The sequence below is a fragment of the Pleurodeles waltl genome, chromosome 3_1 (assembly GCF_031143425.1).
Source record: "Pleurodeles waltl isolate 20211129_DDA chromosome 3_1, aPleWal1.hap1.20221129, whole genome shotgun sequence".
Taxonomy (NCBI): domain Eukaryota; kingdom Metazoa; phylum Chordata; class Amphibia; order Caudata; family Salamandridae; genus Pleurodeles; species Pleurodeles waltl.
Window position 1 is genome coordinate 1,017,580,537 of NC_090440.1, and position 144,179 is coordinate 1,017,724,715.

Genomic DNA, 144,179 nt, shown 5'->3' on the forward strand with positions numbered 1-144,179 from the left:
CTTCTTCTACAGGTCTTCAGGTCCAGGAATCCATCATTGGTGTCTTGCAGTCTCTTCTGGTTCTTGCATAATCTTCTTTCTTGTGTTCTTGTGTGTTCTAGGAAAATTACTGTGATTTACTCCTGCTTTCCTGGGCTCTAGGGTGGGTTCTATTACTTATCTTTGGTGTTTTCTAATATTCCCAGTGCCCCTCTACAGACTACACTTGCTTTGGTGGGAAACTGACTTTCCCATTCCACTTTCTTAGCATAAGGGTTGTGTTCCCCCAGGCCCATTTCTAACTATTGTGATTTTCACTATTTGCACTGTTTTTTAACTGTTTTACAGCTTTTTCTGCATACTAGTGTATATAATTTGTGTATTTCTTACCTATTAAGGGAGTATAGTCTCTATGGTATTTTTTGCATTTGTGTCATCAAAATAAAGTACCTTTATTTTTGTGACAATGAGTATTTTCTTTCATGTGTGAGTACTGTGTGACTACAGTAGTGTTGCATGAGCTTTGCATGTCTCCTAATTAGGCCTTGGCTGCTCATCCACACTACCCCTAGAGACCCTGGCTTCTCAACACTGACTACATTTCACTAATAAGGGATTACTAGACATGGTATAAGGAGTAAGTACCTTTGGTACCCACTAGAAACCAGGCCAACCTCCTACGCACGCAGCCAATGCAATGTGTGCTACTAAGCAATGAGGAATACAATTGGGAGACAGCATGCCGGCACAGCTGAGCCACCAACACCCTAAACTCCAAGGGAGTCTCATCCTCCAGGTCCTGCAGGTGGGTAATCTTCCTTTGCATGATCGCCCTGATCTGCAAACAGTGCAGAAACTGTCCCCTTCGCATCTCAAATTGCTCCTGCAGATCTGAAAAGACCTATCAATTCGTAACCCCTTAGAGGTCTTCATCCTTGGAGACATTGATCAAGTTCCAGCCCTGTACCCCAAAACACTGTGGAGTTGCGCAAGTACCCTTGAGTCACACACTGCTAAGTTCGCACCACCAAAGCTGTTGATTCGGTGGGTAAACACCCTCCCCTCCTCATAAATCCACAGCACAAAACCATAGTGTTATAATACTCCCTGGTCTGCCCTCAGTGCCTCCTCCTCCTGATCCGCAAATGACCACTCATTGACCAGCAACAGACCAACAGCCCAAAAATACAACAACAAATCAAGGAGAGAGATATGCCCCAGACCTCCGGACGGCACACCAGCATTTCAAGCACAATCCTCTGGACACCTCAATTCCACGGAAAGACCTGCACCTCCCCCTACACCATGAGCAAAAAACAGTCTGTAACCTCAAATAAAGAATGTTGTCCCATGTAGAGGAACTTGGGGAGATATATCAGCTTATACAGGGCCATCCTGTCAAATAAGGCCAAGGGCAGCTGTCTCCCATGTTTCAAGTCCCTGCAAAGGTTCTGCAGTATCCACCCGGCATTCCTCTTGTAAAACATATTATGATCAGTGGTCACATAAATCCCCAGGTACATAAACCGAAGGTCGGACCACACCAACTGCTGGGCCAATTCCCCCGCAGCGTCCAATTGGAAATTGGGTATGCTATGGATTTGTTCCAATTGACTGTAATACCAGAAAAAGAGCCCAATGGTATGCAGGATCTATATGACCCTCATCAGCGAGCGGTCCAGGTAGGCCAAATAAAGCAGGGCGGCATATGCACACAAAGCATTCATGTTCTCCCAATCCTTATCCCGGCGTAGGCCCCACAACTGTGCATCCCAACGGAACAAAGTAGCCAACGAATCCATCACCATGGCAAAAACAGCAGGAATAGGGGGTACTCCTGCCTGCTAGCCCAACTCAAACTTGTCTAACAGCACCCTATTCAACCACACTCTTGCTGTTGGGCCCTGATACAAGAGCTGCACCCATGCCTGGAATCTGGAGCAAACCCCATTCGCTCAAGTAGAGCCCACAAGTTCTGCCACTCCACAGAGTCAAAAGCCATGTCCATTTCCAGTGGCAAGAGAAAAGCTGGTTCCCCAAAATGCATCCAACAAGCCAAACAACTAAAGGGCTGCCAAAGATTATGACATGTGGACCTATATGGCATGCATCCTGACTGCTCCGGAACCATGACATCTTCTATCACTGTAATTCACAAAAGCTGGGGCCCCTCAAGGCTCCATCATCTCATCCATGCTTTTCAACATCTACCTGGCATTACCAACAATGATCAATTAATTTCAGATCAAATGCTATGACAATGCAGATGACACAAATAGTACTTAAACTGTAAAGCCTCAAAGACATAGGAAACTCACAAATGTTCAGAGTTGGTCATCAGTGGATGACATGGAGAGATATCAAATTGAATGCTCCCAAAACTGAAATACTAACATGCGACGATTGGAAAAGGCCCATGAGCCTAGGCTAGGTGGAGAGTATGTTCATAGTCCCTGAAGTCCAACAAGCAAGCTGCAATAGGCCGAGGTGAAGCACCCAGTGGGGGGTGGTAACTCAGAAACATATGTGCCCTTTCTACTAAAAACAACAGCATCATCCTGGCACCTCAGAGGCCAGCCACTGTTCCACAAACAACTCCACTGAGGGGCCTCAAACTTTTCCGGGACCACACCAGACAAATACGGTCCCTGGCTGCTGAAGTCTCATTTAGCACTGCCGCCTGGCCTCTGGTTGCCTCCTCTATGGCTTCAGCTGGGTGGGATTGGCAGCACAGTCCAGTTGTTAAAATGGCAAGGCACCTCCAATGGCTGGGCCCAACACTGCCCAGCCTTCTACCTCCCAGCTGTGCCGATCCGCCTGTGCAATTCTCCCCCAGGCCGCCTTGGCTCTGCTTGTCCCTCTGCACCACTCCGGGCCTCAGGGCTCCAAGCCCGCAATGGTCCGATGGCAGCCGCTCATGTAGCAGGCTGTGGCTTACAGGAGCTCAACCTCAGCAGTCCTGTGGCCCCAGGTCCAGCTCAAAAACGCCCTGAGTGACCCCTGTTAGCGAGCAGTCATGCTGGGGGAAGGATTGGGGTAGATTACCAATCCAACGGACCGGTAGAGCAGCAGCTCAAACACCCAGCTCCATTGCCACCATCGCCACGCCCCCAAAGTTATCACTTACAAAATGTAATACGGTAACGCAATGTTATTGAATGAGAGAGGCAGGCCATGCAGTTGTGAAAAGTAAATTGTAAAAAAAGTTCCCTACCAGGACATGTAAACCTGAAATGCACATGTCCATTTTTTTTTAAAATACACTGCACGCTGCCACTTGGGGTGTTTTAGACCTACCCTATTGGTGACATATATGCATTAGTAAGGAAGGTTTAGGCCAGGCAACAGGTTAATTCAGCCAGGTCAAAGAGGCAGTTTAAAACTGCAAAGATACTGCAATGCCATGCCTGAGACATGTTTAAAAGACTACTTAAGTGGATGGCATAATCAGTGCTTTAGACCTACTTGTAGCATTTCATTTACAGGTGCTGGGTACATTTATTACCACTTTACTAGGGACTTACAAGAAGAACAAGCAATTTAAATTAAATGTGTTAGTTGGGTGTAAGTCTTTTTTACCATGTTTAGTACAGAGAACGCAAGCTGCTTAGCACTGGTTAACAGTGGTAAACTGCGCAAAGTCCTAAAAGCCAACAAAAACTATTTCAGAAAACAGGTGGGTGAAGGCAAAAAGTTTGGGGATGACCCTGCAGGGAGGGCCAAGTTCAATATAGGTTATGAAGAAAAGGCGAGAGACTTGAGCACTGAAAGACCCCATATTTCAGGTTTAGAGTTCTGAAAATGCAAAAGTGACAGAACATGTATCTGAGATCTGTCAAATGAAAATGATGATGTTATTCGTTCAAGAACAGGCTGTGAAAAGCCTAAATTCATAAGTTGATGGACAAATATCATGATCAATCATGTTGAAGGCTGCTGACAGATCAAAAGGCATTGCATTCCAACCCATCTGCAACTGCACCCCACCTGTTATCTACAAGATTTCTTAAGTTATCTTGTGATGACAGGTTGACAGTTCTGCATTATGTTCTACAATGTACCTACGTAGCATCACCAGTAATACTTGTTTTGTTATTTAACTAGCAGAAAACTAGTTTATTTTTCTAGTAGTTAGCTCATTCAAGACAGATTGGATAACCATTATTAGGACCGGATGAAATTATGGAAGCATTTTTATAACGTCCTTGCTATTGCTATTTTCCACTCTTTTGAGTGAATTCCTAGGAATAACGAATTGTCATATACATGGCTAGGATAGCGAGCAGTGACTTTGTGATTTGACCAGTAGAGTTGTGTTTTGTGAAGCTAGAAGATCCACAGACAGGTGTGAGACTCATTACTTGTTCATTCAGAATGAGTTGGAAAATCTGCAATGGAATAACTTTGTAATGAGCCTGAGGGTTCACTGAGAGACTTGACAACTGAAAATTCTCTAGGGCGATGGCGGTCAGCAGATTTGATATCTTAGAGTGAAGAAAGCAACTTTCTTTTTGCATACTGTTTGTAAAGGCTAGATTCTAGTTTGTAAAGTTTGTGGGGAGTTCAATCCTTCAATCATGTTACACAATTTTTTAGACAAATTGATTGTGTGTAGTATGATGTTCTTACTGTGCCTGGGCAGTAAACAAACAAAACTGTGCAATTTGCCTTCCTTTGCTGGGGTGTTTTCATTACTTACTTGTCAGTTTCTTTTCAATAATTATTTGTCTTTTACTCACAATAAAGATCTAAATTTTTCTCACTTGAGGCTTATTTTGACCAGTAATGCCCACTATACTACTTGTATGTTGCATCTGTGGTTAGTTATACCTCTGAGAATTGGACATAAGTTGAAGCTGTAGACAATGATCCTTGAATCGATAAAGGCTTTTACCATATTATGAAGTTGTCATGTCTTATAGTTTTACAAGCATGATGGTATTTTAGGTATATAAATGTTTCCTTGTTCAGGACCTTTAACTTTGGGAATGCATTCTTGCCCTTGATGCAGACACATACAAAAGGAGTATGGGACAGATATGTAAAGTACACTTTGCCCACCAGTTACTTGAAGGTCCCCTTTTTCCAAATCTAACATGAGAATGCATACTAGAGCTGCACTGTTGAGGCTATTATTGACAAAAAGAAGGAATAACTGGATGGAATAGAACATCTGGCAGGTGAAGTGGGCATTGAAGATGTAAATAAATATGCAAATGCTACTTTATTTGTGATGGTCATCACAGCTAAAGTGGCAGAGGACCTAATGGAATGCATAAGTGCACAAATTATTATACCCTTCTGCCCTGACTCCGCCATAAGAGGAGAGCAGCAAATATAAATGTGAATATGTACTTCATAATTTCTCTTAAGTGTTAAGTTTGGACTGCAAAATGTTTTCTTGCAAAACCACAGGAAACAAGTTATGATCCGAAATGCTGGATCTATATTGAAAGGGCCCCAACCTCCGATAATCACCTAGCAACACAATCCCGTAAAACTCTGTGTGAACATGAGGACACTAGCGTGAGAAACACTATTATTAGTACACCACCTTAGATTGGAGAATAATTGTTTCTACTAAGTTTCATAAACCTACTTCTAGAGGGGCCTATGTCACATAAATGAGGACACTCTTTCGAGGGTGTAGTTGAAAATAAAGGGAGTCAATCAGTAACCAATTTAACATTCAACTTGTGAAGCCCATTCAACCTCACAAAAAGGACCAGAAACCATTAACTATGATCAAAGATTTATTAACCAAATTAGTTCACTCAATCAATATGCAAGTTGGCCAAATATAGGTAAGGATGCCACATCATAAATGGCAAGCTAAGACATCGCAATAAATTCTATATCAACAGAATATAACACATAATAATCACAATCACAACAATATTAAGACTGAGAACCAGAAAATAATGTTCTGCAGAGGAACTGGGCTATACTCTTCTATATATCAGAGTTCTAAGGTTCTAAAAAGAAGTCTAATCTAAAAAAAGGAATGATGGATATCCTACCCATATTATTATGATCCATTTATATCCTATGGGGATCATAATAATGCAAACAGGATATCTGTCACGTTTGTCACAGAGTATTCCCTCCGCCCAGATCTACAACAGGCCCAATATTCCTTTCTGTAACTAAAAAACTCATGAGAGTTCTGCTGCTAAGGAAAGTCACCAAGCAAACAAAATAAATTTCTATGAAAGGCCAAGACTGAAGGCCTTAATTCAGTTATGTTAGTTTAAATGGAATACAGTTAATAAAGGAACAATAATGTGCATATACTTCTGCACTTTAACTTTCAATAATAAGCACATCTACTGACTATATACTCTCAAAATATAAATGTAGAATGTGAATAATGATTACATATTGAAATTTCAATCACATTGTATTGACTTTAATGATTACTTTCCATTAATACAGATAAACAGTAATTCATGTTAATAACATTAGTGCACACAGTAAATATAAATCCAAATATAATTATATAACTTTGCATGGGTGATGTATCAAGGGTGGAGGCCTAATTGTGCATCTCCACCACTGAAGTTATAATGCAATGTCAGATATTGTGAATTGCAAAGAACAATTAAAATAATTTTTAAAAAATGTAGACTTAGTCTCGTATACTGTTTGCCATTAGGTTGTGCAACATGTACTCCTTTAATTGCAACATGAAGCAAAATGGCGAGATTGGTGTTTCTTCCTTAAGAGTGATTCATCATAATTTTTTTTATTAATTTCTGATCCAAGTAAAACGGAGAATCTCAGTTTCTCTTTTATTTTGTTTGAGTGCTACTCATTTCAGCACCTTGAAGTCATGCTTAATTCTACTTAAAGGCAGAGGCTGCAGCAGTGACCAATACTGCTAATGAGAAAACAAAAAGGCTGGAATCTTTCTTCTATTTCTATTGACATCTCCAAAGTTCATAGGTTTGTGCCTTTGGAAGACTGAAAGAACATGTACTCACTTTTGCTGGCCAAGCTTGATTACTAGTAGTATGTAGGGATACCTTTCCTCATTAATTGGAAATTGACAGTTGTCCCGCCCCCTCAGAAATGACGTCACATCCGTAACTGGGACTTCCGGTGCCCCTGAGAGCCCGCCTCAGAACTGACATAGGTGTAGGAGTGTCATGTGGGTTGTGACATCATGGGATCATGTGTTAGTCATGTACCAGGGTCCTAGCCCCTGTGTCTATGTCTACGGGCTGTGTAAAATGGGGACCATGCTGGTGTGTACCCTGTTTCTGCACCCAAGAGTACAAGTCTGGACATGTCAGACATTCAGGACCAGGCGGCTGCTTGGGTGCCTCCTCACAGGGTGGAGCATTGGGTATGTAAGGTCAAACCTCCACACTGCTGGCTAATCCAAAAAGAGGGGCTGGGCAAATGTTGCATAGGTCATGACACATGGTTAGCGTTACGTGTAACCCCTCAACGTATGAGAGTCATCAAGGAGAGCATGTGACCGCTATGTGATGTAGAGGAGTACGCCCTTTTTGAACCATTGAATACATATAAGGAGCCGGCTAGAGCCCTGTGCCAAACTGTGAACCATAGCTGAAATAGGTTGTCAAGGCATTAGGAAGTGATACAATCCTTTCACCAGAAAAGCCGTCTCCTCAGGGGCACAGAAGACTACCAATAGATATTATCGTACCCTAACACCTTCGGTGCTGGATGAGAATGCACAGCCGGCGGCCCCTAAAGATGGGGGTTCCGATGTTACCAGATTTCAAGAGGAACTTTGCCATCGGCTTGAAAAGCTCAGCCCCTGGGATTTTCTGCAACTGATATCCCCTATTAAGGCGGACAGCAGCGGCAGCGATGCTTCGAAAGACGAATTAAGTGATGGAATCAACTTCATCGACACAGAAGATGATGAAGAAGGTATAGCACCATCGAATTTGCCGATCTATGAAGATATGGGTTTTCAGGAGGACCCTGATCCTGAGGAAGTCGTCGTACAGCCTTCAAGTGTAAACTCCGAAGCTGCTTATACACCAATGGACCCATGCGACTCGTAAGATTTCAGAGCAGCTGCAGAGTGAAGTGAAAATGATGAGTGTTAGAAATGGGGTCTTTGGTTGGCAGTCAGGATACCCCCTGTCCAAGCAAGGACCCTCACTCTAGTCAGGGTGAAAGAGAATCACCCTCAGCTAATACCAGATCACCCCCTTGGTAGCGTGGCACGAGCAAGCAGGCTTAACTTCAGAGTGCTAGGTGTAAAGTATTTGTACCAACACACACAGTAACTTAATGAAAACACTACAAAATGACACAACACAGGCTTAGAAAAATAGACAAACTTTATCTAAACAAAACAAGACCAAAACAACAAAAATCCACCATACACAAGTCAAGTTATCAATTAAGAAACAAAAAGAGTCTTCATTTGATTTTAAACACAACGCTATTGCTGTTAGTGTGGAAATGTACCTGGGCGTGCCAAAATAACCCCACAAGGGTGAGTGTGAGTCAAAAAGGGGCATTAATATCACTCACGAGCAAGACCGTGCGTTGTTTCTCCTTCGGTCAGGTCGGTGTGCGTCATTTCTTCTCTCCGCAGGAGAGTGATGTGTCGATCCCAACAGCACTCTTGGGTCCGGGCAGGCCTTGCATCGTTTTTACACGCCCAGCAATGTGTGCGTCAGAAATCCGGCTGCATGATGATTCCTGCGCATCGTTTCTCCAGCCGCATTCGCCGATCTTCCACCCGTGCCGCAGACAGGCGTCGATTTCTGCTGCAAAGCCGTCAGCGCGCCGCTTTTTCAGCCGCGTCTCGGAGTTCCATTGATCTTTTCGCTGCACGGTGGTCTGTGTGTGGATTTCTTACTCTTGTTCTGCCAGCTTCTCCTTTCAGGGTCCCAGGAAATGGATGGGCTCCACTTGGCAGGGTAGGAGTCTCAGCAGAGGCTCCACATGCTGGCAGAGAGAAGTATTTGCTGTCCCTGAGACTTCAACAACAGGAGGCAAGTTATAGTTCAAGCCCTTGGAGAGTTCTTCACAAGCAGGAAGGCACACAAAGTCGAGTCTTTGTCCTCTTGCACAGGCAGAAGCAGCAACTGCAGGATAGCTCCACAAAGCACAGTCACAGACAGGGCAGCTCTTCTTCCTCAGCTCTTCAGCTCTTCTGTAGGCAGAGGATCCTCTTGGTTTCCAGAAGTTATCTAAAGTCTGTGGTTTTGGGTGCCCTTCTTATATCCATTTTGCCCTTTGAAGTAGGCTTACTTCAAAGAAAAGTCTCTCTTGTTTGTAAAATCCTGTCTTGCTGAGGCCAGGCCCCAGACACACACCAGGGGGTTGAAAACTGTATTGTGTGAGGGCAGGCATAGCCCTTTCAGGTGTGAGTGACCACTCCTCCCCTCATTCCTAGCACAGATGGCTCATCGGGATATGCAGGCTACACTCCGGCTCCCTTTGTGTCACTGTCTAGAGAGAGGTGTAAACAGGCCAACTGCCAAACTGACCCAGACAGTGAATCCACAAACAGGTAGAGTCACACAATGGTTTAAGCAAAAAAATGATCCCTTTCTAAAAGTGGCATTTTTAAACACACAGGGGCATATTTATACTCTGTTTGCGCTGGAATTGCGTCGTTTTTTTTTACGCAATTCCGACGCAAAACTAACTCCATATTTATACTTTGGCGTTAGACGCGTCTAGCGCCAAAGTCCATGGAGTTTGCGTCATTTTTTAGCGTGGACACCTACTTTGCGTTAATGATATGCAAGGTAAGCGTTCCTGTCTAAATAAGTGACTCCGAGGCATGTGCGCCGTATTTACACTCCCGGGCAAAACTCACGCCCGGGAGTGGGCGGGTCAAAAAAATGATGTCCAGCCGCTTTTGCGTTGTTTTTTAGCGCCTGGTCAGGGCAGGCGTTAAGGGACCTGTGGGCTCGGAAGGAGGCCAGAGGTGCCCTCCCATGCCCCCAGGGACACCCCCTGCCACCCTTGCCCATCCCAGGAGGATGCCTAAGGATGGAGGGACCCATCCCAGGGAACATAAGGTAAGTTCAGGTAAGTAATATATATATATTTTTTTGTGGCATAGGGGGGCCTGATTTGTGCCCCCCTACATGCCACTATGCCCAATGACCATGCCCAGGGGACATAAGTCCCCTGGGCATGGCTATTGGGCAAGGGGGCATGACTCCTGTCTTTGCTAAGACAGGAGTCATTTCAATGGGGGTTGGGAGTCCAAAATAATGGCGCAAATTGGGTTGAGGCGAAAAATTTGCCTCAGCCTGACTTGCCCCATTTTTTGGCGCCCAAGCTCCATATTCCCCTACGCCGGCGCTGCCTGGTGTACGTAATTTTTTTTTACGCACACCAGGCAGCGCCGCCGGCTAACGCCGGCTAATGTCATTGAATAAATACGGCGCCCGCATGGCGCTTCAGAATGGCGTTAGTCGGCGCTAATTTTTTTGGCGCAAAACTGCGTTAGCGCAGTTTTGCGTCAAAAAGTATAAATATGGCCCACAGTCTTAAAATCAACTTTACTAAAAGATGTATTTTTAAATTGTAAGCTCAGAGACCACAAGCTCCACATGTCTATCCGCTCCCAAAGGGAATCTACACTTTAATCATATTTAAAGGCAGCCCCCATGTTAACCTATGAGAGGGATAGGCCTTGCAACAGTGAAAACCGGATTTAGCAGTATTTCACTCTTAGGACATATTAAACACATCAGCATATGTCCTACCTTAAACATACACTGCACCCTGCCCATGAGGCTACTTAGGGCCTACCTTAGGGGTGCCCTACTTGTAAAACAAAAGGGAAGGTTTTGGCCTGGCAAGTGGGTACCCTTGCCAAGTGGAGTTTGCAGCTTAAAACTGCACACACAGAGACTGCAGTGGCAGGTCTGAGCCATGTTTACAAAGCTACTTTTGTGGGTGGCACAACCAGTGCTGCAGGCCCACTAGTAGCATTTGATTTATTTACAGGCCCTGGGCACCTCTAGTGCACTGTACTAGGGACTTACCAGTAAATCAAATATGCCAGTCATGGATGAACCAATTACATACACATTTTGCATAGGAGCACTTGCACTTTAGCACTAGATAGCAGTGGTAAAGTGCCAAGAGTAACAAGACAGCAAAAACAGAGTCCAGCAAACATCAACAACCTAGGAAACAGAGGCAAAAAGTTAAGGGAGACCATGCAAAGGATGAAAAGTCTAACAATGAGGTTATTAAAAAAAACAAATGCTATAGACACTTAGGCGGTCATTACATCATAGATGGTAAAAGCCGCTTACCGCCGTGCAGAAGACCGCCAACACACCGCCCCAGCCGCGGAAATCCGCAACAGCTATTACGACCCACAGCTCGGAATCCGCCAAAATTCAGACACCCACACAAGTCCGCCACACCAATGGTCAGTGATAAACTTGCGAAAACAAAACCTCCACCGTCACGCCAACAGAAATACGCCCACAATATCACGACCCACAAATCCACGTGGTGGTCTTTCAACTGCGGAATACCATTGGCGGTACACAGCGCCGCGCTCAAAATACACACTCATTTACAAAACACTACCACATTGGACAAATCGAAATACACACACCTGATACACATACACACAACACTCCCACACAGCCATTACAATATAAAACACACACCCACATCACCCACAAACCCCTACGACCAGAATTACAGAGAGAAGGCCAGAGAGAGACACCACAAACAACTACCAAGCATCCACAGGCACACAATACCATCACCCACAGAACTTCCACGCACCTCACACAACACACCACTAAATATCACCCCACTTATCACTACACACACCAACCCACACATCACCCACACCACGGCACGGAAAAGACACCCCAGGTTCTCTGAAGAGGAGCTCAGGGTCATGGTGGAGGAAATCGTCCGGGTAGAGCCACAGCTATGCGGATCACAGGTGCAGCACACCTCCATAGCAAGGAAGACGGAGCTATGGCGCAGAATAGTGGACAGGGTCAACACAGTGGGACAGCACCCAAGAAATAGGGATGACATCAGGAAGAGGTGGAACGACCTACGGGGGAAGGTGCGTTCCGTGGACTCAAGACACCTGCTTGCGGTTCAGCGGACTGGAGGCGGACCCCTACCTCCTCCCCCACAACTAACAACATGGGAGGAGCAAGTCTTGGCGATTCTGCATCCTGAGGGCCTCGCAGGAGTAGATGGAGGAATGGACTCTGGTAAGTCAAATGTTAACTATTACATCCCCCACCCTACTTGCTTGCTATCACATACCCCCACCCTCACCCCCATCACTCCAACTCCTCACAAATGGCCTAACATCACAAACCAAACATCCTAACACCAAGCCCTGCATGCAACAACAAAACATGGACACCCATCACCAAAGCATGGCCACTGCACATACCCACACACCCACCATCACACAAGGTCCCACACAGGAATGCAAGCACTGGGGTACTGTGGTCACCCACCTATTGCACACCCTAGCACACACAGATGTAATAAACATCCTTTTATACCCCTGCAGGACCCCTACCCAACGTCAGCGGACAGGAGGGTCCACACATGTCCACACCACCAACAGAAGAGGCCCACAGTGATGACAGCAGCTCTGTCCAACTGGATCTAGATGACCAGACCGGCCCATCGGGGACCTCAGGACAGTCAGTTACCCTCACACAGTCACAGGCCACCACAGAGCTACCCCCCTCTGGAAACACCAGCACAGCACCCACCCAGCGGGCCCATACCTCTGTCCCCAGGACACGTCAATCAGCAGTGTGTCCACCACTACAGGGAACCCAGGCTAACCCACCACCCCAACAACAACAGGGACCACGGTTCAGGGGACGGAGGCCCAGGGAAACAGGGGAACTGGGAGGGCTGCTGTGCGACAGGGGGAGGACAGGCCAAGGGAACCCACTCTCCACGAGGCCCTCTCCAACATCATGGGAACCTACCACTACTCCCAGGAGACGATGGCAACGGTACTGGCCAAGTTTCAGGAGACCCAGCGCCTGCAGGAGGAACAGTATTTGGGCATCAGGGAGGAATGCAGATCCATCAATTCCACCCTGGGCACCATCGTAGGGGTGCTGAAGGAAGTACTCAACACCAGGAGGGACACTGTGGCACAACAAGGGGCCCCTGACACTAGCCTGGACGATGAACTGTCCACCTCCTCCGCCGGCGCTAATGGACAGGACGCCCCGCCACAGGACCACCATACCAGCACCCCACCCCATGCAGAGGGAGAACCACCCTGCAAACGGTCCCTGAGATCCAGGACAAAGACAGAGAACGATGCCAAGACCCCCGCCAAGAAATGAGACCACCCTGAATGTCATCCCTTTGTCCCACTTTGTCACCCTGTCCATCCTCAAACTGCCCCAGCTCCACTTCCTATGCCCATTTGGGCAATGCACCTGTGAGACTAATAGACTGGACTGCACCATGGACATTCCTCCACCATCACCCCTCACCATTTTACAACCCCCTCCAATATTGAGCACTTAAATAAACACCCTTGAGGCACAAAACTATCTGGAGTCAGTCTGTTATTTAGAAATAGTGTATTAGCAATTACAGTGTCAAAATGCTCTTTCAAATATAATGTCAACATACCTATGTCACACAGCTCTAGCCCATGAGGAAACACAGCAGATGTCACACAGTGGGACCCACGTCTGTGAAATCGAAAGGGAAATGGACAACTCAGTGACCATACACTGGGTGAAAACGACAGACAGTAGAGAGGTAGTAGTGTTAAAGTACATGTAGTAGGCAGGTTTGTATTCTTACCTGTGTCTCACTGGAAATATTGCAGGATCACAAGTTCCTGTTGTTGATGTCCTCTTCTTCTGCTTCCTCGTCTTCACTGTCCACAGACTCCACAGCTGCAACAACACCGCCATCTGGACCATCCTCCTGCAGAAAAGGCACCTGTCGTCACAAAGCTAAGTTGTGAAGCATACAGCAGGCCACGATGATCTGGCACACCTTCTTTGGCGAGTAGAATAGGGATCCACCTGTCATATGTAGGCACCTGAACCTGGCCTTCAGGAGGCCGAAGGTCAGCTCTATTATCCGCTGAGTTCGCCCATGGGCCTCATTGAAGCGTTCCTCTGCCCTTGTCCTGGGATTCCTCACTGGGGTCAGTAGCCATGACAGGTTGGGGTAACCATAGTCACCTGCAAATGGTGAGGGACAACTGTTAGACACACACTAACCTGTAGGGATATCCCCAGACCCAGACAACCATTCCCACTGACTTGCTTCCAGGTGCTCACCTAATAGCCACACACGGTGCCTCTGGAGTTGACCCATCACATAAGGGATGCTGCTATTCCGCAGGATGTAAGCGTCATGCACTGAGCCAGGGAGTTTGGCAATCACATGGGAGATGTACTAGTCTGCCAAACACACCATCTGCACATTCATGGAATTATAACTCTTCCGGTTTCTGTACACCTGTTCACTCCTGCGGGGGGTACCAAAGCCACATGTGTCTCGTCAATGGCACCTATGATGTTGGGGATATGTCCCAGGGCATAGAAGTCACCTTTCATTCTAGGCAAATCCTCCACTTGAGGGAAAACGATGTAGCTCCGCATGTGTCTCAGCAGGGCAGACAACACTCTGGACAACACGTTGGAAAACATAGGCTGGGACATCCCTGATGCTATGGCCACTGATGTTTGAAATGATCCACTTGCAAGGAAATGGAGTACTGACAGCACCTGCACTTGAGGGGGGATTCCTGTGGGATCGCGGATAGCTGACATCAGGTCTGGCTCCAACTGGACACACAGTTCCAGGACTGTGGCACGATCAAGCCTGTAGGTGATGATCACATGTCTTTCCTCCATTGTCGACAGGTCCACCAGCGGTCTGTACACCGGAGGATGCCGCCATCTCCTCACATGGCCCAGCGGATGGTGCCTATGAAGGACAACAGCGAGCACAGAGTCAACCAACTCAGAGGTACGTACCCACAGCTTACACAGAACACGAATCCTAATCCGAAATTTGGCCTGTATGAGTGTCGAGGCAAGGCCTAGGTATGTGTGACGTAGTTAGAAATTAAGCCATTTGGGCCCCTGAAATGGCCGCTGCCTGACCTGTAAAGTGGGACAATGAGATCTGAGGTAACTGCGCTGGCGTTATACACCGTCGCGGTAGGCGGTCGGAGACCGCGGCGCAATTCTGCATTGGTTAACATTGGACCCTATGGGTCCCAGGAGCCAATGAGGATGTACGCCGGCGGTGACGGTATGCACCGCCGCGGACGTGACCGCCATTTTCTATCTGTTCAGTCACTTGATACCTGATCTTCGATAGGAGAGGACCTACACTGCAAGTGCTGCTGTGACCTCGGTCTGAAGAGACAATGGCTCGCGCGTTTGGGGAAAGGGCCCCTGCCTTCACATCGGAGGAGTTGGAGAAACTCGTGGATAAGGGTCCTCCCCCAGTACACACTACTCTACGGTCCTCCAGACAAACAGGCAAGTACACTGGCAGCATGCTGTATGGGCTATGCCTGTGTGGAGTGGGGTGGATGAAAGATGGGGGTGGGGGAGATTGAGGCGTGCATGAAACGACGATGAGTGCATGTGCCACATGGCAAGGGTAAGGATGGGGGCCAATGACTGTGACGGTGCTGTTGGTAATAATTTTTCTTTTCCCCCTGTACAATTCATGTAGGTCAGCGCCCACCAGAAAAAGGATATTTGGCGTGCCATCGCCAAGGACGTCCGGACCCTGGGGGTCTACCACAGACGGAGCACCCACTGCCATAAGAGATGGGAGGACATTTGCCGCTGGAGCAAGAAGATGGCGGAGGCCCAGCTGGGGATGGCCTCCCATCGTGGGAGGGGTGCCTGTCACACCATGACCCCCCTGATGTTCAGGATCCTAGCGGTGTCGTACCCGGAGTTGGATGGGCGCTTGAGGGCATCACAGCAGCCACAAGGGGGTGAGTACACTCTCATCATGCTGATTTAGCATACAGTGGAGGTGTCTGGGTGGGGGAGGTGGGGGAGGTGGGCTGTGGATTTCCCTAGGCCAGGGCGAGTGTGCTAGTTAGGTCCCCTTGTTCTGGCGGACCCTGTGGCACCCCACCCCACCTGTGTACAGTGCCAAGTACACCTAGTCAGGCTCCTGTGTCATCCATGTGTGCAGATGTCGGCCATAGCCTTGTATGCCATGTCCCAGGGATTGAACAGTGGAGCCCAAGTGCGCAGCGTAGTGCAGGTGACTTCTGTGTCTGTCGTGTCCGCCAACAGTAGCGGTAATGCATGCACTCAACATTAGCATCATCAAGCGGAGGAGCAGTGGCACCAAAAGCAGGAGGGAGCTGCATCCCACATGGCCCTGGAGGGCGAGACAATGGACTTGGAGTTCACCAGTGGGACGGAGGGCGAGGGGAGCTCCACGGCGGGGACAGGAGCTGACACCAGTGACACGGACTCGTCCTCTGATGGGAGCTCCCTTGTGGTGGCGGCAACATCTGTGCCCCCCGCATCTACAGGTACAGCCGCCACCCCCCTACCAGCACCGCCCTCCCAGCAGCCCCTCAGCCTTTGCCCCGTGCCCGCTCACCCAGGAGGGTGGGCATCACCTTCGCCCCAGGCACCTCAGCCCCTGCCCCAGTCACCCCTGCTGCCCTCAGTGAGGAGGCCATTGACCTCCTCAGGTCCCTCACTGTTGGGCAGTCTACCATTTTGAATGCCATCCAGGGTGTAGAAAGGCAGTTGCAACAAACAATGCACTCCTGGAGGGCATTCATTCTGGTCAGGCGGCCCTTCAGCGAGCTTTTCAGACTCTGGCATCAGCACTGCCCTGTGCCCTCCAACTTCCTCCACCCACACCCAATCCCCTCTACCTCAGCCTATCCCAAGCACACCTTCAGACCAGCATGCACACACCTCAACACACAATGGAAGCTCAGGCAAACATAAGCATCACATATCCCACAGGCACTCACGCAAGCATCAGACACATGCAGACACACCAACATCCACTGCCTCCACTGTGTCCCCCTCCTCCTCATCTCCCTCTTCCCTCCCAGTCTTGTCTCCACTCACACCTGCATGCACTACATCTACAGCCACTACTTCCATCACCAGCACACACACCACCACACCCCGCTCACGTGCAGTCACCACCCCCACTGCCATTCACACGTCCCCTGTGTCCTCTCCCAGTGTGTCTGTGACACCACCTCCCAAGATACACAAACGCAGGCACACACCCACCCAACAGCCATCCACCTCACGACAGCCTCCAGCGCATGCACCTTCACCCAAAGTCACCAAACCAACACCTCCTTCAACCACAACCTCTTCCTCCACTCCCAAACCCCCTCCAGCTACCCGTCCCAGTGTTCCCAAGAAACTTTTCCTGTCCAACCTTGACCTCTTTCCCTCACCTCCCCCACCCCGTCCGTCTCCTAGGGCCCGATTCTCCAGGTCCCAACCTAGCACCTCAGCCACAACATCTCCTGGACCAGTGGTGCCTGTAGTCACCGGAATCAGGAGTGCACCGGGCAGCAGGGCAGCCAGTGTGGCACGGAGCCACAGCACGGACAGTCCCCCACTTGTCAAGCATCAAAGGTTGGCCAGTGCCCGACGGGACAGGGGGGAGACTTCAGCCACCAAAGCCGCTCCCGGGGGAACAGGTGGGAGTGTGGAGTCAGCTGCGACACCTTCCAAGGTGGGGAAGGGCCACAAGAAAGTCAGCAAGTCTGGGAAGAGCAGCACGGCGGAGAAGACCGCCATCATCCCCGCTGCCCAGGAGGCCACCGTCACCCGCCCAGCTGCCCAGGAGGCCACCGCCAGCAACAGCCCCGCTGTCCAGGAGGACACCGCCATCATCCCCGCTGCCCAGGAGGCCACCGTCACCCGCCCAGCTTCCCAGGAGGCCACCGCCAGCAACAGCCCCGCTGCCCAGGAGGACACCACCATCATCCCCGCTGCCCAGGAGGCCACCGCCATCATCCCCGCTGCCCAGGAGGCCACTGCCATCATCCTGCTGTCCAGGAGGCCACCGCCAGCCCAGCTGCCCAGGAGGCCACCGCCAGCACCATCCCAGCTGCCCAGGAGGCCACCACCAGCACCAGCCCTGCTGCCCAGGACAGGACCGCTAGCACCAGCCCCGCTGTGCCAGACAGGACCGCCAGCACCAGCCCCGCTGGGCCAGACAGGACCGCCAGCACCAGCCCAGCTGCCCAGGAGGCCACCGCCAGCACCAGCCCAGCTGCCCAGGAGGCCACCGCCAGCACCAGCCCTGCTGCCCAGGAGGCCACCGCCAGCACCAGCCCAGCTGCCCAGGAGGCCACCACCAGCACCAGCCCTGCTGCACAGGAGGCCATTGCCAGCACCAGCCCTGCTGCCCAGGAGGCCACCACCAGCACCAGCCCTGCTGCCCAGGACAGGACCACCAGGACCAGCCCCGCTGGGCCAGACAGGACCGCCAGCACCAGCCCAGCTGCCCAGGAGGCCACCGCCAGCACCAGCCCAGCTGCCCAGGAGGCCACCACCAGCACCAGCCCTGCTGCCCAGGAGGCCACCACCAGCACCAGCCCTGCTGCCCAGGACAGGACTGCCAGCACCAGCCCCGCTGGGCAAGACAGGACCGCCAGCACCAGCCCCACTGGGCCAGACAGGACCGCCAGCAGCTGAGTCACTGTAAAGGACCCCTCCGCCACAAGCACCACTGAACAGGGCACTGCCGCCACAAGCACCGCTGAACAGGGCACCGCCGCCACAAGCACCGCTGAACAGGGCACCACCGCCATCATCCCCGCTGCCCAGGAGGCCACTGCCATCATCCTGCTTTCCAGGAGGCCACCGCCAGCCCAGCTGCCCAGGAGGCCACCGCCAGCACCATCCCAGCTGCCCAGGAGGCCACCACCAGCACCAGCCCTGCTGCTCAGGACAGGACCGCTAGCACCAGCCCCGCTGTGCCAGACAGGACCGCCAGCACCAGCCTCGCTGGGCCAGACAGGACCGCCAGCACCAGCCCAGCTGCCCAGGAGGCCACCGCCAGCACCAGCCCAGCTGCCCAGGAGGCCACCGCCAGCACCAGCCCTGCTGCCCAGGAGGCCACCGCCAGCACCAGCCCAGCTGCCCAGGAGGCCACCACCAGCACCAGCCCTGCTGCACAGGAGGCCATTGCCAGCACCAGCCCTGCTGCCCAGGACAGGACCACCAGGACCAGCCCCGCTGGGCCAGACAGGACCGCCAGCACCAGCCCAGCTGCCCAGGAGGCCACCGCCAGCACCAGCCCAGCTGCCCAGGAGGCCACCACCAGCACCAGCCCTGCTGCCCAGGAGGCCACCACCAGCACCAGCCCTGCTGCCCAGGACAGGACTGCCAGCCCCAGCCCCGCTGGGCCAGACAGGACCGCCAGCACCAGCCCCACTGGGCCAGACAGGACCGCCAGCAGCTGAGTCACTGTAAAGGACCCCTCCGCCACAAGCACCACTGAACAGGGCACTGCCGCCACAAGCACCGCTGAACAGGGCACCGCCGCCACAAGCACCGCTGAACAGGGCACCGCCGCCACAAGCACCGCTGCCAATGACACTGCCGCAACAAGCACCCCTGGCCCATGAGCGCCAAGGGCACTGTCGCTACTGAGTCCGTCACGAGCAGGATGAAGCACTCTGGGCACAAAGCCCCCTCCAGAACCAGTGGAGAAAAACATCCACTTCCTCAGTCCTTGGCAGGATGAAGCACTCTGGGCACAAAGCTCCCTCCAGAACCAGTGGAGACAAACATCCACCTCCCCTGTCCTTGGCAGGATGAAGCCCTCCGGGCACAAAGCCCCCTCCAGAACCAGTGGAGACAAACATCCACTACCTCTGACCTTGGCAGGATGACGCACTCTGGGCACAATGCCCCCTCCAGAACCAGTGGAGACTGTTATCCACTTGAGAGACTGTGACTTTGCACTCCCCAGGATGGAACAGAGGGCAAACCACCCACTGAAGAGACTTGAGAGACTGTGGCTTTGCACTCCCCAGGATGGAGCAGTAGGCAAACCACCAACTGTAGAAACTTGAGAGACTGTGGCTTTGCACTCCCCAGGATGGAACAGTGGGCAAACCACTCACTGTAGAGACTTGAGAGACTGTGGCTTTGCACTCCCCAGGATGGAACAGAGGGCAAACCACCCACTGTAAAGACTTGAGAGACTGTGGCTTTGCACTCCCCAGGATTGCACAGTGGGCAAACCACCCACTGTAGAGACTTGAGAGTCTGTGGCTTTGCACTCCCCAGGATGGAACAGTGGGCAACCCACCCACTGTAGAGACTTGAGAGACTGTGGCTTTTCACTCCCAGGATAGAACAGTGGGCATGTGGCCCCTTCGTGGATTTGGCATCGTGCACTCAACCGGCTGAGGTGCCCCCCCTTTCCCTTACCCCTGAGGTGCCTGTTTTATTGCTATCTGACGCCCCTGCAGTGTTCTCTCTGTCATTTTGGGGATTGAGTGTGGGCCTCGCCCATACCGTGTGGGCCCAGTGTTCCACGGACTTCAATGGAGCACTACCTGGACTACTATTCTTGGTGTATATTTTGTTTATAGTGTACATATATATTTTTGCGTACTGGATTTTGATATATTACAATGGTTACACTCATTTCCTTTTGTCCTTGCATTCTTCCCAGGGGCGTTAGGGGGTGTAACTGTTATGTATCATGTTGTATTAGTGTTTGTTGTCGTGGGTGAGGGTGGGTGTGGGGGTGTTGCGTGTTGCGTGTGTGTGTCTCTATTTTTTCCCTCCCCCTCCCCTGTGTCGTAGGTGCAGTACTCACCATGGTCTTCGCCGCCTGCGTTCATGCTCCTGGTAAAGGAGCAAGAAGATAAGGGCTGGCAGGATGTGGAGTTCGGCTTCCATGGCGTCCGGATTCCTCGTGGGATGTTTAGAGGTGAGCGTTTTCCCTTCGAAGTCCTGTTTGCGCCGTGTTTTTGTTTGAAGTGAATCCGCCCCGCAATAGGTGGCGGATTGGTAGGTTGTGATACTGTGGGCGGTACATTGTCCTTCGCCTGTCTGTTGGCGGTGACCGTCAAGCTGTTTGTTTGTACCGCCGTGGCGGTCGGAGTGTTAAAGTGGCTGTCTTTGTTGGCGGTTTCCACCACGGTCGTAATTCAATTTTTTTTTCCGCTGGCCTGTTGGCGGTTTTACCGACGCTTTAGCACCGACAGCCAGGGTTGTAATGACCACCTTAGTGTGAATTCACTGGTATCATACTTTTAAATAATAGTTTGTCTTTTTCTTTCTGTTTGATCCGTAGAAAACATCCACAAAAAGAGATGTGTTGGAGGGGTCTGCGCCAAAGGTAACAACGTACATTTTTACTGCTTATGCTGTTCAAGACAGTCTGAAAGTATTACAAGTCAGAACAAAGAGCGTGTAAGAAATGTGTTTGCACCTACAATAGCACAGATTTTGAAAAGGAAACTCCAGGCATACTCTATGACGCCATATGGCCTGTTAAAGGTTTTGCAGTGACTGTTGTGAATACATGTGTTAAACGTGACTGCTGTAACCTCTGTTATGGGCATAAAATTAATGAACCCCAGCAGGGGGCTCACAAGTGTCTATACGAGTCATACACAGCAAGAACAATTCAACACATATGTAGTAGGGTAGACCCGCACAAGGTAAGTTGTTAAGGGTTGTGTACAGGTTGTCCGTTTTGAAGAAATATGTCCACGCTGATATGTTAAGGTCTTGGCAGCAGCGATCAATGAGATGCGATACGCCGGCGAGCCCTGCTCAAAACTCAAATGTATGCAGGGGATGTGTACCTCTTTTGACAAAAGATTGATGGAAACGGTCATTAAAAGACGAGTATGTGATATTTATTATAAAAATAGAAGAATGGGTCTTTAGCCCCACGGCGGTTGTTTAAAAAAAAAAAAAGCTCGAGGGCCATAACTGTGTTCTTTAACGCTACATACTCACTTTAAAGAAGAGAATCAAAGTGTCGTGGTGCAAGATGTCTATGAGTTACACCCTGGTCACATATGCATTGCCAGAATGGTAAATGAACTGCTTAAAGAAAGAATAGTTGGAATACACCCTGTAACTCTGCAGTATCTGAACATTTCTGATCTGTCAACTACAGAGCTGTGCGACATTCCTGAATGTATAAACAGATAGTGAATCAACGCATGGATACCTACAGCAAACAAATACTGGAGCGTGTACAAAGGGTGTGTGATCGAGTTAAGACTTTTGCCGATGACCGCGTTACGCACAGGTTTGGAGCTTCTTATTGATGATTATTTCACAAATAAGGGTTTTCTATTGTGAGGCCTAGAAGTGTACGAGCTTATGAATGCTGTCAGTATCCTGAGTGTACAAAGTTATAGGCGGGTGAGAGGGAAGTTGTGTCTATAGCTATCGAGTGTATATCTATAAAATTAGCAAAAATTGGGACACTGAAACCCGAGTATCGGTGGGATCCTAGTAATGTATGTAACATGTGTCATACTATGTACGCCTAGTGAAAAGTTAACATATTGTACGGCAATGCCTCCCATAAGACCAATAGCTAGAAACTGTAAAGTATGTTGTGTTTATACTGTGCTAATATTCTTTATTTTTAATAAAATGGCCTCACACAAAGCAATTGTCTTTCATTTTAAGGATTGTAATAGCTGATAACATGTCCAGTGATGGGGGATTAAGAAAGCTTTATTATGATACAAGGGGTGTTGTTAGCTTCGGGTGTACCGAAGCACTGTTTAGAAGGGCTCTAGTTGAAAATGAGCTGGTAAACAAAGTCCTAGTGAAGACGTGGTTATCAGGGGAAGAGGCGTATTCACTCCATAAAACCGCCCGGAAACGGTTTAAGAGAAGACCTACAATCGTTAAAGTTCAAGTAGATTATCAATGGCTGGCAGACATAATCAGTCTTCAAGATTTAGCAAAACACAATAACGGTGCTCAATATACATTAGCAATCATTGATGTCTTATCTATGTATGCATATGCAGAAGTCTCATTTGATAAAAGTGGGATCAATGTGACTGATGCTTTTAAAGCAATCTTCAGGAGAGGACGAACACCTCAGAAACTACAACAGACACAGGAAAAGAGTTTTTAAAATGGACATTTCAGAAATGACTAAAACAGCACTATATTTAACAGTTTGTAATGTACACTGAGGTAAAAGCAGCCATAATAGAACGTTTTAACAGAACCTTAAAATCTAAGATGTGGAGATATTTTACGGCCAATAACACTTACTGATACGTGGATGTTCTACAGGCTTTTATAGACGTTTATAACACCACTTACCATAGAACCATCAAAATGGCACCCATAAATGTCACATCAGATAACTCATTAAAGGTGTGGAGAACGGTGTATGGGAACCGGATCACAGCCGGTGTAAAGAAGTCGCTTTTAATAGAAGGCGACCATGTTAGGGTTTCAAAATTAAAGGGGGTGTTTACGAAGGGTTACCAACAGACATATAGTGACAAGATATTTATAGTGTAATTCAGACTGAAAGAGGGTGCGGTAGTGAGTGACTGGCGCTCCAATTTCAATAATACTCTACCTATTATATCATTCAATTAAACAATTGATCACGGTGCACAAAACCCAGGTGTCCACCCTCCAAATTCACCTAACACGATAAACCTAAATGGGATATCTAACAACGTATTAAAGAGTAATGGCACACATGACTTAATCAAAATCAGAAATAAAACAAAAATCAATACCTCGGAATCTTTTTTATTTGTTCGGGAAGCGTACTCGCCAATCTCTTTTGTGTAATTAGGATACAGATGTAAATTACGAATTGGATCTGTGGAGAGATGAATTCTGATTAGATCGAGGGAATTATAAAACGGTTTGCGAAAGATACTATGACAAAACTAGGGGAATAGGAATAATGGCAAGAATGTCCTGAGGAAATCCTAGGGGTACTCCCCCGGATGAAACACGTGTTGACGACGTACAAGCAGATTTGGAGTTATTGGTTGTACCAATTGGACCAATTATACTATTGTGAATTTGTCGATGCACAATACAAACTTGGAAATGATGGTTATGAAAATGGGACATTTGGACTAATTGTAACATTGTGAATTTGAACAAGTGAGCAGGATATTGAGTTTAGAATGAGTTAAGTTTAAGGAACTTACCCTGTATTAATTTAATTATTTGCTGTATTAAATATTTGATTGGTAGATAGATTCTGAGGTATTGATTTTTGTTTTATTTCTGATTTTGATTAAGTCATGTGTGACATTACTCTTTAATACAAGATATTTATAGTGGAAAGTGTGGAGCTTAAAGAGGATGTATATATTTACAGGCTATGATGGGGAAAAGTTGTTGGGTGTCTTTTACAAGGAGGAGCTACAGAAGGTACCTAGTGACCCGTACAGGGTGTACAGGGTTGAAAAGATTCTGAAAATGAAAGGCAGCGGCGCTAACCTCCAGGTTTTTGTCAAATGGCGGGGGTGGTCTCAGAAACTTAACAGTTGGGTACTGGCCAGTTCCGTGCAGGTTGTGTGAGTACGAGGGGGTCGTTGTAGACACGGAGATTGATACAGTGGCATTTTATATCACTCTGCTGCCCAACACCTCAAAGGACATGTTCCCTGACAACAGAATTTTCAATTATACAGTGAAATTGGCTAAACCCGTAGACCTGAAAGGTGATTGGGAGGCAGCCCTAACAGAAATCCAATACTCCAGTACATGGAATATGTTTTCAATGTACGATGCCATATTTAATATAAAGCGTTCTCAGGAAGATTTGACCATCCATAAGGGGTTTCTTAATGGCTATTACCCATCTGTGGCATCGGTGGTCACAGCCATCAACAAAATCATAGCCAACATTGAGTTGTGTGTTACATGCAGTTAGTGTTAGATAATGTTAGACAGAAGGTATTTATTGAAGCTCCAAATAGGGAGGCTGTGTTTAGCTGTTCGGTAAATTAAAAAGGGTTTTAGAAACAGTGCAGCATATCAGAAGTCATGTACAACTGGACCATGCATGCTCCGATATTAATGGTGATTTCTATACACTCTACGTGTATAGCGATATTGTAGAGTCCCAGAGGATAGGGGATAGTTATTCACCGTTGCTGAGATGGGTCCAGGTAAAGGGTGAAATAACACAGTGGTTAATATCCAATACAACAAACCAGACTACGTATCAATTTCTAAAAAACATTTTGACACCATAATGATCATGATCTATGATGATCAGGTTGAGCCTTTAAATAAAGAAAAGTTATTGTTAAGCTTCATTTATGACCGTGACGTGAGAGTGACTATTAACGAGTCATCATGGTGATTATGAAAACATACCGTGACCCCTCTATGTATAGATATTACTACAGAAACCTGGCTGGATATGGAGCTCCACCGCCGTACTTTCAAGGGGCCCCAGTTATCTACGGGGCAGGGTTGGGGGGTTTCTTCCGTAGTTTGTTTAGAAAAGCGATGCCGTTCTTGAGAAGAGACTATGAAATTGCAAAACCACACTTCAAAGCGGCTGCTATAAACATTGTGTAGGATGTTGTGGGTTCCATGATGTCTGCAGTTGTTGAACGTATGAATAAACAACCCCAAGATGGAGCGGGATTGGTGTACAAATCATGCACACACATTAAAAGGAAGTGTAGTGTTTCAATACGCATGGGCCCATCTGCCCCCTATAAAAAAAGATACCGATCTTCAAAAAGCAATCACAACCGAAGATCTGCAAGTTGGAAGAGAGCTACGAAGAAGAGGAAGAGAAGGGGTGGTAACGTAAATATTTTCTTTTTAAAAACTGAACACTGCAAACATGGCCTTCGTACATTGTGCATTGGGTGAATGCGCTAAAACGGAGTTAGCCCTGTTTTCTCTAAAACCCACGCAGACTAGCATTGAAAACAGTTTTTTCATGGAGGTATCGCCGCTTTCCGCTTTAACGCCTTTGGCGCTGATAGAGTTTTGGGTGTCAGGATCCACGGATATGGATCTGGGTCCCAACAATACACTCCTGCACCTCATCTGTAACATTGTAAAAGCGGATTGGTCCAACATAGAGAACAATGCTAAACTGGCGACGATCGCTTATCCCATACCAACCATGTTTAATCAGGTGGACATCACCCTCAGGGATCAACTTATCACACAGAGTGATAACATATACGCATATAGGGCATACATTGAGAGTATTCTGAATTACAGCTGTGATGCCCTGGACACTCAGCTTTCAGCAGGACTCTTCTACAAAGATACTTATGGTCATTTCAGCATTGGATGGTCACAATCAGGGTTTTGTAAAAGCCGCTGGCAGTAGACAGTTTGACCTCCTAGGACGCATACATTCAGACCTTTTCTACCAAGATAAACTGCTTGTCAATGGTATAAATCTTAAGATCAAGCTAACCCACAACAAGGATTCATTCTGTCAAATCAGTGTGGAACAGTATAAACTTGTTATACTGTCCGCCAGTTTGTTTGTAAAGAGAGTGAATGTGTCACCAAGCGTCAGACTGGCTCATGCAGAGGCCCTACAGCTATCAAACACCAAGTGTGCAGTGGAAAGAGTGGTTCCAAAGATATTTAGCACACCCACAGGTACTCCCTTAACACAACAGCAAAATTTATTTCTGGGTCAACTATCATAGGGTTTGTGGACAAGACAGGTTTTAGTGGGCTGTATACCTCAAACCCATTCAATTGCCTGCACTACGACATCAACTACGCGGCGCTGGTAAATGAGGGTGCTGTGATTCCTGCAAAGCCATACATGCCGAATTTTGGAACATCTAATTTGATCAGGGAATATCTAGGCCTGGTGTCAATAACAGAAAAACATCTGAGGGACTCAGGAGTTGTCGTATCAAGAGAAGGGTATGGGACTGGTTACATCTGATGCCTGACATGGAAGACGGGGATCACTATAATCTGATTAAAAACAGAAATCCAAAAGCTGAAATACAATTTAGTAAATCCCTGGCTACCAATGTGAACATGGTTGTGGTTGTGGTGTTTGACAGTGTCATTTAAGTCAACCACGCGGGGCAGATTATCTTTAAAGCATTGTACAATGGACACTGTACAGATACGGGAGTTCTTAAGCAGACATAAATATGCGAAGAAATACTTTTTAGATGTTTTCCCAAGCAATGGGCTACCCACTGAAATGAGTGTAGAAAAACCTTGATCCCTAGTCTTTAACACAGATCCACATTACAAGGGTGGAACACACTGGGTGGGATTGTTTTTTGGATAATGACAAGGCTACCGTGTTTGACAGTTCAGCAGCTTTCCCGGAGCATAGCATTTATACAAAACATGTTCATCATCATCATCATCAGCTTTATTTGGTCAATTGACCATGAAAGCAACAAAATACAATAGGTGATCACGTTTAAATACAAACATCAATAAATTAGTATAAAAGAATGAATACATTAAGTAAAATTAGATTTGCACATAAAAGTCTTGTCTAAGTCGGTTGTGTGGATCCTTGTTGTTTTTTTTTAAAGACAGCGACGAATGTGCCATGCTGCCACTAAAAACGTGCTTACTGCAAGAGTTACGTCAGTGGAGTTATGACTTTTTAGAACCCTTATAGACGAAGAACAGTTTTTTAATCCCATGACCCTACAGATTTTGCGGATCCATTTTGACTGTGGGATCGAATATGCTGGGCAGAAGAACATGAAGTGTTCAATGGTTTCTGAAGTACCCCCACAAATGGGACATATATCGGGAAGAGTGGTCTGCCCCCAGCTGTGGGACAATGACATCAAAGGTAGAGATCTAAACCGAAATCTTGCGTATAAGCTTTTGCCCTGCAAATCCGGTATAATATCCAAATAAAGTTCAAACAGGGGGAACCATTTAAGATCGATAAAAGAATTGGTTAAACGACCATGCAATTTGCAGGTTACATAATTATCCCTGACATAAGACCAATAAATTGACTTTAAAACATTTTTGTGATGTCTCTCTAGATTGTGGGGATTTTCCCAATAATCGCCAAGACCCAACAGACGAAACCAGTGAGATTCATGTCGGATCCAAGGGAGTGTGTTGACTTTTTGACATTTTAGTAAATCGAGTAATGAGACCTTGTATATGTCTAATTCAGGAGTGGTCCATATCCTGATCCAATATAGAAGAGGTCTTAAAATGGCTAGGTCAGCTACTCGACTTAAACCCAAGTCAAAAAATAATGGGGACGAGGGTGTGCTGCATGGACACGCAATCAAGGCCCTTGCGAAATTGTTTTCGCCCACTGATATCTTGTTGCAATTAGAAAATCCCCATTCTTCCGCTCCATACAGAGCTGCTCCTTGCGCCTTGGCTGTATAAATTTTAATAGCTTTGGATACAACTTTTGTAAAGGAGCTTTGATAGAAACACAATATGGATGAAGCTCTATGTTGTAACAACCCTGCACTCTTTGTGATCTGATCTTCCCATGATAATTTACTAGTTAGCCTAACACCCAGATAATATATGGAGCTGACTTTCTTCAAGGGGACTCCGTCAATATTGATGGTACATCTTTTGCTAGGACCTTTGGAAAGCACCATCAATTTAGTTTTATTAATGTTAACCTCCAACCCATGTTCTCTACAGAATAAATTAAATCTGTCAACAAGGGTTTGCAACCCCATTTTTGTCTTTGAAATGAAGAGTGAGTCATCTGCAAAAAGGAGAATGGGAATTGTTTGTGCATTCAAGAATGGGGCATCATTCTGACAAGTGGTCACAGCCTTCACCACCTCATTAATAAACAGGGTAAATAGTAAGGGGGCTAGCACACAACCTTGGCAAACTCCCCTTCTAATTTTAATCTGTTCAGTCAGCTTGCCTTGATTGCCCCACCTCACTTGCGCGTAGGTGTTTTCATGTAGTCGTTTTAACAAAAGTAGTATTTCCCCTGGAACTCCCAGTCTGCCCAGCACTTCCCACAGTTTAGCTCTTTGGACCAGGTCAAAGGCAGATCGCAGATCTATAAACACTACATATAAGCGCTGCTTGGCGATAATTATATATTTCCAATACAATATAGCCAACCTGAAGACCTGTCTACCGTGCTGGATTTCGCAAGGAATCCTGCCTGAAGTGAATAGAGAATTTGATGATCCTCAATCCAGCTAGTTAGCCTCTGTAAAATTTGTTTAGCAAAGATATTTTGTAAGTTATCTATAAGGCTAATTGGCCTGTAATTGGCTGGAAGATTTGCATTGCCTTTTTTGTAAATTGGTATAATTTCGGCCCCCTTTCATGTGCCTGGGATTTGTCCCCCTGCAGCAATGCTGTTCGAAATAGCATTGATGTTCCAGGACCAAATATTTGGTTCAGATCTATAAAGATCTCCAGGGAGCTTATCCGGCCCGGGTGATTTGCCAGGTTTTAAACTATTTATGGCCTCAAGAGTTTCTTCTATGGTAAAAATGACACAACCCTTGAAGGCACAGTGATCCCCCTCTAGAGGGGGCAGGCTAGGGCTCAAATCCGATGGCTTTGAGGGAGGATGGGCTGCATTGGTATCCATTAGACCCACTGGTAAGGCATAAAGACTGGAAAAAATGTTCTACCCAACTTTCGTGTTGTATGTGATTATTAGGGCAATTCCTGCCTCCATTTTCTCTTTTAGACAAAAGTTCCCAGAAATGCTTGTTGTTCTTCATTCTAGAGGCATCTAGTAATTCCTGCCACAGGGAATCCTCCAACCGCCTTTTCGCATTGGTTAGGATTCCTTTATATATACAGCTGGCTTGTTTGATCTCTCCCTGGGAACCTGACATTACTGCTGCTTTTATCTCAGACTTTGCCCTGGAACAGATCTCATCAAACCATCCCTTGCGGACCCTTTTCCTTTCGCTAGGCCTTGGATGACCCACTTTATAAAAAAAGCTCTGTAGCTGAATGGCCAGGCTGTTGTGTATTTTAAGAATCTGAATATTCCCAACAGCCTGGTCTTCATACTCAGCCAAGTTATCTAGAAAAGTTTGATATAATGCTCTGATCAGATGGGGGTTGGACATCACTTTGTGCCAGGTAACCTTGGTGAAGTTATTGTTCCAGCATGGTGATGGAACCATTGTGACGTGGTTATCTAGTGTTCTCCTAAACATTTTCCCTGACAGAGTAAGAAGCAGAGGAAAGTGATCGCTGTCACATCTCACTTCTACTCTCATGTCTTCCAAGTGAGGCCACAGCCTGACATCCACCAAAAAATAATCAATAGTATTTGTGGACATACCCCTTTTGAATGTTGGTGCAATGTTCAAATTTGATAATGTTCTACCATTTCAAGCCCTGAGGCCGTGTTTTATACATAATGTGACTAGTTGTGTGGCCACAAGAGAGCGTGTACAAGGCCGAGTGGTGGATAACTGTGGAATCCCCCACAGCTCGTCTTCTTTGTCAGTTAGGCCACTAAGCAGGGTAGAGGGTTTGAATGTACAATTTAAATCGCCAGCTATAATTAAAATGGTCGAAGGGTGCAGGCTTTCTACAAATTCAGACAGTATAACCAGAGTATGAGACTCAGAGCTACGTGAAACCGATCGTATTAAAACGTTGACAATAACAATTGTTAAACCCTGTTTGAACGTAATGTACATAGCCTTTATTCAAAACATGTATTCAAGTATCTAAAGACAAATGCTGTTAGGGTCGAGTATAAAAAGATGCTTGTGCAGGAACCTCTAACCATCACATGTTGGGGGCACTGTATATATTTTATTAGTAAAATGTCTGAGGGTATGACGTTTTGAAATTTTCTAAATTTTGATTTGAACGATCTAGTAAACAATGAGAGTATTGTGAAATATATAAAAGAACACGCGTGGGCTACGTTGCGCTCTGTTCAAACAGAATACGCCATTTGTCAAAAGTGGAAGGCCTTGTAATGCATATGGACGTGTAATGTTAAATGTCTACAATAAAAGAATTTAAGCTCAATACCGGACTATACATTTTTATTCAGCCGGCATGACACACATTAAAAAATAAATGCTAAAACATGACATAAGAGTGATGAAACGGTGAAAAAGTGTTTATTACACATAATTTTAGTACAAGCAATAAGTATCCAAACATACTAAAGAAAATAAATGGTGAAAGAAAAGCAATCAATCTATTAACGTTTGTAAAACTATGCACATAGACATTGTAAAACAAAATACAGAGGATCACACGTATCACACTTGTAACCACAATTTCTTTTTTTCTTTTTACAACAACTTTTTAGCCACCGAAGTTAGGGGTGCGGTGCTCCATGAGAGGGTTAGTTGAGGTGTTGGTTTCAAAATAAGTGCTGATGGTGTACTTGGGAGGCTGCAAGTAGGATCTTTCAAACTTTCAAGCAGCCTACGGTGTTCGGTATTACCAACAAGCGTAGAAGGAACGTTGAGTTCTGCAGCGGCCTGTAGAAACTGGTCCCAACCTCTAGGCACTTTCTGGAGCGGTAGGGCTTTGGGGTGTGTGAAATCTTTGATGAGGTCGTACATATGAGACCCAGCAACTGGTTGCCCTTTGTAGAGGTATTCACCCTGTTCATTCCAAGAAGTTAGATCTTTAGAAGCAGCCAGGGTGCTTAGTAACATTTGGCTGCACCTCTGACTTGCATTTTTTAAAAGTTCTTCAACAAAGACGTCTGTGGGCGGTGGTGATGGGACCAACGGCTGTGGGGGCTGTTGAGCCTGAGGAGCGAAGGGCTGGTGGTGGCGGATCTGAGTCGGAGGTATATAGAGTCAGCGTGTTTTTTCTAACTGCCATTGCTTGTAATAATGTAGAAAGTTTTGAATAGCTCTTGAGTAAAGATTGACTTTGTAGTGAGGTTTTAAATCAGTCTGGTTTAAAATGTTTTTAATTTCAGCACCCAGGTGCAGTGTTTAATTTTTTTGTCTATCCCAAGCATCACTCGCAGAAGGGCCAAACTGTTCCAGTTGTTGGCGTGGTACCCAGTACATCTTTTGGTCGTGATCCATTAGTTCCCGGTTGGGAGTTCTGTAATTAAAGGAATCGCTATGCCCAGAAGCGCTCCTATACAAGTTTTTTCTTAGGAACAAGGGAGGCCCTTTTATTACTAAGCTTTTTGAAAACTGAGTGTTTTCAGGGTACATCTGCATAGCGATGATCAATATTTGTTGTTTGTCCCTGAGATTTAAAAAAAAAACAAGGTATGAGGCGTTCAGAGTTATAGAACGCCTCTTCTAACCCTTGTAAAACAAGTTATGCACAAGGTAACATATGCTCAGGCTACGATGGTGTGAAGACTGGGTAAAAGCTTTTTCTATCTCTGGATGATCCCCACCCTCATGCATGACATCCTCTACAAACACCATGTTTACGAGGTGTGTAGGTAACAGTGCATAATTGTTGAGATTACCAGGTATGCCTTCTATAAATTTGATGTGAGGGAACCTTAGGGATAGTTCTGTATAAAGATCTTGCCAGCATGAATAAAGCCATACAATATTGTTTGGGTTTTGGGATAGAATATGGGGAACATTTTCTAACAACCTCTTTATATCATAACTTTTACCACAATTTGAAGGGCCTGTTAGAAAGCAGGAGACCGGATGTTGCAAATGGGTGTCCATAATCATAGGGATTCGAGAGTCCAACATCCTTTAAATAACCATACAGTAGGGTTTTGTAGTCCATAGTCAGGACCCTTTTATCAAACACTACACATAAGGTTTTATGTAAAGGCCGGGTTGTGATTTCCCACTGTTTTTTGGACTGCACTATGCTCAGCTGATGTACAACAATTGTTTTATTATTTTCACGGGTGTCGGACATAGCGTATTCGTTCACCAGGTCCTTAAGGCTGTCAAAATTGATTTTTACTGTATTGTTAACATTTAAGGTGATACCTTTGACTTTCATATATATAATATTGTTTGAGGTTTTATACAAATAGGTTTTAGGACCTGCTGAGGTGAATTCCACTATGTATTCGCCCTTTTGAAGTTTGCTGGTCAAATCCCCTAGATAATCACCTAATGGTGGGTCTTCATCACCTATTTTACTCACAAATAAAACAGAGTCTGTATCATGATACAGACACCTGTCCTGCAGTTTATCTAACACTCTGTAAAGCTCTAAACGGGCATGAGCGGTTGTGAAACATGCTATGAAGATGTTTATATTATTACACGTTGTGGGGTACTCCTTAGTGTACTTCCAACAAAGAGCGGCTGTTTCATCATCGATAATATTGCAACTGGACACCTCATAACTGGAGCCAAAGGTACTTAAACAATTCATCAGGATCTGTTATTATGGTTGTGTTTGACAAGTTTGTACCCTGTGGGAATTTCCCCTATAATGAGTTTATGCATAGTTTGGCCAACTGATGGCAGGCAGGGTTGACACGATCAATTCGGGTCTCAAGCGTATACCCTCATGAGTGTAGTAGTCATCTATGTACTTTTGTTTAGAGGCCTCTTCAACACACCACTCTGGTGTTTGTCTCCTAGAAGCAGATTGATTTATAGTTAGAAAAGAGCTGTGTTGTTGTCCTTTCAAAGTGCCATATTTCCACTATTTTACCAAGCTTGTATCCTTTCTCTAGAGCCTTTTGTACCTCAGTGCTACACCACGTCCTGGTCAGCATCCTTTGCTCTTAACTGTGACTACACATGCTACTCTTTACTTTCAGCACATGTATAGCATAGTGGGAACATCAGCTTACCGTTGACTCTGTATGGTAGTACCGGGAAGTAAAGACGGCGGGTGGGCAGATTTGTCATTTACTGAGCCCAAAGTATTCCCAAATTGGCTTAAAGTCCCTGTATACGATGATTGGGTGACCTACAAGGTATAACTTCTGCTTGTCCACAAACGGATACAGACTTGTGAAGTCATAATAATGAACTTTCTCACCAGCACCCACAGACCTGAACAGCTGTATAGAGTTTGTACGCCCCCCAAATAAGGTGTTGCGGGGTTCTATGGGCTCTGGTAACTGGCGACTCTTAATAAAAGACACAAGCTCAACATTTGTTGTTAACGTATCTAACATTCATGCTCCCAAAGGGTTCTCATGACAAAGCCGCGTTTTTTAACATATTGCGCCTTCATCAGAGTGCGACGGTGTATGTGCTCAAACTTGGTGCGACAACCAACCCACCTTCTCCGCCAACCCCAACGACGTAGCCCTCAGCCTCACGAACTGGATCACCAACTGCGCAGACAACCTCGCTCCCCTCAGACGCCTTCCAAGACAGTCCAACACCAAAAAAACTCTCTGGTTCTCTGACACCCTTAAGGAATCAAAGAAAACTTGTCGTACCCTCGAGAAAGCCTGGCGTAAGGACCACACCGCAGACAACATGACTGCCCTCAAGAACGCTACCCGCGAACACCACCGCCTGATCCGCGCAGCCAAAAGGAATTTCTTCACAGGCAGACTGGACAAAAACAGCCACAACAGCAGAGAACTCTTCAACATCGTAAAAGAGCTCTCCAACGCCAACGCCAACGCCATCACGCCCTCACAATACCTGTGCAACTCCCTCGCCACCTTCTTCCATCGCAAGATCACCGACCTACATGACAGCTTCGGACACCAGATCCAGCCGTCCACCACTAAACCCACACCCCCAGCCATCACCCTCAACGCCTGGACCCACATCAACACAGAAGAGACCAAAACCACCATGAACTCAATCCACTCCGGTTCCCCCTCGGACCCCTGCCCACACTTCATCTTCAATAAAGCCGACGACATCATCGCCCCGCACCTCCAGACCATCATCAACTCCTCGTTTTCTTCTGCCACCTTCCCTGAGAGCTGGAAACACGCTGAAGTCAACGCCCTACTGAAGAAACCTACGGCTGACCCAAGCGACCTGAAGAACTTCCGCCCCATCTCACTCCTCCCCTTCCCTGCCAAAGTCATAGAGAAGACCGTCAACAAGCAGCTTACCAACTTCCTTGAAGACAACAACCTTCTCGACCCCTCTCAATCCAGATTCCGAGCCAACCAGAGCACTGAAACCGCCCTCATCTCAGTCACAGACGACATCAGAACCCTGATGGACAACGGTGAAACAGTCGCCCTCATCCTCCTCGACCTCTCGGCTGACTTCGACACCGTCTGTCACCGTACCCTAATAACCCGCCTCCGCTCCACCGGGATCCAAGGCCAGGCCCTGGACTGGATCGCTTCCTTCCTCTCCAACCGCTCTCAAAGAATCTACCTCCCTCCTTTTCGCTCAGACCCCACCGAGATCATTTGCGGCGTCCCACAAGGCTCCTCGCTCAGCCCGACACTCTTCAATGTCTACATGAGCCCCCTCGCCGACATCGTACGCAAACACAGCATCATCATCACCTCCTACGCCGACGACACTTAACTGATACTCTCCCTCACCAAGGACCCCACCAGCGCAAAGACCAACCTACAAGATGGAATGAAGGACGTCGCAGATTGGATGAAACTCAGCCGTCTGAAACTGAACTCAGACAAAACGGAAGTCCTCATCCTCGGTAACACCCCGACCGCCTGGGACGACTCCTGGTGGCCCACGGCCCTTGGCACAGCACCGACCCCCTCAGACCACGCACGCAACATCGGCTTCATCTTGGACCCACTTCTCACCATGACCAAACAAGTCAACGGCGTATCCTCCTCCTGCTTCCTCACCCTCCGCATGCTCCGGAAGATCTTCCGCTGGATCCCCGCCGACACCAGAAAGACCGTGACCCACGCCCTCGTCACGAGCCGCCTGGACTACGGCAACACCCTTTACGCTGGGACCACCGCAAAACTCCAGAAACGTCTGCAACGAATTCAAAACGCCTCCGCCCGCCTCATCCTCGACATACCCCGCAACAGCCACATCTCTGCCCACCTGAGACACCTGCACTGGCTTCCCATCAGCAAAAGGATCACCTTCCGTCTCCTCACCCACGCACACAAAGCCCTCCACAACAAGGGACCAGAATACCTCAACCGTCGCCTCAGCTTCTACGCTCCCACCCGTCTTCTCCGCTCCACCAGCCTCGCTCTTGCCACCGTCCCTCGCATCCGCCGCTCCACGGCGGGTGGGAGGTCCTTCTCCTACCTGGCGGCCAAGACATGGAACACCCTCCCCATCATCCTCAGGACCACCCAGGACCCCTCCGCATTCCGGAGACTCCTCAAGACCTGGCTCTTCGAGCAGCAGTAACCCCTTCCCCCTAGCGCCTTGCGACCCGCACGGGTGAGTAGGGCGCTTTATAAATGTTAATGATTTGATTTGATTTGATTTGAACAGCCTGTTAAACTCGTGGGATTTGTAACAACGAGGACAACCGTGGTAAAAACACCTGTTGTATTCAAAGGTATTTGGCACACCATTAATTATGGCATAATTGACAAGACTATAAGGCCCCAAGCGGTATTCACCACCCAATAATGCCCTTTGAATGGCTATGTTTTATATGTCCGAGATGTAGATGAGCCACTGGATCGAGAGGGTTGAATAGCGCTTCTGTTTACCATTATACAGATCTGGCAGTACTAGGGCGATGCTGTACGGTTTCAAAAACGTATCTCAGTAGATAGACATACAAATAGAAGCCAGAGTGATATTCTGGAAGGGGTCTATGTATTCTACAATCTTTGTCATCTGGGGCATGTTGGGCTTCAAAACTTTCACCTTTTTGGCCATCTCCACCACTACATCTCTGAAAAGGTTGCAGGCTTTTTGCAAGATCAATACATCGGCTTAACAGTACGCTTTCTACTCGGTTTGAAAATGAAAGTTATTTTCACGGTTTTCACCGTACCACTGTACAAAGCTCTCTTTCTCAGTAGGCATCATATATTCGACACAATAGCTGGAGGGTGGAGGCATGGGACCCTCCTAATTCTGGTTGGCCCATGTGCTGAAAAAGTGGGGGAAATACCCTTTACAACCTGTGAAACCAAAGGCTTTGGGTAATTTACTTAATTTCATGGGTAGAAAATGTAAGGTATTGATGAACATTATTTGAAAAGGCACCGCCATTTACAGCATCAATTTGGAGCCCTGGGTTATGAGTTCTACAGCCATCTTTTCACTAATCATGGTCTGTAGCATAAAGAAGGAGTAGTACGCTTTAGAGGTATGAGCCAGCATAGAATACCATTTGAATTTAGGCTGCATGAAAGTGGTGAGGAAGTCACTCATGCACGTGCGCCCTTCAAACTCCCTGTTGTCATCAATAGTTAGATGATAAGCATAGATATAATTCGGCTGATGTACACCCGTCTCCTGTGTACACTCTATATCAAACACTACATAGTCTTCAGTTTTGGTCTGAGCGAGCCCTATAAAAATTTAACACTTGTGCTCAGTCCCCACCTGAAAATACACCTTACACCAGGGACATTTCATGCCTTCGCATTTATGCTCATAGGGGATGTAACACCATCAAGCCCTAAAGTCTGTTCTAGATAAGCAACGCACAAGTCTGGTATGTATGCTCAAGCAGTTTTGCAAGCAACATAACAGATTACACATGCAACACTGGACCTTCTGCTCAGCGACATCAATGCAACCATCCCTATGACACATTCTACAGTGCATTTCACACTGATGAGTTGTCTGTGTGTTGTAGATATGGTCGCAGTGGGGGCATACGTACTTGGTTCCTAGAAAACCCCTTGGGGTTCAAAATACCATAAAAGTGGTTTTCATGATGGGGAACATAAATGGCCTTGTTTTTTGCACGCTCACCTGTTGTGAAGTACTTTCAGGAACCGTTATGGTAAAGAACTTTCACCGTAACTGCAAAATAGTTCTCAAAAAGCCCTAGGTCCCCAAAACTGACCATTCTGTTGTGTGGTATTTCAAGAGCCCTGTGGGCTTCAACAGCTCTTGACATAATATGAGCATCGGCCGTAGTTCTGTCCAACAGTAACCCTACTATGCTGGTTGCTCCTGTGTTAAAATTGACCCACCATCATTGTTTCATACCAATGATCTGGCTATATAAGATACTTTTTAAAGGTCTGGAAACACCACCCTCGCGCCCCCTAACAATGACGGCTATAACTCTAAAGTTACCGTCTCTACTATTTAGGCCTTACTCTGCAACAGTTTACAGAGATTCTCTAGAAATTCCACAGCGTAACACACAACCCCGGGAGTTCTATGTGTGAACAAAGGACTGTCAATACCCTGCCCTTCGAAACGGAGTTGGAAGTAATGATTAGGACCGACATTGTGTAACAAACTTTCTATTAGTGTTTGTACAGCTTGGTGGATAGCTAAAACACCAGAATCAGAGGAATTTATATAGTCTAGGTTAACAAATCTGAATTCCTCAGAGTGTTCTATAGCGCTAAAGAGTTCTATAGAACGACTGTACCTTCTAACACTTTCTAAAAACACAGGTTCTGAATCCTCAGCTTGAGGATCACTACTATCAGGTATGGCATCTTTTGTGTCATTCTGGGGTAGCGGCCTAAGGCTCTGTGCTGGAATGTTTTTAAGCCTCCTTGTAACACATAGGTGGTCATTCTGACCCTGGCGGTCTTTGACCGCCAGGGCGGAGGACCGCGGGAGCACCGCCGACAGGCCGGCGGTGCTCCAATGGGGATTCCGACCGCGGCGGTAAAGCCGCGGTCGGACCGGCACCACTGGCGGGGTCCCGCCAGTGTACCGCGGCCCCATTGAATCCTCCGCGGCGGCGCAGCTTGCTGCACCGCCGCGGGGATTCCGACCCCCCCTACCGCCATCCAGATCCCGGCGGTCGGACCGCCGAGATCCGGATGGCGGTAGGGGGGGTCGCGGGGCCCCTGGGGGCCCCTGCAGTGCCCATGCCACTGTAAGAGGGCCCCTACATGTATTTCACTGTCTGCTGCGCAGACAGTGAAATACGCGACGGGTGCAACTGCACCCGTCGCACAGCTTCCACTCCGCCGGCTCGATTCCGAGCTGGCTTCATCGTGGAAGCCTCTTTCCCGCTGGGCTGGCTGGCGGTCTGAAGGCGACCGCCCGCCAGCCCAGCGGGAAAGTCAGAATTACCGCCGCGGTCTTTCGACCGCGGAACGGTAACCTGACGGCGGGACTTTGGCGGGCGGCCTCCGCCGCCCGCCAAGGTCAGAATGAGGGCCATAGTTTGGCTTTCTTTCATTTCCATACTAGACACCTACGCTGTCTAGGGCTACTAGCCCACTTCTGCTCATTACAAGACCACTTGTTTATAGGTAAGCACCCATAGCCTATCTGAACAGCCATTGTATTTACTGACTATGTGCCAGCAACTTTACCTGCGGCAACCATTGCTAAGGACCCATCAGGGTACTGGGGTACTACCAGGCTTTGAACACCAGCCCTTGAGGTCCTACAACAGCCGATTTTTGGGCTGTTCCCTACGGTCTTTATGTCTTGAGACCTAACAGAGACCATTTTATATATCAATGTGTTGGATTTTGAGGCTCTTAAGGATTTATTGGAGGGTTCCAATGCCCTATTGCTTTTGAGTGCGCTTAAGAGCCATAGAGCCTTAGTGAGTATGCCTAGGGTTTTATTTTTATATTTAGATCTATGGACACCCTTATTACAAAAAGCGGATCTTACAATACTTAGGGGGACACGCTTGCCTTGGATCCCCACCCAACATTATAGCCAGGGCTGTTAGGACTGCACCAACAATAATGTCTATAATGGTGGCCTGGGACCCGGGCCGCACACGGCTCTGATCCCCGACTGCTATTACATACACGGCTGTTAGGACCGCATGGTCCTCACAATAATGTATATAACAGCGGCTTGGGACTTGAGCCGCGCGTGGCCTGGATCCCGGACCTCCATTTATAAGCACTGGTGTTAGGACCGCATGGTCCTAACAATAATGTATATAACAGCGGCTAGGGATTTGAACCGCGCATGGCCTGGATCCCCGACCTTCATTTATAGGTACTGGTGTTAGGACCGCATGGTTCTAACAATAATGTATATAATGGAGGCCGGGGATCCTAGCCACGTGCAGCCCGGATCCCCGACCTCCGTTACAGGCACTGGTGGTAGGACCATGCAGTCCTAAAAATAATGTATATAATGGAGCCTGGGAATACGAGCCGTGGGCGGCCCGGATCCCTGACCTCCATTATAGGCGCTGGTGTTAGGACAGCATGGTCCTAACAATAATGTATGCTATAGAGGCAGGGAATCCGAGCCGTGCATGGCCCGGGTCCCCGACCTCCATTACACACATGGTTGTTAGGACCGGGTGGTCCTAACAACATTATGCGTAATGGTGGTCAGGGACCCTGGCCGCACTCAGTCCGGGTCCCCCGACCGCCATTACAGATAACGTTGTTAGGACCTAATGGTCCTAACAATATTATGCGTAATGGAGGTCTGAGGCACCCCTGACCTCTATTACAGATAACAGTGTTAGGACCGACTGGTCCCAATAATATTATGCGTAATGGAGGTCGGGGAGTCGGCCCGGGTCCAGAGACCTCCATTTTAGCCAGTGCTGTTAGGACAGCACAGTCCTAACACATATGTCTGTAATGTCGGTCGGGGACCCTGGCCATGCGCAACCCAGGTCACCTTTACAAACATAGATGTTAGCAACCGCATGGCCCTAACCGCACTTGCTATAATGCCAGGCGGGGCACCAGGCAGCACGCAGCCCCGGGTCCCCCGGCCTGTTTTTTAAACAGCTATGTTAGGGACCACATAGCCATAACCCTGATAGGTGTAATACCGGCCGGGGACCATGACTGGTCGCGGCCCGGGTCACGGGACTGCTTTACAGACAGTGATATTAGGGGCTCCCTGGCCACCATCCCAGTCCTCAGCCCCACTCATCAGCACCCTAGCCGTAACATAGGGTAAATGTGCATAACATCTCTCCAAAGCCCCCATTTCACGCATTTGTTTTACGTTTGTCAAGGATGGCTTTACTAACCAACAAAATTGTCCACATATAAATATAGTTCTGCTCTTTACACCTGGCATATTAACCCTCTGCACTACTTTATGACCAGTCAAAGCTGCCTCTAGACAAAACACCCTTCTCTCTCACTCTGTAGCAGAAACATTAATTACAAGTGATATCACAATATTATAAATTCTTCCTGAAGGCTGGACGCCCAAGGAAGTTTTCAGTATGTGTTTTTACATTGTTAGTTTCATACGTTATTGCTAAACATAGCTACCCAGTGCTGCCAGCGCCACCCAATCCACATCATCACCAACCTTAAAGCAGACACTGCTAATAACCTTTTCAAAACATAGAGGGTCTGATAAAGCTATTTTATAAAAAAAGCAGAGTAATAAAATTGTGTGGGCTTAAACTACATAGCTATGGATTACAATATTAAAAAACATTTAATTATCATGTATATTGTCCTATAAATTTAGACACTTCTATTTTTACCACAACCACTGTTTTTACACCTTTAAACATACTATACCCCTCTACAAATTAAGCAACTGTTTCAGCACCTTATAAACGTATATCTCTGAAAACTGAGTAAAAACATTGTTGTTATGCTCTCATGGGTCATAGTTGGAAAGGCGGTGGGGGTAACGTCTAGGTTAAACTACAATAGAACATACATGCAACACAACATTACAGACCCTAAGTAGAAGATGGTTAGCATCACCAGTCTGTGCTCTGCCCTTCATGTTTTCAGCCTTGAGGTCCTGATGGTACCTGCTCTCTGCAAACTTCAAATATGTACTGCAGAAAAAAAGAGGTCTGTGAATGTGGGGGCTTTTATATCATCCTCCTTGTGTTAATTATGCCTAGGCTTTGTGTTGGGTGGGGCTTAGAAATAGACATCTGTTTTAGGGGGGCATTGCCTACCCCTTGTTTGTTTCATACGTTTAATTGCATGGTCAGTTTACAATTTAACCTCCACTGAGACCCATTTGATGGCTGTCCTGGGAACTCTTAGGGCTACATCTGTTTTAGGTTTGCTATGCTTGTCATCCTTTAAGTCCATTCCTGGAAGTACCGGGGGCATACATACGTTTTAGGCTTGCAATGTTTGTCTTCTGTCTATTTCAAAACTTTTTTAAATTACCTGTTCACTTTATACTTTGATATCTGCTGAACACCTTTGAACCCTGGTCTGGTAACATTTAGGGCTACATCTGTTTTAGGTTTGCAATACTTGTCTTCTGTCTATTTCAAAACTTTTTTAAATTGCCTGGTCACTTTATACTTTGACATCTGCTGAATTCCTTTGTACCCTGGCCTGGGAACACTTAGGACTAAATCTGTTTTAGGTTTGCAATGCTTGTCTTCTGGCTATTTCAAAACATTTTTAAATTGACTGGTCACTTTATACTTTGACATCTTCTGAACACCTTTGAACCCTGACCTGGGAATTTTGAAGCAAGCATCTGTTTTAGGTTTACATTTCTAAATAAATTGAATGGTTGGCTCTTACAAAAGCAACATTTGCCCAGCCCCTCTTTTTTGGAATAGCCAGCAGTGTGGAGGTTTGGCCTTACATTCCCAATGCTCCCCACTGTGAGGAGGCATCCAAGCCGCCACTTGGTCCTGAATGTCTGACATGTCCAGACTTGTACTCTTGGATATAGAAACAGGGTGCACACCAGCATGGCCCCCACTTTTACACAGCCCATAGACCTAGACACAGGGCAGAGGACCCTGACACATGACTAGCACGTGACCCCATGATGTCACAACACACGTGACACCCTTACACCTACGTCAGTTCTGGGGTTGGCTCTCAGGGGCACCGGAAGTACCAGTAACGGATGTGACATCATTTCCAAGGGGGTGGGACAACTGTCATTCTCCAGTTGATGAAGAAAAGTATCCCTACATAATACTATTATTTGAGGTAATCTTAATTTCTTTCAGTCCAACACTCGCTCGTCAATGTCCTTACTCGTGATGTTTTGTCTCATATCTGATAGGCAATCTACTGCCAAATCAAAGAAAGTGAAAAAAGGTTTTCTCTCTGAAACTTTTTTGTATGAAAAAAGGTGCTACTGAAGCAAGTAATTCCTCTCTGAAGCCTTTTCACCAGGAATTCTCCTGAACATCTTCAAAGCCATTGTTTTCGAGAAAAGTTGGCTTCGTCCTTTTATAGCGGTGCCTTCGCATTTGTGTATAGACATTCTGTATTATATTGGATTTTATTCTATTGGATTTATACTTGTTAACTTGTATCTTTCTTATTTTTTAAATACTTCTGAAGTTGTATCTTTCTTCTGTTGCACATACAGCCTTTTGGGTTCACTTTTAGATTAATGGAAGAGAAAAAGAAAGAAAGAAAAAGAAGAAGGAAAAAAAGTGAAAGAAAGAAAGAAAGAAAGAAAGAAAGAAAGAAAGAAAGAAAGAAAGCCTTATAAAAGACTCACCATTAGCTCACCATTTCTGTATTATATCTGTATTTAATGTCATAGAGGTTCAGGCACCATAGGAAGATAGAGGTATGCGTTGAGGAAGAGCAGGACTCAAAATAATATTTAGTGCCCCTAGTATTAAGATCATAACATCTTCATCGCTTTCTTTATTGAAGTGAGGTAATATGCAAAAGTTAAAAGATAACCTGCCTGAAGAAACAACAAAAGCACTAAATTAATGCTAAATCACATATACAACAATAAGAATAGAGAGGTACTAAATGTAGTAGAGTTCAGGACTACTTACACAACATTTGATTTGGAATAATTTTCACCAACATCTCAGGTATATTTTTTAAAGAAAGAATGTTAGCAAGATGAAATCACTGCCCTAAAAACATCAGTCACAGAAGCATCATCAGTCTCAGCCTAACAAGTTGTGGATCATCCATGAAACTGCCAAGGATCAAAGGGTGAATCCAATCCTACCAGGAGACTAGGCCTCGACATAGTGATGATCCTAATAGCCTACTTATTGTGGCTACAGAGCAGGCAGAGATTTGCATTTCAGAAACTATATTTCCTTGTAAAAAAATCACAGCAACACTTAGAACCATGAATACCTGCTGCGCAAGGTGACAGACAGGAAACTGAATTCCAAGAATGATATTGACTTACAAAATAAATCACGATAGGCTTAGGAGTAAATTTGTCAGTAACCAGCACTAAAAGCAATTCCTTAGCTGTTTGGCAGTGACTACTTGTGATCAGATTGCAAAGTTCTATTTAATGTGACCTATTCTCCCATAGGGTCTTTCTTATCAACCTAAGATGTAAAATGTCCCAATTGCTTCAGCTCATTTTCATCACTCTTATTCTTAGTCTTTCTGGTCAACAGACATTTGACGCCATATCTAATACAGGAACTTTATTATACAAATGCTGAGAATCCAACCCTGAAAAACTCAAATTGGGTTCCATAAAGGAGGACAGCATTCCCAAAAGCCACTTCTACTATCCACCAAAGGATAAATCATTTATGGATGTTGGATGCTCATAATCACTAAATGGAAATATAAGACTAAGGTGGTAATTTCAACTTCGGCTGTCTTTTCACAAGACCGCTGAGGGACTGCCGTGCTGAAGACTGCCAGTGGTGGCGGTTTTCCACTCGGCGTATTCTGACTGCTGGCAGCCCTCTGTCCTTTTCTGGACGGAGAGCCGCCAGCAGCCATACTGGCCGTCGGTGGGGAAGTGGAGGTTGCTCCACCTCCACCGCCCCGTCAACAGAACACCGCCCACCGAATCACGTTCTGTGATTCGGTGTGGCGGTGTTCTGTTGACGGGGTGCTGGCATCGGAGCAGCCCCCATGGATTCCGTCCCCTCCCGGAGGATCAATGGACCAGGTAAGTTGGTCCGTTAGGGGAGGGGGATGGGGGGGGGTGTTGTGTGCGTGCATGGGGGTGTGCGTGTGTTGAGGGGGTGTGTGAGTGCATTTATGAATGCGGGGGGTGTTGGGTGGCTGAATGTGTGCGCGTGTCTGCCTGTTTGTATGTCTGTGAGCATGTGTGCGTGTATGACTGTGTGTGTATGTTGGTATGTATGTTGGCATGTGTGCGGGTATGAGTATGGGGTGTGTCTGTATGCGTGTAGGGTGGGGGGGTGTTGTAATGTTGGGGGGGTGTGTGTTGGGGTGCGTGTATGAATGTTGGGGGTGTGTGCGTGTTGGGGTGCGTGTATGTATTTTGGGGGTGGGGAGGGGTGTGTGTCTGAATGTTGGGGTGGGGAGGGGTGCGTGTATGAATGTTGGGGTGGGGGTGGGGAGGGGGGTCCTGCCACCTTTGGAGGGGTGTCAGGGGATGGGGTTGTGGGGGGGGACTCGGCAGTGGGGGTGGGGGGTGGGGGAGACCACTATCAGTGCTAGGGAAGGAATTCACTGGCATTGATAGTGCTTACCGCCATGGATTACATCGTGGTTCCCAACCCCATGAAATCCATGGCGGTAAGCCGGGTCGTGATACCGCCGGCGGTCTTGTGACGGCCGCTGGGCTGGAGACCTAAGTCTCCAGCCCGGCGGTCATTACCGGCCTGGCGGTCGGATCGGAGAAGTGGCAGATGACCATGGCGGTAACCGTCATGGTCATAATTCCAATTTTTTTACCGCCGGCCACTTCTCCGCCAACCGCCAGGGTCGTAATGAGGGCCTAAGAGTGTTGTGGAATAAGAATTGGTCATTGTGGCAGTACATTGATTTTCTGTTTCCTCTCCTCAGTTAATGCAAAGGCATAAACTTCTTTACACTCAGACAGCCACATAAGTCCAACACACCACAGTTCCTGTGCAAGAGCTGGAGTAGCTTAGTCATAAATGAATAGAGCATTCCAGCACCAACTATACAGTCAAAATTATTGAACTACTACCAATAGCTGAGACCAGTAGAGCAAGCAAGTGACTTGTAGATCTTTGTTCCAGTCATTCAGATGAACTTGCTCACATGTCCATCATTCTCCATCAGAAAACCTTCTTTGCTCACAAGGTAAGAAAGTGACAATCAAGGAGAATGTATAGCTACTCCTAAGTGGAAAAATTGGAAGATAACCTGCTGACTGGCACATCTGCACAATATAGAAGAAGAGAAAGAAACAAAAACCTGCAGGATGTTAAAACAATGATTTATGAAAACGAGAACCAAGAGACAGGTAGGAAATACAACAAACATACTAATAAGGCAAGCAAAGGACAAGAATCACCACAAATGGGGTTCTATACACCAATCAATCGACAAAATAATAAAACCCAATACTGCACAAACTGAAGATTGACTATCTACAAACAATACATGGCCATGACCAGGGACCACTGATTTTCAAAGATGCTATACCGCAAGAGGAGAAATCTGCTACAGGGTGAGAAGGGAACTACAATCAAGTATAGAAGAAGCCTTCTTCCTCATAATTCAGGTCCTCACCCAGTGAGCATAGAAAGGAACAACAAGGAGCACAGATTCTCCTGGAAGACATTCAAAGTAGACCATGTGTCTGCATACAACTTCCAGAACACAGCTCAGCCTACAGAGTAAACCATCAGAATAAATTAAATTCCAGATGACAATTGAAATATTGCATTGTTACCAGAACCCCCTGAGGTGCACAGAAGCAATATTAGTAGTTCTCATAGTAGTTATGCCGACAACTCACACCTGCTGAGAGGAGAAAACAGCCTGCTACCCACAAGATTTGGCCAGCAACAAAAAGATCACCAGAAGAATGAAAGAAAAGGACCTGACATAACAACTGCATGAGAAGCTCATACTTTCCATTCCTATCACATGGCCTAATCATAGGAACAAGATATTCACAGGATAAGTCAAGGGGTCCAAGTGAAGATAAACATCCTGAGCATAAAATTGTAAAATGTCCTGGGCTAGAGTAATACCTTCTGTGATATCATAAACAGCCTTGCAATTCAGGTGCACCAGAAAACAGATATTTGCTGGTACAAGATCTCTTTTACTTCAAAGTAATCCAATGCTAGATCCATAGCTCATTAACATGGACACAGCTTCCCCAATTGATCTTGTGACTATTCCGCCTTGTGCACTAAACACAGTTGTACCTTAAAATGAAGGAAATTAAAAGGGCAAATGGCTGTCACCAAAACTTTCTGAGGGGGAAGAGAGAAACCTCAGTGAAAAATCCTATAAAAAAACATCAGCATCTGTAACTATTAACTCTGGAATGGTCAACTTTTAAACAATCTGAGTGAACCAAAACACCAAAGGACATTCACCTTTCAGTGACAGCTCTGGTAAAAGGAGTACACCCTGAGGCAAAACAAGAAAGAAATATGAGGCATTTTAATGAGAGAGGACACTGTGTGGGTCCGCCTGTTGACCTGACTGCTATGCAATTTTCTTGCTAGTGCAAACTGTAGTGGCCATTGCACGCCCTATCACAACCAGAACACAATTAAATAGAGAAAAACAAATGCCAGATGAACAAGGTTTCATGGATCTGCCGAACATGAATTTGGCATCTTGTATAATCACCAACAAAGAGAAAGGCTATTTTAATCTCAGCACTAGAGAGTCTACCTATCTAAGAATAGAAATCAACTAAGACCATTAACCTTTGAAGTGGGTAGCAAAAATTAATCAAGAGATTGATAACAGAGGCAGGAATCATCCTTTCACAACAGAAGAACTAGAAGTGAGTTGAATTTTGTGGAAATACTATTCATAACTCACCAGCTGTTCTCTTCCTTGCCCTACCAGCTGATGATAAAGAAGAGGAAGAAGGAAAAAGGACCCAGAAGCCTAAAACCACCCCTGGTTCAGGCTGAGAAGACTACTGCAGAGAGTGTCTTCTCAATGGTTTGAACTGCACCCCACAAATCCACTTCGGAAAAGGCAAACCATCAGAAAATATCTCAGGGATACCTGGAAGAAACATAAATATCTCCACACGTCCCCTTCACTTGTTTTGGGCATAAGTTGTTTTCTTTGTGGAATCCAAAAGCGAGTCTTAATCAGCTGTGCATCAAGGCCAAGGAGGCCTGGTTAAGCCTCAAAATAGGCAAAAATGGTGAGACCCAATGGAATATCTCCACTTCCACAACTGAGTTCCCAAGAGTGACTCCACTGTAGCCCAGTAGCAATAATACACACAAAAGGCATTTGTGACCCTACTTTGGGTTCTCAAGTGTGAGAACCACTCATTTGAAGATGACTCAGTAGAGGACAGACTTATTGTTCCAGTTTCAGTTAAAAGATCCTGGAGGGTAAATTATAAAAGTGTACGGACTGGCCTCACACACCTCCTGTGTGTCATGCTTCATCATTCACCATCCCACGCTCACTATAGAATCCTCTAGTGGTGGGCGTACCCTTGTAGTCTGCTGAGGGATATGTAAAGGAATGGGGAAGGGATCCAGAAGTAGCATAAAAATCCCGATCACCAGTCCAGTATACTATTTTGTTGGTGGAGAGGTGAAGGGATGATTAAAATGAAGGTTAGGAAAACTATTCCCCTCAACTATTTCCTTACGTATGTCGTCCTCACATACAGACATACCATACCGTTTCTTAAATCCTGGTAGTTAACAGAAGAGCAATTCCTATTATGGGCCTGAAAATGTGTGAAAATACAACATAAAAAATAAATGAATCAAAATATACAAACACGAACAATAACATATATATAGAAAGGAAAACATGGGACATGCAGACAAATACTGCCCACAGGATGTTTTCGAACCTCATATTCTCATACGGTGCCACTTGTGTGCACTGCACCTGCGTGAAACCATTGCAAACGTCTGTGAAAACCACAAACAAACACACAGCATGCATCCAACCTTAGTGAGTGTGATATTCATAAAGAAGCTCTCCTTCCCCAGGCCCCCAAAATATGGTCACTGTGTCTTGATGAACCGTAGAAATGCCACCGGAGAGCAGACCACATATCAACCAAGAAGGTGTAGAATCAGTGTAGTCACAAGCATTTAATCTTAAGGTAGTGAAAGAAGATGCAATACTTAAACTGCATCCGTCGGCTTCTCCATCTTCAATTGAAGAAATGAGTAGAGTCAAGGAGCAATATAGAATGGAACAGAAGGAAAAGTTGCAAGTGTTTCTATGAAAGGAAGGAAGGAGGGTGCAACTTTCCACAAAAAGGATTTTCCTCAGATATAGCGCTTATATAGAATTGGTAGAGCAGGATTTCCACTGAAAAATGGCAAGGTGTCTGTTTCACCAAATTCATGGTTTCCCACCTCATTTAGGGGGTAGGGAAACTCCAGGTTTTTGACAGCAGAGATTTACCCAGGCTGATGGTTCACTGATCAGTGGGGAGGGCATTTTTGTAAGTTGGATGGCCCTCCATATTTAAGATGACCTTCCAACGTATATTTTTCTTACTTAGGACCACTATGTGAGGCATGGATCTGTCAGGCAAGAAAAATATCAATGGCCCATAGATCCGAGGGGAAAACTCCCTGATCACCATAGATTTCTTGTCTCTCATACACAACCACACTCTAGGATGTTGCTTCCAAGAAAGAGAAACAGTGCTGAGTGGACTGCAATGGATAGCTTTCTACAACAATATTTACACTTAAATATCTGACTGCACTTAAATCAACTTCGTAATATCAAATACCAACTTTTCGTTAAATTAAAATATATAGATGCTAACTTAAAAATAGTAAATCAATTCTTCCTTTAGCAAGTTTAGCCTGAAGATATTTTGGCTGGCGATGCTGTGGAGTTGATTGCATGTCAATAATATTGACATCAATATTGGGACATAAAACCCAACAAAATTGTAGTCTTCCTGTTAATGCTTTTAGTTAAAAGTACTCATTCTGTGTCAGAGAATGCACTTTCAGCATAGAAACCCAACCAGCATGGAGGCATTCCTTAAATACAATAGACAGAGTTTTGGGCCACCTGGGCTAGGCAGTTATCTAACTGCCAGTGTTTGAACAGCCCACATATTCTATTTGTGGTTAATAATCATAACCTCAGAATATGAATGGACTTCACCTCTCCTATATTTCACAATATCTTATGTATGACAGCCCATGAAGATAGAACACAAAATGGAAGACACCTGATCATGGACTGAATCCCCCAACCACTATGGAACTTTTTTTGTCAGACAAACAACCCACCAATGGTCAACATTTACCTCCCACACTTAAAACAATCCTCAAATTCAAAAGGAACATCAAAAAACCTGCTAAACCTTGCCTGGCAGTTATCTGGCTAAATCCTCAAAGTCGCAGGCTGATTACTCCCACGCACTGTTGTATGGGTGGACCAGGGTGTAGTGCTGTGGCAGATGATGCTGAAAGTGAGGGAAGTGAAGATAAACTCTGGTGCTTGAAATAACCCACTTCCCTGTCTACTAACGCTGTGAGGCCGATCTTCATGCAGAGGAAATTGTACCCCATTTGCACAGATCAAATGTCTGAAATGTACCTCCAGATTTCAAACACATCAATGATGCATCCAATAAAACCAATGTCTATTGTTCAGGCTCTCATTATGAGAGGCCCATTAATTTCGAAGAGCCCAATAAAAAGGGTTGCTAGGCCCTTCGGGATTATGAGATGCACAGAAACACAATGGAGAGTCTTGATTCCCACAGAGCTTTTGACTGTTTAAAAGTTACAAAAGACCCATGGTAGTGCATTGGGAAATGAGGAATGGAGTGTGGGATTTTCATTTCAACCATTATTTTCCATTTCTCACAGAATCCTCAGAGTTGCTCTCAGAATACCTGCTACCTCTGCCCTCCCGCGGGTTTAACAGGATCGCTGTAACATTAACTCCACAGAGGCTTACTTATTTGATGTGGGTCCAGCCCAATTGTAATTGGGACTTCAAAATGATATCAAGGACCCTAGAATACTCTGAAAATGGGGATAAAATCTTTGCATCCCATCTGTTGTTAATATAGGAAGCACCCCTAAGATCGGTCAGGGGGCATAATGGGGGTTGCAGTGGAGACTAAAGCCTGGTAGTGCCCTCAGAAATAATGTACTCTCACTTCTTGGAGATGTGAAAAAAAGAGGTGCATATTAGGAAAGCAACCTCCTCTTATCACTCTCACTTTAGGCGGGTGGGCGTTTCTTCTTATTTGCTGCATACTGAAGTTCTTGTCTCATAAGTAATGACTGGGATGAGAAACAGGGAAATAGTTTTATTTTGTACAATCCTCACTGGATATTGCAATAAAAGAAAGGAGACAATTTTACCATGCCCTGACGACGTGGTCCTTAAGAGCTGGTATTAATGTCCACATTACTGCCATACATATCACTATGCACTTCTTGTCCATGGAGTCCTTCTCTTTACTGCAAAGAACATCCTTATAGAACCAATGGTTTGATATGGCGTAGTTACAGTATTCTCCTCACAATATGTTTGTGGATGTGCATGCTACTATAGTGGTTGCCACTGTCTTTGTAATTACACTCTCCTTGGCATTTACAATAAACACAACAATGTTTTTCGGACCTATTGACTACATTACTCTAGTCTTTTCGATGCCCATTTACATTCGGATGTGCGGCCTTATGGCTGCACGATCCACTTTGTATGACAGAATATGGAGTATGAGATATCCTTGCCAGAGAATAGGCTTCCACAATATTGTGAAGGTACTAGTATATATAGATAACTATAGATTTCCCATCCTTAGCACAAAATCTGATTTATTTATAGCCAAGGTACCTATATACACTTATCTTCCTGATATTATAGTAGTCTATATTCTGGCTAGGATATTTGTATAGCTGGATATTTAAAACCCAGTATTCTGGTACCACCCCCAACCGGCTCTTAGCTTAATCAGACAGAGATAAATCAAAAATGTGTAAGCAACTAATCTCGATGTTTACTTGTCTAATTTTAGTAGGAGAAAGACCAAACTATGGACTTTCTTTTAGAAAATCTCTATAAAAAATAGCCGATAATCGCATTCTCCCCCTGTATTTGATGACTATTACAAGTCAACATATGTTTGTGCTACCCTTGTCTGCGATTGCAAGTGTCCACAAGATTAGTGCTGCGGATATAAACAGTCAGATGAAAATGGCTAGTATTTTTTGCCTGTAACAAATGGAAGCTGTATGTGTTTTGTATGACTCACATGGCATGATACAATTCTTTCGGTCACACCTCACGCAATTAGACAGGCATAGTCACAATATGAGATGTCACAGGAAAAAAATATTTTTTCAACTGCAGTTGAAGAAAACAATGCTCTTCCCCACAAACATTGCCTTAAGTATCCTTGAATTCTAAAGAATGAAAAATACATTAGCTCTATGATGGTTACTGGTACTCAGCGTTCTGCAGCAGGCGTGAGGAAAGAAAATACACTTATCTACAGGATTGTGCATGCTATATTAAAAAAGTACACCAATGAAAACATAAAATCTTTCTGACATGGCGTATATGTAACAACGATGTTCCTTGTGCTTTTAATATTCCATAAATACACGACGTGATTGTCCCATACATTAAAATAGCATAATCTTTAACATTGGCAATTATGCTCCTTCGGAGCCTATTGTGTTAAAGACATATTTTTTTCTTGTCTTGAATAATACTCGTTATAAAAGCACAGTTTAGGATCAATTATTATTTCCCTTCAGAAAAATGCCTTAACAAGAGGATGTGAGTGGCAGGACATGTTTGCACATATAAATATGCCTAATCACTCAGGGTAAAACTAAATTTAGCTCCCAATTAAAAAGCATTTCATGGAAACCATTTGGAGCACCGCTGATAAAGGTTGGTCTGAAGAGAAGATTATTAAGAAGCATGGCGGAACAGGACCTCAGGTGCAGAAGGGCCTCATTAATGCTCACATTCTTTTAGCAGAAACGCAGGCTGAATGTACAGTACAATAGAAATAAGATAATGTCAAAAACTCTGAAAACTGCGGTTGCAAATGCAATGATGTGCATTTCTTTCGTTATGGGCACCACAGACCTTTCTGTTTTACTTCTAAAATACAGACTGTTATTTGCTTGATCAGCCAAATGAAACTAAACGTAATTAAGACTAGTGCGGGGTTAATTTGGTCGATAATTATATTTTATCAAGTAAATTAAAATTGTTTCTTTTCTAAATTGCATTTCAATAAAATCAAGCATATTAAAATAAGAAACTATAAAATTAGATGATGCATATACACATTAATACGAATTAGTGAAAGCGTGATATTTTTCTCCAAGCAAAAGTGTATTTAAATGTCAAGAGATGATGTTTGGGTATTTCACATGACTGATTTTGGAACAATCGGGTTTGACTAAGCTACTTACCAACAGTAATGCCTCTGTGTTAAAACATTTTGATTGCCATTTGTTTACTTTGAAGTCTATTCAAATGTGTTTTTCCTGAGACTCCGATTTCTAAATTTGACATGGGGGAAGAACGCTTACGCTGGGGCATTAGGTGTCAGTATTAGGATGTTGAATGTTAATATGGGGATCATTTAGACCCAGGCAGATGGTACTCCACCTACCAGCGGAGCAAGAAGCCATTGCCTCTCCTCCCACATGAAGGAGCGTTCACCCAATTTAGAAACCCTGCCTGCCTGGTGGAAGGGCTGGCTTTAGCATTGGTGGCACCCAGTGCAGGAGTCTTTGTGGGTGCCCCCAATGGCCTTCTTTTTCACAAATTCCCACACTAATACCGTTCCAATGGTGCCCCTCATCTCTCAGCCCATACCTCCCATTTATATATTTTATAGCGCTACTTATACCGATATACACTGTCAGCTTTAAATCACAAACATTTTATACAGAGACAATGACAGTGTGTAAGTCAATGTAAAGGAAATTTTACTTAAGACAGTGAGGACTACACAGTGCAGAAGTCGTGTGACATCAACTCGTGGGCACTATATGTTCAGAGTGCTGGGTCTGGAGACACAAACGAGTAGATTAACAAAGGGCCTGATTTAAGAAGCTCTAGTGCCACCATAATGTCGCCATTGCCTCATTTTTTTTAAGCTAAGGCTGTTTTTTTACATGCGCCATATTTACAGTGGCGCAATGCATGCATTGTCCCACTTTGTAAACCCTTTGCAACCCCTTGTGCCACCTTATGCCTGCGCCAGGCATAATGTATGCAAGGAGGGGCATGTTCCCCCAGTTAGGGGGGCAAAAAAAATGGCGCAAGGAAATCTAAAAGATTTTCTTCCTGCATTTTCGGCACTTTTAACACCTGCTCAGAACAGGCGTTAAAAGGGCGCATGCCATTGAATAAAATAGGTCCCTATGTACTCTGCAAAAGTTTGGCGCTACTCTTACAGAGCACATCAATAGAGTCAGGAATTCTGACACTATTGCCTTCTACCCTGCGCCATGGTGTGTCATATTTTAAATATGGTGCACACATGGTGGTGTTTGGGGGGCCTAAGGGACGCAAGGAAAGTGGCGCCGAACTGGTTGTAGCACCACTCTTCTTAAATTAGCCCAAAGTTTTTATGATGTGCTGTATCCAAAGTTGTTGCACTGTGTTGTATGAAAAAGAGGGAGCACAGCGGCACCATATCTAGTTGGATATGGTGCTGTTGCTCTCTCCTCTAGGGCTGGCTTACCTTAGGCTGCCTTTTTGATGGCATGCTCTTTCAACCAAGTTAATAGATAAGGATTAACACCAAAGCCCATGTGGTGGTGCATGTGACCATACATGTACCACCCATCACACTCCTCCTTGACGTAAAGTAGCACATAACGCTCCTTTGTGTTATTTTAGGGTGACTGTACAAACCAATTATTAATTTTCACTGAAAAGTTAGCCACAAAATAAAAGTTTGGATCAGGTTTCTATTACTTTTGTGATGCAAACCAGGTGCAAAGTGTTGATAATGCTTCAAACCAATGCTTTTCAATGTGCATGCAGCTCTTTGAAGGCAGTTCATAGCTCAATGTGCTACATTGGAAGGATTGTTATTTATGAAATCCAAGTGACATAGACTCTCTATCTTAAAAGAATAACTGGCTAAGCTCTCTACATAAAATACTGATCTGTGATCTACATGTCACATATTGTACTTTGCCAAAACTGTGACCAGACAAATGGCAGCTCTCCCTCTCAAGTGAATTAACCATGGCAGTCATCATGACATTGTAATTATTTCCTGAAAGATTCCATGCACACAAAGATCTCTGCAGATTGCTCTTATCTTGATTCAGCCTGTCAGGCAGAGGGCACCCACTTGACCTTAGCACACGGAGCAATGGGACTGGTCGCACCACCCTAAAGCTGCAATTGCATGGTGGTGATTTTCTGTGCCAGTCTGGCTCCCTCCACAGCATTGAAAGATTAGTGAATGAATGCCATGTTTAAAGGACCCATACAGCAAACTTTTTTGTTTAGAGCAAACAAACACCCAAAGCAGGAGTTTGTTTTCGCTAAACAAAAAACAAATGCTCATAATAAACAGGAAGTTTTCATTCCATACATGTGGCCATTTACAATTTTCTCTCTCAGGCCCATATTTATACCTTTTTAGCGCTGCATTTGCGTCATTTTTTTATGCAAAAGCAGTGCAAACTTACAAAATACAATTGTATTTTGTAAGTTTGCAGCGCTTTTGCGTCAAGAAGTGGTGCAAATGCGGCACAAAAAAGTATAAATATGGGCCTCTGTGTCCACTGTTCTTCTACATAACCCAGGGCTAACCCTTACTCCTGAACTGGAACCAAGGTAAATTGGACAAATATAATACAGCGGGTCCGTGAGATTGATTCAAACAGATGCAGTATATTTATTCAACCTGTCAAAACAAATCAACCAATGAGAATACATAGAAACAAATTTACACAAGAGTCTCTGTTGAAGAAACAGGCTCTCTAATCATGAGTGAAAGTAACTCCATATTAGATAGACACTCAAATGGACAATAGTATATACAACATGGTACTATTAAAAAGTGACTGTGTGAATTTAACAGCGATTACACACAAAAAGCCCTGGTTGTCAAACAGTAAACTTCAGAGGAATCTCATCATGACTTTTTAAGTCTCCAGTTAGATCAATCAATAGACAACCCAAAGTATGTTGTCACCGTTTCGATCTAATTGTGTCAATTTGATGGAATCATCTGGACACATGCCATCTGTCTGTCAACTTCTTATTTTGGTTTAATGGTTAGTTGACCAGGCGTGCATTCTCCAAAGAAGGTAAAGCGTCTGTCTTCAGATCAGACAATCTTCATCACCAACATAAGACCATCGGGGATAAAATTTATCAATTGGAGTCCAGGTTGGAATAATTCTATGACTCAACCATTCCGATCACTGTTGTGAGCAGTGTGCCTGCTGGTGGTTTCACAAACATTGGGAAAAGTGTGAAGATGGGCAGAGAAAATCAGTGGCATTCACCCCACCCTCAATAAACAGTGATGACAATCAGTGTGACGTGGTGGTCCTTTGGTACATGGACTTCTAGACAGTGGGGTCATGAACCCCCACGTTAACAGCTACAGCAGGTGTGGGGTTGTTTGTGGGCCTCTTTTCTGCATGCAACTTGGCATATAAAAGCTCAGAAATAATGCCAAAAGTAAGAAAGCAATGTTGGTTCATAAAAAAGGGAAAGATGGGTGTAGAACTGGATTCATGAGTGGGTCCAATTTTAGAATGGATGAGTGGGTGAAAGAATGGCTAGATGAAAGAATGGATACATGAGTAGGTAAAAGGATTGATGCGTAGATAGGTGGGTAAAAGTATGAATTTGAAAGGATGGGTGTGTGAGTGGTAAAAATATCGATGTAACAGTCGATGAAAGGAGGAGAGATGAGCGGGTGAGGGGATGGGTAGATGGGTGGATGAAAGAATGGAAATCTAAGAAGATGGATGGATAGATGGGTGAGTGAAAGATTGGCAGAGTTAATGGATATCTAAGAGGATGGATGGATGAAAGGATGGATAATGAGTGGGTAGAGATATAAATGGGTGGGTAAAATGATAGTGGAGTAAATAGACATCTGAGAGGATGAGTGGATGGAGAGAGGGGTGGATAGTTGGCTGGAAGGATGCCTGGCTGAACATATAGCATAGTAAATGGAAATCTGGGAGGATGGATGGCTGAATGTATGGATGGATGGATGGATGGAAGAGTAATTAGAAATCTGAGGATAGATGGATGAGTGGGTGAAAGGATGTCAGAGTAAATGTAAGCCTGAGAGGACAGATGGCTAGATGACATAGCAAAGTGGAAATCTGAGAGGATGGATGGATAATGGATGAAATAATGGATGTACAAAAGGTTCAAATTATGGATGAAAGGCATTATTGAAGAATGGGTAAGTCAAAGGATGGCTGCAAGGTTGGATGGATTTGTTGATGGATACATGCATAGATGATGGATTTGTGATCAGTTGAATGGGTGGAATGGTCAATGGATGTTTGGAATGGTGAAAGATCGAATAATGAATGAAAGAGTTAATGGATGACGGAATGTAAAGGTGAAATGGTGGGTATCAATAGGTGGATGGAAGGGTGAAAGGAGGAATGAATAGATGCTTGGATGGAAGAGACCAGGAAGCTTCTCTAGGGAGGTTCAGACTCACTTGCTTCACTTGTTTATTCGGATAGACCCATGGTAAAAGGTGGGGGGTATTTGGATTTTCTGGGTTCTTTCTTGCTTTCAGGTCGAAGATAAAGCCTAGTGGAGCGAGCTGAAGCTTCCGTGTTGTAAACCTGGCACTTCAGTTGACTCTGAATGGAGTAGGGATATCTCAGGATTGGCAGAGGGGCGCACTATCAATTTGTAATAGGTCTCCCGCTCCATCAAATTTAAAATTAGGCCCTGTATATTTTGCACACAATGTTTGGAAGATAATTAATTGCTTCTTACCTTCTGCGTGCTTTTGAACTAAAATGATAGAATAGTACAAATGCAAAAATATCATAAGAAAGGTAATAAAGACCAGCTTTCAATCAACAAATGTATTTAGCACCCTTTCTCTAGCAGGAGGTGTAACGGATACGGCAAACTGTGTACTGCAATAAATCGAAAGGACTCTTAAAAATGTACCATCATATTTCATAATTACGTAGATTACACTCACTCAATTTTGCAGAGATGATTACACCGCCTAACAGGAACTAAAAACGACTTGTGCATGGGTTAGTGGGTCCTAATATTGGTGTAAATTAATATGGGCAAAATTTGAAACCACTCAACTCCAGTCAATGTAACCTAGCTCATACACTCTAAAGCGATCATGACAACAGTTCCAAATTGCGATTTTGTTCGTTCTCAAGGGGTACGCAAATCAGTTTTGACGCATATCCGTCGGAATACAGCTCTTCTGAAAACATTTAGGTGCACCTTTAAAAACCCAAGAGCGGGCTGCTGGTTTAGTTTTCAGGAGCCTGAGACGTCATCGCCGAACGAAGTCACGTAGGGACACGTTGTTAACGCCTTTCTCAGTGTTATGAACGATCTGACGACCCGCATTTAGAATTCTAATCATGCCGCGGCCAGCCAGGAAAAGGACAACCAGACAATAGCTCCAAACTGGACTGTGACAGGCTAATTATTGTGCCTTCATTATGAAACCTCTTTCAACATAGGTCACTTGGGAAGTGTAATTAAAAATGCATTATAGCTTTTTTATTGAAGCAATTAAATAAAAAGAAAAAAATAATTATGCGAGGAGCAAATAATAATATTGGTCAACAACGTTTATCTAAGAAAGAAAGAACGTGTTAGTAGGTCATTAGCAGTAACTGTGTTAAGAGAAATGGTGTCTGAAAAACGAGTCGCAGAACAGCTTTTAAGTATTGTGATTAGAGGATTTATCATGTCAACCTTAGAACAGAAATTACGCATAGCATTACACAGTAATGAATGATAGAGCCTGAAAGGTCTGTGTGTTCGGGAAGATGGTATTTTTCCAAACGCTAAATAAGGACTTGCACCAAGAATGAAGCTTCTCTTGGTTTATGCCTAGCGTTAAAGGGGGAGGGACGAAGCAGTGAGATGTTTATTGAAAGCATAATATGTCTGGGTTCATGCCAGTGATAGCCAGTCGAAGCTCTTGGATGAGAGTGAGCATTTCCACAGTAGCTGCTTTCACTCGAAAATGTTAGGGAGCCTGGATTAGGAATCAGGAGGTATGATTATGAGCCCCTTGCCCCACCGTTTCATGACTTTTTGTGATGCAACAGTAACCCAAACCTTGAAATCACATCTATGAGAAAACGCAAAGCCGCTTTGCTTGGCTTTGAATGTCCTCATAGATATGGAGTAAGGCAAGGCTACGTAAATCGTTGTGTTGCCTTACTCTGCACAAGGAAAATGTTCCATGACCATTGCAGTGGGTATTCCCAAACAACACCCATGGATTTTGACCCATCCCCAGATTTACAAGACCATGTAAACCTGAGGATGCACCAAAACTTTACGCCTTCCTAGGGGAGGCACAACAAGGAGAAATATCTTTATTTTGACCTTGTTATTTCCACTTTCTAGAAAGAGGACTATGTCTCCTAGGATTGGTTTTGTGCAGGAAGATAACCGTTCCTGTGCAAAAACAATCCTGCCTACATTGCAGACACCCTTGCTCCATGGTGTAAGGGTGCCTGCATTGGCGCTCGGTTGCCAAAGCGACACCAGCGCAGTGGGAAAGGACAGGAATGTGCTGTGTGCCATAGATAGATATATTCCTGCCCTCTTCTGTTGACGCAGGGCAGTGCAGCAAGGTGAGTTGCTGCACTGCCTTGCTCCAAAAGCCCATAAATATGGGCCCAAATGTTTAAGCACTAGCAAATATTGACAGAGGTGTGGTTAAAAGTTTACCAATGGCTTTATTTATTGAGCATCTTAATGCTTGTGAGCAAATATCCTTTTTTACCACCCAAAGAATTTCACAAGTCTATGTCTTGCTTTAATTATGACCCTTCTAGACATGGGACAGTGTGCTTAAATCTGCTTTAACAAAGGTAGCACAAGGCTATGAATATGCTTGTAATACTATATACTATAAATAGTGATGTTACAAAAAATGCTATATCTAGAATATTTTAGTTCAGAGTTTCAAAATAATCAATTACCGTTCAGTTAGACCAGAGTTTGTAAGCAATACATAGAGCTTAAAAGAAAACAAGTAGATTAAGAATGTTTTGCATTATATATTAGGATCTTTTTAATGTTAGAAAAAGGGTTGAGTGGGTGCAAGAATATGGTGGTAGCTTCCCCACTCCGAAAAGATCATCTTTCTCTCTCTTTTTTAAGATTTAATTAAATTTATTTTTATTCTTGTTCCACTTCCTTATCAGTGACTGGGTTTTATGTTTTGCTGTGCTGGAGTGCTCATGGCGGCCTTCTTCCCAACTCAGGTTCAGAAACCACATGCGCTCTGATGAGACATCATAACTTCTCCCATCTACGAGTAGTCTACCAGATATTTGGACTCAGTGAGTAGTGTGGTAGTCGGATTCATTTAACATATCATTCACATGAAAAACATAAAAAAATTAAACAGCATGGCTAATTTTACCACAAAATACATCTCCAAACTGAATAAAGATTCAAAGCTTTATTACAACCACAAAGTCAATGTAATGTAAATGGTGCACAAAACTAAGTTCTAAACATACATGAAAATCATGGGCTGACCTAAACATCTAAAGAGATTGAGCCTCCTAAACATCAAAGCTATTAAAAACCCCAAGAGGATAACACAAATTAACAAATCTATAATATGGACATCAAAATTAGATTTCAAAGCCAATGATGGTGACATCTGTAACTCATCAAAGTTCCGTTAATGACAATTAGTTTTCAGGGCTGGGCCATCCTTATCTCTAATAATACGAATTTGGACTTGCATGTGTGGGGACAGACTAACATGAGTAAAAGTAGAGACAAAAATAATTTGGAAAAAATAATATAACTAGGGTAACCCACTATAAAAATACACTATTGTAATCATCTAAGCTGAAAAGGAAACAAGAAACCACATAATAGATCATACCTTTACTCATGAGAGAGCAGACAAGAAAGATTTATCAAGACAGAGCGTTCACAGAATCTAAACATCCTTAGACAGCAGCATCAGGACAGTGCAGAACACGAGCTGCTCACAGGCAACGTTAGCAGTTCCGAGTTTATTGGTCATAAGTAACTGGAAATATAGGACTAAAGGGAAACTCATAACATAAAGACTAAATATGGCAGAAGACTTGGAGAGGAACAGCAGATGACAGAAAGAGTACCCCAGGAGAACTCTCTCAGACTCACTAAAAGTTTCCAAAGTCTCTCCCTAACTAGAAATGTGCATCAAGTTCTGATTGGTTGACTGTGTCGGCTCATCTTGCGCAAATTAATCAATATCTAATGGTAACCACTGACACCATCATGCTTGCTACTATTCCAGATTTTCCCAGGGAAGATACAAAGTCATCTTGATTACTTCATACAGTTCTGACAAATTATAACATTTATTCATCGATTTTAACTTTACAGTTCTTTTACACAGCTCACAGGATGATTCTAAAAGTTCTCATATTTCTCATACAAATTTAATAAAGCTTCCTGTTGTGTTCGACATATAGAACCAATATTATTTATTTTTATTAATCAAGAAATGTTTTCTGTCTTTAATACAATAAGACATTCACCAACACGTCAGCAGCCTAGGAATTGACTCAGGTCAAAGGAAACAGAATGAATCAGTACTTTTCTTCTACTGCTGTAAAAATAAATCTCCAGGCCTGGTCTAACTAAGAAATATTAAATACATATCAATGCAATTAATATATATATTGTTGGAAATTGGGTCTATGGTTGGCAGTCAGTTTGCACTTTGTCCAAGCAGGGACCCTTAGAGTAAAGGAGATACACACTTGGATAACCCTTGCTCACCCCCTTGGTAGCTTGGCACAAGCAGTCAGGCGTATCCCAAAGGCAATGTGTAAAATATTTGTACCAACATACAGAGTAATACAATGAAAATACTACAAAATAGACACCACACCAGTTTAGGAAAATAGCCAATATTTATCTAAATCAAGCAAGACCAAAATGACAAAATTCCAAAATACACAAATAAAGTTAGGATTTTTTTTAAATAATAGAATCTTACTCCATAGAAAACAATGGAAAAGTTGTTACAGAAAGTACCTGGTTTGCGTAAAAAATAAAGCAGCACGGGCAAGTTTGCATCAGAAAAGTCAGCAATACGTTGATTCCTTACTCGCAAGCGAGCCCGTGCGTCGTTTCTTCTCTGGTTAAGTAGGCAATGGCTGTGTTTCTCGCCTGCTAGATAGCGATGCATCGATTTCCAGACGGGGCGCCTTGGATCGATGAAGGTTCATGTTGATTTTGACACCCAGTGATGATGTGTGCGAAATCCGTCTGCACAGTGGTAGAAAACTGCCCTACCTGGGGGTTGTGTCGTTTTCAGCAGCCGCAAGTGGCTGTTGCGTCGATTCCCCAGCCATGATGCAGGTTGATGCTTTGATTTCCCAGCCACAATGCGGGTGGTGCGTGGATTACTCAGCTGCGATGCAGGTGGTAGGTCAAATTTACAGCCGTGTTGCAGGTGGTGCGTCAAAATTTTCCCAGCACAACTCCTGTGCCTGGATTTCAGTCTTTGTTCCACCAGCTTCACTTTTCAAGGACCCAGGGACTGGTATGGGCACCACTGAGCAGGGTAGGAGTCTCAGCAGGGAGTTCAGGTGCTGGCAGAGGAAGTCATTGATGGCCCTGAGACTTCAAAACAGGAAGCAAGCTCAGTCCAAGCCCTTAGAGACACTTCACAAGCAGGAATACACCACAAAGTCCAGTCTTTGTCCTTTTTCAGGAAGAAGCAGCAACTGCAGGCTAATCCAGCAAAGCACAGTCACAGGCAAAGGGGCAGTACTCCTCCTCCAGCTTTTCTCCTTCGCAGAGGTTCCTCTTGAATCCTGAAGTAATCTAAAAGTCTGGGGTTTTGGTTCCACTACTTATACCCCTTTCTGCCTTTGAAGTAGGCAAACTTCAAAGGAAAGTCTCTGTTGTTCACAAGATACTGCCTTGCCTAGGTCTGGCTCCAGACTCACACCGGGGGGGTTTGAGACTGCATTGTGTGAGAGCTGGCACAGCCAATGACCACTCCTCCCTCCCCTCTAGCCAACATGGCCCATCAAGATATGCAGGCTACACCCCAGCCCCCTTTGTGTCACTGTCTAGTGGAGATTCATAAACAGCCCAACTGTTAGTCTGACCCAGACAGGGAATACACAAGCAGGCAGTCACAGAATGGCTGGAGCAAGAACATTCCCACTTTCTAAAAGTGGCATTTTCAAACTGACAATCTAAAAACCAAATCTACCAAAATCTATATTTTTAAATTGTGAGTTTAGAGACCCCAAACTCCTGATCTCTATCTGCTCTCAAAGGAAAACTGCACTTAAAAGTTATTTAAAGGCAACCCTCATGTTAACCTATGAGAGAGATAGCCCTTGCAACAGTAAAAACCGAATTTGGCAGTATTGCACTTCCAGGAGATGTACACTGCACCCTGCCCAGGGGGCTATCTAGGGCCTAATTTAAGGGTGCCTTACATGTATAGAAAGGGAAGGTTTGGACCCGACAAGTGGGTACACACACCAGGTCGAATTTGGCAGTTTAAAACTGCACACACAGACACTGCAGTGACAGGTCTGAGCTATATTTACAGGGCTACTCATGTGGTGGTACAATCAGTGCTGCAGGCCCACTAGTAGCATTTGATTTACAGGTCATGGGCACCTTTAGTGCCCTTTATTAGGGACTTACTTGTAAATCAAATATGTCAATCATTCAAAAGCCAATTAAACGTACAATTTACACAGCGAGCACTTGCACTTTAGCACTGATCAGCAGTGGTAAATTCCTCAGAGTAACAAAACCAGCAGAAATACAGTCCAGCACACAGTCAAAACATGTGAAGCAGATGCAAGAAAAGGTAGGGGAGCCTACGTCAAGGATGTCAGGTCTAACATATATATAAATCCTATTGCACACCTTACAATTTATAGCAAATATGCAAAGCAAATTATTTAATTGCAAACATTATTTACAACAATAGAAATAGCTTATATGTGTATTTGTTTCTCTGCACACATGTAATTCACATTAGTAAAATTCATTTAAATCAATATATGTATGATCAATTCATGTTTGTGTAATAGTCATAATTGGTCATAACATACTTAATTTTTGCTACTCTTCTAAAAATAATACTTTTAATATTAATTCATGTTAGTAGTTCACTTGACTATGAATGCACAACATCTTTCATGGCAAATGTGATGTCAAATATGAATGGTAGTCACAATGTCTACCATAATTCAAACACCCACATTCTTACATTTCATGTTAACTTTTATGTTAGGCTTTTAAATGAAGGTTTATAAGTTGCCATATGCTAACTTCTATGCCACTAATGTATTCGTACAGTTTGATATCTATCACTGGAGATATCTAATATTTAATTTAATGGAGCATTAGATTGCTGAAGGGTTAAAAATTTGAAGAGAGAAGAGAAAATTGTCTTCACTGGTTCCCTGCAAATGCAACTAGGATATGTGTTAGGCTCCTAAACTGCTGAGCATATAAATCCTTTCATGATGACTGTTTAGCTGTTGAATGGTATTAGCGACTGCAGTTAAAGTTTGTGTGTCTCGGGAGCCATTCTTAGGAATGTGGCAATTTTGTCAGCTGTCACCACAGCAAAATGTTGAAGAACCTGTCATTGCTACAAAACCTTCCCACAAGTATAACAGATAGAGCCACTGTCAAATTCTTGCATGTTCAAGGGTTCAAGCCATGTATGTGTCTGCATAGAAGAATACATTGAGTGGGCAAGCAACATTTCAAACTTAAACTTGTTTTCTGTCACTGTGGCCTCTCCTTGTGAGACTTACAATGAGGTTTTTAGAGAACGTTTTAAAGAAATACTTTCAGGCTTTCTGGAGCCATTGAGTAGAACAATCTAGCCCTCACTTCACGTGTCCCAGTATTTTGATGTGATAATTATTGCATGGGTAAAATCCGAATCAGATGTTCAGATTTTATTCAGATGCAATAATTATCACACATTCTGAGTTTTCTGGGTAATACCATGCAGATTTTGGTGCTTACTGCACTACAGTCCATTTATCTTTATTTGTGGGTCTTTCCTCTTCTTAGTTTCTGGCCTGCTTTTATCTTCTGAAATGTAATAAATGGTATGATCTTTATGACATCTGGTAGCTACCAGGAGTAATCAACTTTGTACCAATTGTGATTCATGTGCAAACAAGTGTTTGTGAATTGATCTCAATTTAATGGGCCACTCATAACTGGCTCTGGGCAGCATTTCAATTATGCCAGAACAATTGGATCTATTTTGGTAATTCTGCATTCTTCTTTGATGCTGAATTATCATTAATTATCCACTAACTCTTACTTGTGTAATTAACAGTAATTTTTCAGAAATAAATCCTACTGCTCATTTTGAAAGAGGGAGCAACCGCTCATGCTCGCTATTCATGTTCTGTACTTTGGACAAGATGCTGCATTCTGCGTGAAGAAAACAGGGTAAGTGGTGCCAATACGTTGGGGACAAATCCTATCCCAAGAGCATATTTAGCTAGCTTGAGCAGCTGTTCTATGTATTCTGCTGGATTTAGCACCATTTCTTAGTGCAAAACGACCCACATTTTCATTTTGAGCTCCAGGGGGCATTTGTGCACTCAGAAATGAAGCTAAATGCAGAATTACTCTTTTTGCATAGTTCAAGCTCTCTTAGATTTCTTAGGTTATTCCATGTGGCTATGCTAGGAGGGTCCCTGTGTTTTAAATACAAACATATTTCCTAGCACAAAGCTTTCCTGTTGTAGCATCTTGTATTATTATAAATATAAATACAGAAGACAGATTCCTTGCATAATTCCTACAGTTGCCAGGATACAAGAATGCTTTGAGGATAGAGACTACATTATATATTTCGTGAAATATTCTACGATGGTAGTATGCCAGAATAGCTTCAGCAACAACATTGTTTGGCAGGAAATTTGTGGTCTAAATATTGTTCAGAAAAATATTGCTCTATTGGATGTAGATAGTCTATTATTAACTCAAGTCTAGCATAATATTTGTAAAATATATTTTTGTCAGACAACATTTTGGCAACAATATTTTGGTTGCATACCCATACAATCTAGGCAATTAGGAGTACTTCACATACTTTTTTTGACAGCTTGGAAATTCAACTAAAACATCATCCCAACAACCTTGCAAATACCTCTGTAACAATAATATTGTTACATTACCGTGATGTCTACTATTGTAGACGGAACTGCAAGATATTAACTGCTAAATAGCATTGTTGTGGAACTGACTGAATGCAGTACTCAATGTAGACTAGCCAAAACATTTCTGCAAAGTCCAGACAAATGTGACAAAAAAGGTATATTTCCAATTTGGTAAAGAATAATATTCTCAGGACATTTTGTGCTCTTTGAGAATGTGTACAAATCTACATTAGATAATCATAATTACTTTTATTGAAACTCAGTTGGATCGTCAAATATCATGCCAGACGAATCTTACTGTTCTATCTAAATAAATATATTAAAAGGCTAGACAGAATTGCTCAAAGTTTTGAGAAAGCAGTGGTATTAGTGGGGCATTCAGAACACATTAAAAATTAATGCTTTCTCTAGCATTTAAAAAAACTATTTTCTTGAAATTAGGCTCATCAGTAGAAAAATCTCTTTTGTAGAATATGTCTAGATAAGTTAACTGCAAGCCCATATTTTAACACAGAGAAAACGTTTTGATCTGTTTGTGTTGAGATATTTTATGAGGAAGCATTTCTTAAGATATTTGGCCCTCTGAAACTTTATACTATTGAAGCCTTTTCAAACTGTCTGCCTCTGTGACTTCTCCCTCTGCCTGGTGCTGCAAAACGAACAAAATGATTCTATAGCTCAACTGGGCATGTAAAGGAACCCAGCTCGATAGAAGCCTCCATTTAACAACTGTATAGACTATCTGCTTGGATGACATGAAATACATCATATTTAGACAACAAATGGAAAGGACCAAAATATGTTAATAAATCTGTACCACAGTTAATTATATTGGGCCTGATTCGCAAAGGTAAACCTACGCTTTTGTGTAAATGTACTAATTTACTGGTATTCAGAAACTATTAGTTTAATTCTACTAGTAGCAATTTTATGGTGACGTTGACTCCGCATATGAAAAGATAGGCCTGTCTCTGCAATTGTAAAATTAAAATTAGTACTATTAGACATGTTATCCTTATAAAACCTCTCAAATACCTTCATTTGGAGCAACAGAGACGTTGGTGGACATAATGGTGGTTATTACAACCCTGGCAGTCGGTGTTAAAGCGGCGGTCAGACCGCCCACAGGCCAGCGGTAAAAAATTGCAATTACGACCGTGGCGGAAACCGCCAACAAAGACAGCCACTTTAACACTCTGATCGCCACGGCGGTACAAACAAACAGCAAAGCGGTCACCGCCAACAGACAGGCGGGAGACAATGTACCGCCCACACTATTATGACAGGCCAATCCGCCACCTTTCCCGGGGCGGATTCACTGCGGATAAAAACACGAAGGAAACAGGAATCCCAAAGGGAAAACGTTCACCTCTACACACCCCACGAGGAAAGAGGACGCCATGGACCCGGAACTCCAAATTCTACCTGCAATAGTCTTCCTGCCCCTCTACCAGGAGCACGAATGGCGGCGGCGAAGACCACAGTGAGTACTGCACCAACGACACAGGGTAGGGGGGAGGCAAAACACAGGGACATACACACGCAACACCCCCACCCTCACACACTACAACACACACCAAAACAATCAAAACATCACAGTTACATCCCCCAAACCCCCGGAAGAAAGCAAAGAAAATAGAAAATGAGTGTAACCATTGTAATATATTAACCCCTTCTGTGCCGCGGACGTAGTGGTTACGTCCTGCGGCACAGTGCTGCTGTGCCGAGGACGTAACCACTACGTCCTCGGCACACAGCCCAGAGGGAGCGCTCTCGCTCCCTCTGTGTGCTTCCCCCCACCCCCCAAAGTCAGGGATGGAAGGGGAAGCCCTTCCCCTTCCACCCCCGACCCCCCAACCCCCCCATAATGACGTCAGCGCGCGATCGCGCGCTGACTTCATTATGGGGATTTCGCCGCACAGGAAGCCATTTGCTTCCTGTGCGGCGTGGAGAGAAGAGGTGAGTTCCTCTTCCCGGTGGGTGGGGGGTTTGGGCTAAAGAGGCACCGGGGGAAAGGAAAGGCTTTTCCTTTCCCCCGGTGTCTCTTTGAGCATTCCTGGTGCCCGATCGCATTGCGATCGGGCAGCAGGAATGCCCACTAGACACCAGGGATTTTTTTTTTTTGTTGTTCTTCACCCTTTCTTGTTTGCGGGGAGCGGCCCCTTGGGCAAGGGTCGCTCCCCTTGTGGGGGCAATTAGTTACGGCCATTTCTGCCCCCCTTGGGGGCAGATTGGCCTACTTTTTAGGCGGATCTGCCCCCAAGGGGGGCAGAAACCACTGGATCACCAGGGATTTATATTTTCTGTGCATTTATGTTGGGGGGGGTACCCCCTTGGGCAAGGGGCGCCCCCCCCAAGGGGGCAGAGAACTGTTGGCCTTTTCTGCCCCCCTTGGGGGCAGATCGGCCTATTTTTTTTAGGTCCATCTGCCCCCAAGGGGGGCAGAAGCCACTTAGGCACCAGGGATTGTGTGTGTAGTGAATGGGGGGGCGCCCCCTTGGGCAAGGGTCGCTCCCCTTTGGGGGGCATGTCTTTTAGGGCCATTTCTGCCCCCCTTGAGGGCAGATCAGCCTATTATTTTTAGGCTGATCTGCCCCCAAGGGGGGCAGAAACCACTAGAACGCCAGGGATGTTTTTTTATGTGTTTATTTTTGTGGGGGGGCGTCCCCTTGGGCACAGGGGGCATTGACCTGTTGGCCATTTCTGCCCCCTCTGGGGGCAGATGGGCCTATTTTTCTAGACCCACCTGCCCCCAAGGGGGGCAGAAGCCACGTAGACACCAGGGATAGTGTGTGTGTGTGTGTGTGTTAGTGGATGGGGGGGGGCTTGGGCAAGGGTCGCCCCCCACTTTGGGGGCACATGTACCCAGGCCATTTCTGCACCCCTTGGAGACAGATCAGCCTATTATTTTTAGGCTGATCTGCCCCCAAGGGGGGCAGAAACCACTAGAACGCCAGGGATTTTTTTTTATGTGTTTATTTTTGTGGGGGGGCGTCCCCTTGGGCACGGGGCGCCCTCCCAAGGGGGGCATTGACCTGTTGGCCATTTCTGCCCCCCCTGGGGGCAGATGGGCCTATTTTTCTAGACCCACCTGCCCCCAAGGGGGGCAGAAGCCACGTAGACACCAGGGATAGTGTGTGTGTGTGTGTGTGTTAGTGGATGGGGGGGGGCTTGGGCAAGGGTCGCCCCCCACTTTGGGGGCACATGTACCCAGGCCATTTCTGCACCCCTTGGAGACAGATCAGCCTATTATTTTTAGGCTGATCTGCCCCCAAGGGGGGCAGAAACCACTAGAACGCCAGGGTTTTTTTTTTATGTGTTTATTTTTGTGGGGGGGCGTCCCCTTGGGCACGGGGCGCCCCCCCAAGGGGGGCATTGACCTGTTGGCCATTTCTGCCCCCCCGGGGGCAGATGGGCCTATTTTTCTAGACGCACCTGCCCCCAAGGGGGACAGAAGCCACGTAGACACCAGGGATAGTGTGTGTGTGTGTGTGTGTTAGTGGATGGGGGGGGGCTTGGGCAAGGGTCGCCCCCCACTTTGGGGGCACATGTACCCAGGCCATTTCTGCACCCCTTGGAGACAGATCAGCCTATTATTTTTAGGCTGATCTGCCCCCAAGGGGGGCAGAAACCACTAGAACGCCAGGGATTTATTTTATGTGTTTATTTTTGTGGGGGGGCGTCCCCTTGGGCACGGGGCGCCCTCCCAAGGGGGGCATTGACCTGTTGGCCATTTCTGCCCCCCCTGGGGGCAGATGGGCCTATTTTTCTAGACCCACCTGCCCCCAAGGGGGGCAGAAGCCACGTAGACACCAGGGATAGTGTGTGTGTGTGTGTGTGTTAGTGGATGGGGGGGGGCTTGGGCAAGGGTCGCCCCCCACTTTGGGGGCACATGTACCCAGGCCATTTCTGCACCCCTTGGAGACAGATCAGCCTATTATTTTTAGGCTGATCTGCCCCCAAGGGGGGCAGAAACCACTAGAACGCCAGGGATTTTTTTTTATTTGTTTATTTTTGTGGGGGGGCGTCCCCTTGGTCACGGGGCGCACCCCAAGGGGGGCATTGACCTGTTGGCCATTTCTACACCCCCTGGGGGCAGATGGGCCTATTTTCTTAGGCCCACCTGCCCCCAAGGGGGCAGAAGCCACTTAGGCACCAGGGATAGTGTTGTGTGTGTTTTTTTTGTTTTTTTTTTGTTTGAGGGCTGTCCCCTTTGGCAAGGGTCGCTCTCCATGGGGACACAGTACTAAAGGTATTTTTTGGCTTCCTTGGGGCAGACAGGCCTATTTTTTTAGTAGGCCCATCTGCCCCTATGGCAGAATCCACTTAGGCACCAATTTCTAAAATGTTTGATGGTGGGGTGTTTGTCAACTGAAGAAGTCTTTGCATTTGTGATAATAAATGTTTTCCTCCTTTTTGTTCTAGTTCAAAGCTTTTGCTTTATTTGCTGTGGCTCCTTGCGGTTTTGGCGGTGGTTGACCTGCAGTTTGCACAGTTGCATGTTTTAGGTAAGTAAAAACAATTTACTCCAAAGGAGTATTGTTGCCATGCATGAATGACATGTTTGTAGGGGGTGTACTAAATGCAGGATTGTGTGTGAAATTGTCCTTAGGTTTGTGCACAATGATATTTGTTTTGTCTTATTTCTAATTTGCCTTTCTTTCTTTCTTTCTTTTTAGTGGGATATCATTGGTGATTGCTGTGTAGTTGCTGGTGAATCAAGCTTTTTCAGGCAAGTGAGCGGTACAGTTTTTGAGTTTGTAACTCTTACTAACAAAGCTACACTTTGTTACTTGTCTTACACAGTGCTGGTTGTTGGTGGTGAATTTGTCCAGTTAATTTTAGCAGGAGAGATCATGGCTAGCCGTAGGATGACCGCTCAGCAGGTGGTTGGTATGCTTTTTGAGTCACAGTCTGATCATGACTATGAGACGGACTCTGCATCTGAGGCAGAGGAGGAAGTCAGAGATTCTGGCAGTGATGTTTCTGTTGGAGGGGAATCTTCTGATGATGAAGCCACACTCAGTGCAGATGAAGGTTCTGTTTTAGAGGAGGACATTGATGTGCCAATAGTGCAGCAACCTGGGGCTGAAAGGTTTCCCGTTAGAAGACCTGATGTCTGGGTTGCCCCAAACATGGAGCAGCCAGAGTTGCCTGCCTTTACTGGTCTCCCGGGGTGTAACGCCAATACAGAGAACTTTATGCCTATCAATTTCTTTGAGTTATTCATGGATGATGTGTTTTTGGAAGAGATTGTTGAGCAGACTAATTTGTATGCGGAGCAGCATTTGAGGGACAACGCTGCTAGACTTAGGCCACACTCTAGAGCTGCCCAGTGGATTCCCACAAATTTGGAGGAGATAAAACAGTTTTTGGGTTTGACTTTTTTGATGGGGTTGATAAGGAAGCCGTCACTGGCTTCTTATTGGTCTACTAGTCCCTTAATGGCAACAGCTATATTTCCAGCTACCATGAGTCGTAATCGGTATTTGCTTCTTCTTAGGATGCTGCATTTTGTTGACAATGCATTAGCCTTGCCACGAGATCACCCAGATTCTGACCGTCTTTTTAAGATTAGGCCTGTCCTTGATCATTTTGTAGATCGGTTTTCGGAGGTCTATGTTCCAGGCAAAGAGATAAGTGTGGACGAGTCTTTGGTCCTCTTCAAGGGTCGTTTGGTTTTTAGGCAGTACATTCCTAGCAAAAGGGCACGATATGGAATTAAATTGTATATGCTGTCTGAAAGTAGGACAGGATATGTGTATAGTTTCCGTGTGTACACTGGTAGGGATTCCAATATTGACCCCCCCTGGTTGTCCTCCCACTTTTGGAGTTACTGAGAAAATAGTGTGGGATCTTGGTAGACGACTGTTCAACAAAGGTCACCATTTGTATGTAGATAACTTCTACACTAGTGTGCAGTTGTTCAAGGAATTGTTTAGAGTGGACACAGTTGCTTGTGGCACAATCCGTTCTAACCGGAAAGGCTATCCAAGGGAGCTTGTCTGTAAAAAACTTGAGAGGGGACAGTGCTGTGCCTTGCGGAACGAGGAGCTGCTAGCTTTGAAATTTTCAGACAAGAGGGATGTCTACATGCTAAGTACCATCCATGATGAGAGTACTTCCCCTGTGACTGTTTGGGGCCAGGTTGCTGAAGTGCGCAAACCTGTGTGCATTTTAGATTATAATAAGCACATGGGAGGTGTAGATAGAGTTGACCAGAGGTTGGAACCTTATACTGCTATTCGTAAGTCTTATGTTTGGTATAAGAAGTTAGCACTTCACCTCTTACACTTAGCAACCTTCAATGCTTTTATTGTGTTTAGGGATAGGTCTCCAGACTCAAAGATGACATTTGTGAAATTTCAGGAGTCAGTGATAGAGAGCCTTATTGTGGTGGAACAGGCCAGAGTTCCTAGAGAAGCAGTGGTGGAGGATGTGGCTAGATTGAAAGATCGCCACTTTGCTGAGCACATTCCTCCCACACCCAAAAAAGACTTTCCAGCTAAGAAATGTAGAGTGTGTTTTCGAAGAGGTATCCGGAGGGAGTCTCGAATGTACTGCCCAGATTGTCCTTCAAAGCCTGGGCTGTGTGTCGGTGCTTGTTTTAAGAATTACCACACCCAGAAGAATTTCTGGGAACAACCATGAGTGTAAACTCATGTCTGTTTTGTATTTTCATGTGTTTAGTTTCATGGTTAGCATTTCTGTCATGTTCTTAGTTAGAGCTTTTGTGTTTGTTGTTTTGTAATTCTTTCTACTTAGTTAGGGGTTCCTCTGTTTAAAAAAAAAATATATATATGATGCCATTGTGTGTGGAGTGGGGCTTGGCTGAGACTGTACATATTGACTTGATGTTGGCTACTGCAACACACTGCCAGCCAAACACCAGTCCAAACACTCCCATCAGCTGGTGTGATTGTTGTATCAGGCATGTGGGCGTATGTAAGTGATGGGCCCTTGAGTGGCGCTGTCTGTCGATGTGAGTGTTGTAATGTGCTGGGCCCGTGGCTGGCGGTGTGAATGGCCTTGTGTGTGTCATGTATGAAAGTTGTGTGAATGGACTGTAAAGCGGTTGGTGCCTTGTCGCGGCTTTACAGCTCACGAGCTGTGAGTCATTGGTTCAGTTTTTTGCCTTTCAGTTACTAACAGTGCTTTTCATTTTTGTGAAAGCTCTTGTTAGTAAAATTTGTTCCACTGAACCATCACTCACCCTCGTGCCAAATCCAACCAGTATGTGTGGTAAAAATGACCAAACCTGCTCCGCTGTAATCAGGCGTCGCAGCACACCTATGACACGCTAGGTGCCTCAGGTGGGACCCCGATGATGAAGCATGCCACCAACTTGGTTGGTGGGTGAGGGGTCTTTTTCACATAACCTAAGTGTGTTTCTTTTCAAAATTTTAGTGTTTGGCACATCACGGACGTATGTGGGCACATCAAAACGATATATTACAAAACTACCTGTGTTTGGGGGGGGAGAGGGCACCTATGTTTTTGGTCCTGTGTGCGGCCTTCATCTAGGGAAACCTACCAAACCCAGACATTTTTTAAAACTAGACACCCCAAGGAGTCCAGGGAGGAGTGGCTTGCGTGGATCCCCCAACATTTTCTTACCCAGACTCCTCTGTAAACCTCAAAATGTGCTTAAAAAAAGCATATTTTCCTGACTTTTCTTCGTACGATCACCACTCCAGCACAAAATTCCTACTCCCCAGTGTTCCCCTCAGTCTCCCAAATAAAATGACACCTCACGTATGTGGGTCCCCAAAGCAGAGTCAGTCTAAAGATGTATAAAAGAATATGTCCTTATAAACTCGCAGTACTATCCCCTGTATCTCTACAAGTTTTGGGCCTTATTCTGTTGGAGGCACCTGGCCCACCCACACAAGTGAGGTATCATTTTTATCGGGAGACTTGGGGGAACGCTGGGTGGAAGGAAATTTGTGGCTCCACTCAGATTCCAGAACTTTCTGTCACCGAAATGTGTGAAAAATGCGTTTTTTTAGCCAAAATTTGAGGTTTGGAAAGGATTCTGGGTAACAGAACCTGGTCAGAGCCCCTCAAGTCACCCCATCTTGGATTCCCCTAGGTCTCTAGTTTTCAGAAATGCACAGGTTTGGTAGGTTTCCCTAGGTGCTGGCTGAGCTACAGGCCAAAAACTACAGGTAGGCACTGTTTTCAATGAAAAAATGTGATGTGTCCACGCTGCGCTTTGGGGCGTTTCCTGTCGCGGGCGCTAGGCCTACCCACACAAGTGAGGTATCATTTTTATCGGGAGACGTGGGGGAACGCTGGGTGGAAGGAAATTTGTGGCCCCTCTCAGATTCCAGAACTTTCAGCCACAGAAATGTGAGGAACATGTGTTTTTTTAGCCAAATTTTGAGCTTTGCAAAGGATTCTGGGTAACAGAACCTGGTCCGAGCCACACAAATCACCCCATCTTGGATTCCCCTAGGTCTCTAGTTTTCAGAAATGCACAGGTTTGGTAGGTTTCCCTAGGTGGCGGCTGAGCTAGAGGCCAAAATCTACAGGTAGGCACTTTGCTAAAAACAGGTCTATTTTCTGTGATGTGTCCACGTTGCGCTTTGGGGCGTTTCCTGTCGTGGGCGCTAGGCCTACCCACACAAGTGAGGTATCATTTTTATCGGGAGACATGGGGGAACGCTGGGTGGAAGGAAATTTGTGGCTCCTCTCAGATTCCAGAACTTTCTGCCACAGAAATGTGAGGAACATGTGTTTTTTTAGCCAAATTTTGAGGTTTGCAAAGGATTCTGGGTAACAGAACCTGGTCCGAGCCACACAAATCACCCCATCTTGGATTCCCCTAGGTCTCTAGTTTTCAGAAATGCACAGGTTTGGTAGGTTTCCCTAGGTGGCGGCAGAGCTAGAGGCCAAAATCTACAGGTAGGCACTTTGCTAAAAACAGGTCTGTTTTCTGTGATGTGTCCACGTTGCGCTTTGGGGCGTTTCCTGTCGCGGGCGCTAGGCCTACCCACACAAGTGAGGTATCATTTTTATAGGGAGACTTGGGGGAACATAGAATAGCAAAACAAGTGTTATTGCCCCTTGTCTTTCTCTACATTTTTCCCTTCCAAATATAAGACAGTGTGTAAAAAAGACGTCTATTTGAGAAATGCCCTGTAATTCACATGCTAGTATGGGCACCCCGGAATTCAGAGATGTGCAAATAACCACTGCTTCTCAACACCTTATCTTGTGCCCATTTTGGAAATACAAAGGTTTTCTTGATAGCTATTTTTTACTCTTTATATTTCAGCAAATGAATTGCTGTATACCCGGCATAGAATGAAAACCCACTGCAGGGTGCAGGTCATTTATTGGCTCTGGGTACCTAGAGTTCTTGATGAACCTACAAGCCCTATATATCCCCGCAACCAGAAGAGTCCAGCAGACGTAACGGTATATTGCTTTCGAAAATCTGACATTGCAGGAAAAAGTTACAGAGTAAAACTTAGAGAAAAATTGATGTTTTTTTCACCTCAATTTCAATATTTTTCTTTTTCAGTTGTTATTTTCTGTAGGAAACCCTTGTAGGATCTACACAAATTACCCCTTGCTGAATTCAGAATTTTGTCTACTTTTCAGAAATGTTGCGGTTTATGGGATCCAGCGTTGGTTTCATGCCCATTTCTGTCACTGACTGGAAGGAGGCTGAAAGCACAAAAAATCGTAAAAATGGGGTATGTCCCAGTAAAATGCCAAAATTGGGTTGAAAAATTGGGTTTTCTGATTCAAGTCTGCCTGTTCCTGAAAGCTGGGAAGCTGGTGATTTTATCACCGCAAACCCTTTGTTGATGCCCTTTTCAGGGAAAAAAACACAAGCCTTCTTCTGCAGCCCATTTTTCCCATTTTTAAAAAAAAAACGAAATTTTCACTGTTTTTTGGGTAATTTCTTGGCCTCCTTCTGGGGAACCCACAAAGTCTGGGTACCTCTAGAATCCCTAGGATGTTGGAAAAAAAGGACGCAAATTTGGCGTGGGTAGCTTATGTGAACAAAAAGTTATGAGGGCCTAAGCGCGAACTGCTCCAAATAGCCAAAAAAAGGCTCGGCACAGGAGGGGGAAAAGGCCTGGCAGCGAAGGGGTTAAAAGCAAGTAGGCAGAAATATATATATACACCATGTACATGGAGGGTTGCCCACTGTTCAATCCTGGGGAGTGCAAAGCCACAGTCTCACACGTCTCTACAGTGGGTAGGTTGCCCACTGTTCAATCCTGGGGAGTGCAAAGCCACAGTCTCACAAGTCTCTACAGTGGGTGGTTTGCCCACTGTTCAATCCTGGTGAGTGCAAAGCCACAGTCTATCAAGTGGATAACAGTCTCCACTAGTTCTGGAGGGGGCATGGTACCCAGAGTGCTTCATCCTGCCAAGGATTGGGGTAGTGGATGTTTTTCTCCACTGCTTCTGGAGTGGGCATGGTACCCAGAGTGCTTCATCCTGCTAAGGACAGAGGTAGCGGATGACAGTCTCCACTGGTTTTGGAGGGGGCATGGTGCCCTGAGTGCTTCATCCTGCCAAGGATTGGGGTAGTGGATGCTTTTCTCCACTGGTTCTGGAGGGGGCATGGTGCCCAGAGTGCTTCATCCGGCCAAGGATTGGTGTAGTGGATGCTTTTCTCCACTGGTTCTGGAGGGGGCATGGTGCCCAGAGTGCTTCATCCTGCTAAGGACAGAGGTAGTGGATGACAGTCTCCACTGGTTCTGGAGGGGGCATGGTGCCCAGAGTGCATCATTCACCCCGTGACGGACTCAGTTGCGTCAGTTACCTTGCCACTCATGGGCCAGCGGTTCTTGAGATGGCGGTGCCCTGTTCAGCGGTGCTTGAGATGGCTGTGTCCTGTGCAGCGGTGCTTGAGATGGCGGTGCCCTGTGCAGCGGTGCTTGAGATGGCGGTGCCCGGTGCAGCGGTGCTTGAGATGGCGGTCTCCATTGCAGGGTCTCAGCTGCTGGCGGTCCTTCATGGCCCAGCAGGGTTTTTGCTGACGGTCCTTCATGGCCCAGCGGGGCTTTTGCTGGCGGTCCTTCATGGCCCAGCGGGGCTTGTGCTGGCGGTCCTTTATGGCCCAGCGGGGCTTTTGCTGGCAGTCCTTCATGGCCCAGCGGGGCTTTTGATGGCGGTCCTTCATGGCCCAGCGGGGCTTGTGCTGGCGGTCCTTCATGGCCCAGCGGGGTTTTTGCTGGCGGTCCTTCATGGCCCAGCGGGGCTTTTGCTGGCGGTCCTTCATGGCCCAGCGTGGCTTGTGCTGGCAGTGGCCTCCTTGGCAGGTGGGCTGGTGGTGGCGGGCCCCTCCTGGGCAGGTGGGCTGGTGCTGGCGGTGGCCTCCTGGGCAGGTGGGCTGGTGCTTGCAGGCCCCTCCTGGGCAGGTGGGTTAGTGCTGGCGGGCCCCTCCTGGGCATGTGAGCTAGTGCTGGCGGTCCTGTCCTGGGCAGCTGGGCTTGTGCTGGAGGTGGCCTCTTGGGCAGGTGGGCTGGTGCTGGCGGTGGCCTCCTGGGCAGGTGGGCTACTGCTGGCGGTGGCCTCCTGGGCAAGTGGGCTGGTGCTTGCGGGCCCCTCCTGAGCAGGTGGGCTAGTGCTGGCGGGCCCATCCTGGGCAGGTGAGCTAGTGCTGCCGGTCCTGTCCTGGGCAGCTGGGCTTGTGGTGGAGGTGGCCTCCTGGGCAGCGGGGATGATGGCGGTCTTCCCCGCCGTGCTGCTCTTCTCAGACTTGCCGGGTTTCTTGTGGCCCTTTTCCACCTTGGAAGGTGTCACAGCTGACTCCACACTCCCACCGGGACCCCTGGGAGCGGCTTTGGTGGCTGGAGTCTTCCCCCTCTCCCGCCGGGCACTGGCCAACTTCTGATGCTTCACTGGTGGGGGATTGTCTGTGCTGTGGCTCCGTGTCACACTGGCTGCCCTGGTGGCCGGTGCACTCCGGATTCCGGTGACTACAGCCACCACTGGTCCTGGAGATGTTGTGGCTGAGGTGCTAGTTCGGGAAATAGGAGACGGACGGGGTGGGGGAGGTGTGGGAAAGAGGTCAAGGGTGGACAGGAAATGTTTTTGGGACACACTGGGGCAGGTAGCTGGAGGGGGTTTGGGAGTGGAGAAAGAGGTGGTGGTTGTAGGAGGTGTACATTTGGTGACTTTGGGTGAAGGTGCATGTGCTGGAGGCTGTCATGAGGTGGATGGCTGTTGGGTGGGTGTGTGCCTGCGTTTGTATATCTTGGGACGGGGCGTTACAGACACACTGGGAGAGGACACAGGGGACATGTGAATGGTAGTGGGGGTGGTGACTGCACGTGAGCAGGGTGTGGTGGTGGGTGTGCTGGAGAGGGACGTAGTGGCTGTAGTGGAAGTGCATGCAGGTGTGAGTGTAGACGAGACTGGGAGGGAGGAGGAGGAGGACACAGTGGAGGCAGTGGATGTTGGTGTGTCTGCATGTGTCTGATGCTTGCGTGAGTGCCTGTGGGATGTGTGGTGCTTATGTTTGCCAGAGCTTCCCTTGTGTGTTGACGTGGGTGCATGCTGGTCTGTAGGTGTGCTTGGGATAGGCTGAGGTAGAGGGAATTGGGTCTGGGTGGAGGAAGTTGGAGGGGGGAGGCTAGAGACAGGGACAATGGCTGCCATCAGTGCTGAGGCCAGAGTCTGAAAAGCTCGCTGAAGGGCCGCCTGACCAGAATGAATGCCCTCCAGGAATGCATTTGTTTGTTGCAACTGCCTCTCTACATCCTGGATGGCATTCAAAATGGTAGACTGCCCAACAGTGAGGGACCTGAGGAGCTCAATGGCCTCCTCACTAAGGGCAGCAGGGGTGAATGGGGCAGGGCCTGAGGTGCCTGGGGTGAAGGTGATGCCCACCCTCCTGGGTGAGCGGGCACGGGGCAAAGGCTGAGGGGCTGCTGGGGGGGGCGGTGCTAGTAGGTGGGGTGGCGGCTGTACCTGTAGATGCGGGGGACACAGATGTTGCCGCCACCACAAGGGAGCTCCCATTAGAGGACGAGTGCGTGTCGCTGGTGTCAGCTCCTGTCCCAGCCGTGGAGCTCCCCTCGCCCTCCGTCCCACTGGTGAACTCTGAGTCCGTAGTCTCGCTCTCCAGGGCCATGTGGGATGCAGCTCCCTCGTGCTCCGGTGCCACTGCTGCTCCGCCTGATGATGCTAATACACACAAGAACAGGGAGACCACAAAAAGGGGGGGGCGACAGAAGAAAGACATGTTGAGTGCATGCATTACCGCTTCCGTTGGCGGACACGACAGACACAGAAGCCCCCTGCACTACGCCGCGCTCTTGGGCTCCACTGTTCAATTCCTGGGAAATGGCCTACAAGGCTATGGACGACATCTGCATACGTAGATGACACAGGGGCATGACTCAGTGTACTTGCCACTCTACAGAGGTGGGGTGGGGTGCCACATGGCCTGCCTTATGGAGGGGCCTTGCCTACGGAACTCCCCCTGGCCTAGGGAAACACACAGCCCACCTCCCCCACCCAGACACCTTCACTGCGCACAAAGTCAGCAGAATGAGAGTGTACTCACCCCCTTGTTGCTGCTGTGATGCCTTCAAGAGCCCATCCAACTCCGGGTAGGCCACCGCCAGGATCCTGAACATCAGGGGGGTCATGGTGCGACGGGCACCCCTCCCCCGTTGGGAGGCCATCCCCAGCTGAGCCTCTGACGTCTTCTTGCTCCAGCGGCGAATGTCCTCCCATTTTTTCCGGCAGTGGGTGCTCTGTCAGTGGTAGACCCCCAGGGTCCGGACGTCCGTGGCGATGGCACGCCAAATATATTTTTTATGGAAACCTACATGAAATGTACAGGGGAAAAAGAGAAGTTATTACCAACTGCACCATCAAAGTGATTGGCCCCCATCCCTACCCTTGCCATGTGGCACATGCATTCACCGTCTTTCATACACGCAGAACTCTCCCCCTTCCTTCTTACATCCAGCCCTCTCCACAAAGCCATAGCCCATACAACATGCTCCCTGTGTACTTACCTGTTTTACTGAGGACCGTAGATTAGTGTGTACTGGGGGAGGACCCCATCTATGAGTTTCTCCAACTCCTCCGATGTGAAGGCAGGGCCCCATTCCCCAGACACTCGAGCCATTGTCTCTTCTAGACAGGGGTCACAGCAGCACTTGCAGTGTAGGTCCTCTCCTGTCGAAGATCAGGTATTGAGTGACTGAACAGATAGAAAATGGTGGTCACGTCTGTGGCGGTGCGTACCGTCATCGCCGGCGTACATTGTTATTGGCTCCTGGGACCCAAAGGGTCCAATGTTAACCAATGCAGCATTGCGCCGCGGTCTTCGACCGCCTACCGCGACGGTGTACAACGCCAGCGCAGTTACCTCACATCCCATTGTCCCACTTTACAGGTCAGGCAGCCGCCATTTCAGGGGCCCACATGGCTTCATTTTCAACTGCGTCACACATACCTAGGCCAACACTCTACACACATACAGGCCATCTTTTGTGTATGAATGGTGTTCTGTGTAAACTGTGGGTACGTACCTCTGGGTTGTTTGACTCTGTGCTCGCTGTTGTCCTTCATAGGCACTGTCCACTGGGACATGTGAGGAGATGGCGGCATCCTCCGGTGTACCGACCGTTGGTGGACCTGTCGACAATGGAGGAGCGACATGTGATTATCGCATACAGTCTTGACTGTGCCACAATCCAGGAACTGTGTACCCAGTTGGAAGCCAGACCTGATGTCAGCAATGCGCCATCCCACAGGAATCCCCCCTCAAGTGCAGGTGCTGTCAGTGCTCCATTTCCTTGCAAGTGGGTCTTTTCAAACAACAGTGGCCATAGCATCAGGGATGTCCCAGCCTATGTTTTCCAACGTATTGTCCAAAGTGTTGTCTGCCCTTCTGAAACACATGCGGAGGATTTGCCTACAGTGAAAGGTGATTTCTATACCCTGGGACACATCCCCAACATCATATGTGCCATTGATGGGACCCATGTGGCTTTGGTCCCCCCCCACAGGAGTGAATAGGTGTACAGAAACTGGAAGAGTTCTCATTCCATGAATGTACAGATGGTGTGTTTGGCAGACCAGTACATCTCCCATGTGAATGCCATGTTCCCTGGCTCAGTGCATGACGCCTACATCCTGCGGAATAGCAGCATCCCTTATGTGATGGGTCAACTCCAGAGGCACTGTGTGTAGCTATTAGGTGAGCACCTGGGAGCAAGACAGTGGGAATGGTTGTCTGGGTCTGGGGATATCCCTCCAGGTTAGTACATGTCTAACAGTTGTCCCTCGCCATTTGCAGGTGACTCTGGTTACCCCAACCTGTCATGGCTACTGACCCCAGTGAGGAATCCCAGGACAAGGGCAGAGGAACACTACAATGAGGCCCATGGGCGAACTAGGAGGGTGATCGAGCGGAACTTCGGCCTCCTGAAGGCCAGGTTCAGGTGCCTCCATATGACAGGTGGATCCCTATTCTACTCACCAAAGAAGGTGTGCCAGATCATCGTGGCCTGCTGTATGCTTCACAACTTGGCTTTGCGACAACAGGTGCCTTTTCTGCAGGAGGATGGTCCAGATGGTGGTGTCGTGGCAGCTGTGGAGCCTGTGGACAATGAAGACGAGGAAGCAGAGGAAGAAGACATGAACAACAGGGACTCAGTGATCCAGCAATATTTCCAGTGAGACACAGGTAAGAGTACAGACCTGCCTACTACATGTACTTTAACACTACTACCTATCTACTGTCTGTCGTTTTCACCCAGTGTATGGTCACTGAGTTGTCACTTTCCCTTACGATTTCACAGATGTGGGTCCCACTGTGTGACATCTGCTTAGATTCATCATGGACTAGAGCTGTGTGACATAGGTATGTTGACATTACAATTGAAAGAGCATTTTGTCACTGTAATTGCTAATAGACTATTTCGAAATCACAGACAGACTCCAGATTGTTTTGTGCTTCAAGTGTGTTTATGTAAGTGCTCAATATTGGAGGGGGTAGAGAAATGGTGAGGGGTGATGGTGGAGGAATGTCCATGGCAGAGTCCAGTCTATTAGTCTCACAGGTCCATTGCCCATATGGGCATAGGAAGTGGAGCTGGGGCAGTTTAAGTATGGACAGGGTGACAAAGTGGGACAGTAGGATGACAATCAGGGTGGTCTCAATTCTTGGCGGGGGTCTTGGCATCATGCTCTTTCTTGTTCCTGGATCTCAGAGACCGTTTGTGGGGTGGTTCTCCCTCTGCAGGGGGTGGTGTGCTGGTGTGGTGGTCCTGTGGCGGGACGTCCTGTCCACTTGCGCCGGCAGAGGTTGTGGGCAGTTCATCGTCCATGCTAGTGTCAGGGGCCCCTTGTAGTGCCCCAGTGTCCCTCCTGGTGTTGAGTACTTCCTTCAGCACCCCTATGATGGTGCCCAGGGTGGAGCTGATGGTTCTGAGTTCCTCCCTGAAGCCCATATACTGTTCCTCCTGCAGGCGCTGGGTCTCCTGAAACTTGGCCAGTACCGCTGCCATCGTCTCCTGGGAGTGGTGGTAGGCTTCCATGATGGAGGACAGGGCCTCGTGGAGAGTGGGTTCCCTTGGCCTGTCCGCCCCCTGTCGCACAGCAGCCCTCCCAGTTCCCCTGTGTTCCTGGGCCTCCATCCTCTGGACCGTGTGCCAACTGCCACTGCCCCCAGGTCCCTGTTGTTGTTGGGGTGGTGGGTTAGCCTGGGTTCCTTGTAGTGGTGGACACACAGCTGATTGACATGTCCAGGGGACGGAGGTATGGGCCCGCTGAGTGGGTGCTGTGCTGGTGTTTCCAGAGGGGGGAAGGTCCGTGGTGGCCTGTGACTGGGTGAGGGGAACCGACTGTCCCGAGGTCCCCGTTGGGCCGGGCTGGTCATCTAGATCCAGTTGGACAGAGCTGCTGTCATCACTGTGGGCCTCTTCTGTTGGTGGTGTGGACATGTGTGGACCCTCCTGTCCGGTGACGTTGGGTAGGGGTCCTGCAGGGGTATAAAAGGATGGTTGTTACCGTGTGTGCCATGGTGTGCAATGGGTGGGTGACCGTGTACCCCAGTGCTTGCATTCCTGTGTGGGACCTTGTGTGAGGATGGTTTAGGGGGTTGTATGGGTATGTGCAGTGGCCATCCTTTAGTGATGGGTGTCCATGCTTTGTTGTTGTATGCAGGGCTTGGTGTTGGGATGGGTGGTTTGTGATGTTGGGACATATGTGAGGAGTTGGGGTGCTGGGGGTGAGGGTGGGGGTATGTGATGGCATGCAGGTAGGGTGGGGGATGTAATAATTAAGATTTGTCTTACCAGAGTCCATTCCTCCACCTACTCCTGCGAGGCCCTCAGGATGCAGAATCGCCAAGACCTGCTCCTCCCATGTTGTTAGTTGTGGGGGAGGAGGAGAGGGTCCACCACCAGTCCGCTGAACTGCCTGGTGGTGTCTTGAGACCACAGAACGCACCTTCCCCCGTAGGTCGTTCCACCTCTTCCTGATGTCTTCCCTATTTCTTGGGTGCTGTCCCACTGTGTTGACCCTGTCCACTATTCTTCACCATAGCTCCATCTTCCTTGCTATTGAGGTGTGCTGCACCTATGATCTGAATAGCTGTGGCTCTACCTGGACGATTTCCTCCACCATGACCCTGAGCGCCTCCTCCGAGAACCTGGGGTGTCTTTGCCATGCCATGGGGTGGTGTAGGTGATGTGTGGGGTAGAGTGTGTGGTGATAAGTGTGCTGATATGTAATGGTGTGTTGTGTGAGGTGCATGGAAGTTCTGTGGGTGATGGTGTTGTGTGCCTGTGGATGCTGTTGTTCTTGCTTGTGGTGTCTCTCTCTGGCCTTCTTTCTGAATTTTTGGTCGTAAGGGTTTGTGGGTGATGTGGGTGTGTGTTTTATATTGTAATGGGTGTGTGGGAGTGGTGTGTGTATGTGTATCAGGTGTGTGTATTTTTCGAATTGTCCAATGTGGCTGTGTTTTGTAAGAGTGTGTGTATTTTGAGCGCGGCCGTGTGTACCGCCAATGGAATACCGCGGTTGAAAGACAGCGCGTGGATTCGTGTGTGTCGTGATAGTGTGGGCGTTTTTCTGTTGGCGTGATGGTGGAGGTTTTGTTTTCGCTAGTTTATCACTGACCTTTGGTGTGGCGGACTTGTGTGGGTGTCTGAATTTTGGCGGATTCCATGCTGTGGGTCATAATAGCTGTTGCAGAATTCCGCTGCCGTGAGTTGGCGGTCTTCTGCACGGCGGTAAGCGGCTTTTACCGCCAATGTTGTAATGAGGGCCCATGTGTTGAAAAGCCGAGCAAGAGGGCTGGAAGTTTCACATCTGTTGGACTATCTTCAGGTAAATACAATCAATTAACATTAAACATGAATTTTCTCTCCATGAGGCCGAGAGGTTCCATTTATAAGGCGATTGATCTCCACAGGAGGACTGGTTTCAAAACTATATCACTTTCTCAATTACAACCACTGCTTAGTAATTTCCTATTTCAAACCTAATGGGAGAAGGAACTGGGGATCACCCTCAATATGAAATAAGATAAGAGACTATTGAGGGCAAAGTTTTGCTAGATATGACCAGTGGAAGAAAACACATTATAAAATATTACATAGATGCAAAACACTTCCGTTAGACTATGTACAATACACCAGATGAAGTAAGGAGCGGGTTGGAGGGATTTGGTTGTGAAAGCCCGATCACACACTTTTTATGAAGCCATCTGCAGCTCTTTGGGTTCTGGGATGTAATGCTAGATGACCTTTAGAGATGTCCTGATAGTAATTCCTTTTGCTGCAGCACCGAATGCAGGGATCTTTATCCCTACATACTCTATGAGGGAATCTATCTCCCTTCTTTTATGAGCGGTTAAACCCAGATTCCAAGCATTGTCTGTAATGGACCAGGTACTGACAGTGGATCCCTGTACTCAGACTCTCTGACCACTGCTCAGACATTAGCAATGGGCATACAAAAACGTAGACTTGGAGCAAAACGAATAAACTATAAGGTGTGACATTAATAAGGATATTGAAGATGTTAGCACTCCTAGATTAGTATATCCACTTGGCTTCAGAAGTAGTAAGCAGGAGTTAAGTCTAGTGGGGTCTAGAAATGATTCCGTCCACATCATGAAGCCTTTAGGTTTGGTCAGAGACACCCAGGTGAGAAAGTGAGAGGATACGGTGTCTGGGGATGGGGTATCTAAGATCACAGGTAGGAGTAGAGGGAAAGTTGCAGTTGAAAAAATTAAGAGAAGATATTACAACTGTTGGACCTGGCTTTTTGACAGGGTCATCCCCAAACTTATTGCCTCCTTCCTCCTATTTTTCTGACCTGTTGTTGTTGGCTTTTGAACTCTGAGCACTTTACCACTGCTAACCAGTGCTAAAGTGCATATGCTCTCTGTGTAAATTGTACTATTGATTGGTTTATCCATGATTGCCTATTTGATTTACTTGTAAGACCCTAGTAGAGTGCACTATATGTGCCTAGGGCCTGTAGATTAAATGCTACTAGTGGGCCTGCAGCACTGGTTGTGCTACCCACTTCAGTAGCCCCTTAACCTTGTCTCAGGCCTGCCATTGCAAGGCCTGTGTGTGCAGTTTTACTGCCTCTTCGACTTGGCATTTAAAAGTACTTGCCAAGCCTAAAACTCCCCTTTTCCTACATATAAGTCCCCTAGAGCAGGGTGCTGTGTGGGTAAAAGGCAGGACATGTACCTGTGTAGTTTATATGTCCTAGTAGTGTAAAACTCCTAAATTCATTTTTACACTACTGTGAGGCCTGCTCCCTTCATAGGCTAACATTGGGGCTGCCCTCATACATTGTTGAAGTGGCAGATGCTGATCTGAAAGGAGCAGGAAGGTCATATTTAGTATGGCCAGAATGGTAATACAAAATCCTGCTGACTGGTGAAGTCGGATTTAATATTACTATTCTAGAAATGCCACTTTTAGAAAGTGAGCCTTTCTTTGCACTTAAATCTTTCTGTGCCTTACAATCCACGTCTGGCTAGGTTTAGTTGACAGCTCCTTGTGCATTTACTCAGACACACCCCAGACACAGGGTACTCAGCCTCACTTGCATACATCTGCATTTTGAATGGGTCTTCCTGGTCTAGGAGGGTGGAGGGCCTGCCCTCACACAAAGGACTGCCACACCCCCTACTAGGACCCTGGCAGACAGGATTGAACTGAAAGGGGACCTGGTGCATTTCTTAGCCACTCTTTGAAGTCACCCCCACTTCAAAGGCACAATTTAGTATAAAACAGGGCCTCTGCCCTACCTCATCAGACACTTGCTGGAGAAGAAACCTGAACCAGAACCTACATCCTGCCAAGAAGAAATGCCTGGCTGCTCAAAGGACTCACCTGTCTGCTTTTCTACAAAGGACTGCTGCCTCGCTGTTGGCCTGCTGCCTTGCTCAACACTTGTCTAGCTGTGAAAGTGCTCTCCAAGGGCTTGGATAGAGTTTGCCTCCTGTTCCCTGAAGTCTCAGGACCAAACAGACTTCATTTTTTCATTTGGACTCTTTGTGCGCCGAACATTTCGATGCACAGCTTGCTCCACGGTGAGAAATTCACCACACGCCGATCCAGAAAGACGTTGCTCGACGCGACGTCTGTGGTGCTACCGGAACTTCGACGCACGGCCTCGCATGGACAACGCCGCCCGACTTCCAGAGAGGAAATCCTCGCGACACCTGCCGTGAGAAAGAAAATTCCACGCACAGCATCCCAGAACGACACGCAGCCGGATAACAAGCCGAGGAATACACGCACAGACTCTGGGACATCTGGTAATCCTGCGATCCATAGAAGGAGACGGTCCGCATGCCGGAAAACGATGCACGTCTTCCCCGAGTGAAAAATAATGATGCAAGTCCGTGTGTGAAGGGGCGCAACCGACGCACATACCATTTTTCCTCCCGTAGAACGACGCACGTCTCCCCGTGTGAAAAATAATGACGGAAGTCCGTGTGTGAAGGGGCGTAACCGACGCACACACCATTTTTCTACGCATGTCCTCTTCTGCGGCCCTCTGTGGAGATTTTCCACTCCAAACCAGGTACTTTGTGCTTGAAAGAGACTTTGTTTACTTTTTAAAGACTTAAGACACTTCATATCACTTTTTAGTGATATCTTTACAAATTCATATTGCATCTTTGATCATTTTGACCTGCAAATACCCAGATAAATATTATGTATTTTTCTAAACACTGTGTGGTGTATTTTTGTGGTGCTATATCTTGTTATTGTATAATTTATTGCATAAATGCTTTACACATTGCCTTCTAAGTTAAGCCTGACTGCTCGTGCCTAGCTACAAGAGGGTGGGCACAGGATAATTTGGATTGTGTGTGACTTACCCTGAGTAGAGTGAGGGTTCTTGCTTGGACAGAGGGTAACCTGACTGCCAACCAAAAACCCAATTTCTAACAACAACCCAATTAAAAGTGAAATCATTACTATCAGCACTTTGTCACATTTACTCTGCATTAATTTAAATAGGCATTAATATAACTGTCATGAAGGATATTCACACTGAACTAGAAACCCAGAGATAGTTTTAGACCAGCTGCAAGCCACCTTTTCTCAGTAACAATATTGGAATCTGCTGTGCCTGCTCAATTACACCCCTTCATTAAAGATAGCTCAATTCTTTCAATATATTCCAATCAGGTCTGAGTATGTGGATCTACTGTGGCTGTGACAGGAATGGATAATATTTTCCATCATATTGACTGTAGGCGGCTGACCTGGCTTATAGAGGGTACCTGATGGTACTTACACCTTCTGCCAGGTCCAGTTATCCCTTATTAGTAGATTAGTAGTGTTCTAGCAGCTTATGCTGTTAGAGGTAGCTATAGCGGAGCAGCTTAGGCTGAACTAGGAGACATGCAAAGCTCCTACTACACCACTTATATCATACAGGTACTATATCATAAGAAACACAATACTCAGAGTTACTAAAAATAAAGGTACTTTATTTTAGTGACAATGTGCCAAAGATATCTCAAAGGATATACTCGTTTAGGAGGTAAGTAAAATACACAAAATATACACACAAACAGAAGGTGCTAGGAACTTCTCCCTCATGCAGAAGATGTCCCACGGAGTGCTGGAGGATTGCAGAGTTTTTTCTTTGGAGAAAGCCCGCAAACAAGCCTTGCTATCTGCAAAGGTTGCATTTAAAGAAAAGGGGTGCTGCCCAGGCCCAGGAAGGACCAGGATGTCGCCACTTGGGGGAGGAGACAGAGGGGGCCCTCAGCAACGTAGAGAGCCCATGCACAAGAAGTTAGCACCCGCAGAAGTCCTTGAACATGGGTTCAGGAAGACTGAGCATGGCAGTCATCTCAACACTGCCAAAGAGGGTCGCACGAAGCCGGGGGTCAACTCAATGAGTTGAGCAATGCAGGACAGAGTGCTGGGGACCTGGGCTGGCTATGCACAAAGGATTCCTTGGAAAAGTGCACAGAAGCCCTGGCAGCTGCAGTTTACATGGTACACAGGATTACTGTCTGAAGAGGGGAGGCAAGGACTTACCTCCTCTAAATTTGGACAGTTGGACCACTGGACAGTCTGGGTCACTTGGGTCCACCACTTGTGTTCAAGGGGCCACGCTCATCAGGATGAGAGGGGTCCCAGTGTACTGGTGACGCTGAAGTTTGGTGCCTGCTGGAGCAGGGGGAAGATTCTGTCAACCCACGGGAGATTTCTTTGTGGCTTCTTGTGCAGGATGAAGGCAGGCAGCCCCCAAAGCATGCACCACCAGGAAACAGTCTAGAAAGCCGGCAGGATTAGGTGCTACAATGTCGCTGGTAGTCTTCTTGCTACTTTGTGGCAGTTTTGCAGGCGTCCTGGAGCAGTCAGTGATCAATCTTTGACAGAATTCAAAGAGAGAGGTGCAGAGAAACTCAGGTGAATTCTTGCAAGTCGTTATCTAAGGAAGAAAGCCCACAGGAGAGACCCTAAATAGCCCTCAGAGGAGGATTGGCCACCTAATGAGGTAAGCACCTATAAGGAGGGGTCTCTGACATCACCTGCTAGCACTGGCCCTTCAGAGGCCTCCAGAGTGCTCTCACACCTCTGGATTCAAGGTGGCAGAGGTCTGGGACACACTGGAGGAGCTCTGGGCAACACCCCTGGGGTGGTGATGGACAGGGGAGTGGTCACTCCCCTTTCCTTTGTCCAGTTTCGCACCAGAGCAGGGTCTGGGGGTCCCCTAAACCAGTGTAGACTGGCTTATGCAAGGAGGGCACCATCTGTGCCCTTCAAAGTATTTCCAGAGGCTGGGAAAGGCTACCTCTCCCCAGCCTTTAACACCTATTACAAAGGGAGAGGGAGTAACACCCTCTCTCAGAGGAAATTGTTTGTTCTGCCTTCCTGAGGCTGGGTTTCCCAGACTCCAGGAGGGCAGAACCATGCCTGTGGGGTGGCAGCAGCGGTAGCTGCAGAGAAAACCCCAGAGAGCTGGTTTGGCAGTACCTGGGGTCCATAGTGGAGCCCCAGGGGATCATGGGATTGGCACCCCAATACCAGATTTGGCATGGGCGACAATTCCATGATCTTAGACATGTTACATGGCCATATTCGGAGTTACCTTTGTGAAGCTACTTATAGGTATTGACCTATCTGTAGTGCACATGTGCAATGGTGTCCCTGCACTCACAAAGACTGGGGAAATTGCCCTGAACTATGTGGGGGCACCTTTGCTAGTACAAGGGTGCCCTCACACTTAGTAACTTTGCACCTAATCTTTTCTAAGTGAGGATTAGACATATAGGTAACTTATAAGTTACTTAAGTGCAGTGTAAAATGGCTGTGAAATAACGTGTGCGTTATTTCACCCAGGCTGCAGTGGCAGTCCTGTGTAATATTTGTCTGGGCTCCCTATGGGTGGCAAAAGAAATGCTGTAGCCCATAGGGATCTCCTGGAACCCCAATACCCTGGGTACCTAGGTACCACTAGGGAATTATAAAGGTGTTCCAGTGTTCTAATTAGAATTGGTGAACATGGTCACCAGCCTATAGTGACAATTTTAAAGGCAGAGAGAGCATAAGCATTGAGGTTCTCATTTACAGAGCCTCAGTGACAGAGTTAGTCACTACACAGGTACAGACATTCAGGCCACAAACTATGAGCATTGGGGTCCTGGCTAGCAGGATCCCAGTGAGACAGGCAAAAACAAACTGACATACATGTAAAAATGGGGGTAACATGCCAAGCAATATGGTACTTTCCTACATTGACTTGAACAGAATTGCACATAATTCACCGTTCTCCGATCTGTTACACATTTTGCAGCAAAAATAGTACAGCACCCTCTTAACTATAATGACCCTAGGCTGTGTTACATATAGCTCAGGTCCATACAATTATTTTCTTTCTGTGCAGAGTTCATAGCAGACTTGGGGTGAAAATTTTTATCTAAAGCCCCACAAATGTTAACCGCTAATACAGTGGGAAAACTTTATTGTCAGGTTTGATGTTACCTCAGTATTGCAAGTTAGTCCCTGATGGGAGGGAAATAACTTAACAAATTGCAGTTTCTGCATTAAGTTTCTCTGCATTGTTCTGTATTCCAGTTCAGTTCCCTGCATACATTTCTTTGGATTCCACTTGGCAAAATCTGCATGGGGAAATAAATCATTGTTCCGACATAGTCCAAACTCTGGAATCAGCCATTAACCCAAGGATATATCTGAATCAGCATTACTGATCTTATAATGCAGTTGCCGTGGACATGGTTCTGAGGCTGTGCCTGACCAGGATGAATGCAGGAAGGCAACGCCTTTGTTAGTTCTATTAGAAAGGCTTAGCAATTATTACTCCAAGATTTCTTAGAGAGGGTGGTGGGTTTAACCTATAAAATCACGGAGTTGCTCAGTTGGTTTTCCTATAAGTGGATTGAGCAGTTTACAAAAATGTCCAGAGACACAGATCCTTGGAAGGGATCACTCTTTGATTGAATGGCAGATGATAAAGTTCACAGTCCCATACAAGGCCATGCTTTTATGATATTGTCCCATTGTGTGCCTAAAAATGGAGAGAGGGTTCACATTACAAGTAAAAGCACAGAGTAGAAACGGATAACCACAATTAGAAATTATTGGCATAACGTGCAGTACACAATTCAGAGTTTATAAGGTTGGCTAAAGAACATGATGACCCTTTAATCAACTGTGATCAGGGTCACGTCTTTACAAAATACAGGGCATGCACGGAACAAAACGTGCATAAGGAATGTTACGCTAGCAAGCATATGCCTTCGCCTGGTAACCTGGTGATCTGAGCTCTCAACATGCTCACCTTATCGGTCTATAGTTAGTGTGGGAAGATACTTCTGGTCCCTGATTGCACTGCGGGTGCACAGCAAGCACTGTGGGATTAAGGGTTAATACCGCAATGTGTCCCTGAAACCATGCTGACACAGAAGGATACAGTAGTGGACAAATAATTCTAATTTGTTTTATTCTTTGAGGATTGTGACAATATTGCTTTTTTTAAAAATCAAGTACTGAGTAAAAACCATTTATTTGGTTTAATGTGACTCTTTTGTGGAACTACTGCCAATACATTCTGAGATGATTCCAGCATTCACCTGGTACGTAGACCTCAAACAACCTTCAATTAAAAAATAAAAAATGTGCATGTGCCTAATGTTTTTCTTAATAATCTGCTACTGGCAATTCTGAATGCCATGGCTGTCGAATGCAATGTTCCAGCAATGCAGTTAATAATTTGAGAGGGGGTTACCCTTACTTACCTAACAAATCCACTTTGGTTACATGAGAGCACAGTTCCGAGAAAACCTATGCTCATAAATATGGCTCATGAGGCAGGCCGTTCCCAGAGAAATGAGTGCTAAGTTTAAGAAATACCAACAATTTTAAACTTAAGAACACAACACAATTAAATTCTGAAACCATTTAGGAAAATAGAGAAAAGCAAATGAGTAAAAAGACACCACAATCATTAAAATAATTCAGGTGAAGTGGACAAACACATTTTTAAATTTTAGGACAAAAAGGGACAAGTAAAATAAAGCTCCAATAAAAAACAACAGTTTACCATTGACCATGACTTCAGCACAGTTTTAGTATGCCCATGATGGAGTGGGGATATTCCAAGCAGTATCATCCTGGTCATAATTTGACCCTTGGAAATTACTTTCTGAAATGGAAATTAAATTCTTCCTAGTTGAAAGGTCCAAGGACTCTCAGAAACAGAGAAACCATCCTCAAGTACCTAATGAAGTTATCAGCTTTGAAGTGAATTGAAGTTATCCAAACCTGGATTTTGTAGCTACTGAGGTCACTTAGTGGGAGAAACAGATATGCCGCCTCAGCTTAGTCCAAGGTTTTGCCTTTGAACTTAGTGACTTTTTCAGAAGTCATATTCCTTCTGTAGAGCAAGGCTAGAAACCATTGTCAGGCAGAGCTCCACGAGGATAGATTTGTTTGCTTCAAAGTCTTCCTAAACCTGTTTTCGAAGCAGCAGAATTTGTCATGAAAGTCAAACCTGTTTTTTGTCTGCTGAGGGTGCAATCTCCTTGTGCAAGCCTCAGCACCTTGTTTTTGTCTTTTGTAAGTGGAAAACTGAATAAGTCCATGTTTTTCCAAGTGTTGGAAAAATTCCTTATGGTCATTTCTGCAGTCACCAGCTCTTGAGGGCAGGTTTTTAGGCACCATATCTTTCCTACTCAGGTCTCCTGCAAGGACAAGCCCTCTCCAGCCTCTTGGGTTCAGACGTCCTTCTGTTTTTTGTGTCCCTGAACCAGAAAAGTGGGAGAACAGTTCCAGTCTAATGTCGGGGGCCCTTGAGTGATTCATTGTACTCCAGCAGGATTCAGACGTGTTGTTCTAGCAGGGCCTTCTTCTTCAGACAGAGTCTTTCCTAGTCAAGGAATCATCTCAGGAGATCGTGGTTGAGGTGCCAGATATGTACCATGCACTAGTCAGAGATTTGGGAAATTATATCACCCTATCCTACGATCTCACAGTCACCTACCTCCTTTTGCAGCAGTTTCTCCTTACCTTACTGATTACCCTGGAGCCCCTGTTTCAAGATGGGAAAACCCAGCTGCTATCAAGCATTCCTATCTTAGATTCTTAGATACCTCTCCTATTTAGACAAGCTCACATTTCATTTGACAAGAGAAAAACTGATTCTATCCCCTACTATTAGTAGAGCTTGGCTGTTTGGTAGTGTCTTGTGAATGAACGAGGGGTGCCCATGATGGCATCTATAATTCAAAAGACGTAGTGATAAAGTATTCCTTTGAAATGTTAGCTGTTCCTGTCCAGTCCCAGATAGTTAATACATGCTAAGTGGTCAGCGATTAACATCCATTAGCTCTTCTTAGGCTTGGAGGCATGCTATTTCTCTCTGAGTCACATCAGTTATCTTTCCCAGCTAAGTATGTATGTTCTAGTTCTGGAAGGGTGATGCATGGCAGAAACAATTTTAAGATAGTGTTGGAAAATGGGTTATTGGTAAGGGAAGGTAAGTACCTACACTTAGCAATAGGCCACCAACCTCCACTTAGGTCCAGTTAGGTCTCAGTAAATTAAACCCAGCTCAACCCTTGGTAGCTTGGCAACGAGCGACAAGGCTTAATTTAGGAGACAAAGCGTAAAGCATTCAAATATCACAAAACTGTAATTAAATAAAACACAGGAAGCAGTTTAAAAATCCAAAATCAATTTATAAACATAGGAAATATTTTTAGCTTTAAAATGACACCAAAACAAATACATTTTTAAAGAATTATTGCTTTCTAGCGCATAGAAACAAAAAGCGCCAATCTGGTCATCTGGTCGCACCTCGACCGGGGTAAAGTCAAAGTTTAAGGCTGACCGCGATGGAGCCCTGCTTGGCTACAGCCCGCGGGAGGCCTCGGTCAAAAGTTTGCCTTAGGACTTAGGCCCATATTTATACTTTTTGAAGCAAAACTGCGCCGGCGCGGTTTTGCGTCAAAAATATTACCGCCGGCTAACGCCATTTTGGTGCACCGTGCGGGCGTCATATTTATACTTTGATGCACGGCGGCGCAAACAACAGGATGGGAATCATTATTTTTGACGCACACCGCAGCGTCAAGTCGTAAAGGAAAACGACGTTAACGTGGCGGAAATGACTGTGGGTCGATTTACGACACCGCAAACTGGATATGCGCTTTTTTTTTTTAAGCAATAGCGTAAAAAAAAACAGCGAACACAGACATTTCACCAGAGGAGAGCCAAAATGGATCCCAGATGCCACTACAGACCCCAGGAAGATGACAGCAGACCTGAACCAGCCAGGAGGACACACACAAGAACCAGGACACTTTTAAGAAGAAAAGAAAGTGTTGCTTCAGTGCAGAGGAGCAGGAAATTCTGGTTAAAGAGGTGACGGAACACCAGCACCAACTGTTTGTCACATCAAAGTTGTTAAAGAGGTGACGGAACACCAGCACCAACTGTTTGTCACATCAAAGTTGCCAATCACTAGGAGAGAGGCCATATGGCAACAAATTGTCGACAAGATTAACAGTGTGGCAGAAGTATGCAGAACAGTCATCGAGTGCAAGAAACGCTGGCATGACTGCAAGCGCAGGACCAAGGAAAAGATGGCCAGGAACAGGAAGGCAGCACTGCAGACTGGAGGTGGGAGTCCAGCACACCAGGAGGCCCTGGACCACATGGAGGAGATGGTCGCAGCCGTCATCCCTGAGGAGATCGTCACAGGGATTCAAGGACAGGGCAGCGCAGACTACCAGGAGACAACACACATGCAGGGTAAGTCACATGGGGAATTAAAATGCAAGCATGTCATCTACAACCGGGGGGATACCGACCACTAAATGCATGGAAGTCATCTAATACATAGAGTGGCATGGGTAAAGGGGCACGGCAGGGGGGCATGGCCTGTTCTGAGAAGACCTGGGGCACACCATTACACAACACCAACAACAGTCCCCTGGGGGCATGCTATCATGCCAACATTGGAGCAAAGGGAAAGCCACGCAAGGAGGGAAGGCCACTACGTCAAACTGACATCCTGGCACACGTCAGCCAACATACCCCCTACATTAACTAGGGCCCTATTAGCAATCCTCTAGCCATACCGACAACTGGAATGTAACTGCGACAACAGTTGCCACTACCACCTCTGCTCTGTGTGCAGCTCAAGTAGCCAATGGCAGTAACCTCCCCATGGATCATACACACCTAAATTATGGGTTGAGGATGACAACTGCAACAATCCCCAGAAACAAGACAAAGGACCCAGTACTCTCAAATGTCAATGCCCATAGTTGTCGCAAACGTCAGCCAATGTAAACAACAATAGAAGCTACACATCACTAAGGACACACCCATGCTTCATATGTCAGGGTCCATCCTGTGCCTTGGTAACAATGCAACATCACAAATGTCATACTGCGCAGATAACAGCATTGAGGAAGGGACACATGTAACTGGTCACTGAAATACACCTGCACAGTCAGAGGATGAAATAGGACACTGATACGATAATCAGGGCAATCCAATGTAACACACATTCCCCAACATCAGTAGGACACATTAACAATGTCAACATCCATATCGGATCATAACATTGCCATGCATAGGATATGCCACATGTCATTTACATTTAAGTGGATGTGAAAGATCAGAGATTGGGGCAGGTCCAGATTGTTAAGTGTGCTGCCAGGGCCATCAGTACACCCACAGCCAGTGAAAGGTTTTACCATGAGAATGGATGTACACAGAGGGTTGAGTAGGAAAAGAAGGTGGCAATTCTCTATTTGGCATAAATCAACACCTAGAGGCGATGAGGCTGAAAAGTCTGATAACTCAAGAACATACATGTGACACACAGGTGGGCCATAGGCCTTAAAGAATGCCCATCTGAAGGACTGGAGAAATTAACACAAAACAAGATCACAAAGTGAGTTCATCAAAAGGCAGGCACGTCACATCAAAATTGCCACAACACAGACACACTAATTGTACCCTGTTTCATTGCTGAGGAAGATGGATCTCCTGACGATATGCCTGTCCCAGATTTCCCTGATGACATGGATGACGAGACGATAAACATTCCCCAGGAGACTATCCAAAAGGTCCTTGAAACCCTCCAGACCCCACCTTCAGTCACAAGGAGGAGCACAGAACAAGCAGCCATCACAGAGGATCCACCCACCACCCCAATTGTAAGACCTGCCAGCTCCAATACAGCTGAGGACTCAGACGACGCTGGCACCAGCTTTGAGTGAACTGTAGTTGGAGTACAGCGGGAGCTGGCCAAGGAGGTGCGGGTGGGGATGCAAACTATGGCAGCCAGCCTTGAGGGGGTGCGTTTGTGCATGATGTCATCTGCAGATCAGGCAGCAGGTATGCAAGCCCTAACATCCATACTGCAAGGACTACAAGAAACTGTCAAGGAATTCACCACTGCAGTAAGGGAGTTGCCACAACACCTTGCACCCCAAACCTTCCACTGCATGCACAAATGCAATCATGACTCCCTCAGGGTCAACCTGGCTGCCTACCATCGGGATGTGGCTGCTATTCTCAAGAACCAGCAGACCCTCCTTGCTGCAGTACTGCCCTTATGACCTTCACAGGGAGCAGCGACCGGGATGTCTGACTCCACGTCTTCTAACACTGAGGTGTGTGCTGCCCCTTCACAACCAACAACAACCAGGACAAAGCAGGCAACACACACATCAGAAGAAGAAGACATGAAACAGATCACATTCACAAGGAAAATGACCCGGAAGCACTAGTCCCTGCCACATGGCCCACATTTACCAAGGTCCTGCGCATTGTAACCTGCCAGTCTAGCAACAACTTTACTCGAGCACTGTTCTGCAAACCACTGTATATCTTGTCACCCAGCCCAGTGATTGTCTCTATCCTACTCATAGCCAAATCCTGTCCCTCTGCACTGTCTGAAACATCAACCCCAGCATGTCAAAAGCATTTCCGTCACCCCTTGTGTTGGATCACAATTTAAAATGTCACTATAATGGACTCACAATCATGGACAATGTACAGATAGCACTACAGTACGTTTCAATAAATAGCACTTACACAACAAATCTGTCTCTGGGTAATGTGACATATCAACTGTGAAGTAGATAACTGAAATGTGCCTACTGTCAAATTACGAAGCTTGTCAATACAACTGTCCTGATAATATGTAGTCACAGAATTCTGCACAATGCCCATGATTGCATCATACTCTGCCCTTCCTGAGGGACAAATCGGATGAAGTGAGAAACCATACACCACCATGCTGTGTTGGACAGAAGAATGCTTCCTCAGGGGATAACTAAGTCATCAAATAGTGGTCGCAAAATGTTGTAAACATGCAAAAATAACACAATAAACATGCCACACTAAGTAAACACTAAAAAAACTGCACAAATGAAGGTGTCTGAGTTAACATACAAATAGGTAATCATGCCGAACTGTGTCACACATGATGTATGAGGGTCATGAAGACAAGAATACAAGATTGCCAATGAGAACTCATCTTATAAGGGTGTCCTTGATCATCACACTGCAGTCATACCTAAAACTGTTTCCCCAATATCAAGTCTGGAAGCACTGTTAGTGACTTTGAAAACACACTTATCAACAGAAACACATTGGGATCCATATTAACTGTGATTGGTGGTTGCAACGAAGGGTCAACACTTTGCAAGGTAGCTCTGGGCTAGCTGCCAATCGTACAGCTCAGTTGGGATTTGTTTGTAGCATAGGACACAGATGTTATAGTACAGAATTGATGTACACTATATCCAAACCCACGATCAAGTACCATTCAACACATACTATTAAGGGGTAACCAAATATTTATTAAATGCTAACCAAAGATGAGGAAACTGAGGGAAAAATCTTACCTACCCTAATCTACCCTGACTACTCATTACCCACAACTGTCCCTAACTAACCTAAGCTACACTTACTTATCACATGTAACAAAACGTTCTAAACATCTACCCCCCACCCCCCTTATGAGACGGGACACATGGAGGACAACACATACTAACCTTAACACATACTATACTATACTATGCAAATATATTTTTTTTGGGTAATTTTTTTTTTAACACACAAGAACCCCAGCATAGACCCCCACCCACCCACCAACACACTTAGTAAGTAAAAATATAAAGAATGAGGACCCCCCACACACTAACACTAACTAAACTAACAGCCTATACTAACCTAACACTAAGCCCCCTAAGCCCACTAACTATAAGAACCATGTTTTTGGAAAAAGGATCTACCACTTTGTCCCTGTGATTCCAAATCAATTCAGAGTATCTCACATTTTCTTCTTTTTTGCCCTCTATATGTTGCTCCCAGAGGGGCTTTTGTCCTACCCATTTTACGTCATCTTAGACCTATTCACTACAAGGAAGCTCTATTATATATTCAGAGATTGCCAGATATTCAAACTTGTCATCATGTACTAGATTTTGTCACAGCTTCTTTAAGTAATAGGAAAAGGCCTACTCTATTTTAAATTCTTATATGTTTATATAGTTTATTATTTTAAGATAATATCTGTATTTTTCTGATCTTGTGATTTCAATCATGTTTAGTATACCTATCTGTTTATGTCAAGGGGTTTCAGATTGGATGCTCATGTGGTGTTTTTAGAAATTGTTTTATAAGTTCTAATTGTGTTTTATATTATTTATAGGTCGGTAAAACATGTTCTGGTTCGCACTTTTATGGCACTTGCCGAATAAAGTTATTTGACTGTCTGACTGACTATAAGAACAAGGAAAGAGGAGGGAAGGGAGGGAATCATGTCCATCAAAAAAAGTGTCTAGAGGTTGGCCCTCTGGAGGGTCCTCTTAATGTCCTTGACCCGCCGGTTAATGTGCCGCACATCCTGGCTCAGGTGGCTCAACTTGCGCAGCACTTTGTCCATCTTATGTTCCATTCTGTTGAAGGCTGCAGGGTCAACAGATGGAGCAGTGGCAGTCTGGGTACGGGTGGAGGAGGTCTGTGTGGGTGTGGTGTCAGGCCTAGTGGGCTGTCCTGCACCGGTGGCAATGCTGGGGCCAGGAAGTCCAGCAGATGTTGGACCAACAGTGGCAGCTGTGGGTGGGGCCACCTGGCTCGTATTGGTGGTTGTGCTGGTGGTGGCTGTGGTGGGCAAAGTATGCCCACCCTGTGGGAAGGCTCTCCATGCCCCGGAGGCCCGTTCATGGCGATATCGCTGGGCCATCCTCCGGAACCCCGACTCCACCAGCAGGATGTGCTGATATTGCATGGCCCGGCGGTGAAATTCATGGACCTGGTCTGGAGTCATGTTAGCAGCTGTGAAGACAAATGCAGATATTCTACATTAGTAACTGCATTGTGTGAAATGGCACAGCAAGTTAATCAGACATTATATCTACTGTACTTGTAACAGCTCATATCACAATACAGAGCATTGAATGTCCCTGAGGAAGTATATGGCAGGCCAGACTACAAAGGTCACATCACACAAAGCACATCCATAAACTACAAGATGGGTAATAACTGGCTCTGACTTGCAATCTGAGTTCTGACAGGTATCATCTAAGAATCATGCTGCATATCCTCCACCAAGACCTGGCTACAAATGTCAGTGTACGGAAAGAAAAAAATAAAGCCATATGGTCTGCAAGTTGTAACTGGACTTGTCAGTATAGTACCAAGTTCCAAACCTGAGTGTGTATACTAGTATGCAACCATACCGTCACTTATTCACATCTATGTGTAACATACTCGTAGCATCAGTACTAGGTACCCCATTCACAAACCCATGGCCGTGTTTGAGGGGGGGCGGTGGACACACAACTATAATTTGTCAACAACATGTACACCGAGGAGTGTATAGGAAACTCCACACGTGTTTGTCTCTACAGACACACCACAGGTAAGGTCTATCTACAATTAGGAGTCAGCAAACCCTAGAGCACTCATAGGGTCAGACATGTCAGGAAATGCAGAACTTGGTACACAACATATACTTCCAGTGAGGCCTGACTTACATCAGACACAGAGTTGCTAGAACACCCATGATCATGAATTCCATGCACACCTAGGCCATTGCGCTTAGGTTCCACAGACTTGTTGCACTACATGTGGAAGTACATGCTGCTAGGAGGTTCTACCTACTGTTTCAAAATAACGTAGGTAAATAGGGAAGCAGATGTCTATTGGAAAGCTATTTGCTGTACCAATCTTAGAGAATGTGGGTCTGACAGGCTGACTAAATTGGGGCTGACTTCCAGTGCGACTCTTGGTGATTCAAGTGTCATACACATGACTTTCCCCTGTACTCACAGTGGGGCCTACAAGGATGTCCTACAATCCCTACATGATACCATTGGATACGCATTGGCAAACTCAAAACATGTGAGAACTGCATTCCCACTCATGGAACAAGAGAAAAGCTTGCCCAACGCATCACACCTTGCTATGCGTCCAACTCACATGAGTCTATAACCACCAAACACAACACATAACAGACATATCAACACTTACTGGAGTGGTCGGGGTCCTCAAATGTCGCCACGTCTCCCACAGTGTAGGGTGCCGGTCCACCTGTAAGGTATGGAAGGAAGAAATGTGCTCACAATCTGTGCACAGTGCAACAATTTCATAAACATTTACAATGTGTAGGCTTAATAATCAAATGGCAGCCATTCAGACATGATGGTACTGCATCTGATATATCACGGCCAACTTGTACATAGCATGGGTCTCCTGTGACAGTTACACACATATCTGCACACATACATTGGCCCTAACTATCATGTGGTTGCAAACATGCCCCATAATAGTGAGCACTAAAAAAATATGGAGTGTAATCGTCTCATCATGTGCATCCAAGAGAGACATCCAAAGCCTTTTTACTTGAGGACTGCATTACCAGTCAAACATGCCTTGTGGCCATGACACATTTATTGCACATAGGCCCAATGTACAGAGGGAGGGGCAGGGACTTTTGTAAGCCATCCTGTTGTTGCAGTATAGTCAATTGATGTGGCCCAGCTATGGTGATTTGCACCAACCATGGAGATGTGAGGCCATGTGCATACACTTGGACTGCCATCCATATTTGGACCTTGGCTCAACTAATTCCAACAAACATCTTAAGATGTTAGCTGAGGGCACCTTACACCTTTTCACAATGTTTTCAAATCAAGAACTGACTTGTATCCAAAAAGATCAAGGAACACAATAATCCCACACATTCATAGTACTTCTGTGAACGCTTTCCTTCCACACTCACCAGACTCACATGAGACATATGTCTGAGCCACTTTGCTATTATCAATTGACGTGAAGGCAGCACTCATTTTCAGCATCATGTAGTGATTCTAAAGTCAGTCTAGCAATTGCGTCAACATAGTTGGCCTAAATGTTGGTACATCTGTACTTCTCTGTCAATAGTACCCTATATAGACAAGATTGGCTCATATTTTGTTAGCTGTTCTGACAAAAAGGCCGCGCCAATTTCCTTCATGGAAAAGTAACCTGTAAGTTTGCTGAGCACGTGCTACCTGACAGCTAGCAATTGTGATCCTTGCCATAGTGCATCAATGATCCCCTTATATTTCCCCAGCATTACACACAGTCAGCAAGATAGTTGGCAGACATTGCACTAATCCCCTGATGTCACTACAGAGCATTTAATCGTGCACATTAACATAATTCGTACTCACCAACAGTGCCACCAATCATGATTCCCAGGTGGTCCAAGAGATCCTGCTCCCTGGTGATGAGGTCAGCCCACCGGTGCTTCAGCTGGTGGTCACTCCTCTGGCTGGCATGCACACGCTGCAGGTGATGCAGCTCCTTTCCCCACCGGATTCGGCGCACCTCTGTCGGATACCCCGTATCACCATGCCGCCTGCCTGGATCATGAGCGGCAAGAAATGCGTCACCAGCCAGAAGACGCCCCACACATCCTCTTCCCCCATCCTGCCAAGACGTGGCCTACCAGGCATACTTATAAGTGATATGGAATAGGGGTAAAAGAAATAGAAAGGGCAAAGGGGGAAAGTAGGGGTACAAAGACAGAAAAAAAGTAAACCTAAACACTAAAAGAGCCCAACTATCCCCAAACTAACACTACCCACAACAGACTCCCACAAACAAGAAAAACACAAGATAAATGGACAAATGTAGACAAAACACAGTAGTACAGTATACACAAACAATATTTATTTCACAAATTGACAATATGGATAGCACACAGAACAAAAACAGCACAAAATCTCAGGACAACACTCTCTACACAGCCACACAGTCTAGAAGGATCATAGACTGCAAAGTGAAAGTGAAAGTACACCCACTGTACATGATCTGTAAACAGGATATCCTATTACATCACTTCCTGTATGAAAAGTCCCGCCTTTTTCGTGTTATGCGTCATTTTTTGTTTACCAAAACTGTATTTGTGTAATTTTTTTTGACGCACAGACGTGAATATTAACCCGCATCCACATAATGATACATGGACTGTACAAATATCTGGATGCGGGCTAAATTTCACTCCTGAGCGTCCAAAAAAATGACGCAAATACAGTTTTGGTTGTCAAAAAATGACGCACAGCGCTAGGGACGTCAAAATTACAGTGCATTAACTGGTTTGGGGCATTTTTACTTGTTTTTTGGTTATTTTACATTTGGAACACATCAGAGATTGGCTAATTGAAGACAGTAAGGTGTCGATGGTGTATGTTCACATGTGTGACATCATACTGCAGCGGAAAATGATCCACTACTCCCTTCACAGTATTTTTACAGTTGCCTGACGCAATAGATGGTCATAAGTGTGGCCTACATATATGTGTTTCACAAATTGGGCATGTTTGGCATAAGGAGAGGATAGCAATGTGACGCACATATGTACAATACCTAAATGCCTTTGGCTCAAATTGTGTGCTTTGACAACTATGTGTTGGTTGACCAAGTGTGTGTGTATGTATCACATGAAGCATAATTGTACATATGGTTGTTTGAATGTGACGTCCATGTGTCCAATCCTTACATGCAAGTCATATTGGAAATGAGCGAGGGCATGTGTTAGTCATACATGTAACAACACCCGTGAAGTTTACTTCCAAGTTTTAGGGTCACGTAGACACCACATGTAACATAGCATGCACCAGATGGATGGCAGACGCTTGTTCATGTCAATGGTCCACATTTTCTACATCCTATGTCCTAGAGTATTGGTAAGAGCTTCCTAGGCACTAATTGGTGAATCCCATAGTGAGTCATACACATGCATTGAGGAAGTGGGTACCATGTTGTTTGCACAGCCAGACAAGGGTGAATCTCAAATGTATGATGACACCACAGTTGAGGCCATATAAGTGAGACCCAACTATCAAGTGGCTGTGGTGGACCAGCATACAAGACAGCATGTGTCCACTTATTTCCAGTGATCAATTGTACATAGGTGTCTTGTTCATGTGTGTGGTCCAATGATAATCCTGTAGATTGTTGAGGTGTAATTTGTCACAGTTCGGTCCAGGACTCATCATGAGTCAGTGGCAGCTATTCCTGTATCTACTGAGTATCCTTGGTTGATCAATGTGAGTAAAGTAGATGTGGACATAAGAACCAACATGTGGATGGTCCCACCCTGTCACTAAAGACGTGTAATGAGACAGTCAACAGGGCAACCTTGGTGAGCTGAGTGAGATAATGTCTCAGGTGTCATGTTCCGGCAGGTTTCATTACAACATTTATACACAGGTTGGCCTCTGCACTTCCCACTGCATCTGGGAACATCATAGCCTCTGTGCTGATTATTCTTGCAGCTATTCACCACACATGGCCCATCGCTATGTTGTGCGCACTGTGATGCTGTGTGTGAACTGTCAGGGTCCTGACATTTGTGTATTATTCATGGACATTATCAGAGGTTGCTGGTTGTGCTGAAAGCCCCATACCCAATCCCTGCCTACGGCCCTGGGGCACTGTCACACTTTGTCATTCATGCATAAATGCAACCCAGACAAGGGATGGCCCATGAATTTTGCTTTTCCAAGAGGATGTAACTCAAATGGTACAGTTAAAAGGCAGATGATGCTATACAATGTATTTGGGTATGCATGAAAGAAGCCCATGCCCAATGCCCCCTGATGAATGAGAGGTTTGCTAACGCAAGTGTGGTACATATGTAGACACAGGGATACTTTAGTGTGACGCACATACAGTTGCCAGTCAGGCTGACAGAATGCAAGGTGATTCAAGATCCAGTTACTTGACAAGTTACGTAATCAGTGGTCTGAGTGAGACTGTTTTGAGGACAAACTAGACAGTTGACATGTCAAACTGTGTACATCCTGCGTTTTTGAAGGTGACAAATGAACCCAAGGGCTGTGTTACACGGCTTAATTAGTATCAATGCTTGATGGTGTATTTGACATAATGGCAACTCCTATGCTGTTCCAGGCATCATCAGGGGCAGTGCTTTTTGAAATGGGTGTTGTGCATGGAGGTGATCACAGGTGTGGGCTGCATCTGTTTCTAACCAGTCCTGTAGGTGAGACTTGCATTCTAAGGGCCAACAGACATTTTCACAAGGGGAAGCAATCTACATGTGCTAACAGGGCTTTGAAACTAGAAGACAGTATATAAATTGACCTGACGTCCTTGCAGTCAGATGTTCTATGACAATGGCATACCATAGGAAAGGGTGTAGCACACTGGTTTGCTAATGTTGGTCTGTGTGTGTAGAGGAGGTAATATCAGGGTACACATCTTATTATTCCAGGTACCTCTTCCGACGGGTGGGTTGTGACCAGGTGCATGGGTGTGTCAGGAGTTAGGAAATGGGCTGACATGTACATGGAATGTCATGTGCACAATGCTTGTCATATGTGTGGCCCTTATGCTGTCTATGTTCTGCTACTAGGGAACTCTAGTCACAGATAGTCCTTGCAAAGATTGGATGCAGTTGGACTTACTGCTGTCAAGGGTCTGGTCAGGCATTCCTGTTACTGATGCCAAAGCACATTGAGTGCCTCATGAATGAGGCTTGTTTTCCCCTTATTGAGTGATGGTGTCTTAGTTGTGTGCCATATGCTGTGTTGGACCTTGCTTTCAACATGTATGTGTGAAATAGTTGTGGTCCTCTGCTATTGGCCTTCAAAGGAGATATGTACATGATATATGTCATTAAGAGTGTGTGTGTATGTGACCATTGTATGTTAGGCATCACATTAGCTCTGGGATGTTCCGTGTCCTACTCAGTATCTCAGCAATGCTCCATGAAGCAACACTCTTATTCTGATAAGTAGAGATGAAGGTGTGCAAAAAGGAATAGCCAGACCATGGTATGGTGATTAGAATAGGTGTTTATTTAAATTCGTGAACTAAAGTAGTGAAGGTGATCTTATTCAGAAGAAATTATTTACAATCTGTTGCCGCCTGCGTATACCAGCGGCCGTGTTCTGTAGTTCCCCCTCCTGTTGCAGGCCAGCAACCTCCTCTTCCTCCTCTTCAGGCATGTGTGGCTCTGGTTCCAGGAGGGGAATGTTTCTTTTGATACAAATGTTGTGCAATATTGCACATGTGAGGATGATCCTACAGACCATCTCGGGGGAATATAGGAGGCTACCACCAGTGATGTCGAGGCGACGGAACCTTGTCTTGAGGATGCAGAAGGTCCACTCGACAATGCTGTGTGTCCTCCTATGTGCGTCATTGTAGGCACGCTCTGCAGCAGTACTTGGGTTGCCAAATGGTGTCATAATCCATGGCTGGATGCCATACCCCTGATCAGCTGCAAGAGAAAATGATTGGGATCATGTTATTGTAGCTGGCACTATTGAAAAGACCTTTCATGGCAGTAGTTGTCTTGTGTTGTCTGTGACTCTTTTGTGTACTAATGTGGCATCCTATGCTTGTAGGATGTACCATCTGCATTGTGTTGTTTCCTTGGCTGAACGAGTGTTTGTCTGCTAACCATTTGTCAGCAGTATGTTTTGGGATATGCAGTACAGTGTGCCCTCCCTAGCATTGTGACTTGTGATACAGGTGTCCGTGTGTCTTCACTGGGGGTGAGATGATAGTTCCATGCACAGTTAAAATTGAAAGTGTTGTTAGCACGTTCATATCAATGTACCCTGGACATCCCATACCTTGAAACTTATGCAGTGGATTAATGGAAAGGTCATTGGGACACTTACAATTTGCAAGGTGACATTTAGGCAACCACACTCATTGACGTCTTAACATTAGGCTGTACAGTAATTTCTGATGTGTGACAGGTTCAATGGTGACCTAAGAAACATGGCTAGCGATGTCACAACCTCAGTGTGTTCCTGTTCACATGTTGCTGTTGTGGTGTATGTGTTGTGTGTCCTAGAGGGTTGCTGTGCAGTGTGTATATAAGTAGGTTTTTGTACTTACCAACAAGTAGTCCATTGCTATACCATCCATCCTGGAAGTGTCGATTAATGGTGCAGTGACGGAAGATGTATGAGTCATGTACACTCCCAGGATATTTAGCCACGATGTTGGTGATCAATCCCTGGTGATCAACAATGGCCTGCACGTTGATGGAATGTGTGTACTTCCTGTTGCGGCAGAGGTGTTCAGTTGCAGCAGGTGGCACAAGGCGTACATGAGTGCAGTCGATTGCACCAAGGACGTGTGGGAAGCCACTGATGAGGTAGAACTCCTGTTTTGTATCCTGCTGCTTCTGCAGTGTGTTAGGGAAGCAGATGTGGCGGGTGTCAGTCGAATTATGGCATCCAGTACTTTGGGCAAAAAGGTGGAGAATGATGGTTGTGATATTCCGCCAACCAGGGCACCAGTTGTTTGGAAAGAGCCACTTGCCAGCATATGAAGTACGGCAAGCAGCTTGGTTTCTGTTGGGATGGTGCGGGGTGTCACCAAAGTGGGGGCCAACTGCTGTTCAATGTTGCACAGCAGCTGCTGAATGGCCTGCCAGTTCAACCGGTACCTCTGGATGATGTCGTGTTCCCTGAGGCCCTGAAGGGTGGTTCTTGGATGGAATATCCTCTCCTGCCTTCTGCGCTGCCTTTGGGGTCCCTGTTGGTGTTGTTGTAGCTGCTGTTGCTGCTGCTGGGCTCTGCGTCTGCGTGCACGCTGGATTAGTATCACCTCCATGGCTCCCTGTTGCTGCTCTGCCGCTCTGCTGTTTGTTCTGTGTGTTCTAATTAAATACAGGTGTGTTTGCCCCATGCTGCCCTGACCCAGGCGTTATTTTGGATGCAAATCGGGCTGTGCGTAATTTTCTGGCTCCGTCTCCCGGCCGTGCGTCGTTTTTGCCCGAAAGCATAAATACGACACATGGCCCTTTTAGCCATTTTTTGGACAGGAACGCCTACCTTGCATATAATTAACGCAAGGCGGTTTGCCGCATCCCAAAAATGACTCACACAGTGGAATTTTGTCGTCCGCGGGCGTCAAAGTTTAAATACAGGGTAACGTTTGCGCTGATTGTGCGTCAAAATGTTTGACGCACAATCGGCGCAGACGGAGTAAAAATATGTCCCTCGGTCTTTTTTCTGGAGATTTTCTTCAGCGGGATGAACCTGCCAGTCCAAAACGACCTCCAAGAAATCTTCCTCGGATACGAGTCACAGGAGCCTTCGTGGAGATTTTTACCTACGGACTTAGTTGTTTTTTCGGGTTGAAAATCCTTCGACCGGGGCAAACCTGAATCTTGATCCGACGTCCTTGGAGCCCTCTTCGGATAAGCTGGCTAGGAGGTCCCCGGTCAACTTCCTACATTCGGACCCAGTCACTTTTTTGGAGGTTTTCTTCACTGGGACAAACCTGCAAGTCACACCGGATCGCAGTTGAGGTAAGCTGGCTAGAGTTGCCGTGGCGGGTCGGTCCCTCAATGGAGCTTCTTTCTAAAAGTTCTCCAAAGTTCTCCAAACTACTGGGTCTTATTCCAGATGTTCTTTTAAAATTATTTGGAGGTCCACAGTTCACCCCAAGCTTCCAGAAGCTCTGAGATGCTCCTTGAGGGTGCGGACTACAACTCCCATAATGCACCTGGTGCACACTCCTCTTTGGCCACTGGACAGGGGTCAGCTGGTTGGCTTCTTCAGGAGTTGGTGCAGGGGACTCTGGTTAGGAAGTTTTCACCTGTAGCAAACAAGGAGTCCCTCCTTGAACCAGTTGAAGCCAGGCAAAGTCCTTCTTGTGGTGAAGCCCAAGTGTGTAGCTGGTGCAGTCCTCCAGAGTGCAGTGTCCAGGTGCAGGCCAGGGGTCCAGCAGGGCAGCCCTTCTTCTTCCTTGTTGGAATCTGATAGGGACCTGGTAGGGAACTAAGGTGTGGATGCAGGTCTGCCAGTTTTATCCTTGCTCCTGGGTGAAAAACAGGGGGGCCCTGACTCTCCAATCAGGGGCAGGGTCCTTCCTCCTGTGATGACCAATTCCTGGGAATTGTGGCAAAAATCAATCCCAGGGAGCAATAGTCCTCAAAAATCCATCATGGCTAAAAGTGATTTTTGGAGGTTACATCTGTCTGAGGCCACCCACTGGTGTGGCTAAAAATCCTAAACACACCCCTCTCCTGCCCTCTCCTAATCTAATCAAAGGGGCACTAATTGTCTGGGTTTGCAGGATGTAAGGGTGTTACTGGGTTGCTCCAAATGTCCTTCCCTGCCTTTGAAGACCAGTTTGGCAGCTCTCCCCCTTCCTGCTTCCCCATCTGCTGAGGGAAGATCTCCTCCCCCAGGCACATCTCTTTGTGTTGAGCCAGGCTACTTCACACCTCATCAAGGCAGCCTGGCCAGGCTGCCAGAGGCTGGCCAATCAGAACAAAGCAGCAAAAACACTGCAGGGCCGAAGTTGGCAACATTTTTAAATTAAAGTTAAAAATTCCTTACCTGAACAAGTTATATTAAATCCCACAACTGCAAGTTGTGGGATTTATTATAATAATTATTTTGATACCAAACTTGTGGTATCTGTTACTTAAGAGGACTTTTAAAATTAAAATAAAGTTTCCCCATTCTAGCCAATGGAGGCCAATCACTACAGTGAGGGAATAACTAATTTGGCTGTTTTACCTCACCAGGGCTTATAAAACTATTTTATAAGGTCCCTGCTTATAGCTACCTGGCACCCAGCCCTAGGGGCACATAGGGCACTCCTTAGGGGTGACGTATATGTAACAATAAGGCAGTTTAAGGCTTTGGAACTACTTTTAATTCCAAAGTCAAATTTGCATGTAACTTTAATTTAAAAGCAGCCAGCAAGGCAGGCCTGCCTTTAAAATGACACTGGGCACCTCAGCAGTGCACCTATGGGTGCACTACCTATGCTGGGGTCCCTAAACCTGCATGCCCTACCATATACTAGAGACTTATACGTAGGTTAACTTAGCCAATTATAATTAGCCTAATTTGCATACTGATTTTACACATAGCACATGCTGTGGGACTGGTTAGAAGTACCCAGGGCACCATCAGAGTCAGGAAAACACCAGCAAAAAGTGAAAAATGGCGGCAAAAAGTTAGGGGGCCTCTGCAATCACCCCTGTTGTTTCACAGATAGGTTCTGCTCAGACAGGCTTAAGTTCATTTTCACAAAGTTACTTCTCCCCTTAAATTAAGAAAAATCAAATTTCACCATTGTCTGATTTTGAAATATTAAGTAGGAAACACTTTGACACATTTTTCCATCATGTCTCCAAGGAGAGTTGACAAATAAAGATATTAATCCCATCTAGGAATGTTCATGGAAGGTTTAGCAAGGTCTACAATATGAAATCTCATTTGAATTTTATTTCACACTGAGAGCACTCTAACCCCATTATGTGTTGTGCCCTATTTTCCTCAACATATTTAGTGCATTATCCTATGTCTTTAGAAGGCACACATTAGGGGTAACTCATAGATTCATAAAAATATGTTTTTTCTGCATGTAATTCTTTTTGCTATCGTTTGCCACTACAACTCATCTAAACTTCTGTCAATCCACAGCACAGTGATGCTTTAGGCAGACATATTTAAGTCAAGCTTATGTGTGTGTGTGTGTGTGTGTGAGAGAAAATACCACTTGCATGATACCAAGTTTACCACTACCAATTTAGGGTCAGGGCACACACATTTGATCTTGATTAGTAGTGTGACAGAGCCCTATTACCAGCAATAAACTAGGGCCCAGGAAAGGTGAAAACCTCAATTGACAAGGCAGAAAGGGCAAACCTCATACACCAAGACCTACTCCTCCTTTTTCTCTCTTGTTCTGGGTTAAAGATAGATGATGAAACATCTGCCTCAGTGCCTTTCACATGTAACCAATAGCACAAATTAGACACTGATCTGATTTGAAATTAGTAAACTTTACCTCCATCACTCCACAAAGTCTGTTAGTTCCCACAAATCAGTTAATGTTTGACCTTTAAATATTACTAGTGTTGATTTTGGGGTGCTATTTCCCAGTACTAATCATTTATAATCTGTTTGACCTGACAGCCTTAAGGTGGTCTTCCACTCAACTTTTTGCCTGCCTCTTCCATTTCTGACATCAATTTTGCTGATATTAGGAGACTGTGCACTTTACTACTGCTAACCAGTGCTACAGTGCTTGCATTCTCCCCCCTAACTATGCTGAAATAGTCTTATCCTCAACTGGCATATTTAATTTACTTATAAGTCCCCTGTAAAGTGTGCTACATGTGCCCTTGGGGTTGAACAAATGCTACTTGTGGCCCTGCAGTGCTGATTGTGCTACCTACTTAAACACCACTTTAACCCTGTCTCATGGCTGGCATTGCAGAGTCTGTGTGTGCAGTTTTGGACTGCCATGTTGACCTGGCAAAATAACTTCCTTATCAGGCCCATACTTTTCTATTTTATACATATATGTTTTCCCTAAGGTAGGTCCTGGGAAACCCAGGGGTCAGGGTGCAAAAAGGCAGGACATGTACTTTTAAGTTTTACATGTCCGGGTAGTAAAGCACTCCCAAAGTCATTTTTTACTACTGAAAGGCCTATCTTTCCCATAGGATACATTAGGATTACCTTATTACCTCATGTAAGTGTAATTCACACTCTGAAGAGATAAACCTTTTGAGTTTGGTGTCTCTGGAATCACAATTTGAAATTCATGGGGAAGTTGGATTTTTTATTGCAATTCTGAAAATGCCACTTTCAGAAAGTTGTTATTCTTACTTTAGCCATTGGTGCCTGCTGACTGTCTCCCATCACTTGTCTGGGGTGGGTGACAGTTGGGCTTTGTTTATTTCCCTCAACAGCCACACACAATAGGAGCTTAGGTGTGTTTTTCTGGGTCATCCGTGGGGATGGAAGGGAGTAGCTGGGCATAGCCTCATTTAGACTTGAATAGGGTTTGTCTTGTCCACACACAAAGGACAGTATGCACAACCCCCTATAGTGATCCTGGAACCATGGCAGGAAGGGCAGGACCTATGTGTACATCAAAGGCCTGTCTTTGAAGTCTCTCCCACTTCAAAGGCCCAACTGAGTATAAGTACTGGACCTCTGACACCACCACTTCTGTACACTTCTGGACCTGTGGATACTCTGCCAGGTAAAAGGACTGCTGTGCTGCTGAAGGACTGCCGCTCTGCATGACTGCCATTCTGAAGGAGCTGCTGCCTTGGTGTCAGACATGCTCCCTGCTGCCCTCTTGCTTAGAAAGGAAGAACTGGACCTGTAACCAGTCTTGAATCCAGGACCCCAGAGTGACTCAAAGGGCTAGACTGCTGGACTCCTTATCTGAGCCTGAGGGACAGAACAGGCTCCCCACGGCTCCCGGGCTCGTCTTCAATGAGCTCTCCACCTCCAAGAGGCTCCTTGCAGGTCTTGGGCCCTTAAAAGTGGTTTAAAGCTCTTAATGTCAAGCTTTCAGACTCTTCGTGAACGCTATTGGCCCCTTTGCTCTAGAACCTCGAAGGTCACCTGGAAATCCAGCGCAAGCAGCCACAAGTTCATCTCTTTACACAGCAAACATCATCGGCCCACGTGGACTGTCACCACGAGGCTCCAGCTCATCCATCTGCAATGCCCCATCTGCTCCTCATGGTGAACTTCTTTCCCATGAACGGTACTCGTGGCACAATTCTTGAGAAGTTAAAACTTCAGCAGGACTAATCTGTGACTGTGTCTGGCCAGCGCTCCATTGTGGTCAGCTTGAACATTTGAATTTTATATGTTCCAGGGTGACCAGATTGCCGCAGATGGCACTTTATGCTTTTAGCAGTAACATTACTGTTTATTATTTAAAAATTGATAACTCCTGTTCTAATGACTCGATTTTTGTCATTTTTGGTCTTGTTTTATTTAATAAGTTCAGATCTATTTTTCTAACCTGGTGTGAAATATTTTTGTGTGGCATTTTCACTGTTTTACTGTTTGAAGTATGCAACAAATGCTTTACACTTTGCCTTTAAGTTAAGCCTGGCTGCTGTGTACCAAGCTACCAGAGGGAGAGGACAGGTTACTTCTGGGTTTGCTTGTGCCTGGTCCCAACTCGGATTGTGGTTCCTGCGTAAACAGGTCTTACGCCACAGTCAACCAACAACCCGATTTCTAACATAATACTTTGCACCTTTGGGTTGGTGCATGATTAAAGATATTAAATACACCACACAGCCACATAGCTTATCTACAAAATAGGTTTTTGTGGTTTAGGTGTCAGAATGTGGGTATGTGTACATGAACTCCAGAGCCTGGCTACTAGTCAGTATATTTTATGGAAACATCACCAGAAAATGTTTGTCAAAGTATCCAGTCAGTTGTTCATTCACCTTGCTTCGACTGGTTTAATGGGCAAAGGTTGTTGTGCAATATTTAACACCTTTAGTTAATTAATTGCTGCTTGTACCCTGTAAAAAATATCTATTAAGTACACAGAACAACATACATGCTATTTTTATATACAAGAAATAGTCTAATTCATACATATTACCACAAAGCCCCGCGTGGTATTCATGTGTAGCACAATAAAACATTTGTTCAGAAACAGTAACTCTATAATTGTTCTTTATAGCTTCTATCCTTTTATGCAGAAGGTACCTCCTAGTATGGCAGAGAAAAATGACAGAAGGCTTGATGCAGACACCTACCAGGTTAATGAGCCAATCATTATTGTCTTTAAAGATGAGCACCGATTTTTATAATAAGTTTTCTGCAGTAGTATGTCAATATTTTTAAGAGCAGACTTTTTAACCTGGTATGGTGGGGCCTAGCAATGCATGTACATGCACCCCTCAATTGTCATAATTAGCCTAATTTACTTTTAAATGGATGGCAGCCTCTCTGTCAGGGTGGCAGAGGACATTACCTCCGCCATCCTGATGTAATATCGTCTATCGAATTTAGAGATGCCCGTCATCCAAGCAGTTATCTCTGTACAGAAAAGGAGCTGCTGTAGCAAAAATAAAGGTAGTTGACTGGCATCTGGTTTGATGGTTGTTCTCCAAACCTTTTAAATGTATTTGCTTTTAAGAAACAGAAAAGTAATGACTCCCACACGCTGAGAGTGTTCTCTCAGGTTTGGAGGTCTTTATATTTTTAATGCCCTTCATCTCCATGTTTCTCCTGGTAGTGATGGACTGTACATAAAGACATTACATCGTTCACCTTATATAGGACGTGCTGTATAGTTCCCTTCTTTTGACAACCCCTACTCGATCGGGCCATTGGTGGATGTTTTCCATCACTGGAAAACCTAAGGTCTTCCAGCCTTTAAATGAGGAGGATGGACTATTTGGTGGACAGAGCACCGCTTCGTCTTTGTGAAAGAGTACCCTGCCTACCAAACGCTAAATTGAGCCCAGTGTTTACACATTACTATACAATTAATCCTGCTGTAAGACTATACAAGATGACTGTACTAAAATGTGAATTTGCAGTCAATGAGTGAAAGATATCTAATGCAGAATTAGATTGTGACGAGTGACTTAGCAGCAGTCAGAACATTAGAGACAGCTACAATTAGGCTGGAGAATAAAGGTTCAAATAGGTGATTGAGAAAGCTGTAGTACGCAGAAAGCTGCCATTAGGACCTCTGTGAGAGTTTCTTAGAATCTCTGACAGAGAAAAGAAAACGCTGTGAAACTGAGTTGCTTTTTCAAAACTACTGCTTTCGCAAATTGTACCACAGCATCATTTAGCAATGTTTGCGATGTTTGAAAAACACAGTTCTGAAGGTTGCTGGGGCTGAACATTCATGTATTACTTTCACCAAGCGATGACCTCAAGACATGTGCAATCTAGTGATCTAGGGCCAGATGTATCAAGGTTTTTTGCGTTCGCAAATGGTGCGAATGCCCGTTTGCAAATGCAAAAAGCCAGTTCAGAATGTATGAAAGACATTCTGAACGCAATTTTAAGGAATCGCAAAAATAGCGATTCCTTAAAATTGCAACCCTGTTTAGAGAGTTGCAAATTGCGACTCTCTAAATAAGAAAACCCAAATAAGGATTCCTTATTTGCGATTTCTTAGCACATGTATGAAGCCATTCCTAAATGCAATTTGGGCATTTAGGAATCGCTATTGACCACCAGGTGGTAACCATGTGCAAAATTTAAAAATGCATTTAAAATGCATTTTTAACATGTACATGTAAAGCACACATTTTGGCATGTGTGCACCTTACATGTCCCCCAAAAACAATTTGGGGGGCAGCAGAGGGGGCCTTAGGCCCCCAGCACCCTGGGGTTTTGCATTTCCAAAATTGCGATTTCTGGTTAAGGAATCGCAATTTTGGAAATGCAAAAAATTCGCAGATATGGGCCAACAGGCCCATAGGTGCGAATGGGGACAGATTCTCTATTTGCGATTCGGTAATAGCATTTGCGATTTTTAAGAAATCGCCATTACCGAATCGCAAAAATCATACATACCTTTTTGCATTTCTGAAATAGCGATTTCTTAAAAATCGCTATTTGAGAATCGCAAATCGTTTGTCTGACACATCTGGCCCTTATTAGAATAAGAAGTCAACCAAATTGGTATGGTTTAGTCCCAGAGCTGGATTGTCCTATTGGGCAGTTTGCAATTTCCCAGAAACTTCACAAGCTGATATTATGAAAGAAGAATGGAAGAAGAAACATGTGACAAAAGCTTAAGATTGTAATGTTTATATAAATGTGTATTCCTAGAGTAGGTTGGGAGATGACGCAAGACTAACCATCCTTATCTGCCACTTACCCTGCCTGATTTTATACATCTCAGTCTGAGACTCTTCTGACTTTTCTTGAATCTCTCTTTAGGGGAAGATTTATTGTGATTGGTTCTGTTATTTGAATTTGAAGCTTTATGCTTTGACCTCTGGACATAGAGCTATTTATGGGTTCTGACACCTTTTTCCTTGATGCTCCATTCCTTAATACTTGGTGTTTGTTTTCAGACCTTATTTGCCCTTTGTAAGGGTATCAAATGTTATCTTGAAAGGACAAAGACAATGGTGAGAAAACAAATACATGTCCCAAAGCCTGAACTTAGAAGATTGATAGAGTACAGTTTCAAAGGTGGTTGCAGAATCCATGGTGTGATTTTCAAGAGGATCATGTGCCGCAATTGTTTTGATTGCTGAGTCTTGATTATGTGTGTTCAATGAATTGGTGATGCTTATGCACTTGTTGTCAAGAAGATGAAGAGGTTACCAGACTAGGAAGCAGTCTAGAATCCTGGGACAGATAAATATAGATAAGAATTGTTTTTGGTTTTCGTGTCTGCTAAGAGGTTTTGAGTGTAGGTTGTGAGGTACCATCTATTGCAGGATTGAGATAGGATTGTAACTATTTATTGTGATTGTACTAATATTATTAAATGTTGGCTAAATCAGATGCACAGGTGATTTCCCGCTAGTTGAGATTTCATTTGCATGTGTGAAAACTCTTTTTGTTTTCAAAATGTTTTAGGGTGTAAAAAACTGAATATGTTAGTGGTTTAATTGTTCGTTTTGTTACCTTTAGTGTACCAAACACTGACATTGTTATGTTGCATAGAGTTTTAGTATTGTACCATTGTATGTGTATGAAGAAATATTAAAGAGGGTGAAACACTGCGAGGAGCAAGTTGATGTGTCATTTGTGCCATGCTAAGATTGGTCCTTTGGTGTGAAAACGCACACTTTGATTGGATACTTTGTGTACAGAGCCACGCTGTGCTTTGAAGAAGGGCTTATTGAGAAACCGATGTGTACAGAACAGGATCCAAACATTTGTGTTTTTGAAATAAATTGGTGAAAGAATTGTTGATTAATTTGAAAATATGAAGTGTATGAAAGCTTTTAAAGGTTTGGTGAGAGGTGATGTGAATATTCCGGTATGGGAAGCTGAAGAGGTACCTCCTAATGGTACACAGGCACATTATATGACAATGAATGTAGAGTTACACACGTCTTTGGCTTCGTGAGTGGTGCAAGATCAATGAGAAAGAAGGTCCTTTGAGTTTCCCAAAATGCAGTGCATTTGAGACCACAGTTACTGACAGACTAAGGGAAAAGTTTTATGAAATGAAGCCACCTCCGAGACCTCCCCAGTAACTGCTTAGGAGATGGCTGCAAATGTTTAGAAGAGAGGAAAAATACTAGAATAAAGCAAAAGAGTAATGCGTAATTATGCAGATGTTTGATGTGATGAACAACAACAGAAATGCAGGAAAGCAATAGTGGAAGAAACTATATTGTATCCTGTGTTTAATATGGAGAAATCTGAGAAACCTAAAAAGTCAAAAGATAAGAGAGATAAAGATGAAAAAGATTGAAAGAAATCAGTTTCTGAAAGTGATTCAGGGGATGACATTTTGGACAAATTATTGGCTTTGTGTCCACCATCTAATGTGGCTTCCAATACAGAGTGTACTCCAATGTTTAATGTAACATTGGCTACAGCCCTTCCTGACCCAAATACAGTACAAATTGAGAAACCGTTACCAAAGACACAGCCTGTTATGAAACAGCCTGTTGTGCAACCTATTACAAATCCTGTGCCTACTTGAGTTGATCATGCCCCAAAGGTAATGCCTCCAGATGTTACTGCTCCAGTTGTACCTGTATAAGCATCTGATACAAGGATTGTAACAGCACAGTCATTGGAGGCTCGCACAACAACTGCTCCGATTACTATTGCCCCAAGTACTGTAACTCAAGGAGCTGTTGGAGGCGACCTGTAACAAGGTTTAGCTTAACTTCGCAAAAGTCACAGATTGTTACTTAGAAACCATTGCAAACTGTTCAGATGCTGAGAGAGGTAAAGAGGGCTATTATCACAACTTCCTTAGCCCAGGGACAGGGCAATTTATTTGAAAATGGGATTTTTCCCCATGGTTTGAGGAACAGGTAGAGAATTAAAAGAGTGGAACTGCAGAAAATCAGGTTCTTGTCATACAAGAGACAGAGAAAGAGAGACCACTATATGTCCCAAGATTGTAGATGGATTTAGAAGAAATAATCAAGGGATGTTTAGACCTCAAACATGTGAACCAGTACCAAGGAAAATAATTAATTTGTGCAAAGAGATTACAATACCTACTGCTAGCACACATAATATATTAACTGAATTAGCATGCACATATGAGGTTGATCTTACAGAGTCCCCCATCGCAGAAATGTTTCAGGTTAAAGTTCGAATATGAAGCCATTGAGACAAAGTGTTCTTCAGGAATGCAACTACACATTACTGAATTAGTAAAATGAATTCAAAGATGGAGTGTATTTGAGAAATTAGAAAACAAGTGGGCTAAGAAACATGGAAAGAAAAAGGTACAGGAAAAGGTGACTGGAGTAAATGGAAATGCACCCCTAAAGTACCCCAGAGAAAGGAGAAGCTTCAGCTTATCTGATGAGAGGGATACCAAGTAGAGGGTATGTTCAAGTTCCACGTACTAGGGAAGATCATGCAGCATTTATAAACAATATTCTAAAAATAAGAGGCAATTCCATGTAGTAGTAGAAACAGGTTGAGAGATTTGTTAAGATTTCTAAAGTGGTGTGGATGGATCTGAATGCTTTCTTTGATATTGTGGCTCCGAATGACATGTGGACAGAGTGTACAATTGCTGTACTGTGGCCAACTACAGAGCTGCCTAGGGATCCATGCACTAATGATGAAAACACATGATGACTACTTACTTACATGAAAGGCAAGATTCCTCTGAAAGACCCAAATTATTTAAAGATAAACAGAACTCAACAAAAAGAGCCAGTGCATGAATTCTATGAGAGAGTGTTAGAAACTTTCCAAAAGCTTAGTGGTCAGTCACATTTGGATTCAGGGGATATGGTGATAAGCAGAAGTCTATGTTGCCACAGACAAAGTTGGCACAGAGAGGTATTCAGAATCAGTTGTTTGTAGGGAATCCTGGAGCAATGCAAGGTGCTGGTTTTCAAACTGGAATGGAAGGTGTTTCAGAAGGAATGATAGCTCCTCAAGGTAGAGGTTGAGGAATTCCGACTGATCTGAATTCTGGCGTAGATATTGCAGCGTTAAAGAAAACAACTCCTTGGCATCTTTGTAACAAGGTCAGGCATCAGCATGGGGAGTGTAGGCTGAATACAGATAGAATGAATCAAAATTATCAAATGCATGGAGGGAATCAAATGCAATTACAGAATGTATCTGTTCAACAAATGCAAGTGCCAATGCAGACACAGGTTCCCATGACACAGGTCCCACAAGCCCTAAAGACTTCTCAGAAAATTAGCAACAGCAGATTTAAAATGAACTAGATGCCCAGAGCATTCCTAAACCAGAATCAAAACCTATTTCAACAGCTCTTTCTGTTAGAAAGTGAGCGCTCTGGCACTGACAATGCCCAATGAAGGTGTCTCAGGGGGGGAGGAAGATTGCATACTGGGTGCAGTCTCAGAGGTAAATGAGAGTGGCCCATTTGAAGAAGGTGAGGTGATTGGCCACCTCATATCATTCTTAATTGATACTGGTGCTACCCTTTCCACTGTCAGAGCAGAGGAAGTTCCAAATCTACCCCTCTTTGGAAAGAATATCCAAGTTGTAGGAGTTACATAAATACAAATGAAAAATTCAGTTTCAGAAGAAGTTCCAGTAAGAATAGCTTTACAGGAGGAAAAGCACAGGTTTGTAATGTGTGACTCAAGTCCCATAAACCTGCTATAGAGAGATTTATTGTGCAAGTGAAATTGTGCACTTTATTGTACATCGGATGGTGTTGAATTGAACAGTTGAGTTGACAGTGAAACAATTGCCCTCTGATTTGAATGAAACTTGGAACCCAGAAGTAGAGGACCTTAGACGGAAAGACATTGGATTAATCAAATGTGTAGAACCAGTCTGAATTACAGTAAAGCCAAATGCCGTCTTTCAGAAAACACTGCCATTCAACTGGACCCCAAAGACAATTACAAGAATTACACCGATAATTGAAGACATGTTGAGGAATGGCATACTGAAAGAAATCATTGGGAGTCCTTGCAATTTCCCTATAATGGGCTTACAGAAACCCAATATTAACTATAGAATCATGCACAACCTTAGAAAGGTTGGGCTGATAGGCTGCAGCTTGTGCTGTGGTAACACACCAAAGCCATGAAGCTTCTATAATTTCTTGAATTGTACAGACAGTGTAAGCTGCTCTCAGGAGACCCTCATGGGTTCTCACAGACATGAGCCACTAACGAAGGTCACATAATCATGCTCACAGCATCCTTGTCATTCCATGTTATCCCACGGTACTGAATCCAGACACCATCCTTTTCCAGATTCTGTGTACTGCAGAATGGTTGAACGTTGTAGATCTCTGTCAGGCATTGTTTTTGATACTATTACATTGGACAGTCAGTTTGTATTCTCTTTTGTGTTTTGAAAGAGAGTTTTTGTCTGGTGTTGAGTTCCTAAGGGTTTACTGAAAGTACTTCTATTTTTAATGGGATTTTGAAGAAACATCTTGAATCTCTACAGATTCCTTGTGACTCAATTTTAGTACAGTACATCAATGACCTGCTTGTGATATTGAGTACTCCAGAAGCTTGTAAATAGGATACCATAGCCCAGTTGAACCATTTCACAGAAAATGGAGATAAAGTTTCCCCAAACAAGCTGCAGTTCTGTTAGAGAGAAGTCTAACACTTGGGACAAATCATTGAAAAAGGAGCAAGAAAGTTGTTACAAGAAAAGGTCAAGACCATACTGTGGAGAGGTCTGCCCGGAATTCAGAGAGAAGTCAGAATGTTCCTGGGAATGGTTGGCTAATGTAGACAGTAGATTCCAAACTTTTCCTTAATGTCTAAGCTTTTACTGACACTGACACCCAAACATTTGTCAGATCTGCTTCCATGGGACAATGAGTGCTTGACAGCTTTTCTAGAGCTGAGAGAATGTCTGTTTCATGCCCTGTGGTTCTAAAAATTCTGGACCCATGTAATTTACTTTGCCACAGCAGTACGATTTTAGTATCAAAAGACCGATAATGACTAGTACACTAAGCATGAGCATTTTCGCTCAATTCCAGCAGCGTTTTCACCTCGAAATCGCCATTTTCGTCCTGCACTCGTGGCTCCCATTTTATACACGGCAGCCATTTTTAAAAGTTGCCCTCACATAGGCTTATAATACAGTCAGATTTGATTCCAAGGGCACGTACACCTTGATTGACTTTTCTCTGACCTGGGCAAGCTGGAACCATTGCCTCAGGCCAAACCTGTTTGGTCAGTCCCTCTCCCAGTGGCCGAATCAGATAGCATCAAGGCACACCATGCCATAAAACCCTTATTATCGCTCACACACCCTGCCTAATCTTGCTCACACCTGCACCTGCTCTTTTCTTCTTCTTACTTTACGAGGGGGAGGTGCCCGTTTTTATTGGGGGTCCACACTTATCTGATGTAAAATACTAGGCCTTGCCGGGTAATTTATTATGGGTTGGATGACATGAAATATGAGGTTTCGTCATGACACTGTTTTTTCCTTTGTAGTGAAAACATGTGAATGACCAACCAAAATGTCAAGAATGTTTGCCTGAAGCTTAAAAAACTGTATATAAGGAAACCTGACTTTGCATTGAAACACAGTCTCCTGAGAACATACAAACCGTGCTGTTGTACTTCTAGGACGCTTGTCACTTGGTTGCAGCCAATAAATTCGATCTTTGACTTCACCTAGAAGACTCTGAGTTTCTGTGGTCTGAATCAGGAAAGTACCCGAGGTCTTTGGGTGTACCCTGGCACCACTGGGTTACCGGATCAGTACCGGTTCTGAAAAACCCAGTACCTCAGCCCTGGCCTTAGGAATGCCTGATTACCGTAAGCTATTAATTTGGTTTTGCAGTGAGAGGGAAGGCTGCACTCTCTCAGTGCTCACCCAAAGCATGGAGATTTTCAAAGACCTATAGCTAATTTTTTAATTACCATTGACCCCATAGCCTTAGAACAGCCTGGTTGCCTTAAAGCAGTCGGGGCACTTTGTGTTACATCGAGAGGTGTGAAAACAAAGTGATGGGACATCCTTTTATTGTTATGGTGCCCCATTCAGTGGAAATGTCACTGACCAGAACCAAAACCTATTTAATGACTAGCAGGAGATTAACTAATGCTAGCGCGCCCGGTCCTTTGTAAGTAAACTTACAAGGGGACACGTATAAGTCGATTAACCTTTTGAATCGCATGGATTATCCTAGTCATGCAGCGACTACTGGAGTTGTAGCTAACATTACTATATCAAGAAACATTCTATGAAATACAACTATAACCATACTAAGCAAGAACAACCACTGCACAAAGAAAGTTTAACAATGTTTATTCCCTATTGATTACAATCTAATTCATCTGTTAATTCAAGCGTTAATCAAATCAAACTTTATCAATTCATTGTTAAGAGACATTACTTCTCAAAAGGAAACAATGCAAAACCATAAACCATTCTTACCAGCAATAATAATGCAATTCAGCAATTACGGTCCGTCAGTCATTTGTCACTGTCAACGTCACCCCTAACAACCTACCTAACCCAGATTAGCATTAGCATGGGGGTCTTCACGCAAAAACAATTTAGTGAAAACATTAATTTGGAAAAATCTACCTAAGTGAGAATTTCTATAAATCAGCGCAGTTGGTACCTAGAAGAAAAGGTACAAAATAGTCAGTCACATTTTCATATCTACCTATCCAGGAATGGATCAGCAACAAGTCAGTCTTCGTCTTCAGGTCATCAATTAATCAGCTACAGATCAGGCTCACAGAGTGTGAGCCCAATATCAGCACCTCGGACAGCATCTCCTGACGTCATCGATTTCTCCTCCGATTTGCCTAAATTCTGAAGTCTTAGCCCCTTGTCATGACTTTCTATTAGGGTCTCCCAGTCCATCTCCCTAATTGCTAATTGGTCAGTCAGTCAGAAGTTATGACTGTAACTTATAGTTTTTATTTACCAAATCTTATAATTTGCGTATTATAACATTTTGCGAAACACTGATTGGTTCTTCTTGCGACGAGGACATCATCCGGCTTTCAGGTATCGAAATTGTTGCATATGGCTTTTCAGTCAGTGCTTCTATTGTTTAAGTCCTGGGAAAGTACATTTAGCCTACACGACACATAATTGTTTCAAATTGTCTCCATCATCTCCTGTCCGTCGGTACATTGCAGAATATTTTAGCTAAGCGACTTGAACTCTGAGAGGTTCAAGGTCTCTGTCCCCAGTTACCAGTCCTTTGCGAGGCGTTCAAATTCTCCATGTTCAGAGCGAGCAAGGCCCAGTGGAACTAGGCCTCTGTTTCAGCTAAGTTAAGACTATGAATTAATATAAAACATAGGTTATACATCTCATTATGACATATCAGTACATTTTTCTCATATATTTTCATTATTTTGCATATTCTATGTTATTTTAGTACGCATGGTGATCATACCCCGTGGGCACATTTTCAAATGTGCACATTATTTTCTGCTATTAATTTCTCTATGGATTTTTCTCATTAGTAAACACACATATAAGTCATTAATAATTTTCGTAATTCACATATGTGCTCCAACACTAATTATGAACAACTGGTCCTGACTGCTAACCATGTAATATTGAAAAGATGCCAAACGCTAAACCCTTCAATCCTTTTACATTTACCCAGAAATGATGTTGAGGATGATGAAGTTAAGCATGGTTGTCTAGATCTCATAGATTTATGCACCAAGCCAAGACCAGAAATAAAAGATGAACAACTGATTGAGCATGATTATGTAATCTTTGTTAATGGCTCATGTTTCTGAAAACCCATGAGGGTTTCCTGATAGCAGCTTACACTGTCAGTACAATTCAAGAAATTATTGAATCTTCCTGGCTTTGAGGTGTTGCCTCAGCACAAGTTGTAGAACTGGTTACCCTCGTGAGACCATGCAGCCTATCAGCCCAATTGAGAGTGACTTATTTACAGATAGTCAAGATAGCTTTGGTTCAATGACTTTGGAAAGTTATGGTCACAAAGGTGTTTCATGACATTATCAGAATGGGGATCATGTAAGAAGACTTTTAGATGCTTTGCAGCTACCCACAGAGGATGCAGTAATGAAATGTGCAGATCACAGGAGCGACAATGGATATGTCACAGTTGGAAATTGATTTGCTGACAAAGTAGAACGGAATTGTGCTCTTGTGGATTGCACATTTAGTGGTACCACCCCAAATGAATCTGATGAGGACACTACTTCAATGTTGTTGTCAATCACTGATACCTGGGAAGTGTTAAAAATGTTGCAGAAGGATTTTCTAGGATAAGAACAGCAGGGATGGATTAGTGCAGAATGTGGGTAAAGCTCACATGACATTTGAATTTCAGCAGATGGAAGACCTGTTTTAGCAAACAGTTTGTTGTTGTAGGGAGAGATCCAATTGTGAGGTTGTTCAGAAAGAATTGGTTTAATCACAAGGTCAAAATGCTTGCGGAGGAATTGTGCCATGGTTGTGTGGCATGCCAGGAGACGGACGTACGGTAACGAACACCAGTTAGACTGAGACATGTAGAGAGATCAGGTGGTCCTTTCAACAGAATGCGGAAGGACTTTATCAAAATGTCTGTTTGCAATGGGCTGAGATACATACTGGTTAAAGTGTGCATTGTCTCTCAATCAGTGGAAGCCTAACCAAGGAGGAATGACAGTCTCACTGTAGCCAAACTGCTGTTGCGTGAACTCTTACGAAGGTTCAAATTTCAGTTTTTTTTAGTCATATCGAGGGACTCATTTTAATGATGAATTCCTCAGAATATTGTGTGCAGCATTATAAGTGGAGCAGGTACCACATTGTAGTTACTGACCAGAAGCATGTGGTATTTTGGAACAAAATAACAGCACTATAAAGTCAAGGTCGGCAAAAGTTTGTGCATCCACTTCATTGAAATAGCCTCATGGTTGCCTTTGGTGCTGATGAGTATCCGAAGTACCTCTGACAGGAGAACTGGGTTATTGCACCTTGAAATCCTCATAGGCGTGTAATGAGACTGCCTGCTGTACCTGAAAACGCACTTGTGAACATCACAGATAACATGATTCTGGATTATTGCAGGGACTGGCTGCTGTGATGCATTCTGTTTCTCAACGTGTTCAAACTGTCACTGCAAACCTGAATCAAGGTCAGTGCCATGGCTTACCCCCAGTGACTGGGTACTGGTCCAAAAGCACACGAGGAAGTCCTATCTGGAGCCGGGATGGAAAAGACCCTACCAGTGATCCTAGTCACCAATACTGCTGTTAAATCTGCTGGAATACCTAACTGAGAGCATGCGCTCACACACAGAGAACAAGGAACCTTTATGAAGAAATAGTGTTCTCTGAGCCTGAACACAAAGCACTGATGAATGTACCACCACAAGTTATACAACACTGAGAAAAGGTACCACAAAGGAACAACAACAAACAAAAGAAAGGGATGAAGAATCTCAGACAGGTGTACCAGCCTTGAATTCTGACAATTTGCAAAGCAGCTTTGAAATATCTAATGGAGGAAATGAAACAGAAGTAAAAGCTCAAACTGAAATCCCATTTGAAACACCACTAAAGCAAGAAGAAGATCTAGATGGGAGAGCAAGCACTGAACAAAGAAGAGTCCTTTACAGTACTGGATGGCCAAGAAGTTATTGTTGAAAGAAACTGAAATCAAGTGTGTCAGTTGAACATATACCATCAACAATGTCAGAGGAAGCTGAGCCAAGTGGTATAAGTAAAACAGAAGAAGCTCAACAAGCACCAAAAGATCAGAAAGAGTACCTTGCTGGAGGTATTCTGCACCTGAATGGACATATTATCTCAACCAAGTCCTGAATGGTCCAATTTCAGATTTGGCTGATGTGAGCAATGCACTTTTTGAGCCCCCTTGACATCACATTCAGAAGAATACTAGAGGAAAAGTTGCTGGCATCTTTTAGGAAGCAAAACTTTCTTGAGAAATTTGTCGAAATAAAATAGAGACTGAAATTAAAAGTGTGTAATAAAATAAAAACAATAACCAAGATTTCCTAGGCCCAAGGCTGCAGTGGAATAGTAGGGATAACATTTTAGAAGAAGATGGAGTAGGATCAAGGATAACTATATCAAGATTGCTGTAAATAAAGCTGGGAGGACTAACTACACTAAAGAAAAAAAAATGAAAACTGTGAACTGTTGGAAAAAGGTTTATTGGTAAGGGCAGGTAAGTACCTACACTTAGCAATAGGGCACAAACGCCCACTACGTTCAGTTAGGTCTCAATAAATTAAACCTAGCTCAACCCTTAGTAGCTTGGCAACGAGCGACAAGGCTTAACTTAGGAGACAAGGGAGGCCAAGCGGGAACCGCCAGAAGACCGTACCGCGGTCGAAAGACCGCATCGGTCATTCTGGGTTTCCCACTGGGCTGGCGGGCGACCGCCAAAAGGCCGCCCGCCAGCCCAGTGGGAAACAGCCTTCGCACGAGGACGCCGGCTCCGAATGGTGCCGGCGGAGTGGGAAGGTGCGACGGGTGCAGTGGCACCCGTCGCGTATTTCAGTGTCTGCATAGCAGACACTGAAATACATAGTGGGGCCCTCTTACGGGGGCCCCGCGGCACCCCCTACCGCCATCCTGTTCCTGGCGGGAGACCCGCCAGGAACAGGATGGCGGTAGGGGGTGTCAGAATCCCCATGGCGGCGGAGCGCGCTCCGCCGCCATGGATGATTCTCAAGGGCAGCGGAAAGTCGGTGGGAGACCGCCGACTTTCCGTTTCTGGCTGCGGCTGAACCGCTGCGGTCAGAATGCCCAGCGGTGCACCGCCAGCCCGTTGGCGGTACTACCGCGGTCATTCGCCCTGGCGGTTTTTACCGGCAGGGTTAGAATGACCACCAAAGTGTAAAGCCTCCAAGTATCACAAAACAGTAATTAAATGAAACACAGGAAACAGTTTAAAAATCCAAAACCAATTTATAAACATAGGAAATATTTTTAGCTTTAAAATGACACCAAAATGAATATAATCGGATAAAGGGAACCGGAGATATGATTTTTTTAAAAATGAATCCTTTTTAGGGCATAGAAACGAATAGCGCCAATTTGAGCGGACCGCGTCTAGGGCAAAGTCAAAGTTTAAGGCCGACCATGATGGAGCCCTGCTCAGCTACAGCAAGCAGGAGGCCTTGGTCAAAAGTTTACCTTCGGACTTAGTCATTTTCTTGAAGATTTTCCTCAGCAGGACCAAGACGGCAGTCCAGTCCGACCCCTTGGAGCTCTTCCTCGGATACGCATCACGGGAGCCCTTGGTGGAGATTTCTATGTTCGGACTTAGACGATTTTTTTAGATGAAAATCCTTCGACCGGGGCAAACCTGAATCTTGATCTGATGTCCCTGGAGCCCTCTCTAGATACACTGCCTGGGAGGTCCCAGTTAACTTTCTACCTTAGAACTTAGGGCCTGATTCCAACTTTGGAGGACGGTGTTAAACCGTCCCAAAAGTGGCGGATATACCTCCTACCGTATTACGAGTCAATTATATCCTATGGAACTCGTAATACGGTAGGTGGTATATCCGTCACTTTTGGGACGGTTTAACACCGTCCTCCAAAGTTGGAATCAGGCCCTTAGTCACTTTTTCAGAGATTTTCTTCACCGGGAGGAACCTGCAAGTCAGGCCAGGTCGCGGTTGAGGGAAGCCGACTAGAGTTGCCACAGCGGGTTAGTCCCTTTATGGAGCTTTATTCCAAAAGCTCTCCAAACTTCTCCATACTTCTGGATCTTCTTCCAGAAGGTCTTTTTAACATTCTTTTGGTGTCCACAGCTCACCCCAAGGTTCCAGAAGCTCTGAGTTACTCCTTGAGGGTGTGAAATACGACTCCCAAAATGCACCTGGCGCAAACGTCACATTGGCCAATGGACAGTGGTCAGCTGGTCAACTTCTTCAGGAGTTGATGTAAGGGACTCTGGTTAGCAAGCTGTTACCTGTAGCAAACAGGGAGTCCCTACTTGAACCAGTTGAATCCATGCAAAGTCCGTCTTGTGGTGAAGTGCAAGTGTGCAGCTGGTTCAGTCCTCCAGAGTGCAGGGTCCCAGTGCAGGTCAGGGGTCTAGCTGGGCAGTCCTTCTTCTCCTGTTGTTCTTTCTTGTAGGGACATGAGGTGTGGGTGCAGCTCTGTCAGTGTTATCATTGCTCCTGGGTGAAAAACAAGGGGTCCTGGTTCTCCAATCAGATGCAGGGTCCTTCCCCCTGTGATGACCACTTCCTGGAAAGTGTGGCAAAAATCAATCTCAGGAAGCACATTCCTCAAAAATCCATCATGGCTGAAACTGATTTTTGGAAGTTACATCTGGCTGAGCCCACCCACTGGTGTGGCCAAAAATCCTAAACACCCCCCTCTCCTGCCTTCTCCTAATCTAATCAAGGGGGCACCTAACTGTCTGGGTTTGCGGGATGTGAGGGAGGTGCTGGGTTGCTCCAAATGTCCTTCCCTGCCTTTGAAGACCAGTTTGATAGCCCTCCCCACTTCCTGCTTCTCCATCTGCTGAGGGGAGTTCTCCTCCCCCAGGCACAGCTCATTGTGTTCAACCCAGGCCACTTCACACCTCATCAAGGCGGCCTGCCCAGGCTGGCCAGTCAGAGAAGGGCACTACAGGGCTAAAGTTAGCAGTTTTTTAGGTAGAGTTTAAATATATTAAATCCAACAATTGTAAATTGTCGGATTTATTATAATAATTAATTTGATACCAATTAATTGACACTTAATGGGACTTTATAAATTAAAATAAAGTCTCCCCATTCTAGCTTATGGAGTCCATTCACTACAATGAGGGAAAAACGAATGTGGCTGTATTACCTCCCCAGGGCATGTAAACCTATTGTTAGAAGCTCCCTGCATATAGTTACATTGCACCCAACCCTAGGGGCACATAGGCCACACCTTAGGGGTGCCCTATATGTACAAAATAAGGTAGTTTAAGACTTTGGAAGTACTTTAAATTCAAAAGTCGAATTTCCATATAACTTTAGTTTAAAAGCAGCCAGTACGGCAGGCATGCCTTTAAAATGACACTGGACACCTCAGCAGTGCAGCTATGGGTGCACTACTTATTCTAGAGCCCCTAAACCTTCATGACCTACCACATACTAGGGACTTATAGGTAGGTTAATATTGCCAAATATAATTAGCCTCATTTGCATATCCACTTTACACAGAGCAGTGGCCCTGGGACTTGCAACTTGAACCTAGGCCCACCAGAGTGACTCCGAGAGCTAGTTTGCAGGCCTCCTAATCTGAGCCTCAGGGACACAAATGGCTCCCTTCACCTTTGCTCCGCTCCTGAACCCAGCCTGAGTGAGTCCTGACCATCCATGTGGTCCCCCCAGTCCTGGAACCTTAGAAAGGTTCAGGGCTGGTGGGACACCATGAGCCCTGGTCTGCTCTGAGAACCAAAAGAGATTGGGACCAACCTGCTAGCCCATCTGTCTGAAGTGCATCGCCATTTGGATTGACTATGTTGCTTCTCCTACCACATTCTTCTTTGCAGTAACAAATCCTTTTCAGTGGTGCTTTGCCAAAGGGGTATCTGGCCACGTAGAACTGTCTTTAGCAACAGCCCTCTACCTCATCCCACTGGAGATTTTTTGACTTGCAATTCAGAGACTAAGGGCCTCATTACGAGTATGGCTGTCCAACGACCACCAAACTCACGTGGATGATTGGACCACCGAGCTGAGTGTGGTCTGACCGTCCAATTATGATGCTGGTGGGTGGATCTAACAGGGTACTGCCATCCCTGCCGGGAACATTGTTCCCGACGGGCTGACCGTGGACTTGGATGTAGTCAGCAAGGGCGGCACTGAACTCAGCCCCGACTGGCTGATTACAACCTTGATCTCCACCAGCCTTTTCATGGCCATTTCCTCATCGTGAAAAAGCTGGCAAAGAACAAGTGCAGGGGTACTCACTGCGGGGGCACCCCTGCTCATCACCATCAGAATGTGCACTGTCTGCTTTGCAGACAATGTGTATTCCGGGGCTGCTGGATGCCCCCTCTGTGCTACAATAGAGCACCCTGCTCCCTTAAGGAAGCCAAGGCTAAATCATTGCACGGTTCCTGCAGGACTGGTTTGCTGGAATGGATATTGCAGTGTTCCTCCCTGTCAGCCCAGAGGGAACATTGTAACACGCAAGGGTGGGATGCCACCATCATGTCTGAGGTGTCCTCCTTGCGAGTTTAGCAGTCCCATGGTGGGACCACCAAATTCGTAATGAGGGGCTAAGTTTGAACATAGAAATCTTCACTGTGGCTTCAACCCTAGGCTATTCAATGACGACGCTCCCTCATCGGAAACCTCCTGCAGCCTTGTCCCACTGAACCTTACCTTCTCAGAACATATTTTTTTACTTTGACCCAGTCTTGCGAGACTACATGAGGGTGGCTGGCACTTTGATCTTTTAGATGCTAGTTTTTACTAAAAAGTTTAAAAATTCATAACTCCAGTTCTACTGACTGGATTTCTATCATTTTGATTTCAAGCCATTTATTAAAACTGACTCTGTGGTTCACCCTGCCATGGATTGTGACTGCTGCTTGACCAGGTCTTACACCAACAACCCAACTTTTCACACCTATATTTGTCCCAGTCCAATCCTTTTTAGTACTGCTTGAAAGATCCAGACAGTATATTGCTAAATGCAGCAATCAGTCGGTATTGAATATTCTAGAGTGAGCTTCACTCAAATCAAAAAGAACAATTACCATTCACTCTTTTGTTGATTAAAAAGCATTGAACGTTTATAATGTTTTAGATATGAACCTGTTGCTTTTATATGCATCAGTTACTTTTGATAGTGATATACCACTTCTGTAATATTTTGAAATACTTTCCAAATTCATCATACTTGCACACTTTGAAAAATGCCTAAAACATTTCTTTGTCATTGGAGAAAATATTATAAGCAACCATTTTAAACAGAACCCAATGAAGAGGTTGGTTGAACATTGTGGCAGTTAATCCTTTTTGTGGAAAATTCCACGCTCACTGTTTGAAAAGTAACCAGTGGAGGGTTGGGATCAGTTTCGTCAAATGCTAAACTAAGAGTAATTTATACAGTTAAGAGATTTAAAAGCTGTGCTTATAGGAGTGTGTAAATACTTCATCATTTCAGGAGCATGATAAGTGATCAATGTTCTACAAACACAAAGCACAATAGGTGCATGTGGTGTGGTATGATTGCCGGGTTGTCCGTCAGATGACGACAGTACGTACTACAGATACCCTCATAGGGGTGTGGAGGGCTACGCCCTGGATGATAATGCTCTGGATAAATGAATATTAAACTTAGAGTACGCCTTTAGGAACAAAGTTTATTTTATTCTCAGTTTCTTCTTATTTTTAGGCTACTGTAGGATGCTTTGAGAGTAACATCCTTCTTAGGTTCTTCTGTGTCTCTTCTCTTTACATTTTCAGAAGGTAGGGGTGATCCAGCCCTCCCTCAAAGGAAAGAATATAAAGAGGACTATTGGTCAGGCAAGTGAATATTGTTTTATTTTACGATTCACTTTTCAGGGAAGGGGAGGGAAGGTCCAGTGCACATGAGAGAAGGTGGATAGGGTAGTGCCCAATACCAAAAACACCCTGTGGGTAGTCTTTTGTGGTTACGGGATATCTCCCTTAGGCAGCCTCTCCTCTATGTGGACTTTCTTGGCCTCTCCCTTCCCTCATCTCCCATTCTTTCAGGCCACTAGTGCCAGCCCTGGCCATGTACCTTGTCGAACCACGTCCCTCCTGAGGCATGACTGGAGAAATCGTGGTGGTTTGGGGCTCTAGGGCCCTTCCTTGTGGAGTCTACATCATCCCAGGAATCCCTCATCCCCTCCGTCTCCACCTTTGCATCTACTCTCCCTTGGTTCAGCGGTATCTCCTTCTCCTTTCTTTCCACGTCTTCGTCCTCCTGTCTCTACTGCTGCGCTCTCTCCTTTGTCCCCGTGTCACCCCTTCTTCTCTGCATCCTCCTTCTGCTTCTGGGCCGTCTGCACCCGAGGGGAACTTCTGGGTGAGCCTGGCCGCCCCTTAGTGCCCCCGGGGTACTCTTGTAGTGACCCTGGGGTAGGATACAGAGGAACATCGTGGAGTGCCTTTGATTGCACTCCATAACAGTGCATCACAAGTACTCACAGTAGGATCTATATTATTGCTATTTTACTGTGAATGTCATGGCGAAGCTGACCCCAAAGTTTGGCCTGGACTACCCATTTATTCCATTGGGCTTTTCCCGGTGGGCTAGAGACACAGTTTCACTTCTGACATCTCTGTCACATTCTCCAGCCCTACACATGACTATAGCAGTGTGGTATAGAAGAGAGAGAGAGAGAGAGAGAACATAGAGAGGAGAATATAAAAACAGAAAGAGGAGAGAAATGGTGGGACAACATGAGGTAAGAAAAAACGAGCAGTCTGGTTTTAACATTTTTGCCAGGGATACAGTTTAGTTACCAGTCTGTCCTGTCCAAAATGACAGGTTTACAGAGGACCAGAAGAAAACTTTGCTAGTGATCCAGATGATTCCATTGTGTATGAGGAGAGGCTGGGGTGCTCTACTCAGCTCTATTTAAAAGTTGACAAATATCACAGACACAGTGTTTCACTTTTGGGTATCAATCAGCCCATCAACCATAAGCTTTGCATTAAGCTTCATAGTTATATACATGTGCACTTGAATTTACTGTGTGTGACATGCTACATTATAACTTGGTATTAACCAAAGTGTTAAGGAACACTGACAAACTGTATGAAATTATCCTCTGGGTGACAGTGTAGCCTTGCTGACCCTTGTATTTCATAAGAATTATACACAATATCAGTCAGTATAGCACAGTACTGAGTGTACCCTAAAATGCCAGCATTGTAACACAGTTGATTCAAAACTGAAAGTTTTTATTTCTTTGTCAATTGCCCATTACTCCATTAAAATCATTTAATGATGAAGTAAGAATAAATATACATTGTACACCTAATTTTAGAGAACATATTTCAGAAGAGTGTGCCACTGAAGTTTTCAGTACCTGGAACTAGCAACGTTCTGTCATTTTCTCTTTTTTAGTACCTTCTTTTAATGATAAGTCTGTGCCCTATAAAGCTGTTCTATATTATCCTGGGGGTTAATAATGTTACTGCATATGCAGGGCCAATAGAAATATATGATTTCACCACCCTTAGTTTTCTGCATAGTTATGGATTTGCTGCATTTGACACATAATCAATTATCTGCTGCATAATCTTAAAATCTTAACAAAAAGTATTTTGTCCTAACTGATACAGCTCAGAGGTTACACAAAATGCTAAATATGTTGCAAAAGGCCTTCTACTGCAAATCACATACCTTCTCTGATGTCTGGTAAATTCATAACCCGCCAGGCAGCCACTACATGTTTTAATGTCATCCCCACAACTTCGTCTCTAGGATAGACTATCTCTTAGTAGATGCTGTTCTCTAACAAACTTCCAATCAAAGACTAGAGCTGATTCTCGTTTGAAATCATGCTTGCGTATCACTTGACATCGAACTGGGTGAGATTTCATCAGCCGCTAAATAATGGAGGATGGACAACATTCCTGTAGATAAGGCAGAACTAAAATGCACACTGCACAAAGGTATAGCAAATTGCATATTTGAAAATAAGATGGTGATTCCCAGCTTGAATTATATTGCAGTGCTCTCAAAACCAGCACCAGAAGTTCATGATTAACCATATTGCAGCTAAAAAACAAGAAGGACAATAAACTTCTAAGCAATTTCGAAATAAGAATTAAAAACTTCGAATAATGGGCCTGATCTAGAACTTGGCTAACAGGTTACTTCCTCACAACGGTGATGGCTATCCCGTCTGTTGAAATCTAAATCCTATAGAAAATAATGGGATTTAGATTTCAGCAGACTGTTGTGATGGAGCAACTTGTCCGTCGAGTTCTAAATCAGGCCCTTAATCTTAACTATACTACTGACCCAGACTCCCTTCCTTCCAGAGCTAAAAACCCTCACATATGAACAGAATCAGATACTAAGGGCCAAATGTACGAAAATCAGGTTTTGCGACTAGCAAATTGTGAGTCAGAGCGACTTGCAATTTGCGAGTCGCAAAACATGATGTACAACAATGTCAATGACACTGTTTGCGATTCCCTATGGGGTCACAAATGACCTACCTCATGAATATTTATAGGGTAGGTCGCAATTTGCAACTCCGTTGGGAATGGCCGCCCTCACAGTGATGGTGGCCTGCTGGAGACAGCAGACCACCATGTCTGTGACTGCTTTTAAATAAAGCAGTTTTTTTTAAATGCAGCCCGTTAAAGGAAAACGAGATGCATTTCAAAATCAAAAATGAAAAGTTTTCTTTTAATTTTTTCAGAGCAGGAAGTGGTCCGTGGGGCCACTCTCTGCTCTGAAAAAATATTTTCACCACCATGGGGACCCCTTCCCGTTTGCGACTGGGTTAGCACCAGTTTGAAACTGGTGCTAACTGCGATTGTTTTGCGAGCACATTCGCGGTCACAAAAAAATCATACATACATTCTTGATTTGGTATTAGGAAGGGACGCCCTTGACACGCCCCTTCCTAATACCAAATCGCAAAACCCAAACTACGATTCGGTAACAAGTTACAGAATCACAGTTTGGACTCTGTACATCCCAAATGGCGTTTTTCAAGTCGCACATGGGCCGTCTATCAATCTGAAATCCTTAAAGCTATTTACGGTTTCAAAGGTCTTTGGCCCGCATGGGTTCTCATGCAAATTCTACAAAGTATTCACTCATTTACTCTTCACTCCCCTTCATTGCCTACTCATTCACTTCTCAAATAAGGTAATATCCATCTCCAACAGCACAAATGTAGTAATACAAAAGGATTTCAAAGTTGGAAAGGTCTTTGGCCCGAATGGGTTCTCATGCAAATTCTACAAAGTATTCACTCATTTACTCTTAACTCCCCTTCATTGTCTATTCATTCACTTCTCAAATAAGGTAATATCCATCTCCAACAGCACAAATGTAGTAATACAAAAGGAGGAACAAGCTCAGCTTCTGGAAAAGACAAGCCACCCTAACTCCTGGGCTTGGCAAAGATAAAGCAAGGCTGTGCGCTCAGAGATTCCAAAGCAGAAAACAATCTAGAATCCTTCCTGGAGGTGAACTGATGATGTACTGGAGCGTAATCTGTATCTGACTGTGACGCGCGGTTTCTATCTTCCTCTCCTGGAGAAACAGAGTTGAAGGTTCTCCCTTTATAAAGCACCTGTAAGCTCCGCCCGCTGAGCCACGCCCCGTTCACCCTCGAAGTAGGTAAAGGAATTCCCGCCTTTTACCTTTTTACCAGGATGATGGACAGCTTTCCAAAATGACCCCACTGCGTTTTACCGCCGATTCAAGTGGTGCGTTGTTGATGCGCAGAAGCACGAGGACATCTCCACAAAGACGCACTAGTAACAATAACATTCCCAAAGGCACACAAGGTTGCTGGAGACGTTTACCCCGTGGCCCATCACGTACCCCTAGTGTACAATATAAACACAAAATCGTTTTTGTAGTAGGTTCTCCCTTTATAAAGCACCTGTAAGCTCCGCCCGCTGAGCCACGCCCCGTCCACCCTCGAAGTAGGTAAAGGAACTCCCGCCTTTTTACCAGGATGATGGACAGCTTTCCAAAACGACCCCAATGCGTTTACCGCCGATTCCGGTGGTGTGTTGTTGATGCTCAGAAGCACGAGGACATCTCCACAAAGACACACTAGTAACAATCATATTGCCAAAGGAACACAAGGTTGCTGGAGACGTTTTACCCCGTGGCCCATCACGTACCCTTAGTGTACAATATAAACGGGGCGCATAAAACATGCTAGGTTACGCTTCCTGACATACTCGTAGAAAATACTCCGGTTGGGTAGGCCACGATGCTCAATTTTACAGAAACTAAACCTCAAAAGAAGCACTTACAAATATAATCATAGCAGGTGCCGCAGTTGAAGCTCAGCTTCTGGAAAGGACAAGCCACCCTAACTCTTGGGCTTGGCAAAGATAAAGCAAGGCTGTGCGCTCAGAGATCCCATAGCAGAAAAAGATCTAGAATCCATCCTGGAGGTGAACTGATGATGTACTAGAGCGTAATCTGTATCTGACTGTGACGCGCAGGTTCTATCTTCCTCTGCTGGAGACACAGAGTAGAAGGTTTCTCCCTTTATAAAGCACCTGTAAGCTCCGCCCGCTGAGCCACGCCCCGTCCACCCTCGAAGTAGGTAAAGGAATTCCCCGCCTTTTACCACGATGATGGACAGCTTTCCAAACGACCCCACTGCGTTTACCGCCGATTCCGGTGGTGCGTTGTTGATGCTCAGAAGCACGAGGACATATCCACAAAGACGCACTAGTAACAATCACATTGCCAATGGCACACAAGGTTTGCTGGAGACGTTTTTTACCACGTGGCCCATCACGTACTCTTACTGTACAATATAAACGGGGCGTATAAAACATGCTAGGTAACGCTTACTGACATACTCGTAGAAAATACTCTGGTTGGGTAGGCCATGATGCTCATTTTACAGAAACTAAACCAATAACAATAAAATACACACACACTCTTTTAAACCTGTCTGACTAAGTATTTTTTACCCATGATTCTAATTATGTATTGTATGTGCATATGTGTGTTTTATTCATGTGTGTGTGTGTATAAATATATATATATATGTGTATGCATGTGTATATGTTGTTTCTGTGCCTGGCATGTTTGTGGATCATTGCATGGCTCCTGATATCTATGAATTTCTGCTCTCTTTTTATCACACTTATCTACCCATCACTCTTATGTCATGTCTCTGTCAAACTATCCTCCATTCTCACTCGGACTCATCCCAAATCCCTTCGACCACTTTCATCTCCTAAATATCTCTGCCTAAGCTCTTCCCCTCCACCTCCACATCTAACTCACCAAACCTCACTCTACCTCTGTGACCTCCCACACAACCCTACTAAATTCTCCTGCATTCTTCTCACCCTAATTCTATGCTCTCCCTAACCCATCCACATCCTCTTTCCCCTCCGCTCCCCTATTATTCATCTCAAGCCTTTGGATTGAGTAAATGAAGGATAAACTCCCAATTAACACTTCTGGATTTCTTTCCTCCTCCACCCCTCCATTACTCCAGTCAATCTAACTAACAAACTCTCATATCTGCAACTCAAATTAACTCATAATAATACTAAAACTGTACTCCTTATTAAATTATACTAATCCATCACTAATTCTTGTTGGGTACCGGAGTAGCGTGCTACTCATCGAAAAGCGCTTCGACGCCTCGTCAGGGGTATTAAGCGCTATATAAATACGATTACAATTACAATTACAATTACAATCTTGATATTGAAAATTAGCACCCGATATCCTTAAGAAATATAGAATGAAAACTCTATACAAAAATATTTGCAAATAGATTGGAAAAAGTAATTCACCTTCTGACTCACCTGGCATAAACTGGCTTCCTCAAAAGAAGTCTGGCCTGTGACAACATGAGCATTTTCTGTTGCATCATAGAAAAAGTCTGGTTATTAAACCCCTCAGCTATCTCATTGGGTGCTGAAAAGGCCCTCAATAAAGTCAAGTTGATTTCTTGAGGGCTCTTCATCGTAAATTCAGTCTTGGAGAAGTCTTTATCAAAATGACATTGGCTCTACACTTGAATGCCATCACAGCTGTCAGAATGTATCAACTATTTTGTCTTGAAGCCTTTCAAACTACAACAAAGAACTAGACAGGGAAGCCCCCTTCCCCCACTCTTGTTCTACCCTCAACAGTTCAGTCTTTAATGGAACTGCAAATCAGAACCTGGAGATAATCTGCATATTTATTTTACTGTAAATACATCCTCCCTCTTAGAAATGGGGTCTTTGATTGGCAGTCAGGTTACCCCCTGTCCAAGCAAGGACCCTCACTCTAGTCAGGGCAAGTCACACACAATCAAAATTATCCTCACATTCATTAGAAGTAAACCAGAAATTAAAGATATTCCATTTCCTTCCTGTCCACACAAGATGGCAGCATATGCATTATGATGTCTGAAGCAGAATTAGCCCTTCCTTTTGATCACGGATACAATACAGGAATACAGTGAGAAATTGGATTAGTTGTTGAGGGGGAAACTCTACTCAAGCAGCAACCACAATTCCTTTCAGGGTGAAATATAAACAAACCCCAAATTCACCTGTGCTTAACCCTCTGGCACAGAAGAAGTCAGGCTTAACTTAAAGGCAATGTGTAAAGTATGTAAGCAGAACCTAAAAAGTAATAAAGTAAAAACACAACACATGAAAAACCCCACACCAATTTAGAAAACTCAAGTGAGTTTTAATAAATTATTTGACACTAAAACAACAAAAATCCAATTAGTAAAACCAGAAAAGCTAGTGCTAAGAAGCAAAAAGCGGCAATAGTGGTTATCTGGTCACTGTAGACCAGGTCTAAGTCACACTTTAAGGCCGATGGTGATGGGGTGGACCGGATACAGCACTAAGTTCAGTCCACTGAAAGTACCTTGAGGTTTGGGCATTGAGATGCAAAGACTTTATGTCGAGCTGCATGGGCTGGTGTCGAGGAGCTGTCTATGAGGAGTGGGATGCAAGGTCCAGTGTTGAGATGCATCACACAGTGGCGGAGTTGATGACCAATGATGTAGAGCTGCTATGTGAGGTCCTGAATCGTCATTGAGGAAGTCGACGGGGTTTGCGGAGACATGTTCTGTGATGTTTTGGAGCAGGGGATGAGATATGTCTTGCTGGGTCAATGTCGGCATTGGACTGCGTTGGTGTTGAAGATGCTGCTGGGGCTTGGGAAAACTTGTGCTGAGATGCTTTGGCATTGAGGACAAGCTGCATTGCCCTGGGCTGCAGTCACCGGGGGGCTGCATCGTGCTGCGTTGAGGAGCGTGGAGTTGTATTGTTGTTAAAGAAGTCTGTTATGTCCCTGTGGCATGAACAGGGGGCCGGCAGACTAACCCCTGGATATTCCTTGGTGTCTTGGGTTCACACAGACAGGCTGAGTTCAGCAAGGTGGCTCACAGCAGAGGAAGGGTATGGTGCAGACACAGCAGACACAGCAGGCCTTGGGCAACAAAGAGGTACTTGGTCAGCAAGCAGGTCAGCTGGGCAGGCTTTAAAGCTTTCTTCCTGGCAGAGTCCACAAGTCCAGAAGTGATATGAACAGTTGTGTCTGAGGGTTCAATATTTATATGAGGTTCCCACTTTAAAGTGGGAGAAGCTTCTTGATTTCACCCCCGCATTGTTGTTCAGTAGTGGTATTCAGTAACTGTGTTTGTGCAGTGCTATACTGTGATTTTCTATATAACACTGACATTCTGGATACATGTTTTGACACCATTTTGAGCTTCTTTTATATTCTCCTTAATTGCCTTCTTTGTTTTTTCCAATTTCACCCTCATTCTACCTGAGTGTCTGTAGTTGTGACTGGACCTGCAAGGATGAAATTTTAGCTTGTCAACCTGCATATCTACACTTTGTATGAGCTGAAGGAGTTCTGCAAAGAGAGGGGACTTCCAGCCAAGAGGAACTCCAGGAAGTTAGAGCTCCAGGAAGCTCTGAGATCCTTGGTAGAAATTCATCAGTCACTGGCAGGCAGAGAGGATTCACTGCACCCCTCATCCTACTGAATAGCACCTTAAATGTAAAAACTCCTCAATAACGTGTCTATGCATGTGGTTCAAAGAGGACTTAACTGAAACATTATCTCTGAATGAGAGCAAAACAATAAACAAGGACAGAGACTGCTAACACAATGGTCTCCTAAATACATAACATGGAGGCCAGGCTGCAATCAATCAAAATGATGACCACCCCACTAATCACCTTCCCAAACAGCATGTCCTCTCAAAAACATTCCATTCCCTAACTAAATTGGTTTATAGAATAATATCAGACTGTTATGGAAAAGGAAAAAAAAACAAAGCTCCCCCTACTCAAACTGACACTAGATAAAAAATGAAGATAAGATGAGATTCCAAAACAACTCCATATACCAAAGAGCCTTCCTTTGTAGAAACGATGTTTGGTAGTTCTCTTCAGAAACAACTGGGACTCCAATCGGGTTCCACATAGAAAATGACCTACTCCAACCTCCCACCCTCTGAATCGTACTCACTGTCCAGGTGCTGCTTTTACTAGACATTACTCACTCCTATCTGATTCTACTCAGCAACCACAAAGCTTTACATTTGTTAGACTGAAGAGTCTAAGTTAAGACCCCAAAATTGACTTGTGCCTCCCTCTGTCATAACAAATTTATCGAAATCAGTGACCATACAATATTTTACAAAATTTGGTTAACCAAATGTATCACCCTTGTTAAGGACCAGAGATAACCCAGAGACAGGTTCAAGTCCTTTGCAGACCACCAAGCTCTTTAACAAAATCACAGACATAGACTTCTACCAGTTGCTACAAATTAAAGTGGCACAAAAATAGTTTAGGTGGTATCCTACGAGATCTACACTTAAAACCTAATAAAACAGGCCACCTAGCCTTCAAAAGCTTTCTCCCCTCCAGTAAATTGTACCTTAAATGAAAAATGAAATCCCCTTTGAACAATTTCTTTGATAGCCATTTAAATTCCCCTCTCTCTCTTTCTGCCCGATGAAAATTTGAAACTCCCCATTCATATGCAAAATCCCCTCAACTCTAGCCCAAACTTTGGTCCCTACACAGTGTCTTTTGGACACCAATGGAATTATTCAAACGAGGCATCAGTGAATTCAGTCTTTAACGGAACTGCAAATCAGAACCTGGAGATAATCTGCATTTTTTTTTTTACTATAAATACATCCTCCCTGTGTGAAATGGGGTCTTTGGTTGGCAGTCAGGATACCCCTATCCAAAAAAGGACCCTCACTCTAGTCAGGGTAAGTCACACACAATCCAAATTTTCGTGTGCCCACCCTCTGGTAGCTTGGCACTGAGCAGTCAGGCTTAACTTAGAAGGCAATGTGTAAAGTATGTGTGTAATAATCTTGCAATCACACAGTATAGCACCACAAAAATACACCACACAGTGTTTAGAAAAATATATAATATTTATCTGGATCAATGTAGGTCAAAACGATTAAGATGCAATCAGTATATGTTGAAAGTATCAAGGTAGAAAATTGTACAAAGTGTACTTAGGGGGTCATTCTGACCCTGGCGGCTGGTGACCGCCAGGGTCACCGACCACGGGAGCACCGCCAACAGGCTGGCGGTGCTCCCGAGGGCATTCTGACCGCGGCGGTTCAGCCGCGGTCAGAAAGGGTAAACCGGCGGTCTCCCGCCGGTTTACCACTGCCCTACACAATCCTCCATGGCTGCGGAGCACGCTCCGCAGCCATGGGGATTCTGACACCCCCTACCGCCATCCTGTTCATGGCGGGAAACCCGCCATGAACAGGATGGCGGTAGGGGGTGCCGCGGGGCCCCTGCAGTGCCCATGCCTATGCACTGCAGGGGCCCCCGTAAGAGGGCCCCGAAAAGTATTTCAGTGTCTGCTAAGCAGACACTGAAATACGCGACGGGTGCAACTGCACCCATCGCACCCCTGCAACTACGCCGGCTCAATTCTGAGCCGGCATCCTCGTTGCAGGGGCATTTCCTCTGGGCCGGCGGGCGCTCTTTTGGAGAGCGCCCGCCGGCCCAGAGGAAATGTCTGAATGGCCGCTGCGGTCTTTTGACCGCAGTGCGGTCATTCAGCGGCGGTACCCTCGCGGACGGCCTCCGCCGTCCGCCAGGGTCAGAATGAGGACCTTAGTCTCTTAAAAGCAATAAATGTCTCTTGCAAGCACAAAGTACCTGGTTTGCATTTAAAATCTCCGCAAAGATCCGTAGAGGAGATGCGTGGAAAACAGGGATGTGTGTGTCGATTTCTCGGGCTGCACACGGCAATGCATTGATTATTTTTCATGTAGGAAAGGCTTTTCGTTGATTTCTGGCACTCGGTCTTGGATCCTCGTCGGGTTGCAGGGTTTTCGGACGCTCCGGGGACGAGGCGTTGAAATCCAGCGCTGGCAAGACGAAGTCAGATGGGCTGCGTCGATCCGGTGGGTGTTGCATGGAAAATTCTACTGCACGGCAGGCACTGCGTCGATTCGTCTCAGGAAGTCAGGCTGCGTCCTTCCAGCTCAGCTGTGTGTAGACCCAGTGGGCCGTGTGTCGAATTTCCTGTCACTACGCTGGCACTGCCTCAATCTTCTCATTGCGAAGTCGGGCTGCGTCGTTATGGTTCAGCGTGCAGTGAATTTTTCACCACAATGCAGGCTGTGCGTTGTTTCTGGCAGGTTGTGCGTCGATTTTCACCGCACAAGGAGTTCTTCTTGCAGAGATGAAGTCTTTTCGGTCCTGAGACTTCAGGGAACTGGAGGCAAGCTCTATCCAAGCCCTTGGAGATTACTTCTCAGCACAGCCAGAGAGCAGCAAGGCAGCAGGGCAACAGCAATGCAACAGTCCTTCACAGAAAGCAGTCAAGTGAGTCCTTTGGGCAGCCAGGCAGTTCTTCTTGTCAGGTTGCAGGTTCTGGTTCAGGTTCTCTTCTCCAGGAAGTGTCTGTGACAAGAGTGCCTTGTCAAGAAGTGTCCAACTTCAGAAGTGTCTAAGTTGATAGGGTCAGAGACCCTGCTTAAATACCCAAATGTGCCTTTGAAGTGGGGAAGACTTCAAAGAGTGGATTAGAAGTGCACAAGGTCTCCGTTCAGCTCCGTCCTGTCTGCCACGGTCACAGTAGGTGGTGTGGCAGTCCTTTGTGTGAGGGCAGGCTTCTATCCTTTGACATGTAAGTGCCAGGCCCTCCACCCTCCCAGCCCAGGAAGACCCATTCAATATGCAGATGTGTGCAGGTGTGACTGAGCATCCTGTCTTTGGGGTTGTCTGAGTGAATGCACAAGGGAACTGTCAACTAAACCTAGCCAGATGTGGATTGGAAGGCACAGAATAATTTAATTGTAAAGAAGTGCTCACTTTCTACAAGTAGCATTTCTAAAATAGTAATATAAAATCCAACTTCACCATTAGCAGGATTTTATATCACCATTCTCGTCATACTAAATATGACCTGGCTACTCCTTTCAGATCAGGATCTACCACTCAAACAGTATATGAGGGTGGCCCTAATGTTATCCTATGAAAGGAGCAGACCTCGCAGCATTGTAAAATGAACTTAGGAGTTTTACACCACCAGGACATATAGAACACACATGTTCACGTCCTGCCTTTTACCTACATAGCACCCTGCCCTATGGGCTACGTAGGGCCTACCTTAGGGGTGACTTTTATGTAGAAGAAAGGGAGTTGAAGGCTTGGCAAGTACTTTTAAATGCCAATTCGAAGTGTCAGTGAAACTGCACACACAGGCACTGCAGAGGCAGGCCTGAGACATGGTCAGGGGGTTATTTATGTGGGTTTCACAACCAGTGCTGCAGCCCAGTAGTAGCATTTAATTTACAGGCCCTGGGCACATGTAGTGTATTTGACATGGGACTTACACGTAAATTAAATAAGTCAATTGGGTATGAGCCAATGTCACCATGTTTTAAGGAGAGAGCATATGCACTTTAGCATTGATTAGCTGGTGAAGTGCGCAGAGTTCAAAGCCAGCAAAAGTGAGGTCAGAAAAAGAGGAGGAAGGCAAAAAGTTTGGGGGTGACGCTGCAGAAAGGCCATTTCAACACTACTCTTATGGTTCAAATAGAAAACTTTCTCAGCAAGGCCTTATCCAATGTTATACTAAGCATCTTTGCAGCATCCCACAACCCTCACCTACCAAAAAAGACCTCTTTGTTATTGATCTTATGTTACCCCTGGGCATAAAGTTAATACTTCCAGAGTAGAAAAGCTGGTGGAACTGACTATGCTTCACTACAAGTGTTGATAACTTTTGTTCCCAAAATAGCTCACAACCTAATGTACTCCAAGAAACTGTGGGACTCCATTGGTGTATATTTACAAAAAAATAAATCTCCACGACCCCATCCCATTATTCATATGTATTACCATTTGCATATTCCCAAATCACTACAATGAGGGGTTACGCGCGATCACTCTGCCTTGGGATATCTGGGCTTTGCTCTATTACAGTCTCCTACTTTCCGTACTCTCTTTTCTTTTCTTACATTTAAAGAAATGAAAACCCTTCAACAGTTACTACCCATATAACTTCAGCGCAATTCTTTACCTAATTCCCATAAGCAAATAAGCATCTTTACCACATCTTCACAAGTATTTTTCTTTATCAGGATGTTCGGCTTTTTGATTGCATTTTTCAATCAAATACGAGTACGATGTCTTTGTACCTGTGCTATGCTGAACATCTTCTAATAAACGTGCTGAAATTTAAAAAAAAACAAAATGTGACTAGTGTTTTTATCTGGCGTTTATTATTCATCATGCGAGAGAGGCCCATAATACAAGATGGTAAAGTGTTAACAGCAATGGTTTTAGTTACCTTGGGCACGATAGCAACATTCCCTTGTGCAACGAGTAATCTACTAGTGGATGCTATACTCTCCCCCGTTTCATTTATCTCCCAAATTAGATACTCAGGGGCATATTTATACTCCGTTTGCGCCGGAATTGCGTCGTTTTTTTTGCCGCAATT